This window comes from Oncorhynchus mykiss, chromosome 2 (assembly GCF_013265735.2).
Source record: "Oncorhynchus mykiss isolate Arlee chromosome 2, USDA_OmykA_1.1, whole genome shotgun sequence".
In the NCBI taxonomy this organism is placed as follows: Eukaryota; Metazoa; Chordata; class Actinopteri; order Salmoniformes; family Salmonidae; genus Oncorhynchus; species Oncorhynchus mykiss.
The window spans coordinates 48385040-48529218 of record NC_048566.1 but is presented as its reverse complement, the minus strand read 5'-3'; the positions used below and the strand labels follow the sequence as shown (position 1 = coordinate 48529218).

General features: G+C 42.8%; 3 protein-coding genes and 1 long non-coding RNA gene across 5 annotated transcripts; 1 reads left to right on the top strand and 3 right to left on the bottom strand.

The window, feature by feature from the left end:
- Nucleotides 1–27338: 27338 nt before the first annotated feature.
- prr5l (proline rich 5 like) lies at nt 27339–47691 on the bottom strand. Its single transcript, XM_021564236.2, has 9 exons — nt 47333–47691; nt 40982–41112; nt 37316–37396; nt 36973–37021; nt 33930–33987; nt 33438–33529; nt 32924–33058; nt 32478–32598; nt 27339–28122 (listed from the first exon to the last, which is right to left on the bottom strand). Exons 2-9 carry the CDS (start codon nt 41101–41103, stop codon nt 27746–27748), a joined length of 1035 nt encoding a protein of 344 aa, XP_021419911.1. The 5' UTR covers nt 41104–41112; nt 47333–47691; the 3' UTR covers nt 27339–27745.
- Nucleotides 47692–71960: 24269 nt separating this feature from the next.
- Nucleotides 71961–80076, top strand: commd9 (COMM domain containing 9). Of its 2 annotated transcripts, XM_021564226.2 has the most exons (6): nt 71961–72112; nt 78164–78289; nt 78638–78777; nt 78909–78943; nt 79052–79155; nt 79488–80071. In XM_021564226.2, exons 1-6 carry the CDS (start codon nt 72062–72064, stop codon nt 79623–79625), a joined length of 594 nt encoding a protein of 197 aa, XP_021419901.1. In that variant the 5' UTR covers nt 71961–72061; the 3' UTR covers nt 79626–80071. The 2 variants fall into 2 exon arrangements, with proteins under 2 accessions (XP_021419901.1, XP_021419897.1); XM_021564222.2 differs by lacking the exon at nt 71961–72112 and having other exon boundaries at nt 78119–78289; nt 79488–80076.
- Nucleotides 80077–81431: 1355 nt separating this feature from the next.
- Nucleotides 81432–134236, bottom strand: fcsk (fucose kinase). Its single transcript, XM_021564195.2, has 23 exons — nt 133792–134236; nt 122293–122447; nt 121956–122006; nt 121652–121777; nt 111646–111718; nt 111456–111553; nt 107488–107568; nt 107039–107158; nt 106625–106796; nt 106420–106526; nt 95392–95493; nt 95114–95287; nt 94907–94980; nt 94448–94803; nt 93909–94125; nt 93564–93730; nt 92455–92682; nt 90728–90871; nt 90198–90317; nt 86737–86924; nt 86052–86151; nt 82851–83074; nt 81432–82651 (listed from the first exon to the last, which is right to left on the bottom strand). The coding sequence occupies exons 1-23, from the start codon at nt 133940–133942 to the stop codon at nt 82580–82582; spliced, it is 3300 nt and encodes a 1099-aa protein (XP_021419870.2). The 5' UTR covers nt 133943–134236; the 3' UTR covers nt 81432–82579.
- LOC118940424 lies at nt 112161–116512 on the bottom strand. The gene is made up of 2 exons (XR_005036978.1): nt 114131–116512; nt 112161–113725 (listed from the first exon to the last, which is right to left on the bottom strand). It is a non-coding gene; the product is annotated as an uncharacterized LOC118940424 (long non-coding RNA).
- Nucleotides 134237–144179: the final 9943 nt, after the last annotated feature.

Here is a 144179-nt window from a genome sequence, read left to right as displayed (position 1 = left end):
TGTAGGCTGATTCATGTTTTCTTTTAAATATACAACTTGGATCCCTCCACAGTCTCATTGAGGATCTAGATTTTTAAAAAATTCTAACCTCTCTGGATTACAACCAAATTATGATAAGTATTATGATACTATATTACGTATTGGATCACTAAAAAAGACAACTTTTATATTACAGTGTAGTTTACCAATAAAATGGCCTGATGGTGATGTGGAAATACTCAGTATACATATCCCAAAATAAATGATCTCACTCCAATACATTTTAATAGAAAGTTAGCAAAAATAGATAAGATCTTGCTACCATGGGAATAAATACCTTTCTTTTTGTGGAAAAACAACCGTGATTAACTCTTTAGTGATATCCCAGTTTATCTATTTGCTCATGGTCTTGCTTACACCTAGGGAACAGTTTTTGAAATGATATGAGAAAAAAATATTCAATTTGATTTGGAACGGCAAGCCAGACAAATTTAACGGGCCTATTTATATAATGAATATGAATTCAGAGGGCAGAAATGAAATATTAAACCATTAGACCTCTCACTAAGGCGTCAGTCAAACAAAAGTTATACTTAAATCTGAACTGGTTCTCTAGCAAATTAGTAAGAATGTCTCACCCTATGTTCAAGAAAGGCATTTTTCCCTTTATTCAGATTACCTCTCACTTTCAGTTATTTGAAAATAAATCCTCTCACAATATTGCTATTTTTAAAACAAGCCATAAAAAGTTGGTTGCAATTTCAATTTAAACCACCTGAAAAGATCGAACAAATAATACAAAATATTGAGACTCAAATATACTAAATTATTTTTTTTTAAATGAAAGTGTAAAAAAATATACAATCTTGATATCATATCATAAATAGGACTGGTGGAGTTTTCACACACGCAGCTAACAAAACATACAGAAATGTCTGCTCTAAACCAAAATGACAACCACTTAATTGCAGCATTACTGCAAAAATTGAAGAGGCAAGTGGAAGGGGGAGAAAGTAAGGAACTTGTTTGTCGGCCCTGCATTAAAGACCAAAATTGGATAAAGAAAATTGTGATAAATAAAAAAGTATCAGTTTCATTTATGTACCAAAAAAATTGACAGCCGTGTCAGATTGCAAAACAGTTGGGAAGAGATTTGTGACATACCAATTCCATGGCACATGGTTTATGAACTGATACGCAAAACAATGCTGGATTCAAAATGTATAATTGTTTTATTTAAATTGTACAACATTCTTGCAACCAATAGAATGTTATTTATATGGGGGATCCAACCTTCCCAGGTGTAATGAGTGTGCTGAGAGTCGGGAAGAAAGTTCAGGCAGTGAGTGTTTTAATAAATAAAAGAACCAATGAACACGAAACACAACCAATGCACTGACATGAAAACAGAGTCAATAACACCTGAGGAAAGAACCAAGGGGAGTACAGATATAGGGAAGATAATAAAGAAGGTGGAGTCCAAGTGAGTGTCATGAGGCGCAGGTGTGCGAAATGATGGTGACAGGTGTGCGGGATAATCAGCAGCCTGATGACTTAGAGGCCGGAGAGGGAGTATATGTGACACCAGCTCTGCAGATTTGGCTGTGAAGAGGCAGAATCATTCAATCATTTGTGTTACTACTGTCCAGATGTAGCTTGTTTTTGGTCACAGGTCAAGGAATGGCTGAAGAATTGCAATTTTACTTGGAGCTAACCTTGCAGATAGCACTACAGGGTGATCTGAAAAGTCATAGTCAATCAATCAATAATAGAATAATACTTTTAGCAAAAATGTTTATTTTCAATTTACAATCTGTAGAAATAATGAAAATAGAAAGGTTCAGAACTTTTGTGAAACATAACAGCACAGGTGAAAAATATGGCAAATAGAAATCCAATATGGATGGTGTTAAGAGATTGATGGGAGGGGGTGAATGGAGCTGAATGGACTAATAAGAACAAGATAACAACAAGATAACTAATGTTAAACATACTGTGTCCGTAAAACGTATATAGGTTAAGAACTTTGGTGAAAGGGCACAGTTGGAAAGATATGGCAAATAGAAATCAAACTGGATGGACATCAGAAATAGACAAGAGAGGTTGAGGGTAGAGGAAGAACAGGACTAAAACCAAACAAAATAGAACTATTGTAAAATAGACTGTGTCCTTAAAATGTATATAGTATGTATAAGCTGGAAATACAGGCCTAAAGCTTTGTTGTTCACTGGTTTGCTAAAATTGGAAGACGGGTGGAGGGTAATAAAGGAAAATAGATATGTATACATGCGTATTTATATGTATGTATGTATGTATGTATGTATAATACAGGTAACGAGTGGAGAGACAGAGGAGCCTCTTAAAAAAGAAGTTACAGGTCTGTGAGAGACAGAAATCTTGCTTGTTTGTAGGTGACCAAATACTTATTTGCAAATAAATTCATTAAAAATCTTACAATGTGATTTTCTGGATTTGTTTCCCTCATTTTGTCTGTCATAGTTGAAGTGTACCTATGATGACAATTACAGGCCTCTCTCATATTTTTAAGTGGGAGAACTTGCACAATTGGTGGCTGACTAAATAGAGAGAGAGAGAGAGAGAGAGAGAGAGAGAGAGAGAGAGAGAGAGAGAGAGAGAGAGAGAGAGAGAGAGAGAGAGAGATGGATGGTACATGAATAGACAAAACATTAATTGTTTATGTCTGTAAAACAGTAAGCTCGGCTTGTACCCCCAATATGGATGTGAAGATTTCATCAGAGATGATTCATCAGAGATCCTTGTATTTTTGCAGTGGTGGAAAAAATATCCAGTTGTCATACTTGAGTAAAAGTAAAGATACCTTAATAGAAAATGACTAATGTTAAAGTGAAAGTGAACCAGTAAAATACTACTTGAGTAAAAGCCTAGAAGTATTTGGTTTTAAATATCAAAGTAAATGTAATTGCTAAAATATACTTAAGTATCAAAATAAAATAATAAATACTTTCAAATTCCTTATATTAAGCAAACCAGATGGCATCATTAAATGTTTTTATTAAGGAATAGCCAGGGGCACACTCCAACACTCAGACATCATTTTACAAATGAAGCATGTGTGTTTATTGAGTCCGCCAGATCAGAGGCAATAGGGATGACCGGGGATGTTCGCTTGATAAGTGCGTGAATTTTCCTGTCCCGCTAAGCATTCATAATGTAAGTAGTACTTTTGGGTGTAAGGGAAAATGTATGGAGTGAAAAGTACATTATTTTCCTAAGGAATGTAGAGAAGTAAAAGTAAAAGTTGTCAAAAATATAAACAAAGAAAGTAAAGTACAGATACCCCAAAAAACTACTTAAGTAGTACTTTAAAGTATTTTTACTGAAGTACTTAATGCCACTGTATTTTTGCGTAATTTGTATTTGACAATACAATACATTTTGCCTATCCCTGGTCCCCCTCAACACGCATTCTAATGTTATACCTCTCAACTGCCTTTTTCAATTCTTGATTCTCCGTTTTTGCAGGAATCTTCTAGCTTGGGTGGAAGGTTGGAGAAGGGAACAACGGGAAGGAGTACAGAACTTATTGTCACAACTTCCACCAAAGGTGCGGTCGTCGTCACCGGTCTACTAGCTGCCACCGATTCCTTTTCCCTTTTCTGTTGGTTTTGTCTGTACCTTGTTTGTGGTTAATTCGGGGCTATTTAAGTCTTCAAGGCCCGCCTGCTTTTGTGCAGGCTTATTTTCTTTTCTGTCAGTGGAGGTTTGTGTTTTGTTCCATTACGGAATGTTTGGTGTCCCGTTTTGTTGTCATTTGTGCCTGTTGTTTTTTGCCTGACCATTTTTGGAATAAATACGTCCTTTCTGGAACCTCTGCTCTCTGCGCCTGACTCCACACCCACCACTCCTAGCTAATGTGACAGAAGCCCGCACCTAAGCATGGAGTCAGCAGGAGCAGCTGCGACCCCCCCCCCCCCCCCCCCCCCCCCCCCCCCCCCCCTCCATCTATGGAAGAGCGTGTCCTCCATCACACGGCCATCCAACACCGAATAGGGACGGCAATGGACCAGATGATGGAGAGAATGGACTGATGGGAGAGGAGTGGCCTCCCTACCTTGTCTCCAGCTCCTCCTCCGCCTGCTCTACCTACTTTTACGGTGCCGTCCAGACCCAGTGCTCTTCGGCTCGCACCCCCGAGGGAGTACGATGGAATGGCTGCCGGGTGCAAGGGATTCTTGCTCCAGCTAGAGCTGTACCTGGCTAACGTTCGCCCGACTCCTTCTGGAGAGCGTCCTCGTCTCCTTTTAGACGGGCAGAGCCCTGGAGTGGGCCAATGCGGTCTGGGAGAGTCCTGACTCCGCAAGGGTCCACTACTCTGAGTTCACCCGCCGGTTCCGGGCCATTTTCGACCACCCACCAGAGGGCAGAGCGGCGGGTGAACGGCTGTTCCACCTTAAGCAGGAGACGAGGAGTTGGAGTTTCAGACCCTGGCCGCTGGAGCAGGGTGGAACGACAGGGCCCTGATGGACCACTACCGTTGTAGCCTCCCGGAGGACGTCTGCAGGGAGCTAGCTTGTCGGGACGCCACCCTCACCCTGGATGAGCTCATAGACATGTCGATCCGACTGGACAACCTGCTAGCTGCCCGCGGGCGTCCAGAGCGGGTCCTGTTTGTTCCACCCCCAAGGTTCTAGGGGAACCGGAGGAGGAGGCTCCTCCTGCACCAGTTGTGGTCGGAGAGGGCACACTGCCGATCAGTGCTGGAGGAGCTCGTCTGGGAGTCGAGAGGGCAGGCAGAGCACTTCTCGGACACCCCAGGTGAGTCAGCACCAGACTCACCCAGAGCTCCCTGTTGGTCACATGTTCATACTAATCTCTTTTCCTGAGTTTTCCCCCTCTTTCCAGCATAAGGCGCTAGTCGATTCAGGTGCAGCTGGGAACTTTATGGATCGCGGACTCGCTCTTAGTTTAGGGATTCCGCTGGTGCCGATAGGCCAACCCTTCCTCGTGCACTCCCTAGATAGCCGACCGTTAGGGTCAGAGCTGGTCAGGGAGGCCACGGTTCCACTGGACATGGTAACGCAGGGAGGTCATATGGTGCGGATTAGTCTCTTCCTTATTGATTCGCCTGCATTTCCACCACACTGGGGGGATACCCTGGTTGGGGATTCCCTGGTTGGCTAGTCACAATCCTAGGATTTCATGGAAACAGGGGGCTCTAAAGGGGTGGTCAGAGGAGTGTTCAGGTAGGTGTATAGGAGTTTCCATCGGTGCAACGACGGTGGAGAGTCCAGACCTGGTTTCCACTGTGCGCCTTCCCTCAGATTTGGCTATCGCCTTCTGTAAAAAGAGGGCGACCCAATTACCACCTCATCGACGAGGGGATTGCGCGATAAACCTTCAGGTAAATGCAGCACTGCCCAGGAATCACGTGTACCCACTGTCACAGGAGGAGACAATGGCTATGGAGACATATGTCACTGAATCTCTGGGACAGGGGTACATTTGGCCCTCCACTTCACCCGTCTCCTCGAGTTTCTTTTTTGTGAAGAAGGAGGGAGGTCTGCGTCTGTGCATTGATTTTGAAGAGGTCTAAATTCCATCCAAGTGGGGTTTAGTTACCCGCTACCTCTCATCGCTAAGGCGGTGGAGTCATTTCACGGAGCGCAGTTTTTCACAAAACTGGATCTCAGGAGCGTGTATAACTTGGTGCGTATCCGGGAGGGAGATGAGTGGAAGACCGCGTTTAGTACCACATCTGGCCATTATGAGTACCTCGTCATGCCGCATGGGTTGAAAATGGATGGATTCTCAGCAACCTGCAAGGTTGGTGGTGTATATCGATGATATACTGATCTATTCCGCCACACACGCCACACATGTGTCTCTGGTGCGCAAGGTGCTTGGGCAACTGCTGGAGCATGACCTGTACGTCAGGGCTGATAAATGTGTGTTCTCCAAACAAGCCATTTCCTTCCTGGGGTATCGCATTTCCACATCTGGCGTGGTGACCGCGTTTCAGCCATGCGTAATTGGCCGACTCCAACCACGGTAAAGGAGGTGCAGCGGTTTTTAGGGTTTGCCCATTACTACCGGAGGTTTATCCGGGGTTTTGGCCAGGTGGCTGCTCCCATTACCTCACTGCTGAAGGGGGGGGGGTGGTGGTCTGCGGCGGCGGACATAGCTTTTAGTCATCTGAAGGCGTTGTTTACCAATGCTCCCGTATTGGCTCATCCGGACCCCTCTTTGGCGTTCATAGTGGAGGTGGACGCGTCCAGGGCTTGGGTTGGAGCCGTGCTATCACAGCGCTTGGGCACGCCACCGAAGCTCCGCCCTCGTGCTTTTTTTCGAGGAAGCTCGCTCCGGAGCGAAACTATGACGTGGGGGACCGGAAGTTGTTGACTGTGGTAAAAGCTCTGAAGGTGTGGAGACATTGGCTTGAGGGGGCTAAACACCCATTCCTCATCTGAACTGACAACCGTAATCTGTAGTACATCCAGGCAGCGAGGAGACTGAATCCTCGTCAGGCAAGGTGGGCCTGATTTAGGTTCGCCATCTCCTATAGATCAGGTTTCCTTAACACTAAGGCCGACGTGCTGTCCCGTCTCTATGACACCGAGGAGCGGTCCATCGATCCTACTCCCATACTTCCAGCTTCATGTCTGGTGGCACCGGTGGTATGGGAGGTGGACACGGACATCGAGCGGGCATTACAGTTGGAACCCGCGCCCCCTTCAGTACTTGCCGCTTGGTGTTCGTGACAAATTGATTCGGTGGGCCCATACACTACCCTCTTCGGATCATCCGGGAATTGGGAGGACAGTGCGGGGTCTTAGGGGGAGGTACTGGTGGCCCACTTTAGCGAAGGACGTGAGGTTTTATGTCTCCTCCTGTGGCATTGCTTGATCGACCCTCGCAGCCGACCTTGGCCTAGTAACCTTAAAAAAGGGTCCCACTGGACTGAGGGGCAGCTCCGGACTGAGGGACATCTCGGGACTGAGGTAGCTCGGGACTGAGGGGTAGCTCAAGACTGAGGGGTAGCTCATGACTGAGGGGTAGCTCAAGACTGAGGGGTAGCTGAACACTGAGAGGTAGCTCAGGACTGATAGGTAGCTCAGGACTGAGAGGTAGCCCAAGACTAAGAGATAGCTCAGGCAGGTTGACGGCTCTGGCAGATCCTGGCTGAATGGTGTCTCTGGCGGATCCTGGCAGACTGGTGGCTCTGGCGGATCCTGGCTGACTGGCGGATCCTGGCTGACTGGCGGCTCTGGCGGATCCTGGCTGAATGGCGGCTCTGGCAGATCCTGGCTGACTGGTGGCTCTAGCAGATCCTGGCTGACTGGCGGCTCTGGCAGATCCTGGCTGACTGGCGGCTCTGGCAGATCCTGGCTGACTGGCGGCTCTGGAAGATCCTGGCTGACTGGCGGCTCTGGAAGATCCTGACTGACTGGCGGCTCTGGCGGCTCATGACAGACGGGAGACTCAGGACTGATAGGTAGCTCAGGACTGAGAGGTAGCCCAAGACTAAGAGATAGCTCAGGCAGGTTGACGGCTCTGGCAGATCCTGGCTGAATGGTGTCTCTGGCGGATCCTGGCAGACTGGCGGCTCTGGCGGATCCTGGCTGAATGGCGGCTCTGGCAGATCCTGGCTGACTGGCGGCTCTGGCAGATCCTGGCTGACTGGCGGCTCTGGCAGATCCTGGCTGACTGGCGGCTCTGGCAGATCCTGGCTGACTGGCGGCTCTGGAAGATCGTGGCTGACTGGCGGCTCTGGCGGCTCATGACAGACGGGAGACTCTGGCGGCTCATGACAGACGGGAGACTCTGGCGGCTCATGACAGACGGGAGACTCTGGCGGCTCATGACAGACGGGAGACTCTGGCGGCTCATGACAGACGGGAGACGCTGGCGGCTCATGACAGACGGGAGACTCTGGCGGCTCATGACAGACGGGAGACTCTGGCGGCTCATGACAGACGGGAGACTCTGGCAGCTCTGAACAGACGTGAGACTCTAGCAGGTAAGGACAGACGGGAGACTCTGTTAGCGCTGGAGAGGAGCAAGGCTCTGGCAGCGCTGGACAGGCGATGCGCACTGTAGGCCTGGTGCATGGTGCCAGCACTGGTGGTACTGGGCCTAGGACACGCACCTCAGGGCGAGTGCGGGGAGCTGCCACCGGAGGGCTGATGCGTGGAGGTGGTACTGGATAGACCGGACCGTGCAGGCGCACTGGAGCTCTTGAGCACCGAGCCTGCCCAACCGTACCTGGTTGAATGCTCCCGGTCGCCCTGCCAGTGTGGCAAGGTGGAATAGCCCGCACTGGGTGGTGCAGGCGAACCGGTGACACCATGCGTAAGGCTGGTGCCATGTACGCCGGCCCAAGGAGACGCACTGGAGACCAGATGCGTAGAGCCGGCTTCATGGCACCTGGCTCGATGCCCAATCTAGCCCGGCCGATACGAGGAGCTGGTATGTACCGCACCGGGCTATACACCCGCACTGGGGACACCGTGCGCTCCACAGCATAACACGGTGCCTGCCCGGTCTCTCTAGCCCCCCGGTAAGCACAGGAAGTTGGCGCAGGCCTCCTACCTGGCTTTGCCATACTCCCTGTGTGCCATACTCCCTGTGTGCCTCCCCCCCAATACATTTTTGGGGCTGACTCTCAGGCTTCCTTGCCAGCTGTGTTCCCTCATATCGCCCGCTCCTCACTCCGGCTGCCTCTGCTCTCCTAGCTGCCTCCACCTGTTCCCATGGGAGGCGATCCTTTCCCGCCAGGATCTCCTCCCATGTGTAGAAACCCTTGCAGTCCAACACATCATCCCATGTCCATTCCTCCTTGCGCTGCTCCTGCTACCGCTGCCTGTCACCACGCCGCTTGGTCCTGTTGTGGTGGGTGATTCTGTAACAGTTTTCTTCCTTAACTCCCACTGTTTATCGTAAGGAGCCAAGGAAGAAAACCGTTACAATAATATAGTACATAATATAGTGGTCAGAATTATGACCAGCTGGTCAGATAGAGGTCACAATTGCCCTCATTGATTTCATTGTTGTTTTCATTACTACATGATAATAACTCTGGACATGTGTGCGTTTCTATCAAAGTAAGTGCCTTACTAGGTTATCATAAAAGTTTCTGTGTGTCGTTTCCACTGTTGCTCACTGTATGTATGGAGCATAATATATTTGTCTGTATTCCTTATAACCGCGGACATAGCCCTTATGGTGTTATACTCAGTTGTGCTTCTGTAGCTAGCTACATTATTCTATTATTGTAGCTCTGTAAAACAATGCTAACGGTGTCAGAGAAGGATTAGCTTGTGTTGTCTTTTGAAGCTGCCCTGGTCTTATGACCATGGTCTGTGTGATTTAATTTGGCCTGTTTAGCATAGCGCTGCTTTGCCTCGCCCTGTCCCCTTGTAGAGCTTTAATTTTGTCAATGCAACATATTATTTTTAGAGCAGTGTTATGTTCTTTGCAATACTGTTTTATTGCTATATCCTGATATTTATTCTGTACTTCCAGAAACCACACACATAAACAGTATTTGCCAGTATCATAACTGGAACTGAACCTCTGGTGATAAACACGACGGGAGACAGAGAGCTGGTTTCAAGAGAAGGGTGCAGGGCGCAGCAGGTGTTTATTGCAAAGGACCACAGGAGGAGGCAGGTAGCTGGATCAAATCAAACCAAAGTGTATGTCACGACTCCTACCGAAGGTGAACACTTCCTGTTCGGGTGGCGCTCGGCGGTCGTCATCACCAGCCTACTAGTTGCCCCTGATCCCTTTTTCCCCTTTCTGGTTATTGGTTTCACCTGTTTGTGTTTTAGGCTGATTAGTCGGGCTTTATTTACCAGTAGGCCTGCTCTTTGTGCAGGATTGTTTTGTGTAACTTGTATGCACATCTGTGGGTTACCTGTTTCCCATTTCGTGGGATTTTCTGGACTGTTTTAGTCCCCGTGTTTGGGGCATTTGTTTTGTTGTGCGCCCTGTGTTTTCGTGGGGTTGGCGTATGTTCACCGTTTTGTGCATTAAATATAGCACTACCCTGAACTCTCTGTTTTCTGCGCCTGACTTCTCACCCACTACACCCAGTACATTACAGTGTATTTGTCACATGCGCCGAATACAACAGGTGTAGACCTTACAGTGAAATGCTTACTTACAGGCTCTAACCAATAGTGTGGGGGAAAAAATAAAAATAAAGTATGTGTGTGTGTGTAGGTAAGTAAATCAATAAAACAACAGTAAAAAGACATTTGAAAAAAGAGTAGCAAGGCTCTATACAGACACCTGTTAGTCAGGCTTATTGAGGTAGCATGTGCATGTAGGTATCGTTAAAGTGACTGTGCATATATGATGAACAGAGAGTGGCAGAAGCGTAAAAAGAGGGGTTGGCAGGTGGTGGGACACAATGCAGATAGCCCGGTTAGCCAATGTGCGGGAGCACTGGTTGGTCGGGCCAATTTAGGTAGTATGTACATGAATGTATAGTTAAAGTGACTATGCATATAAGATAAACAGAGAGTAGCAGCAGCGTAAAAGAGGGGTTGGGGGAGGCACACAATGCAAATAGCCTGGGTAACCATTTGGTTACCTGTTCAGGAGTCTTATGGCTTGGGGGTAAAAACTGTTGAGAAGCCTTTTTGTTCTAGACTTGGCACTCCGGTACCGCTTGCCATGCGGTAGTAGAGAGAACAGTATATGACTGGGGTGGCTGGGGTCTTTGACAATTTTTAGGGCCTTCCTCTGACACCGCCTGGTGTAGAGGTCCTGGATGGCAGGCAGCTTTGCCCCAGTGATGTACTGGGCCGTACGCACTACCCTTTGAAGTGCCTTGCGGTCGGAGGCCGAGCAATTGCCTTACCAGGCAATGATGCAACCGGTCAGGATGCTCTCGATGTTGCAGCTGTAGAACCTTTTGAGGATCTCAGGACCCATGCCAAATCTTTTTAGTTTTCTGAGGGGGAATAGGCTTTGTCGTTCCCTCTTCACGACTGTCTTGGTGTTTTTGGACCAATGGGGACATGCTCGGTGCTCCTTTTCCTGTAGTCCACAATCATCTCCTTAGTCTTGGTTACGTTGAGGGATAGGGTGTTATTCTGGCACCACCCGGCCAGGTCTCTGACCTCCTCCCTATAGGCTCTCATCGTTGTCGGTGATCAGGCCTCTGTTGTGTCGTCTGCAAACTTAATGATGGTGTGGAAGTCGTGCCTGGCCATGCAGTCGTGGGTGAACAGGGAGTACGGGAGGGGACTGAGCACGCACCCCTGGGGAGCTCCAGTGTACTGGTCTGTAGTCATTTAGGCAGGTTGCCTTTGTGTTCTTGAGCACAGGGACTATGGTGGTCTGCTTGAAGCATGTTGGTATTACAGACTCAATCAGGGACATGTTGAAAATGTCAGTGAAGACACCTGCCTGGAGCACACGTCCTGATAATCCATCTGGCCCAGCAGCCTTGTGTATGTTGACCTGTTTAAAGGTTGTGATCACACAGTCGTCCAGAACAGCTGATGCTCTCAAGTATGCCTCAGTGTTGCTTGCCTCGAAGCGAGCACTGAAGTGATTTAGCTCGTCTGGTAGGCTCGTGTCACTGGGCAGCTCACGGCTGTGCTTCCCTTTGTCGTCTGTAATAGTTTGCAAGCCCTGCCACATCCGACGAGCGTCGGAGCCAGTGTAGTATGATTCAATCTTAGCCCTGTATTGACGCTTTGCCTGTTTGATGGTTCGTCACAGGGCATAGCGAGATTTCTTGTAAGCTTCCGGGTTAGAGTCCCGCACCTTGAAATCGGCAGCTCTACCCTTTAGCTCAGTGCGAATGTTGCCTGCAATCCATGGCTTCTGGTTGGGGTATGTACGTACAGTCACTGTGGGGACGACGTCCTCAATGCACTTATTGATAAAGCCAGTGACTGATGTGGTGTATTCCTCAATGTCATCGGAAGAATCCCGGAACATGTTCCATTCTGTGATAGTAAAGCAGTCCTGTAGTTTAGCATCTGCTTCATCTGACCATTTTTTTATAGACCGAGTCACTGGTGCTTCCTGCTTTAATTTTTGCTTGTAAGCAGGAATCAGGAGGATAGAGTTGTGATCGGATTTATCAAATGGAGGGCGAGGGAGAGCTTTGTACGCATCTCTGTGTGTGGAGTACAGGTGATCTAGAATTTTTTTCCCTCTGGTTGCACATTTACAATGTTGATAGAGATTTGGTAGAACTGATTTAAGTTTCCCTGTATTAAAGTCTCCGGCCACTAGGAGCGCCGCCTCTGGATGAGTGGTTTCCTGTTTGCCTATTTCCTTATACAGCTGACTGAGTGCGGTCTTAGTGCCAGCTTCTGTCTGTGGTGGTAAATAAACAGCCACGAAAAGTATAGCTGAGAACTCTCTAGGCAAGTAGTGTGGCCTGCAGTTTATCACAATATATATATACTTCAGGAAATCAAAATCTAGAGACTTCCTTAGATTTCGTGCACCAGCTGTCGTCTTACCTGAGTGTGCTGTTCTATCCTGCCGGTGCAATGTGTATCCCGCTAGCTGAATATCCATGTCGTCATTCAGGATATTCGTGATCTTACCTCGTCTAGTTTATTGTCCAATAATTCCACGTTGGCGAGTAATATTGACGGTAACGGCAGCTTTCCTAGTTGTCTTCTGCGGGTCCGGACGAGGCATCCGGCTCTTCGTCCTCTGCGTCGCTTCCTTTTGTGAATAATTGGGATGTCTGCCCTATGGGGTGTTTGGAGAATATCGTTTTAGTCCTGCTTGTTGTTGTTGTTGTAAGAAATCTTCATGTAATCCGAGGTGCGTGATCGCTGTCCTGATGTCCAGAAGCTCTTTTCTTCCGTCAGAAACGGTTGCAGAAACATTATATACAAAATAATTTACAAATATCGCAAAAAAACCCACATAATAGCACAATTGGTTAGGAGACCGTAAAACGGCGTCCATCTCCTCCAGCGCCATTTTCAAAAACCAATCTGGAAACATCCAGGGGCAGGCAGAAGGTCACACACAGGGGGTCCAAAAGGGCAACAGTACAGGCAGGGAAAGGCTAGTAACATAGTCCGGGAGATCAGGCAATAGGTAGATAACAGGAAATCCAATATGCTGAAGTACAGGCAGGGAACAGGCAAAAAGCAAAGTTACTGAGGCAGGCAAAAAACTACCATACACGGGAGGAGTAAATCACAGGAAAACCAATGATTGCAAGACGTGTGTCTATTTTACTGAAATATTGGCGGTGGTTGAACAACAAAAACTTGCTTTACTCAAGGGAAAAAAACTGCAAGAAAATACTGACAACTTATGAATATGCATAATCCATATTTCAATATTCATGCAGTGATTGAACAACAACTAAAGGCATAACATCATGGCAGGTCACCTGTTAAGTCAGTCAGTCAGTCAGTAATTTCTGCAGATGTGCTCAATAGTGCTTGAGCGTTTGGTACTCCCTAAAGCATGGTGAAACACACAGGAGTGTGTCACAAGCTAAACACATATACTTTGTCAACCTCCTTTGCTTCCTTCTCCTGGTTCCAGACAGGCAGACTTTGCAGTGTCTCTGCGTGTGACTGCCTTGAGCAGAAGTTTGAGGGACTTCACAGGGAAAATGTCGTACAGTGAGGCATAGGGAATTGTCTGCAGCAGGACGACCCCCAGTGGATCCACACTGAGGGGTGTGGTGCTCCTCCAGCAGCTCTCTCATGAGGTTCTCTGTACTTTTGGTAGGTAATTACTTTACATATGAGGGAGTGGGGAGGATGAGGGAGAGGAGAGAATGATGAGGGAGTGGGTAGGTGGGTGAGATGTTGTCACTATAATTGATTAATGCAACTTTGTGATTTGTATGTGAACTGTATGTCCAAAAACATATTGTACAGTAATCATCTCACCAGCTATTTGGTGGTGAACTATGTGACCATTGAGGACAGTTTTCTGAACGCATTTCACATTTATCATGTCTGCGTTATCCACTGCCCCCATTTTGAGGTTATAGTCAAGCACACAGTCTGGTTTGATGTTTCTCTCTTCCGTCAGGTGGTCCTCCATCCCTGTGACCGACATGGTTGACGTATGGACACTGGAGAGGACATGGATGTCTCGTTTGTCGTGCCACTTTACTGCCAGCTGTTGACCATTCTCCTTGAACTCAACCTCCCCCTCTGCATCTTCCTGCTTCCGAATCCCGGCATCCCCTTCCTGTTCATCCTGACTGTGCCACAGGTCCCTGTGCTGTTGGAGAGCAGATGCTGGAAGACTTCTGTACCAATTGTCCACATACAAAGTGTCTCTTTCCTAGATGAGGAACCAGCATGGTCATCACCATATACTCAGATTTTCTGAGCAGCAAATGTGTAGGATAAAAAATGTTTACATTTTTTTTAATTTTATTTAACTAGGCAAGTCAGTTAAGAACAAATTCTTATTTACAATGACGGCCTAACACGGCCAAACCAAGACAACGCTGGGCCAACTGTGTGCCGCCCTATGGGACTCCCAATCACGGCCGGATGTGATACAGCCTGGATTTGAACAAGCGCACTAATCCAGACCAGTCTGAAAATGAGGTTGAATGTGTTTCTAGTTTAAAAAGTGTAAGGGAATAGGGTTCCAAAGAATAATAACCATAGGCAGAAATAATTTGTACAACAAAACTGGCATTGGGAACAAACAAAGTATATGATAGGCTACTCCCGAGGCTAATTCTACTTAGCTAATTGTAGCCGGCTATTGACTGACAACACTAGAGCAGCAACGTGGTTGATCCCCGCAATCAATGACATCCCCGCAGCAGCCTAACATTACAACATGAGCAGATTGAGTGACCTCGGGTGAGATTCAAACACAGATAGCGAGAATTTGCAAAGAAAATGTCATATCAGAAACAACAGCATAGGGAGTACCGCCAATTACAGCAAGAGCGTCAATGCAGCAAAAGAAGCAAATACATACTAGTGGAAGCAGAGAGCAACAGCAGAATGTGTGAGCAGAACCGGTCACCTTAAATCGACAGCCAAATAAGGTAGGTGCGATTGTTACGAGCACCTGATGCGTCAGCTGTGGCGGGCACTTGGGTTCCCTTTCTAAAGTGGCTTCGCTTTATATAGGGAGGATGAATTCAAATAGGAGCCGATGCAGATTTAGGAAATGTATGCCTTTTTTACACTTTTTGATTTAAACACTCATTATTTGGTGTTTACTTACCCTATAAACTTGTGTAACGAGGTTTGCATGTGGGGCTTCCTTGTGTGCACTGAATAAATCTAATTCAATCCCAGAAAACACTTCCCTGGCTACCCAAACTCCTTGCTCTGGCCAAATGCTATGCCACACCCACGTTTCTTCACCGAAATGAGTCTGGATCTGAATACCTCCCCAACAATTGCTAGAACGCAAACACATTCTAACGGTTCTGATTGGTCACAGAAACCGATAGGTTTGGCCAGAGCCAGAACACACATGAGTAAAGTGGCATTTAGTAAATTCGTCATTGGCTTTGATGGTTAGAAATGTTCCAATCGCTGATGACTTGGGAAGAGGGGAATGTTTTATACAACACCCCTCATTTTGATATCACCACAAACGACTTCAAGTATGCAGCAAACATACAGCAGCGGAATAATTCAGTTTGAGTCATCAGGCAAGGTAAACACCCACTGGGTGGCCTACCAATTTGATCAGGAAGTTTTTACTCAATTTGTTGATCTGTTAATTTATCTAAAGCGATCCCTTTAAATACTGTGTACTCTACCTATAATTTTAATTTGATCAGCACAACATTAGAATGTATCCTATGGAGAATGAGTTCAGAATGGAGATTTTACTTTATTTTATTTAACCTTTATTTAACTAGGCGAGTCAGTTAAGAACAAATTCTTATTTACAATGATGGGCTACCAAAAGGCAAAAGGCCTCCTGTGGGGATGGGGGCTGGGATTAGAAAATAAAAATAAATTAAACAGAAATATTGGACACAGTACACATCACGACAAGAGAGATAACACAACACTACATAAAGAGAGACCTAAGCCAACATGTCATGTGTTGCTGCCATGCTAACACAACATGAAAACAACATGATAGCGACACAACATGGCAGCAGTACAGGGTACAAACATTATTGGGCACAGACAAAAGCACAAAGGGCAAGAAGGTAGAGACAATAATACATCACAAAAAGCAGCCACAACTGTCAGTGAGAGTGTCCATGATTGAGTCTTTGAATGAAGAGATTGAGATAAAACTGTCCAGTTTGAGTGTTTCTTGAGGCTCGTTCCAGTCGCTAGCTGCAGCGAAATGAAAAGACTAGCGACACAGGGATGTGTGTGCTTTGAGGACCTTTAACAGAATGTGACTGGCAGAATGAGTGTTGTATGTGGAGGATGAGGGCTGCAGTAGATATCTCAGATAGGGGGGAGTGAGGCCTAAGAGGGAATGATAAATAAGCATCAACCAGTGGGTCTTGCGACAGGTATACAGAGATGACCAGCTTACAGAGGAGTATAGAGTGCAGTGACGTGTCCTATAAGGAGCATTGGTGGGAAATATGATGGCCGAATGGTAAAGAACATCTAGCTGCTCGAGAGCACCCTTACCTGCCATTCTATAAATTACATCTCCGTAATCTAGCATGGGTAGGATGGTCATCTGAATCAGGGTTATTTTGGCAGCTGGGGTGAAAGTGGAGCGATTATGATAGAGGAAACCATGTCTAGATTTAACTTTAGCCTGCAGCTTTGAAATGTGCTGAGAGAAAGAAAGTGTACTGTCTAGCCATACACCCAAAAACTGGTATGAGGTGACTACCTCAAGCTCTAAACCCTTAGAGGTAGTAATTACACCTGTGGGGAGAGGAGCATTCTTCTTACCAAACCACATGACCTTTGTTTTGAAGGTGTTCAGAAGAAGGTTAAGGGCAGAGAAAGCTTGTTAAACACTAAGATAGCTTTGTTGTAGAGCGTTTAACACAACACCCAGGGAGGGGCCCGCTGAGTATAAGGCTGTATTATCTGCATATAAATGGATGAGAGAGGTTCCTACTACCAGAGCTATGTTGTTGATGTAAATTGAGAAGAGCGTGGGGCCTAGGATCAAGCCTTGGGGTACACCCTTGGTGACAGGCAGTGGCTCAGACAGCAGATGTTCTGACTTTATACACTGCACTTGAGAGAGGTAGTTAGCAAACCAGGCCAAAACCCCTCAGAGACACCAATACTCCTTAGCCGGCCCACAAGAATGGAATGGTCTACCGTATCAAAAGCTTTGGCAAAGTATATAAACATAGCAGCACAACATTGCTTAGAATCAAGGGCAATGGTGACATCATTGAGGACCTTTAAGGTTGCAGTGACACATCCATAACCTGAGCAGAAACCAGATTCCATACCAGAGAGAATACAACAGACATTAAGAAAGCTAGTCAGTTGATTATTGACAAGTTTTTCCAACACTTTTGATAAACAGGACAACATACATGTAGAAATAGGCCTATAACAGTTAGTATCAGCTTGATCTCCCCTTTAAATAAAGGATGAACCGTGACTGCCTTCCAAGCAATGGGAACCTCCCCAGAGAGGAGAGACAGGTTAAAAAGTTCAGAGATAGGCTTGGCGATTATAGGGGCAGCAACCTTAAAGAAGAAAGGGTCTAAACCATCTGCCCTAGATGTTTTTTTGCGGTCAAGTTTAAGGAGCTCCATTAGCACCTCGGACTCAGTTACCGCCTGCAGGGAGAAACTTTGTAGCGGGGCAGGGGAAAAAGAGGGAGGAGCATGGGGGCTAGTCACATTAGAAGGGGTGTGAGATGAGGAAATGTTGGACGGGCGAGGAGGCATGGCTGAGTCAAATAGGAATCCTGACTTAATGAAGTGGTGATTAATGAGCTCAGCCATGTTCTTCTTGTCAGTAACAACCACATCATCAACTTTAAGGGACATGGGCAGCTGTGAGGAGGGTATATTCTCCAGGTCTTTAACTGTTTTCCAGACCTTCTTGGGCTTAGACCCACAGAGAGATAACTGCTCCTTAAAGTAACTAACTTTGAAAGATAGCCATAAAGAAAAAAGGCATATTTATCTCTGTTTCAGAACCCATGCTTAGATGTCAAAACACTGATATTTGACAATATGTACTGTATGTTTTAATGAACCCTGGCCTGTTGCCCGCACTGACCCTGGAACTGTGTGATAACACGGCAAACGCTTGATGCACTTCAAGTCCCGCCTCTCCCAACAACCGCCATATAAAGTCCAAAGAAGAAGAAACCTGAAGGAGAGATTATTAGAAACCAACTTGGTTTACCCTTTTATCTGTGGATTAATTGTCAGAGTAGAGGACCAAGCGCCACATCTGGAGGAAACCTGGCACCATCCCTATGGTGAAGCAAGATGGTGGCAGCATCATGTTGTGGTGATGTTTTTTAGCGGCAGGGACTGGGAGACTAGTCCGGATCAAGGGACAGATGAAGGGAGCAAAGTACAGTGAGATCCTTGATGAAAACATGCTCCAGAGTGCTCAGGACCTCAGACTGGGGCGAAGGTTCACCTTCCAACAGGACAACGACTCAAAGCACACAGCCAAGACAACACAGGAGTGTTCTGATTTGTGTTAATTATGCCCCAAAATATTAAAAAACTATTTTTGCTCTGTCATTATGGGGTATTGTTTGTAGATTGAGGAGGGGAAAAAACTATTTAATCAATTTTACAATAAGGCTGTAACTTAACAAAATGTGGAAAAAGTCAAAGGGTCTGAATACTTTCAAAATGCACTGTAAAATGCGTCTGATTTTTCTACACATCTCTTAACATTATCTTTATGAGTAACCTTGTACTATACTTTTCCAAAGGAACATTTACACCCACTGCTTGGGTTGGAAGCTTTTTCTAACCTTCAGCTATACAGGTCAAATACTCTCACCTTATTTTGAGAAGCTCAGGCTTACCAGTCTGCTCCTGAAAGCACATTACAACAAGACTGGCATTCCTTGCAGAGGTTTGGCTCAGGTTTTCCCAGTAGGGGATTAAGAAAGGCTGCCAAAGCTCCTTATTTACTTTATGAACCCTGAATAGATCAGAGGTTGGTCGCAGTCCAGGCACAATGTCTGTCATAAGCTTGCTTGCTCCTCTGTAGTGAAAATAAAGTAGACTTTTTATGACCATGGATGAGGTCAATTGAATGTGAACTTTTATCAACTCAGGGATGATGTACAGCAGGGTTCCCCAACTGGCAGTCCGAGGGCCAAATAGTTTTATTTGGCTCCCAAGTTTTGGCCAGCATCCTGGAGTCGTCTCTACTGTTGACGTTGAGACTGGTGTTTTGAGGGTACTATTTAATGATGCTGCCATTTGAATACTTGTTAGGTGTCTATTTCTCAAACTATACACTCTAATGTACTTGTCTTCTTGCTCAGTTGTGCACAGGGGCCTCCCACTCCTCTTTCTATTCTGGTTAGAGCCAGTTTGCACTGTTCTGTGAAGGGAGTACTACAAATCAAATCAAATGTATTTATATAGCCCTTCGTACATCAGCTGATATCTCAAAGTGCTATACAGAAACCCAGCCTAAAACCCCAAACAGCAAGCAATTAAGGTAAAGAAGCACAGTGGCTAGGAAAAACTCCCTAGAAAGGCCAAAACCTAGGAAGAAACCTAGAGAGGAACCAGGATATGAGGGGTGGCCAGTCCTCTTCTGGCTGTGCCGGGTGGAGATTATAACAGAACATGGCCAAGATGTTCAAATGTTCATAAATGACCAGCATGGTCAAATAATAATAATCACAGTAGTTGTCGAGGGTACAGCAAGTCAGCACCTCAGGAGTAAATGTCAGTTGGCTTTTCATAGCCGATCATTAAGAGTATCTCTACCACTCCTGCTGTCTCTAGAGAGTTGAAAATAGCATGTCTGGGACAGGTAGCACGTCCGGTGAACAAGTCAGAATTCCATAGCCACAGGCAAAACAGTTGAAACTGGAGCCGCAGCACGGCCAGTTGGACTGGGGACAGCAAGGAGTCCTCATGCCAGGTAGTCCTGAGGCATGGTCCTAGGGCTCAGGTCCTCCGAGAGAGAGAAAGAAAGAGAGAAAGAGAGAATTTGAGAGAGCATACTTAAATTCACACAGGACACCGGATAAGACAGGAGAAGTACTCCAGATATAACAAACTGACCCTAGCCCCTCGACACATAAACTACTGCAGCATAAATACTGGAGGCTGAGACAGGAGGGGTCAGGATACACTGTGGCCCCATCCGATGATACCCCCGGACAGGGCCAAACAGGAAGAATTTAACCCCACCCACTTTGCCAAAGCACAGCCCCCACACCACTAGAGGGATATCTTCAACCACCAACTTACCATCCTGAGACAAGGCCGAGTATAGCCAACAAAGATCTCCGCCACGGCACAACCCACGGGGGGGCGCCAACCCAGACAGGAAGATCGCATCAGTGATTCAACCCACTCAAGTGACGCACCCCTCCTAGGGACGGCATGAAAAGGCACCAGTAAGCCAGTGACTCAGCCCCTGTAATAGGGTTAGAGGCAGAGAATCCCAGTGGAAAGAGGGGAACTGGCCAGGCAGATACAGCAAGGGCGGTTCGTTGCTCCAGAGCCTTTAGGTTCACCTTCACACTCCTGGGCCAGACTACACACAATCATATGACCCACTGAAGAGATGAGTGTTCAGTAAAGAGTTGAGACCGAATCTGCGTCTCTCACATGGGTAGGCAGACCATTCCATAAAAATGGAGCTCTATAGGAGAAAGCCCTGCCTCTAGCTGTTTGCTTAGAAATTCTAGGGACAATTAGGAGGCCTGCGTCTTCTGACTGTAGCGTACGTGTAGGTATGTACGGCAGGACCAAATCAGAGAGATAGGTAGGTAAGCCCATGTAATGCTTTGTAGGTTAGCAGTAAAACCTTGAAATCAGACCTTGCCTTAACAGGAAGCCAGTGTAGGGAGGCTAGCATTAGAGTAATATGATCACATTTTTTGGTTCTAGTCAGGATTCTAGCAGCCGTATTTAGCACTAACTGAAGTTAATTTAGTGCTTTATACGGGTAGCTGGAAAGTAGAGCATTGCAGTAGTCTAACCTAGAAGTAACAAAATCATGGATGAATATTTCTGCATCATTTTTAGACAGAAAGTTTCTGATTTTTGCAATGTTACGTAGATGGAAAAAAGCTGTGCTTGAAACAGTCTTGATATGTTCGTCAAAACAGAAATCAGGGTCCAGAGTAATGCCGAGGTCCTTCACAGTTTTATTTGAGACGACAGTACAACCATTAAGATTAATTGTCAGATTCAACAGAAGATCTCTTTGTTTCTTGGGACCTAGAACAAGCATCTCTGTTTTGTCCAAGTTTAAAAGTAGAAAGTTTGCAGCCATCCACTTCCTTATGTCTGAAACACAGACTTCTAGCGAGGGCAATTTTGGGGCTTCACCATGTTTCATTGAAATGTACAGCTGTGTGTCATCCGCATAGCAGTGAAAGTTAAACATAATGTTTTGAATGACATCCCCAAGAGGTAAAATATATAGTGAAAACAATTAGTGGTCCTAAAACGGAACCTTGAGGAACACCGAAATTTACAGTTGATTTGTCAGAGGACAAACCATTCACAGAGACAAACTGATATCTTTCCGACAGATAAGATCTAAACCAGGCCAGAACTTGTCCGTGTAGACCAATTTGGGTTTCCAATCTCTCCAAAAGAATGTGGAGATCGATGGTATTGATCGATGGTAGTGAAAATAAAGTGGACTTTTTATGACCGTGGATGAGGTCAATTAAATGTGTAAACTTTTATCAACTCAGGGATGATGTATAGCAGGGTTCCCCAACTGGTACACAGCGTTGTATGAGATCTTCAGGAAATTTCTAAGTGACCCCAAACCTTTGAACGGTAGTGTACATAGGTATGACTTTTATTAGTAAAAATACATTTTTGATTAAACAAACAAATTGACACAAAATTGACTGAACAATGAGATGCCAGTTTTAAACCTGAATTATCAAACTTGGTACCATACAGAGCTGCTTCACTACAAGCGTATCGTAAGCATCCCACCATTGTAGGCTTTGGAGCTTCTGCACTGTCATCGTATCACATAGCCACTGTTTTATCAAATGTTTGATGGGCAGGAGATGTATGCCGGTGTGTATAAAATAGACTGGAAGCATAATTTCACTCATAACTTCATTCATACACTGCTCATGCATCCAGCATAGCAGGCTGGATTCACAGTATGAGCGTACCAGTTCCACCTGACGCCTGGCTAAAGTATGCACTGTTAGGCCTTGCCACAATAAAAATACCACTGTTACTTCGTATGTAAAGTGTAGCTTGCTGGTAAAAATAGTCAAATCACATTGTACATTGAACTTCGAATAGGCAGAAAGTAGTGTTGTGTTGGATACCACCTAAAGTGAGACCGATTCAAGACCAGAGCAAATTGAGTCCACGTCAAGACCAAGACCGTTAGGGGACAAGGGGTTCGAGACAGAGTTAAGTCCGAGACCAGAAAAAAGCAAGTCTAATTCAGGACAATGATTGTAATTTTGTCTAATCACCACCATAATATGAGTTCAAAATGTCCAGTATTTCTGTGTTCATATTTCAGACCAACATATGGATTATTTAGACATTCAGAAGCATTTCGCTACACATCAACATCTGCTAACCATGTGTATGTGACAAATAAAATGTGATTTGACTTGAATAGTGAATAAAGGCATGTTGAGGGACAATAGAGCCACTATACAAATTATTACTAACCCAAACAAAGTGGGGAACAATGGGCCTTCTACAGCCTTCAAAGAAGGGTTATGGATTTATAAAATAATAATTAGAATGTTTTCAGTGATGATTAAATCACTTCAGTTTTGTTTGTAAAGAAAAGGGTTGATACTGAAGAGAAAAAAATATCTAATCAGGATTTTCCTTTGGTGGTCTCAGGGGAGATAAATCTGGAGACCACATTCTCCAGACCACAGAGTGTCTCGGTCTTGTTTCGGATACATTTTTACTCAGCCTTAACTCAGTCTTGGACAATGAGGACTCACAATTTCTTCCTGAGACCAGCCAAGACCAGCTGAGTAAAAAAACAAAATTATCAGCTTCCATTGTCAGCACATGAAACCGCTTGGCCAGGCCAAATATATACACTCCTTTCTTGAAACATAAATATCTTATCGCCTATTGAAACCTAATCTAATCAAAATTGATTCGTCACGTGCGCCGAATACAACAGGTGTAGATCTTACAGTGAAATGCTTACTTACAGGCTCTAACCAATAGTGCAAAAAAGGTATTAGGTGCACAATAGGTAAGTAAAGAAATAAAACAATGTTAATGTTAAGGACAGTAATGTTACAAGTAAAGTAGGAAGCTCAGGTTTCAATAGGTGTTAAGATTTTAATGTTTCAATAAAGGAGTGTATATATTTGGCCTGGCGAAGCGGTTTCATGCGCTGACTGAATGGAAGCTGATCATTTTTTTACTCAGCTGGTCTCAGGAAGAAATTACGAGTCTCCACTGTCCCAGACGGAGTCAAGACCGAGTAAAAATGTATCCGAGACAAGACCGAGACACTCAATATGTGGTCTGGAGTATGTGCTCTCCAGACCGGTTTGGAGTACTACATCACTGGCAGAAAGGGCTTTGCGGCTTCAGTCCCTAATAGATCCCATGTTACCGAAAGGTTTGTGTCAAGACCGTTGAAAGAACTGGACCAAGGTGCAGCGTGGTGAGCGTACATATTCCTTTATTTAAAAAGATGCCAAACAAAACAATAAACACTACAAAACAAACCATGAAGCTAAAAGCTATGTGCCCTAAACAAAGTCAACTTCCCACAAAGACAGGTGGAAAGGGCTACCTAAGTATGGTTCTCAATCAGAGACAACGATAAACATCTGTCCCTGATTGAGAACCCTAACAAAATATAGAAATACAAATAATAGAACATAGAATACCCACCCCAAATCACACCCTGACCAAACCAAATAGAGACATAAAAAGGATCTCTAACAGGGTGTGACAGTTTGTCTTTTGTGTTAACTCAGCAGCACAGACATTCCTCGCAATGGTGACTCTTACACAGTGCAATGTTACTCGTTTCAGGAAACTAGGCGTCAAGTCACGCGTCACAACTTCACAGGAGAGGCGTTTGAACATATTTTTATTTTTTTATTATAAAAATGCAGTTTTGGGCAAAAATCCTTCTGGAACATGTGAACTTTCATGTGCCTTAACAATAAACTTGTATGGCATCTTTAAATACAAACAAAATTGTTATATTACGAGCATAGTTGTTAAAGCCATAGCAAAAGAGAGGAACCTTCCTGTTAGCCATGATTGGCTGAGATAATGGATGTGCTGGACATGCCGAGAGATATGTTCAGAATGGTCTGCCATGTAGTACGCTTATGTCTATATCATGAGCTGCGTAGTATGTGAAGGTAATCCTTTCTAAAGTGGCTTTTTTGAAAGGTGTCATGAAGAACTGCACAAATGTTGCTAAGGCTCTCCATGTTCTGGAGGATCGTGTTTTGAAATCAGTGGAATGACTGGTGGAAGCAGAGTATGATAGCTAAGGAGATTTAGGCATATGATTGTAAATGCGGAGGCGGTCGAAAAGAGAACACATAAGGCTGTTGTTTAAAGCACCTGTCTGGATTACATCTTCAAACTAAACAACTCCTTTGCTCGCTTTGAGGACAATACAGTGCCACTGATATGGCCCGCTACCAAAACCTGTGGACTCTCCTTCACTGCAGCCAACGTGAGTAAAACATTTAAACGTGTTAACCCTCGCAGGGCTGCAGGCCCATACGGAATCCCTAGCCGCGTCCTCAGAGCATGCGCAGACCAGCTGGCTGGTGTGTTTACGGACATATTCAATCAACCCTTATCCCAGTCTGCTGTCCCCACATGCTTCAAGAGGTCCAAGAGGGCCACCGTTCCCAAGAAAGCTAAGGTAACTGAGCTAAACGACTCACTTCCGTCATCATGAAGTGCTTTGAGAGACTAGTCAAGGACCATATCACCTCCACCCTACCTGACACCCTAGACCCACTCCAATTTGCGTACCGCCCCAACAGGTCCACAGATGACGCAATCGCAACCACACTGTACACTGCCCTAACCCATCTGGACAAGAGGAATACCTATGAATACCTATGAATACCTATACCTATGTGAGAATGCTGTTCATCGACTACAGCTCAGATTTAACACCATAGTACCCTCCAAACTCGTCATCAAGCTCGAGACCCTGGGTCTCAACCAACTGGGTACTGGACTTCCTGACGGGCCGCCCCCAGGTGGTGAGGGTAGGAAACAACATCTCCACCCCGCTGATCCTCAACACTGGGGCCCCACAAGGGTGCGTTCTGAGCCCTCTCCTGTACTGCCTGTTCACCCACGACTGCATGGCCATGCACACCTCCAACTCGATCATCTAGTTTGCAGGCAACACTACAGTGGTAGGCTTGATTACCAACAATAACGAGGCAGCCTACAGGGAGGAGGTGAGGGCCCTCGGATTGTGGTGTCAGGAAAATAACCTCACACTCAACGTCAACAAAACAAATTATTGTGGACTTCAGGAAACAGCAGAGGGAACACCCCCCTATCCACATCGACGGGACAGTAGTGGAGAGGGTAGTAAGTTTTAAGTTCCTCGGCGCAGCAGCGCCTCTTCAACCTCAGGAGGCTGAAGAAATTCGGCTCGTCACCAAAAGCACACAAACTTTTACAGATGCACAATCGAGAGCATCCTGTCAGGCTGTATCACCGCCTGGTACGGCAACTGCTCCGCCCACAAGGCTCTCCAGAGGGTAGTGAGGTAGTGACCCTACAGGACACCTACACCACCCGATGTCACAGGAAGGCCATAAAGATCGTCAAGGACATCAACCACCTGAGCCACTGCCTGTTCACCCTGCTATCATCCAGAAGGCGAGGTCAGTACAGGTGCATCAATGCAGGGACCGAGAGACTGAAAAACAGCTTCTATCTCAAGGCTATCAGACGGTTAAACAGCCACCACTAACATTGAGTGGCTGCTGCCAACATACTGACTCAACTCCAGCCACTTTAATAATGGAAAAATTGATGTAAAAAAATGTATCACTAGCCACTTTAAACAATGCCACTTAATATAATATTTACATACCCTACATTCCTCATCTCATATGTATATACTGTACTCGATACCATCTACTGCATCTTGCCTATGCCGTTCTGTACCATCACTAATTCATATCTTAATGTACATATTCTTCATCCCCTTACACTTGTGTGTGTATAAGGTAGCTGTTGTGAAATTGTTAGGTTAGATTACTCGTTGGTTATTACTGCATTGTCGGAACTAGAAGCACAAGCATTTCGTTACACTCAAATTAACATCTGCTAACCATGTGTGACAAATTTTAAAAAATGATTTGAAACTAAGGGCAAGCATGGCATCCGTGACAGAGATGGAGAAACGTTCATCCATGTAGCTTGCTACATTTTCAGATATATTTAGTCAGAAAGTCATTTTCATTGCAAATTAAAGCTTACTGTTAGCTAGCTACCATTAGCTGTCTGGCTGGCTCGCAAGATCATGTTACATGTATGATCTGTGTAGTAACGTTATGCATATCTCAGAGCCATTTGTATTGCTAGTTATAGCCTAATGTTAGCTAGCTAGCTAACATTGAACCCAGCTAGTTGGTTAGATTTATCTACCTGTAGATTCATGCAGGGTAGTAACGTTATGAGTTGGGATTATGGTTAATTGTTTAGCTAGCTAGCTACATGTCTAAACAAAAGACTTCACTATTCAAGTAACCATTTCACTGTACCGTTTACACCTAACAGGCTAGAAACTAACCAAAAACATTGTTTAGAAAGTTGCTTTCAATTTTTAAACGGATGGGTTTATTGGTGTTAATTACGCACGAGTTATGCTATTTTGGACCCCCAGGCTGCTGATGTCATTTTTTTGTTAATAATTTTTCAGAACAACGACAAGTTTGATGTCGGACGACAATAGAATGTTCATGATGTCACTGTGACAACTGTTGATGTAGTATAAACCAGCCTTTAGTCTTGAAATCTTTGGTTGTTCACTACCATACTCACTGTTTAGCACATTGCCTCACACGTGAAAGAGATGGGTGGGGCAAAGTCTTAAGAGGGTGTAAACGATGCTGAATGGGTGTAGAATAAGAAGAGCTCGTGTACCAAACATTCAAGGACCATTTTCTCAAAAGTGGGGTTACAAGTTTTTCAACTTTCAAAGCAGAATTACTTTCCCATTTGTTCCTCAACTGCAGTGTATGCTATACAGTTTTTCTAGCTGTGAGTCTAAGGAGTCAACTTTTATCTAATGTAAAAAAAATATTAAAACAATGTTACAAAAGACCAAATCGAGGCGGTCAGTCACAAATATACTTTCTTTACATGAGGCTCAGATCTCACTGTCCCCTGTGTCCTTATGAGAGGTTAAATAGGGTAAAAAAAACAAGCTGTTACGGTAGATGCCTGTCATCAATCAGTTCCAACCGAGGAATGCGTCCCAGGAATAAAATAATGTGAATAGATCTGACATGTTGGCAATTCGGGTAACAATCAACTGTTTCCACATTTTGGCCTCTGAGCACAGAGGAGGGAAAGCCCTTGGGTGACAGGGACTCCACCCAACCACCCTGCTCGCACTCAGAGATGTTTTTTATCCCCTCAGTTTCCCAGGAATCAATAACAATGGTCTCCAGCTGCTATCACTGGTTAGCTGGGGGGATGGCAGCTGATTTCAGTCGATCTCTGCTTTCTAAAGGGCCCCACCACTCCCAGTGGGGATTCCAGGATGTCTGGATGGCTGGAGAAAGGCCTGGGCAGCATGCCGTTGCCTGCCATCCCGTTCCCACCACCGCCACCACTGTCCTCCTCCATCCCAGGCTGCATCCTGCCAGAAGCTGAGAGCAGCCGTATGTCAGAGTGTGCATTGGCCACTGTGTGGCGTCGGACTCCTCCCACCTTCTCCAGGTAGGATTCCCCCTCCTGCTCCACTAGGGGAGCCAGAGAGGAGGAGTCTGAGGCATGATGATGAGTAACAGTGATCTCTGGTTGTGCCACTCTTAACCTGGAAAGTGGTGCACGGCATTCTAGGGATAGAAGAAGAGGAAAACACCTGTTTGAGTATTTCTCTGCTATTGTTTGAAAGTAATAAAGCCGACTCCTGATGAGTATGCATTGGATAAATGCAATGCAATGTAGTTCACCAGTCCTAATTCAAGAACAATTGTTAAAGGCCCAGTAGTCAAAATTATGTTTATTTCGAGTTTTGTTCTATCATATTGTACAACAGCTGATGAAACTAACAGTGCAAAATATTATTTTTTATAAGTGATATTTCCTGTGCCTTAAATAATTATTCCTGAATTCATCTCCCAGTGTATGGTGGAAAGCAGACTCAACCAGATTTTCCTCTAGGATTTTGCCTATGCTTAGCTCTATTCTATTTCTTTTTCATCTGGAAAAACATTTCAAGCACACCAATAACATGATTCAGCTACTGTACCACTATGCTTGAAAATATGTAGTGGTACTCAATAATGTGTTGTATTGGATTTGCCTCAAACATAACACTTTGTATTCAGGACAGAAAGTGCTTTATCAAATTTCTTTGCAGTATTACTTTAGTGCCTTGTATCAAACAGTATGCATGTTTTGTAATATTTTTTATCCTGTATAAGCTCCAATCTTTTCAATCTGTCAATTAGGTTAGTTTTGTGAAGTATGTACTGTTGTTGTTGATTCACTTAGTCTTGCCATAACAAAGGGGTTGAATACTTATTGACTCAAGACATTTCAGCTTTCATTTTTAATTAATTTGTAAAAATGTCAAAAAACATTATTCCACTTAGACATTATGGGGTATTGTGTGTAGGCCAGTGCCCCCCAAAAATCTAAATTTAAATGTAGGTTGTAACACAACAAAATGTGGAAAAAGTCAAGGGGTGTGAATACTGTAGTTGCTGGCACTGTAGTTGCTGATTGAAAATACAATTTACACAGGACCTTTTAATCAGCATGTTTGCATGGGCGGGATGCATTGGCATTCCATTGTGACATCACCATGCTGTAAATTGGTTAATAGACCAATAACAATAACAGCCAAATAATCAATGAACCTACCAGGTACAACCCCAAATCAGTAAACACGGGCACCCTCATAGATGTCATCCTAACTAATTCGCCCTCCAAATACACCTCTGCTGTTTTCAATCAATATCTCAGCGATCACTGCCTCATTGCCTGCATCCGTAATGGTTCTGCAACCAAACGACCACCCCTCATCACGGTCAAACACTCCCTGAAACACTTCTGCGAGCAGGCCTTTCTAATCGACCTGGCCGGGGTATCCTGGAATGACATTGACCTCATCCCGTCAGTAGATGATGCCTGGCTATTCTTTAAAAGTGCCTTCCTCACTATCTTAAATAAGCATGCCCCTCTCAAAAAATGTAGAACTAGGAATAGATATAGTCCTTGGTTCATGCCAGACCTGTCTGCCCTTGACCAGCACAAAAACATCCTGTGGCGTTCTGCATTAGCATCGAATATGCAACTCTTCAGGGAAGTTAGGAACAAATATACACAGGCAGTTAGAAAAGCTAAGGCAAGCTTTTTCAAACAGAAATTTGCATCCTGTAGTACAAACTCAAAACGTTCTGGGGCATTGTAAAGTCCATGGAGAATAAGAGCACCTCCTCCCAGCTGCCCACTGCTCTGAGGCTAGGAAACATTGTCACCACCGATAAATCCGCTATAATTGAGAATTTCAATAAGCATCTCTACGGCTGGCCATGCTTTCCACATCGCTACCCCTACCCCGGTCAACTGCCCGGCACCCTCCACAGCAACCCGCCAAAGCCCCCATCATTTCTCCTTTACCCAAATCCAGATAGCTGATGTTCTGAAAGAGCTGCAAAATCTGGACCCCTACAAATCAGCCGGGCTAGACAATCTGGACCCTCTCTTTCTAAAATTATCTGCCGAAATTGTTGCAACCCCTATTACTAGCCTGTTCAACCTCTCTTTCGTATTGTCTGAGATTCCCAAAGATTGGAAATCTGCCGTGGTCATCGTCCTCTTCAAAGGGGGTGACACTCTAGACCCAAACTGCTACAGACCTATATCTATCCTACCCTGTCTTTCTAAGGTCTTCGAAAGCCAAGTTAACAAACAGATTACTGACCATTTCGAATCCCACCATACCTTCTCCGCTATACAGTCTGGTTTCAGAGCTGGTCATGGGTGCACCTCAGCCACGCTCAAGGTTCTAAACGACATCATAACCGCCATCGATAAGAGACATTACTGTGCAGCCGTATTCATCAACTGGGCCAAGGCTTTCAACTCTGTCAATCACAACATTCTTATTGGCAGACTCGACAGCCTTGGTTTCTCAAATGATTGCCTCGCCTGGTTTACCCTGATAGAGTTCAGTGTGTCAAATCAGAGGGCCTGTTGTCTGGATCTCTGACAGTCTCTGGGTGTGCCACAGGGTTCAATTCTCGGGCCGACTCTTTTCTGTATACATCAATGATGTTGCTCTTGCTGCGGGTGATTCTCTGATCCACCTCTATGCAGACGACACCATTCTGTATACTTCTGGCCCCTCCTTGGACACTGTTAACTAACCTCCAGACGAGCTTCAATGCCGTACAACTCTCCTTCCGTGGCCTCCAACTGCTCTTAAACGCAAGTAAAACTAAATGCATGCTTTTCAATCGATCGCTGCCCGCACCTGCTCGCCCGTCCAGCATCACTACTCTGGACGGCTCTGACTTAGAATACGTGGACAACTACAAATACCAGGGTGTCTGGTTAGACTAAACTCTCCTTCCAGACTCACATTAAGCATCTCCAATCCAAAATTAAATCTAGAATCGGCTTCCTATATCGCAACAAAGCATCCTTCACTCATGCCGCCAAACATACCCTCGTAAAACTGACCATCCTACCGATCCTCGACTTCGGTGATGTCATCTATAAAATAGCCTCCAACACTCTACTCAACAAACTGGATGCAGTCTATCACAGTGCCATCCGTTTTGTCACCAAAGCCCCATACACTACCCACCATTGCGACCTGTACGCTCTAGTTGGTTGGCCCTCGCTTCATACTCATCGCCAAACCCACTGGCTACAGGTTATCTACAAGTCTCTGCTAGGTAAAGCCCCGCCTTATCTCAGCTCACTGGTCACCATAGCAGCACCCACACGTAGCACGCGCTACAGCAGGTATATCTCACTGGTCACCCCCAAAGCCAATTCCTCCTTTGGTCGTCTTTCCTTCCAGTTCTCTGCTGCCCATGACTGGAACGAATTGCAAAAATCTCTGAAGCTGGAGACTCACATCTCCCTCACTAGCTTTAAGCACCAGCTGTCAGAGCATTTTACAGATCACTGCACCTGTACTTAGCCTATCTGTAAACAGCCCATCTATCTACCTACCTCATCCCCATACTGGTATTTATTTATTTATTTTGCTCATTTGTACCCCAGTATCTCTACTTGCACATTCATCTGCTGCCGATCTACCATTCCAGTGTTTAATTGCTATATTGTAATTACTTCGCCACCATGGCCTATTTATTTCCTTAAATTACCTCATTTGCACTCACTGTATAAATACTTTGTTTTCTTTTGTTCTACTGTATTATTGACTGTATGTTTTGTTTATTCCATGTGTAACTCTGTGTTGTTGTATGTGTCGAAGTGCGAAGCTTTATCTTGGCCAGGTCGCAGTTGCAAATGAGAACTTGTTCTCAACTAGCCTACCTGGTTAAATAAATAAAGGTGAAAACAGCTGGTTTTCCCTTCCCCATTCAGACCACTCCCAAAAGCAATTTTTGCCCATTTTAATGGAAATCTATTACAGTAAGGTACTTAATTGTTACCCTGAAATTATTTGATATTGATATAAAAACTGCTGCATTGGGCCTTTATTTACTCTGGGATATCTGCATGCTCTAGTTTAGTGCATGATGTCACGACCATCCCAAGCCATTGAATTGATCAGGTTGACTGTAATGGCAATCGTAGAAACAACTACACTGGGGAAGGGGAGTAAAAGTGTAATAAAGAAAGTGTGTGTGCTAGCCAGTTCCAGGCCAGTGGGATAAGAAATGTGATAAAATGCAGATTTGCAGGCTCTGTTGATGTTTTTTATGTGATTTGTCATGCCATAGAAGCCTAGTTAGGGCTTTCAAGGCTTATTTCCCCTCATAGAGCCACGGTAAAGGGATCACACATTCTCCTTCTTATTAAAAAAACTGGTCAAATTGCTGTTAATGCTTCTTTTGAAAACAAGCACTATTTTACTCTTTTATTAACTGTTCATTATTGTTCAAAATACAATATGATTAGAAGAAGAAAAAATAACTTAATCTTACTACAAAAAGTGGGACCAAAGCTTATACTATGTTCTGTTGTGACCCAGGCCACTCACCTACGAAGCAGTTGGTGTTGCTAACGTGGAGGACGTTCCCCAGGTAAGGCGAGATGACTGTCTCGACCAATCCCTCTAGCTGATAGTACTCTTGACTGGGCCCGTTAGACTCATGGATGCCCTGTGGATAGATACAATGACAGAAACATGGACAGATACATCGTGAGTAAGCATGGGATGGTGCTCAACACAGACAGTTGACACAGAGGCCTCACTTTGAACCCTATTGCATTAACTTTATATTACGATGTGAGATAATGTTATGTTCATTCGCCACAGAGCCAGGCTCTGTTTTGCCATGTAGTACTGCCATGTAGTACAACTGACCCAAAGGGGTTTAGAAGCTACATGTACTAACTATTATTATTCTACTATATGTGGTGACAATTGTCAAATAAAGTGTCTACATGTCCAGATTACAATGACTGGTGTAGAAGTAAGCTTACCTGCAGAATCAGCAGCATTTGTGTGATGGCTGGGGGGACTGTGGCAATGGGCAGCAGGTCTTCTAGGGAGAGCTTCAACAGAACCAGGTCTCTGAAGCCCAGTAGAGCCATCTGTCTGACGGTAAGCTCTTGACCCTGCACTCACACAGGAAAAAACACACATAAACGAATGATGTTCATGAGGGATGAAATTAGATGGCAACATTGCAGTAAAGGGCTGGGAGGACTTCAAGATGCCAAATAAATGAAAGAGTATGGCAAAAAGCAGAGGCTGTAATTGAGAGAGGGAAGGAGAGAGAGATTTCTGACCCTACACTGACAGGGGCAGGAGAGGATTGTCCCTATCTGGCTGTGTGCAGTAGAATGAGCAGCCAGTTTCAGAATTAAGCCAGGAGGGCAGGATTAATAACACCCCTACTGTATAAACCAAGTGCCATGGGATTGTACTGATTACTGAGGGTCAGGCAGTCGGTTTAAAGTCTCAGCGAAAGGACGGGCTGTATGTTGGCAGTACCTGAACAGGATAGAATATAGCCTGGAGCGTGGGCAAGATCCCAGTGAAGAACCTGACCCACATCTCAGACAGGATAAGGAGTTGACTGTCACCTGAGGAGAAAGGGAGGGACAAATGAACCACCATTAGATGACACTGTGACAAATGGCACAGATCTAAGTTCTTTCACAGAGCCTTCGTTCCCTGAGTCTGAAAGCATTTATGCTCCACAAGACTGAATCGAGGTGGTCAATCACAAATAAACTCTCTTTACATGAGGCTCAGATCTCACTCTCATTTCTGTGTCCTTATGAGAGGTTTAATAGGGTAAAAACACAAGCGGTTACAGTAGATACCTGTCATCAATCAGATCCAACCGAGGAATGCGTCCCAAGAATAAGACCTTGGGGAAATACCCTGACCATCTCGCTGTGAACAAAGTAGCTTCCTTAAATGTAAATGCAAACTAGCCAAATTGTTTGCAATGTTTCATGGCGCAGATGGTACACTTACCCTCATAAAGTCTAATCTTCTCAAGAATATGTGACAGGCCTTTGGTCAAGAGTTGATTCTAGGACAAATTGTAAGAAAGAAAGAGTAAAATGTTAGAAACGTATGTTTTTAAATTCAAGGAAACAGTAACAGTTTCAAGTTCTCTTACATGGCTGTTACCAATGACTCTATTAACATCTACATGAGAGACATCTGGTGTGCAAATGAAATGCATCTCACATGCCAGTTGGTGTAAGGTTGCTGAAAGGAGGTGTTCATTTGTGTCCTATCCAAAACACGTAGAAAAGGGGATATTTATAACCAACGTTCAGAATGAACAGGTTTCAACCCCTTCAAAAAAATCAGTTCTCTGCTGACTGAATAATTGATCAACAAATGCACAGAAAGGCACTAAGCAAAAGAAAATCTGCTCATTGCATATAGAGGAGCTGGTGGGACAGCCAGTGGAAAATACATAGTGGTTGGTAATGTTCCCTAGTTGTGCCATGATTTGCTCAGTGTTCTGTTACTCATGGGGACACAACGTCACCGCAAAATTTATTGGGAGAGCTCGAAAATTCAAGCCCCTTTGGTGCTGCCATAGAGTTACATTAGAAGTGTCCATCCAAGAAGGCTCAAGGTCATTGGCCACAGAAAAAATAAATCAAATCATGTTATATCTCCCGTACCTTTGATTGGACTGATGTCAACATCATACTTTCAAAATCTTAGCTAGCAAGCTAGCAGTCATCATCATGAATGAAGTCGACAATCTACTGGCAAATCCTTTTCAATCCTTGCCATGTGAAGAGAAATTATGAAGATAATTTATAGATTAAACATATTTGTGCTCATCGGCCATTGGACATAAACATTACAGAACACATTGAAATTGCAAGTTCAACAATGAGTGGTTTGGAAGGAATCAGTGGCTAACTGCAAGCATTGCAAAGCAATCACTAGCATGCTATTCAGTGGACTGGGTGTGTGGTCCAAGTCTGGGTTTAAGGATCTCTTTTCCAAGCTTAAAAGGATAAACATTCAACATTTGCAATGCTGTCAATCCAGCATGGCTTCTGCAGCGTTCAAAACAATGGGAAATCTCAGACTTCAGTGAGTTCAAGACAACTGTGACCTCGGAAAAAAAAACTAGCTCTGACTGGGAAAATACGTTTTGAATGGTCTTCCAACTCGGAATTCAGAGTCGGGAACTCAAGCCTCTTTCTAGAGCTTTGAACTGAAGATCACTGACGTCATGATTCAACGTTTACAGAGTTCCCAGTTGTCTTGAAAGCACCATAAATCCAGAGAATGCCAGACTTTGATGACAAAGTTTGATGACAAAATTTGCCCACGAAGGTCCGCCACGCCACTTCCTGTTCAAGTGAGCACAGCACAACAAGTTGAGTCAAAAAATGTATTGTATGCTGCTTCAGAAATTATGTAATATGCCAAGGAGATATGTATACTGTAGCTAAGAAAATAATACTGAGTTGTTGTGTTGTAATTTGAAATACTTGCTACACCAGAAGTTAATGGTTATATGTAGGAGGAATGTTTATGGTGGGGTCAATTGAGGGCGGATAAGAGCCATGGGCCTGGGAAGTTACTAAGTAAGGGAAAAAGCAATCACATGGTTGTGGTCACTGATAACGGTGGAGAGCTGTGTTTTAGTGAGGAATGGGGGCCGAGGTCAGGTCAGGTCACATGAAGGGAGAAGGAACAGTTTACTACCCACATCACTTAACTTCCTGCCTAGCAACAAAGATGTAGGGTTTAGAAAAAAGGAGGAGACTCCGCCTAAAGGGAAGTTTAAATACTTGTGCTGTTGGAACCATGTCTTTGTCGCTGTTTGACTCGTTGGGTGAATAAACTTTGTTTGAGCTTTGACTAGTTGTCTGTTAGGTTCTGACAAACAGAGTGAAAAACTAACAAAGTTTGTTGTGTAGTAAGCCATTACTTGCCCATGTGCCTCACCCTAATAATTTGTTCCCTTTTCCCCCTCATAATATAGCCTACTGTTCTGACTTGGTGGTGCATGTAGCCTATAGCCTGTTTTAAAGAAATGTAATCATTGAATATTGTAAAAGCTTTCATTGTCTGCATATGCGCCCCCCTTATTTATCCTATGGTTCTGACTTGGTGTACAGTGAGAATACCGTAAGAATGGCCCATGTTCTGAATTCTATCGCTGTACATTTCAAAAGTGTTTAACAAATAGTTATATTGACTACGTCCGTCCTAGTTCGCTCGTTAATGTCTTAATCGAAATTAAGGATTGCCTCTCATCCACTCGTTGTCCCAGTATGCCATAATTTGTACATCTCAATTGTCAGTATAAACCACATATGTTTAAGCAAGTCAGCCATATCAGCTATGTTTTTTTAAAAGGCAGTAAATGAGGCTGAATGAACTGTTTCTCTGCCAGACAAAGCTCCATTGATAGCAGTGATAAGGTGTTGGGACTGCTGTTGGGACTCCGTTGTTGAGACAGCTTTAAGTAGACCCTAACAGTTTGTGGGCACCGTTTGTAACTGTTATAGTGCACTTCATGTATTGTTTAGTGTTGTGTTGTGTAGTGTAGTGGTTTTGCTGGCATGCATCTCCATTTTTGGGGGGAGTTTGCCCCACCTAGATTTACATGCTAAAATCGCCACTGGCTCAACTGCCATTTCAGGACAAATAATTAAGACAGCAATCTAAATTTAGTTTATTAAAACACCAAAACACCTTTCACTTCAATTGAAAAATAAATAAATATATGAATTACTTCATTATTATTACTACATTTGACACATGTATATGATTTTCCAGGTACCTTGACTCTTGTCAACTCACCCAGACTGTTTTTAAATTGTTCTTATTGAGGCATTTTCCTAAAACACCTTACAAACACATTTGACTGGAAAGTTTGTAAAAGGTCTTTTGGAATGAATGGGGCAAAAATCCTTACAAATCTGATATGGCTATTAAATACACTACATATGTGCATTATATTAATAAACTACTCCTTTGATAATTTTGGATGGTGAATCTACAGTACATGCAAGGGGAAAGGGCATACCTGGAAGTACTCTGTGATGAACGAGCCCAACTCGGTCTTGAGGAGCCATCTAAAAGGACACAGAACAATGGGACACTAGCTAATAACGTGAAAGAAAAACATATATTTAAAACACACTTTATAAAAATATTGACATACAGTGGTGCCCTAAATCAAAGGTGGTGTAAACATTTTGATGTCTCCTTTCCTTTATGTCGATTCCACTAAGGCCTTATCTGTCACAGCCTTACGGGTTACAAGAACAAAACAAGGAGAACCGTGTCCCCAAAGCTTCCTGCAGTGTGCGGTGAAGTCACAAAGCTCTTACAGAGTACGTCTATCTAGACTGTCAATTCAACCTTACCTGATGCTCTCATTGAGGGTGTAAAGCTCATTCGCTTGCAACCCTCCACCCTGGAACACTTTGATCACGGCTGTTTGGACGCTAAGGGAAAGAAACACAGGGTCAGGTCAGAGCTCATAGGTCAGAGGGCATAGGTGAGGGAGCCTCAACTGCCTGGCAAATGGGAAGCTCTGGCTGAGATCAACAGGACAGTATTTAAACTTTTCTGAAAGATGGCTGATTGTGATAGATAGTGATTAGGTTGCCTCATTTTGTCTAATAAGTCAATCATACAGTGAGTATACCAAACATTCGGGAACACCTTCCTAATATTGAGTTGCATCCCTATGCCCTTAGAAAAGTCTCAAGTCGTCGGAGCATGGACTCTACAAGGTGTCAAAAGTGTTCCACAGGGGTACTGGCCTATGTTGACTCCAATACTTCCCACAGTTGTGTCAAGTTGGCTGGATGTACTTTGGGTGGTGGACCATTCTTGATACACATGGGAAACCTTTGAGCGTGAAAAACCCAGCAGAGTTGCAGTTCTTGACACAAACTGGTGCGCATGGCACCTCCTACCATACCCTGTTCAAAGGCACTTAAATATTATGTCTTGCCTAGGGTTGCAAAGGGTCGGAAACTTTCTGGTATATTTCCAGAATTATTCCATGGGAAGTTAAGCCCGGGAATTTGGGGAATTTTGCTTAAATTCATTTTAAAAAATCATTAGCTTATTACAGTGAACCATTTTTGTGGGATACACAAGGCAATTCTAGGTCTTGTGGCATATTTTGGTTAAACTACCCCCAATTCAATGGAATTGCAAACCTCTGCATGCACAGTGCATTCTTCCATTATATGTGCAGTGCACTCTTCCATCTAATGTACAGCTGATTCTCAAGATCTTGCACACTAATGATGCTATTGACATGCTATTGACACTGCCTGAACCAAGGACTACACACTTTCTGGTAAGTTTTGATTACAATACTGGGTGGGGTGAATATATTTTATATGACATACATTATTTTTTGTTAACTTGTAAACAGTAGCCTACAGAAAAGTGTGTTTAAATCATTTATAACTTGTTTATAATTTATGCTAGTTAGTTTTTGCTACCATGTGGCTTTAGCTTGCTTGAGCCTGCTATCTGAGGAGTGTTAGTTCACCTGTTTCCATACATGTTTCATTTAAAAACATGTATCTTACAAAGGAGTTGTTTAATCTAACTGCTTAACAATTCATCTGTACATGGAATTGTATTAGTTTATTTTAACTCATTTTTTCAAATCTTTACAGGAATATTCCACAAGCACTATCTGATGTGTGGAGACATTTCACTGCAGCTAATGTGGAAGGAAAATGTCACGACTTCTACCGAAGGTAACTCCTCTCCCTGTTCGGGTGGCACTCGGCGTCGCCGGTTTACTAGCCGCCACCGATCCCTTTTTTCTTTTCTTTTCTGTTTGTTTTGTCTGTGATTCTTTTCACACCTGGTTTCATTTGCATTTATTTCTGTGTGTATATAGGGTACCTGTTGCCTGCCTTAGTTCGTGCGAGATTAGACTTGTTTGTATTGCGCTCGATTGTATTTTGATGTTTGTTGTTTTCACGGTTACACACGTGTATGTAAAGTGTCAGAACTGTGTTTGTTCCTCCTTGTTTGGGAACACACACCAAAGCACGCAACAGGCTAACCAATACAAGGGTTGAAAAATTGGGGGCCACCCGGGAAAATGTGAGGCTTTTTGAGCCGGACAACGAGCCATCCTCAACAAGGTTGAAAAGTGACAGTGAAGATGAGGCCTCAGAGTCAGATGTTCAAGGGGTGGACATTGAGGAGATCTAGGGAGAAGACATGGAAGACAAACAAAGCTTTAGTTTCTGGACTATCATTTTACAGATGTATGTTGAAAATGTTTTTGGGAGATGTGATGGATCATTGGGGATCATTCAATACTCCCTTTATTTTGTTGTTCAGTGAAATCATCCCATGTGAAGAGTCAACTCGTTTAATTAAAGTTAAATTTGTAACTAAATAGTTTTTAAAAATGTCTATTGGAGAAATTTTATGATTTGCAATTGTGTCTACTTATGATAAGGTAAAATGTTTATGTTTCTGTCTCCATATGATAAGGTAAATATATCCAATGCAAAAAACATCTACATTTAAATGGTAATAATAGTAATTTGCATTTATTTTTGTTAATTCCCATGGAAAGTTTCCACCTCTGAATATTACCTAAAATGTGCAACCCTAGTCTTGCCCATTCACCCTCTGAAGGGTACATATACACAATCCATGTCTCAAATGTCTCAAGGTTTAAAAATCCTTCTTTAACCTGTCTCCTCCCCTTCATCTACACCGATTGAAGTGGATTTAACAAGTGACATCAATAAGGGATCATATCTTTCCCCTGTATTCACCTGTTCTGTCTATGTCATGGAAAGAACAGGTGTCCTTAATGTTATGTATACTCAGTGTATGTCTTGAGCCATGTTAATTACAAAAACAATTTTTAAACTTGTTTTGATAACAACCCACCGTGGACAATTAGTGCCCTGCAACATTTTCTGAATATGAATTCTCCAATGTAGGAAAAGAGGTGTGAAGTATGATGCATTTTGCAACAGGGAGGCATGGACATACTGTAAACAGTGAAAACCAGAGATCCATTTAAAGCCCCTCTGCAGATATTGTCATAACATGACACAACATATTGTCATAACATGGCCTTGGGGGTTTTCATAAACCTTTTCATTGTGTAGCAAAGCTGTGTAAAGGTACTGTCCAGAATCAACCCCTAGCCCATACCCCCTGGGCACTTTTGTAGAGCTGAAGGAATTAGAAAGGAAAATAGGGCTTGTGAAAACTTGGCATTGGCCTTTTGTCCTAGTTTAGGGACGGTCCGCTATCAGATCAAAACAGTGCAGCGTACCATTGTGACTTCGGCCCTTTGCTGTGGAGGACTGTGCCGTTCAAGTGGTGGCGGCGGCCGGTGACCATGTGACCAAGGACACAAACTCCACACCTATGGAAAGACCCCCTGCTTTCGGTGGACAAAGAGCACGCCAAGCGCCTCAGTGGCACCTCTGGGGTTTAGTGGAAGGGACCTCTTAGCAGCCGAAGCACCCGCTGCCCCATCCGCTTCCCACAAAACATCCTGTCAAATGCTCTATTCACTTCCTGAGAGAAGGGGGAGAGCTGTCTGACACATTTCCATACAGAAATAAAGGGTTAGCTTCTGTTTCCGTAGTGAATATGTTCAAAACCGCCAGCTCAACAGTACTATCCACACTTTTTGCAGATAAAGAGTGATTGGGTGGTCAGAGAGGAAAGAGACCATCGCAGGTCTTCCTGCTCCAACCCGGACACTTACTAATATACAAAAACCCACATCCTCTAAAAACTTCCTGGTGGGATTACAACATTATTTATCCTGTAATTTCCTATCATGTTCTCTTTGGACATTTTAGGGAAATAAAGTGAGGCACAAAGAAATATGATATGTATCAAATCTAGTTGCTTCCCATTTGAAAGCAAACCAAAGTCAGTTCAGTATCTAATGACTGATATAGACCCTCTGTCAGAGATGAATGAAAAGAGAAACGTGTTTCACACACTCAAACACACACATTTAAAAGCAGTGTTGGATGTGGTTCACACAGATGAGGAGGCCCACCCACCTATTCCAGACGCTGGTGTTGGACAGCTGCTGGCCGACCGAGCTGGCGTGGAAGCAGGCGAGGTCCGTCAGCACGGGCGAGCTCATGAAGCGAGCGCGGGGCCGCCGAAAAGATCCCATCATGCACCAGGCCTGCAGAAAACAAAAGTCAGTGGTTAATAATGGCTATTCAATTGGGTGCAACTAAAAGTTCATGACATTGCCGATTAAAAAATAAATAAATGATCCTGCAGTATAGAAGTCTGTGTATGGGCTATTCAGTGCATTTCTGCCTCCAATGCTAAAGCCGTTCATTCTACTGAATAGACCGCATGGAAGAAAGGAAGACTTGGTGTGACATTGTGAAAGTTTCAGAATCAACAGCCACTGGCGTAGACGAAGACTGAAACCAAAATACTTTGGCTACAACACTCACACAAAATGTGTTTGTGTGTACAGTAAACCACTACAGTAAGCGAGTAAGTTCACTAAGCGAAACTGTGTCTGAGGGGGAAGACAGACACTCGCTCTCACAGCAGGTATGCATGCTTATGTTGTCTCAATACGAGAGAGCCTGTATCATTCCGAAAGCAGAGAGGTGGTGAACCCCCGCTGTGCAGTCATGTCAACTTCCTCTCGTCCATTAGCTTCCTGCCTTACTGCTCTAATCCAAACCTCAGTACTGTTTACAGCACAAACTGTGCCCTAATGAAAGGGCCAACCGCCAAAAGCCTGGGTTGGTTAGGTAAGAGAAGAGTGGCTAAGCTAGGCTACACTAGGATATAATAAGAGCCTGAGAACAGCATGGGATTTGGCGTCCCGCACAGATATATGGATAGCTTGTGAGCCAGGCCCCAAAAATAACACTGTGTCGAGAACTTGGTAAACTAAAATGAGATAAGGGACAAGGTGACAGGAGGTGGGCCATCGCACAGCTTTTAGTCTCAAGTCACCCACTGACAGAGAGAGCAGGAAGCCCACATGAAGGGGAAGGGAGGGTGGTGAATGCCACCAAATGTTATAAACAACGCACATGCGCTCTTTCCCACGCATTGAAAAGGCACTCATGCACAAGCTGGCCTGGTACATAAACAATCACACACAGACTTGCACAAACACAAGCTAGCAAACACCTACGGTACACACTTGAGACATGCACACACAAGCTGGTGAAGACACACACCGCCGCCCCGCCTGTACCCACCACGTCACCCCATCCCACACACATCTGGGTGTCAGAAAGTATCCCTACCTCCCCAATCTACTCTGTAGAATGAGAGCAGATGCAACAGCACCAACCACTCATTTAAAGAGGCGCAATGCCTAATATTCAAGATATGTGGGCCAACTCTTGCTTGCGAGAAAGAATTGGTTGAGATTTACAAATGTGTTATGACCAGCTCAGTTGGGCCTGTCTGTGTACAAATGAATGAATGAAAGAGAGAGAGAGAGTAGTGACTTATGTACATGTGTGCGTGTGCCCTCATCAAGTGCAGATCCTAAATTAGAAAGAACATCGAAAAGCTGTAAATGAAAGATTATTCTGCACCTCCTTTTTTTTCTCTCGCCTTCGTGCTCTGCTCTGCGTCCCCTCTAATGCTGTCCCTTTGTGCACTCCACTGAGGGTAGCCTGGCAACGCTAAATAAGTATTTAGCAATCACCTCTCTCTCTGTTCTCTGTTTGGCAGACCAGATGAAAATAAACAATAGCATGCTTGTGTGCACCCACCCCGGGTGCTTCCATTTGCCCTGATCCAAGAAGAAATCAGAGTGAGGGTTTGTGGGGCACTCTGCAACATGAGGGCTGGACTATTAGCCACCTGGGTCGCCCTAATTGAGACTAGGGTAGTGGGCACTATGAATGTATACTTTCAAAATGCATCCATAAATACAATGTTTATCACAGATCTGTAGATGACTGGACAGGGGATGGTAGTAGTAGGGCAATTCTATGGTAACAGAATGACACTGAAATACTTTTAAATTGAAAACAAATTATGGCAAACAAAAACCTTTGACTCCAAAGTCAAAGAAACCAGACAACTCTATGCACAAGGAATCGTGCTATACGGTACTGTACCAAACTCTACTCTACTGTATTGTACTGACCTATACTCCACATTTCTTTACCGTACTGTACCAAACTCTAATGCGAGTGTAGCAATTCAAGATGTAGCGTCATTGCTTGTAGACGCAGTTTTTTGTTAGGCTGGGTGAATGTTAGGGACTACTATTTGAGATCAACACATTAGAGATTTTCTATTTCTCCATCACTCATTCTCTTTGAATCAGCACCTGTGCTCTGTTTCCACAGGCTTGGTATCACCAACACTGGATGTTACCTTGCCTCTTTGACTAAGTACTTACAACCTTCAGTGACATTCTAAAGATCTAATGCCTTCCCTAATCAGCAGTAGGAGTTACTAGTAAGGTCATTATTTTCAGCGAGGAGTGTCACACACACAAGCAGGCCTTAGGCTGCAATGACTGTCAGCTTAGCGTCACCCATCTTTAATGTACTTTCCTATAGAGGTGCATCAAACTGATGCAACTTGGACTCATGGGTAGACGTAACATGGTAAACGGAAATATGTCTCCCTCCACTATGTTACATTTCATATGGTATGTATACATTTGTGGAGGTCCAAATTCCATCTCGTATAATATGTCTTGTAGGCAGAGTTGCAAAGAAAAAGCCATATTTCAGACTGGCCAATAAAAAGAAAAGACTAATATGGACAAAAGAACACAGACACTGGACAGAGGAACTCTGCCTAGTCGACCAGCATCCCTGAGTCACCTCTTCACTGTTGACGTTGAGACTGGTGTTTGCGGGTACTATTTAATGAAGCTGCAAGTTGAGGACTTCTGAGGCGTCTGTTTCTCAAACTAGACACTCTAATGTACTTGTCCTCTTGCTCAGTTGTGCACCAGGGCCCTCCACTCCTCTTTATATTCTGGTTAGAGACAGAAGTACACAGCATTGTAGCAGTAGTACACAGCATTGTACAAGATCTTGTACGAGATCTTCATTTCCTGGGCAATTTCTTGCATTGAATAGCCCTCATTTCTCAGAACAAGAACAGACTGACGAGTTTCAGAAGAAAGGTCTTTGTTTTCGGCAATTTTGAGCCTGTAATCGAACCCACAAATGCTGATGCTCCAGATACTCAACTAGACTAAAGGCCAGTTTTATTGCTTCTTTAATCAGCAGAACAGTTTTCAGCTGTGCTAACATAATTGCAAAAGGGTTTTCTAATGATCAATTAGCCTTTTAAAATAATACACTTGGATTAGCTAACACAACGTGCCATTGGAACACAGGAATGATGGTTGCTGATAATGGGCCTGTGTACGCATATGTAGATATTCCATAAAATCTGCCATTTCCAGCTACAATAGTCCTTTACAACATTAACGATGTCTACACTGTATTTCTGATCAATTTGATATTATTTTAATGGACAAAAAATATAATTTTCTTTCAAAAACAAGGACATTTCTAAGTGACCCCAAACTTTTGAAAGGTAGTGTATTTGTTAATAATTCCAATTTGTTGTGGCTAACATTAGTTAGGTTCCTAACATTAGTTAGGTGGCTAACGTTAAATACACTAGGGGTTACGGGTTACGGCTAGGAGTTAGGTTAAAGGGTAAAGGTTAGGGGAAGGGTTGGCTAACAGAGGTCGACCGATTAAATCGCCATGGCCGAATAATTAGGGCTGATTTTTCATAACAATCGGTAATCAGCATTTTTGGACGCCGATTATGGCCGATTACATTGCAATCCATGAGGAGACTGTATGGCAGGCTGACCACCTGTTGCACGAGTGCAGCATCAAAAGAACCTTGTGGCTACAAGGAGCCAAGGTAAGTTGCTAGCTAGCATTAAACTTATGTTGTAAAAAACAATCAATCTTAACATAATCACTAGTGAACTGCACATGGTTGATGATATTACTAGGTTAACTAGCTTGTCCTGCGTTGCATATAATCATTGCGGTGCCTGTTCATTTATCATTAAATCACAGCCTACTTCAACTGCGCCAAACGGATGATGATTTAACAAAAGAGCATTCATGAAAAAAGCACACTCGTTGAACAAATGTACCTTACCATAAGCATCAATGCCTTTCTTAAAATCAATACACAAGTATATATTTTTTAAACCTGCATATTTAGTTCAAAGAAATTCATGTTAGCTTGGCAATATTAACTAGGGAAATTGTGTCACTTCTCTGCGTTCAGTGCAAGCAGAGTCAGGGTATATGCAGCAGTTTGGGCCACCTGGCTCATTGCGAACTGTGTGAAGACAATTTCTTCCAAACAAAGACCGTAATTAATTTGCCCGAATTTTACATAATTATGACGTAACATTGAAGGTTGTGTAATGTAACAACAATATTCAGACTTAAGGTTGCCACCCGTTCGATAAAATACAGAGCGGTTCGGTATTTCACTGAAAGACTAAACGTTTTGTTTTCGAAATTATAGTTTCCTGATTTTACCATATTAATGACCTAAGGCTCGTATTTCTGTGTGTTATTATATTATAATTAAGTCTATGATTTGATAGAGCAGTCTGACTGAGCGGTGGTAGCCAGCAGCAGGCTCGTAAGCATTCATTCAAACAGCACTTTACTGCATTTGCCAGCAGCTCTTAGCAATGCTTGAAGCACAGCACTGTTTATGACTTCAAGCCTATCAACTCCCGAGATTAAGCTGGCAATACTATAGTCCCTATAAGATCATCCAATAGTCAAAGGTATATGAAATACAAATGGTATAGAGATAAATAGTCCTATAAAATCTACAACCTAAAACTTCTTATCTGGGAATATTGAAGACTCATGCTAAAAGGAACCACCAGCTTTCATATGTTCTCATGTTCTGAGCAAGGAACTTAAACGTTAGCTTTTTTACATGGCACATATTGCACTTTTACTTTCTTCTCCAACACTGTGTTTTTGCATTATCTAAACCAAATTGAACATGTTTTGACATTTATTTGAGACTAAATTGATTTTATTTATGTATTATATTAAGATAAAATAAGTGTTCATTGTTCATTCAGTATTGTTGTAATTGTCATATACATACACACACACACACACACATACATATATACATATATATATATATATATATAAATAAATTAAAAATCGGCCCATTAATCGGTATCGGCTTTTTTTCGTCCTCCAATAATCGGTATCGGTGGTGAAAAATCATAATCGGTCGACCTCTAGCTAACATACTAAGTACACTGAACAAAAATATAAATGCAACTTGCAACAATTTTCCTGAGTTACGGTTCATATAAGGAAATTTGTCAATTGAAATAAATTCATTAGGCCCAAATCTATGGATTTCACGACTGGGCAATTTGTGCACACAATTTGAGCCATGGGAGGGCATGGTTACACGTGGTCTGCGTTTGTGAGGCCGGTTGAACGTACTGCCAAATTCTCTAAAATTACGTTGGAGGTGGCTTATGGTGGAGAAATTAATATTAAATTAATTTCAGTCTTGCTGTCAGTATGCCATTTGCACACTCTTTCAAAAGGAGGAGACATCTGTGGCATTGTATTATGTGGCATAACTGCACATTTTAGAGTGGGCTTTTATTGTACCCAGCACAAGGAGAACCTGTGTAATGATCATGTTGTTTAATCAGCTTCTTGATATGCCACACCTGTCAGGTGGAAAGGAACATTTCTTACAAACAGGGATGTAATGATATTTGTGCACACAATTTGAGAGAAATACGTTTTTTATGCATATGGAAAATGTATGTGATCTTTTACTACAGTTCATGAAACATGGGACCAACATTTTACATTTATATTTTTCTTCAGTATAGTTGCAAAGTAGCTAAAAAGTAGTAAGTAGCTCCAAAGTTGTTAATAAGCTAAAATACTAAAGTTGTCCGTGATGAGATTCGAACACGCAACCTTTGGGTTGCTAAATATTAGCTATTTAAAAAAAAAAAAACAAACATAGCATATTTTAGTAATTTGGTTGTCCGGGATTTACATTTACTATGTCACTATTAGTCTATGAGAACAGGCTGAACCACCAAGGAGTAACGGGCAGCATGCTCAGTCCTGCAAAATTCAGTTTGGAGATGTTATTCAATGGTTTGAGTTCATTTTCTACATATGTATGCAGTTTTTTACTGCCGTCTAGACGTTCACTGACACTGACACACACTCATTTGGGAAGAAACTTCAAGATGGCAAATCAGAATCTCGAGAAGGTGAAAGGCAGAAAACATATTAGATGTGTGACTGTCAACGTGAATATTTATCTTTAGAAGTAGGCTGGGCTAATTTGAATACATTTTGTAAACAAACATATTTTAAAGCGTATCTTACCTTTTACAAGCTCACTTCAACTACTCTTCAATTGCCGTGTGTCTTGCGCACAGCGGCGTCCTTGTGGCGACAATTTCAAATTCGTGTATAAAGCATGTGTAGCCTATACCTCTTTGAACTAGCGAATTATGAAATTCAACCAATTGAAAGGTCCTTGGGTTTTAGTCTCGTCGTCTAATAATTCAGCCCATAAAGAGTTGCATTAGCTTGAAGGCTATTTGCTACATCTGCTACTTTCTACTGCGAAGTACCGGACGACGCTCGCGTTTACAAGTGTGACTTTCATCAATACACATCTATAGAGTTCGTTCATTCTCTGGTGGTGCCTGCCCCTCCTCCCCGACACCGATTGTTACGGAATACTTAACCGTTTCAATATTCATGAAGTGATCACCACTCTCTGTAGGCGGAAGCATTTTAACGGTTCATTATAGCCTATAATACAGTTATGTGAGTTGTCGCAGAATTGATAGGGAGTTTTTAGGAAATGTTCGTCTTTAATACAATATTGACTTTCACTAAATTCAACAATAAAAGCATAGGCCTAGATGCTTCACAATAGCTGTGTTGGAACTATTGCACACTGTATACTATTTTGTTCCTAACTACTAGCATTGTAATATGTATAATATATTATATCAAATTATACTATTCATTACACAAGCCAACTGCAGACTTCGTCTAGGATTAATGAAGTCAGGTACTGACTTGTCACACATTTAGTGTGAAGAAATTAAATTTTGCCTACCAATATAATTTCAATGTATAGTCCTACAAACCCACAGTTCTAAACCCTCTACTATCACCATACATGTTGATGCAACTAGGCCTGCACATATCGTATTTTTTCAATCCATTATTATTGTGCAATCCTAAAAGGTAAACATTTAAACTTCAAAGTGTTGTGATTTTGATAAGAGTAAAATGAAACCGGGTGATATAAAATCAATCCATTTTTCCACCCTGACCAAACAATAAATCCCTTGATTCTCTCAAAATAACCTTCTACCTGACAGCTACTTGACAGTTTAACATGTAAACGTGAAGTTCGAGACTCATGAACGTGCTCAAGAAAGTCAAAAACCCCACTGAGGGAATCATCATGTTGATTGTCAATCAAGAAAAAGGATCAGGCTAAAATGAATTGGACAGTGCTGATCCTTTATAATCACTTAAGCAAGAGCCTTATTTGGTCTACAGAGGGTCAAACCAGTGCCACATTTTAATAGTTAAGGTAGAGCACAAAAATGGTCAACACAACATCAAATCAAATTTTATACAGCGGACTGTACCGACCTCAGCATCCTCCAGGATGCTCTCAATGGTGCAGCTGTATAACCTTTTGAGGATCTGAGGTCGGTAGTCATTTTGGCAGGTTAGCTTAGTGTTCTTGGACCTTTTGCAGAATATCAGTCTGTCCCTAATGTTTTTCCTGGAGAGAAGTGGCTTCTTTGCTGCCCTTCTTGACACCAGGCCATCCTCCAAAAGTCTTTGCCTCACTGTGCGTGCAGATGCACTCACACCTGCCTGCTGCCATTCCTGAGCAAGCTCTGTACTGGTGGTGCCCCGATCCCGCAGCTGAATCAACTTTAGGAGACGGTCCTGGCGCTTGCTGGACTTTCTTGGGCGCCTGAAGCATTCTTCACAACAATTGAACCGCTCTCCTTGAAGTTCTTGATGATCCGATAAATGGTTGATTTAGGTGCAATCTTAATGGCAGCAATATCTTTGCCAATATCCATGCCTGTGAAGCCCTTTTTGTGCAAGCAATGATGACGGCACGTGTTTCCTTGCAGTTAACCATGATTGACAGAGGAAGAACAATGATTCCAAGAACCACCCTCCTTTTGAAGCTTCCAGTCTGTTATTCGAACTCAATCAGCATGACAGAGTGATCTCCAGTCTTGTCCTCATCAACACTCACATCTGTGTTAATGAGAGAATCACTGACAGGATGTCAGCTGGTCCTTTTGTGGCAGGGTTGAAATGCAGTGGAAATGTTTTTTGGGGATTCAGTTCATTTGCATGGCAAAGAGGGACTTTGGTGCTCCAGTACCACTTGCTGTGCGGTAACCGAGAGAACAGTCTATGACTAGGGTGGCTGGAGTCTTCGACAATTTTTAGGGCCTTCCTCTGACACCGCCTGGTATAGAGGTCCTGGATGGCAGGAAGTTTGGCCCCAGTGATGTACTGGGCCGTACGCACTACCCTCTGTAGTGCCTTGCAGTCGGTGGCCGAGCAGTTGCCATACCAGGCAGTGATGCAACCCTCCAGGATGCTCTCAATGGTGCAGCTGTATAACCTTTTGAGGATCTGAGGTCGGTAGTCATTTTGGCAGGTTAGCTTAGTGTTCTTGGACACAGGGACTATGGTGGTTTTCTTGAAACATGTTGTTATTACAGACTCAGACAGGGCGAGGTTGAAAATGCCAGTGAAGACACTTGCCAATTGGTCAGCGCATGCTCGGAGTACACACCCTGGTAATCTGTCTGGTCTTCTGAATATTGACCTGTTTAAAGGTCCTACTCACAATCGGCTGCAGAGACTGTGATCACACAGTCGTCCGGAACAGCTGATGCTCTCATGCATGTTTCAGTGTTACTTGCATTGAAGAGGGCATAGAAGTAATTTAGCTCGTCTGGTAGGCTCGTGTCACTGGGCAGTTCTAGGTTGTGCTTCCCTTTGTAGTCTGTAATAGTTTGCAAGCCCGGTCACATCCGACAATGTAGTGTAGCAGTGTAGTACGATTCAATCTTAGTCCTGTGTTGACGCTTTGCCTGTTTGATGGTTCATTGGAGGGCATAGCGGGATTTCTTATAAGCTTCTGGGTTAGAGTCCCGTTCCTTGAAAGCGGCAGCTCTACCCTTTAGATCTGTGCGGATATTGCCTGTAATCCATGGCTTCTGGTTGGGATATGTACATACAGTCACTGTGGGGACGACGTCATCGCTGCACTTATTGATGAAGCCAGTGACTGATGTGGTGTACTCCTCAATGCCATCGGAAGAATCCCTGAACATATTCCAGTCTGTGCTAACAAAACAGTCCCGTTGCTTAGCATCTGCTTCATCTGACCACTTTTTTATTGACCAAGTGACATAGGCCTAATGCCTGCACTCTGTTCACTAAAATGTTTTGACCTAAAAAATATTCCGACCTACCACCCTTCAAACACATATCCCAACCAACCAAAATGTTTTTAATTGCAAGATACTGTATCTGTCACGTGTGCTCCCTCTCTGGCCTCTAGGTCACCAGGCTGCTCGATAAGACGCACACCTGTCACCATCGTTACGCGCATTAGCGCATAATGACACTCACCAGGACTCCATCACTTCCTTGATTACCTGCCTAATATATGTCACTCCCCTTGGTTCCTTCCCCAGGCATCATTGTTTCTTTTCTTGTGTATCGGCGTGCTGCCATGTGCTAGTGTCGTGTTCTTGGTTTTGTTATTTTATTAAAACGTTTCACCTGCACCTGCTTCCGACTCACCGCCCAGTCATTGCAGTATCTAAGACTTTATACACTTTTCCCAAATGTATCATATCTGTAGTAATTTTCTAATTATTTATCTGTATAAGAAACAAAACATAATTTCAATAGATATCCTTACATGGTATGTTATATACATCCTCCTGTGTCTGATCGAAAATGGGCTAAATCCGACTCATGAAAGGTCCAGCTGCCAAATAATTTGACCTGTTCAGATGCCGAAAATCATTGTGCTTCTTCACATGAAGGTGACATATCTGAGCATACATTTGCACCATATTCAATAGTAGGCTATACAAGGCACGGAAAGGAAAACATTGTCTTATTTAATCCAAGTTGCTATTTCCAAAGCACATCTCTGCAATTTCTGTTTTAAAAATTCAGAATAGCAAATCCAGAGCTCCAATCACAATACGTTTTCTGTAAAGATGCTAACATAGGCCAATCCTGGTAAAAAAAAAAAGTATTTTATTTCATTAACAGAACATAAAAGTTGCACACCCTCAATATCCCTGCCTGTCCTGTTTGTTAGGCTGGATGGGTGTTGATTGGCTCTTTAGCGGCGGTCCCTCGCAGTCCAGACCCAACGTAGTCTGTGAGCCGCTCCAAACTGTCAATGCATGAATTAAGAATAAAAAAGTGTAGATATTGCAAGAAAATATTGTAATTTCACCTAACCAATACCACAAGGTACCCACTCTAACTGCTTCATTCATGATGAGGAAACTGAAACAAGCTAGCTAGCTAGCTAGATAGATAGCTAGCTAACTTGCAACTTGGCTATCTTATATCAAGGAGTAATTCAAAACACGCCTAAACTTTTTAAAACTATTTCATATTGAGCATGTGCTGAAAACATATCAAGATCTGGATTTGGACCTCAGCCAAGAGAAGCATTTCTGGAATCAATAGTGCTTATCTTGAATGTACTGAGAAAACACAGATATTGTCACATCCTGACCTTAGTTCCTTTTTCTCTATTTTAGGTTGGTCAGGGCGTGAGTTGGGGTGGGCATTCTATGTTTTGTTCTTGTGTTTATATTTCTATGTGTTTTGTCTGGTATGGTTCCCAATCAGAAGCAGCTGTCAATCGTTGTCTCTGATTGAGAACCATACTTAGGTAGCCTATTTTCCCACTTTTGAGTTGTGGGTGGTTATTTTCCGTTTCAGTGTTTTCACCATACAGGACTGTTTCGGTTTTCCTTTATTCTCTTGTTCTTTGTTTTCTGTGTTCAGTGTAATAAATATGACGAACACTTACCACGCTGCATATTGGTCCAATATTTCATACTCCTCCTCAGACGAAGAGGAGAATCGTTACATATATGCAATGAATACAGTCAGTATTTGTCAACGTGAAGAGAGAAAATAGGATGTCGCATATCTCAAGTCCATATCCAGCCATAGGAAATGTCTATGTGTGATATTCGGAATAATCCCAATTGAAATCAAATAATGGCAGGGGAAAAATGTCCACGTTAGCTACCCCCTGCGAAACTGTGATACAGCTGCCCAGTGGGAAGCACCCATAGAGAATGATAGAGGCCTCTAGTTGCCAAAAGTCAATTTTTGCATGGGCAGCTCTATTGACAGCTTCCACCACGCTTCCATGCTGTCACAGACGCTATAATGGCACAGACACCTACAGCACCCGATGTCACAGGAACACCAAAAAGAACAACAACCACCAGAGCCACTGCCTGTTTACCCCGCTATCATCCAGAAGGCGAGATCAGTACAGGTGCATCAAAGCTGGGACAGATACTGAAAAAATACATTATTTCTCAAGGCCATCAGACTGTTAAATAGACATCACTAGCACATTACAGGCTGCCCTATATACATAGACTTGAAATCACTGGCCACTTTAATAAATGGAACACTAGTCACTTTAATAACGTCCATATTTTCATTTATTCATTTCATTTGAATGATCGGCTATGAAAAGCCAACTGACATTTACTCCTGAGGTGCTGTGGCACCCTCGACATCCACTGTGATTAGTATTATTTGACCCTGTTGGTCACCTATGAACATTTGAACATCTTGGCCATGTTCTGTTATAATCTCCACCCGGCACAGCCAGAAGAGGACTTGCCACCCCTCAGAGCCTGGTTCCTCTCTAGGTTTCTTCCTAGGTTCTGGCCTTCCTAGCCATCGTGCTTCTACACCTGCATTGCTTGCTATTTGGTGTTTTAGGCTGGTTTTTGTACAGCACTTTGAGATATCAAATGTGTAAGGGCCGAGATGACCGAGACGATGATGGCTAAGCCGAGTTCGGGGTCAAGTTCATGCCCCCAGTCATGCGGTTATAGCATTTCTCACGGTTTACTCACGATTTATGTGTAGTTTATCTCGGATTGGAACAGAAGTTACCTAAGGCAACTTCCTTTTCTCGGATGCCGGTACCTCGGTTAGGACCGAGAGGCAGTAAGCGGAGAGAGACTTGGGGCTGTGGTCGGAACAGGTGAAACTAGCATCCCAACAGGGGGAGACTTCTGGTTACATATATGGCCCAAGTTCGGATGGCCCAAGTTCGGATGACGACTTGGGGTGCATTTCAAACTCAAAGTAGACAGCCTTTGGCCCTAAACCCTCAGCCCTTGAATGACGTTTCACATCGTCACATTCGATTGTACCTTAAATGTCCCTTGCCCAAGCGGGGGAGAGTGATGATCGGAGAGGAATCATCCTTAGTGGAAATCTTGAAGTTGAGCTTAAAAACAACCAACCTAAAGCTATTAATGTACCTAGGAAGCTAACGTATCTATGCAGCACTCCTCTCAGGTAGCTAGCTACAGTTACCCATAGCTGGCTAGCTAGTTTTATAATTTGGTCATTTATTCCAATAAACTTCAGAATACCCAAAAATATGTTTAGAATCTAGCTACGTTTTATAGGCTCCTCATTACAAGACTAAGCCAATTTGTCCATGCTTAAACCAATGTTTAAATCTTTTTTTAGCAACCTAGCTCCATACTTTTTCCTGACATGCTGAAAATGCAGCATTGTTGTTGATTAAATTTGACACTTCGCAGCCAGCAGAGTTTGACATATGACTGCAGTTTGTATTGAATTGTGGGTCATATCAACCCCGCAAGTCAAAGTTGTTCACTCGCTCCCTCAAGCTAATTCGAGGGGGTGTCACGATCGTTAGAATAACTGGACCAAAGCGCAGCGTGATCTGGGTTCCACATCTTTTATTTCTAAGTGAAACTCACAGCAAAACAAAAACATTGAATCTCAAAACGAAACGTGAAGCTAACAATGGCGCTAACAGGCAACTGGCTGCCTAAATATGATCCCCAATCAGAGACTACGACAAACTGATTGGGAACTATACCTGGCCAATATAGAAACATAATCCCCTAGATGACCCACCCTATTCACACCCCGACCTAACCAACACAGAGAATATAAAAACTCTCTATGGTCAGGGCGTGACAGTACCCCCACCCCCGCAAAACCTGAATCAATAGGGGAGGATCCGGGTAGGCATCTACTGTCGGGGGCGGCTCCGGTGCGGGGCGAACCTGATACGTTATCCTCAATGGCGGCTCTGGTGCGGAGATCGTCGCCGGATGCTCCGGACCGTGGATCGTCGCCGGAGGCACCACACCGTAGATCGTCGCCGGGGACTCCGAACCGTAGATCGCCGCCGGGGACTCCGAACCGTAGATCGCCGCCGGGGACTCCGAACCGTAGATCGCTGCCGGGGACTCCGGACCGTAGATCGTCGCCGGATGCTCCGGACTGGGAACCCTCACAGGAGGCTCTGGACTGCAGACCGTCGCTGGAGGCTCCGGACCGCAGACCGTCGCTGGAAGCTCCGGACCGCAGACCATCGCTGGAGGCTCCGGACCGCAGACCGTCGAGAGGAGGTTCCATACCGTGAAACGTCGCCGGAAGCTCTGGACTGGGAACTGTCGCCGGAAGCTCTGGACTGGGAACTGTCGCCGGAAGCTCTGGACTGAGAACTGTCGCCGGAAGCTTGGTGCGTGGGGCCGGCACTGGTGGTACCGGTCTGGTGACATGCACCTCAGGACGAGCTCGAGGAGCACATGACGTACTGGACTGTGGAGGCGCACTGGAGGGCTGATCGGTGGGACCGGTACAGGTGGCACCGGGCTGGTGACACGCACCTCAGGGCGACTGCGGGGAGGAGGCACAGGACGCACTGGGCTGTGAAGGCGCACTGGGGATACAGCGCGCTAAGCCGGCACAACCCGTCCTGGACAGATACCCACTTTAGCACTTTAGCATGACAAGTACGAGGAGCTGGCACAGAACGTGCACAGTGCGTATCACCGCAAAACATGGTGCCTGACCGGTCACACGCTCCCCGCGATGAGTGTGGGGAGTTTGCTCTGGTTCACTCCCCTCAACTTTCGCTGTCCACTCCTCGCTCAATCTGTCCCAATATTCTTCCTCGGTCTCTGACTCACCCCTCAGCGTCGCCGACCACTCCGTGTGCCCACTCTTTTTCGGGCTGTCTTTGGGGCTTGCGTCGTGGCCGCGAACCCCGGTGTCGTCGCTGTTGTTCCCTCGCTGCCTCTGCCTGCTTCCATGGCAGGCTTCTGTCTCCTGCCATAATCTCTTCCCACGTCCAGGATGTCCTCCTCTCCTGGCTTTCCTCATGGGCACGGTGCTTGGTCCGTTGTTGGTGGGATCTTCTGTCACGATCGTTAGAATAACTGGACCAAAACAATAAATCTCAAAACGAAATGTGAAGCTAACCATAGTGCTAAAAGGCAACTATCCATAGACAAGATCCCACAAAGCACAAAGGGGAAATGGCTGCCTAAATATGATCCCCAATCAGAGACAACGACAAACAGCCTGGTATGGTTCTCAATCAGAGGCAGCTGTCGATCGTTGTCTCTGATTGAGAATCATACTTATGTAGCCTGTTTTCTGTGTCCGAAAACACGGAACTGTTTTGTTTTAATTTTGTGTAGTGTTCAATTTTTATTAAAAATATGATGAACACTTACCACGCTGCGTATTGGTCCGATCCTTCTTACTCCTCCTCAGAAGAGGAGGACGAAAACCGTTACAGAATCACCCAACCCAACTCAATCCCTGACCAAACTAACACAAAGACATAATAACGGAACTAAGGTCAGAACGTGACAACTCTGTTACTGGTGATTTCTATCCTTTGTTTAGCAAGCCTATTTCTGAATTTAATTTAGTTAACACTATCTCAAATGGTGGCTCACAATGTTTAGAATTTTTGGTTTAGGTTGATGGAGTCTAGCTAACATCAGCAAATGTGCAAATCTCTCTTCACCCACCATCTTCACCAACAACCACTCCTTACCCTCCTCCATACCATTGCATGCCTGTTTTTATCAATGATGTATAGAAACCCTGGATTGCTGATACTATGTATTGGCTATTGGGAGGCTTTGAAGAACTCTGTAGTAGGAGCAGTTCTCCATAGGAATGAATGGAATTCAACAGTATTTCAATTAAATGTTAAGGACAAAATTACATGTATTTAATTGTGTTTTTTTGTGGGGACAGTAACATTATTAATCTCTAAATATTATACTTTTTTATTTGTATGTTGAGCTCACATAATCTAATTTAAAAAGTATGCATTAAGGTGTCTGTAATAGAACATGTGGCAAAAACAAATGCTTTTTAAAAGTGCAATATGTAACTTTTTGGGCGACCTGACCAAATTCACATAGAAATATGAGTTATAGATCTATCATTCTACTTAAAAGCATGTCTAATAAGCGGTAGATATGTTCTATCAACCAATCAAATGTATTTATAAAGCCCTTTTTACATCAGCAGATGTCACAAAGTGTTATACAGAAACCCAGCCTAAAACCCCAAACAACAAGCAAGGCAGATGTAGAAGCCCGGTGGTTAGGAAAAACTCCCTAGAAAGGCCAGAACCTAGGAAGAAACCTAGAGAGGAACCAGGTTCTGAGGGGTGGCCAGTCCTGTTCTGGCTGTGCCGGGTGGAGATTATAAGAGTACATGGCCATAAGGCCAGATTGTTCTTCAAGATGTTCAAACGTTAATAGATGACCAGCAGGGACAAATAATAATCACAGTGGTTGTAGAGGGTGCAACAGGTCAGTACCTCAGGAGTAAATGTCAGTTGGCTTTTCATAGCCGAGCAATCAGAGGTCGAGACTGCAGATGCAGTAGAGAGCGAGTCGAAAACCGCAGGTCCGGGACAAAGTAGCTTGTCAGGTGAACAGGTCAGGGTTCCATAGCCACAGGCAGAGCAGTTGAAACTAGAGCAGCAGCACAACCAGGTGGAAATGTGGGCAGCAATGAGTCATCAGGCCAGATAGTTCTAGGGCTCAGGTCCTCTGGGAGGGGAGGGAGGGAGGGAGAGAAGGAGAATTAGAGGGAGCATTCTTAAATTCACACAGGACACCAGATAAGACAGGAGAATTACACCAGATATAACAGACTGACCCTAGGCCCCCAGCGCATAGACTATTGCAGAATAGATACTGGAGGCTGAGTCAGGGGTGGTTCGGGGGACACTGTGTCCCCGTCCAACGATACCCCCGGATAGGGCCAACCAGGCAGGATATAACCCCACCCACTTAGCCAAAGCACAGCTCCCACACCCCTAGAGGGATATCAACACGCCACCAACTTACTACTGTAGTGACTCCCATTAATGTGATGACTGTTAATGAAGTATTTTTAATTGTTACTCAATTAAATGAATCATGTAACAACTAACTCATTAGGAATTTAGGGCACCACGGGAAAAGTTTTTTAACAAGTTTAACAGTCCCCCAAGTTTTCTGACCGTTTCCGCATGTAATGGCTGAGGGAAAGATTTTGTGTGTGTGTGTGTGTGTATATATCTCTGTGCTCCATTTAGTTAGTCTGCCTTTATAATTAGATATAAAACTGTATTTTTTTGTGAAGAATCAACAACAAGTGGAACACAATCATGAAGTGGAACGACATTTATTGGATATTTCAAACTTTTTTAACAAATCAAAAACTGAAAAATTGGGCGTGCAAAATTATGAAGTTCCACTTCATGATTGTGTCCCACTTGTTGTTGATTCTTCACAAAAAAATACAGTTTTATATCTTTATGTTTGAAGCCTGAAATGTGGCAAAAGGTTGCAAAGTTCAAGGGGGCCGAATACTTTCGCAAGGCACTGTATTTGGGAGCTACGCTCACAGCAATATTAATACTTAGCACCCTAACCACCGCTCATTCGGATTAGAAATGCAATATATATTTACGCATAGCTGCTCCTGATCGTCGTCTATCTGTTGAAACCAATCAATCCGTCTATGGGTAGTGCCTCAATGTAAGGCTCTGGTTGTCCACCAAAGGTCACAATTGTCCTTCTTCTTTGTTGAGCTTCTCTGGTAGTGGAGTGTTTGTTAGAACACATACTTCAGATGTGTCAATGGTTGTTTCTGGGGATTCTCCTTCCCACCTTGTGTCTTTAGTCGAAGTTCTAGGACCACTTTTCCATGCACAGCTGCAGACTGTGAATGTTTCTGGTCTCCTAGGTGATCTTCACTTGTGTTGAGGTTGAGAGCTTTAGAGTTTCTAACCATTTCAACGTGTACACCACCATCTCACGTATTTTGGTATCAATGGTTGATTATTCAGGGTTCAGCTCCCGACCACTTTACACGCCAGTAGTCACCCAGCAATGTACAGGTCTCAGCATTTTCCGTTGTGTAGCCACCGCTCCACGCTGTCTGGTCTTGCGCTGTACATTGGCTGGTCCATAGAGTTTAAATCATTTCGTAACGTTCAGCTCACGCTGTCCGTCAGGCTGGTCTGTAGAGTTTAAACCATTTCATAACGTTCAGCTCATGCTGTCGGTCAGGCTGGTCTGGATCTTAGTGAGTCCTTTTAAGCTCCGTCATGTTCCGTCATGCTGACACGAACTCTGAGCTCACTTGGGCGTGGCTACTGACTGCATAGTTTGTGAAAAACAATTCTCATTAGAAAACTAAAATCACATTTCTATCTTATCAAAAATACTCTGATACTTAATCATTTATTTTAAACAACATTTAGATGTAATCTTGACATATAGAATGTGCTTCCTTCCTAACTTACAGTTACTTTGTTATACCATCCTTAATGACATCAAAATAATAAACAATGTGACAGGATTATTCTTTAGATCCCCCCCCCGGACCATTCTTAACATTCCTATCTTATAAATATTGTTCCAAAGTTCATTCTCTTGGAGAAAAAAGATTTTGGCAGCAAAAGTCTCTGGAACAAAGAGGTTTCCGTCTTCTCATACTAGAGAGCCAGAGGGTGGTTTCTGCAAACTATTTATGACCGGCTGTTATGTCATAAAACCAGCCCAACTCGCTGCTCTCCTCTCCTGTCAGCCATTGCCAGTTGATCTGGCACCTTTGAGCCTCACCAAGGAGAGTCATGACACTACCCCGAGACTGAGTATAGCGAGACTGAGTATAGCCCATCAAGATCTCCTCCACCTCACGAGCCCTAAGGGAGCGTAAAACCGGACAGGAAGATCACGACTGTGACTCAACCCACTCAAGTGACGCATCCCTTCTAGGGACAGCATGGAATAGCACTAGTAAGCCAGTGACCCAGCCCCCGTAATACGGTCAGAGGCAGAGAATCCCAGTGGAGAGAGGGGAGCCGGCAAGCAGAGACAGCAAGGGCGGTTAGTTGCTCCAATGCCTTGCCGTTCACCTTCGCACCCCTGGGCCAGACTACACTCAATCATAGGACCTACTGAAGAGATGAGTCTTCAGTAAAGACTTAAAGGTTGAGAGCGTCTGCGTCTCTCACATGGATAAACAGACCATTCCATAAAAATGTAGCTCTATAGGAGAAAGCCCTGCCTCCAGCTTTTTGCTTAGATATTCTATGGACAATAAGGAGGCCTGAGTCTTGTGACAGTAGCATACTTGTAGGTGTGTACAGCAGGACTAAATTGGAGAGATAGGTAGGAGCTAGCCCATGTAATGCTTTGTAGGTCAGCAGTAAAACCTCGAAATCAGCCCTAGCCTTAACGGGAAGCCAGTGTAGAGAAGCAGCACTGGAGTAATATGATCAAATTTATAGGTTCTAGTCAAGATTCTAGCAGCCGTGTTTAGCCCTAACTGAAGTTTATTTAAAGCTTTATCTGGGTAGCTGGAGAGTAGAGCATTTCAGTAGTCTAATCTAGAAGTGACAAAAGCATGGATTAGCTATTCTGCATAATTTTGTGGATGAAAAGTTAGATTTTTGCAAGGTTACAAAGACGGAAAAAGTCTGTCCTTGAAATATTCTTGATATGTTCATCAAAAGAGAGATCAGGGTCCAGAGTAACGCTGAGGTCCTTCACAGTTTTATTTGAGAAGACTGTACAACCATCAAGATTAATTGTCAGATCCAACAGCAGATGTCTTTGTTTCTTGGAACCTAGAACTAGCATCTCTGTTTTGTCCGAATTTAGAAGTAAAACATTTGCCGCCATCCACCTCCTTATGTCTGAAACACAGGCTTCCAGGGTAGGCAATTTTGATTTGTTTGATCGAAATGTACAGCTGTGTGTCGTCCACATAGCAGTGAAGGTTGACATTGTGTTTTTCGAATGACATCACCAAGAGTTAGAATATATCATGAAAGCAATAGTGGTCCTAAAATGGAACCTTGAGGAACGCCAAACCTTACAATTGATGTGTCAGATGACAAACCATCAGAGACAAACTGATATATTTCTGACTGATAGGAACTAAACCAGACCAGAACTTCTCCGTGTAGACCAATTTGGGTATCTGGTATCGTGGTGCGCCATTTCCATGCGGCCCATTCTTAAGTTTAGTTTTTTACATCTTTTACTTTAGTTTCAAACAGCTGAAATAACAATATTTTTGGTTATGGAAAATATATTTCATAGCGGTTTAGATGGTATAGTGTAGAGAGTCATTGTACCATCTTATTTAATCACAAACTGAAATTAGACGAACTATTATAGTTTTAGCAACCAGGAAATGGCGGAGCGATTTCGTCATAGTGCAATTTTAATAAATACATTTCTATATTTTTTACAATGGTGGGGGAGTGCCAAAATGGATGCACGGCAGCTTCAACACAGCGCACCCAATTAGTAATCTAGTGGATGAAGCAAGGTTTTAACTGGATAACTTGTAACCACTGAGGTATAACAAGGAGATTTTGTCCAAGATGTCCAACCGGTGTACTCCGTCCTCAATACAGAATGGGCAGTGCCATAGCATTTTGATTGATGCGTATTATCAACAAATGGAAGAGGACAAAGATTTAGGCAGCTAACTAGGATGTTTGCTAGCTAGATAGGAACTTGGAGGGTGAAGGAAGCGAGACAGTGGATGGTGGACAGTGGACAGATTTGCACACTCTTGGCATTCTCACAACCAGCTTCACGAGGAATGCTTTTCCAACAGTCTTGAAGGAGTTCCCACATATGCTGAACACTTGTTGGCTGCTTTTCCCTTCACTTTGCAGTCCAACTCATCCAAATTCTACTGCAACCCTCATCCTCCACCCGTTCTGCCATGCACCTTCTGTTAAAGGGCCCCAAAGCACACACATCCCTGGGTCTCTCGTCTTTTCAGTTCGCTGCAGCTAGCGACTGGAACAAGCTGCAACAAACACTCAAACTGGACAGTTTTATCTCCATCTCTTCATTCAAAGACTCAATCATGGACACTCTTACTGACAGTTGTGGTTGCTTTGCATGATGCATTGTTGTCTCTGCCTTCTTGCCTTTTGTGCTGTTTGTGCCCAATAATGTTCATAGCATGTTGTGTTGCTACCATGTTGTTGTCTTAGGTCTCTCTTCATGTAGTGCTGTGTTGCCTCTTGTCATGATGTGTTTTGTCCTATATTTATATTTTATTTATTTTTAATCCCAGCCACTGTCCCCACATGAGGCCTTTTGGTAGGACATCATTGTAAATAAGAATTTGTTCTTAGCTGACTTGTTAAATAAAGGTTCAATAAAAATAACAAAATGGGTTGAGGTAGGGTGATTATGGAGGCCAGGTCACCTTACAAAGCCTGGAGGTGTGTTTTGGGTCATTGTTCTGTTGAAAAACTAACCAGATGGGATGGCGTATCACTGCAGAATGCTGTGGTAGCCATGCTGGTTAAGTGTGCCTTGAATTCGAAATAAATCACAGACAGTGTCACCAGCAAAGCACGGTGGAACTACACTTGCATAGATCATCCATTCACCCACACCGCATCTCACAAAGGCACGAGGGGTTGGATCCAAAAATCTCCAATTTGGACTCTAGACCAAAGGACAGATTTCCACCGATTTAATGTCCATTGCTCGTGCTTCTTGGCCCAAGCAAGTCTCTTCTTATTATTGGTGTCCTTTAGTAGTGTTGTTTTGCAGCAATTTGACCATGAAGGCCTGATTCACAGTCTCCTCTGAACAGTTGATGTAGAGATGTGTCTGTTTCTTGAACTCTGAAGCATTTATTTGGCCTGCAATATCTGAGGCTGGTAACTCTATTGAACTTGTTCTCTGCAGCAGAGGTAACTCTGGGTCTTCCTTTCCTGTGTGGGTCCTCAGGAGAGACAGTTTCATCATAGCACTTGATGGTTTTTACGACTGCAAATGTTCTTGAAATTTCCCGTATTGACTAAACTTAATGTCTTAAAGTAATGATGGACTGTAATTTCTCTTTGCTTATTTGAGCTGTTGCCATAATATAGACTTGGTATTTTACCAAATAGGGCTATCTTCTGTATACCCCCCTACCTTGTGACAACACAACTGATTGGCTCAAATGCATTAAGAAGGAAAGAAATTCCACAACATTTAACAAGGCACACCTGTTGATTGACATGCATTCCAGGTGACTACCTCATTAAGCTGGTTGAGAGAATGTCAAGCATGTAAAAAGCTGTCATCAAGGCAAAGGGTGGCTACTTTGAAGAATCGCAAATACAAAATAATTTTTATAATATAAAATACATTTTGATTTGTTTAACACTTTTTTGGTTGCTACATGATTCCATATGTGTTATTTCATAGTGTTGATGTCTTCACTATTATGCTACAATGTAGAAATAGTATAAATACAGAAAAACCCTTGAATGAGTAGGTGTTCTAATACTTTTGATGAAATGGACATCCATATTGAACGAATTGCAATTCATAACATATTGTGTAAACTGCCACTTGTGTCAAGAACAGAGATAATATATACTTTATTGTCCATTGGTTAGAATGGAAATTGTGTCTTCTGATTTTCCCAACACCCTGCAGTGGGCAATGGCAGGAGATGGTACATAGGAGCCTCCCAGCTACCAGTTTAGCTGCATAGGTTGATACGTTGATTATTTGAATCAGCTGTGTAGTGTTAGGAAAAAATAAGGCTTGATTGAGAAACAGGATTAGGAAACAGAGGTTGGAGAGGCAGACCAGCAGCTGGAGCAACATAAAAATGGGAACTGAACTTAACTGGCAGCTGGAACACTGCTGGTCATTGATCCCATGGACCATCTCCAGCCATTGAGCAAGGCACCAAACCCCCCACAATTGCTCTCAATCCAGGGGCTCTGCACTGCTGCTGATCCTGTGTCAACTTGTGTGTATTTGTTGGTGTTGGGAAAGGGAGAAGACACATTTTAAATTCTAACCAATTTATTATAATGTTGTATTAAATTCCTATTTGGAGTCACCCACGTCTTTATGTAGCCAGGTGGTAAAAGGGACGTTTCTTTTTTTGCTGAGTTTATATGGACGGGCAATGTCAGAGCGGCATAGACTGAGATACAGTATATAGTATAAAACACAGTAAACTCAGCAAAAAAAGAAACGTCCCTTTTTAGAACCCTGTCTTTCAAAGATAATTCGAAAAAATCCAAATAACTTCACAGATCTTCATTGTAAAGGATTTAAACACACGTTTCCCATGCTTGTTCAATGAACCATAAACAATTACTGAACATGCACCTGTGGAACGATCATTAAGACACTAACAGCTTCCAGACGGTAGGCAATTAAGGTCACAGTTATGAAAACTTAGGACACTAAAGAGGCCTTTCTACTGACTCTGAAAAACACCAAAAGAAAAATGCCCAGGGTCCCTGCTCATCTGCGTGAACGTGCCTTAGGCATGCTGCAAGGAGGCATGAGGACTACAGATGTGGCCAGGGCAATAAATTGCAATGTCCGTACTGTGAGAAGCCTAAGACAGCGCTACAGGGAGACAGGACGAACAGCTGATCGTCCTCGCAGTGGCAGACCACGTGTAATACCTGCACAGGATCGGTACATCCGGACATCACACCTCCGAGACAGGTACAGGATGACAACTGCCCGAGTTACACCAGGAACGCACAACCCCTCCATCAGTGCTCAGACTATCCGCAATAGGCTGAGAGAGGCTGGACTGAGTGCTTGTAGGCCTGTTGTAAGGCAGGTCCTCACCAGACATCACCGGCAACAACGTAGCCTATGGGCACAAACCCACCGTTGCTGGACCAGACAGGACTGGCAAAAAGTGCTCTTCACTGACGAGTCGCGGTTTTATTTTACCAGGGTTGATGGTCGGATTCACATTTATCATCGATGGAATGAGCGTTACACCGAGTTCTGAACTCTGGAGCGGGATCGATTTGGAGGTGGAGGGTCCGTCATGGTCTGGGGCGGTGTGTCACAGTATCATCGGACGGATCCTGTTGTCATTGCAGGCAATCTCAACACTGTGCGTTACATGAAGACATCTTCCTCCTCCCTCATGTGGTACCCTTCCTGCAGGCTCATCCTGACATGACCCTCCAGCATGACAATGCCACCAACCATTCTGCTCGTTCTGTGTGTGATTTCCTGCAAGACAGGAATGTCAGTGTTCTGCCATGGCTAGCAAAGAGCCCGGATCTCAATCCCTTTGAACACATCTGGGACCTGTTGGATCGGAGGGTGGGGGCTAGGGCCAATCCCCCCAGAAATGTCCAGAACTTGCAGGTGCCTTGGTGGAAGAGTGGGATAACATCTCACAGCAAGAACTGGCAAATCTGGTACAAACCATGAGGAGGAGATGCACTGCAGTACTTAATGCAGCTGGTGTCCACACCAGATACTGACTGTTACTTTTGATTTTTATCAACCCCTTTGTTCAGAGACACATTATTCCATTTCTGTTAGTCACATGTCTGTGGAACTTGTTCAGTTTATGTCTCAGTTGTTGAATATTTACACATGTTAAGTTTGCTGAAAATAACCGCAGTTGACAGTGAGAGGACATTTATGTTTTTGCTGAGTTTATATACATACAAGTGACATTATTTAAAGTGACTAGTGTTCCATTTATTAAAGTGGCCAATGATTTTAACTCTGTGTATGTAGGCTTCAGCCTTTCTGTGCTCGTGATGGCTATTTAACAGTCTGATGGCCTTGAGATAGAAGCTTTCCCACCTGGACAAAAGGAACACCTATGTGAGAATGCTATTCATTGACTACAGCTCAGCGTTCAATACCATAGTGCCCACAAAAATACCCCCTCTGCAACTGGATCCTGGACTTCCTGATGGGCCGCCCCCTGGTGGTAACGGTAGACAACAACACATCTGCCACGCTGATCCTCAACATGTGGGCCCCTCAAGGGTGCCTGCTTAGTCCCCTCAGATCCTCAAAAAGTAGGCTGTTCTATCTGCTACCGCACGGCAAGAGGTAGCAGAGCGCCAAGTCTAGGTCCAAAAGGCTCCTTAACAGCTTCTAGCCCCAAGCCATAAAACCGATGAACAATTAATCAAATGGCCACCTGGACTATGTGCATTGACCCCCACCCCTTGTTTTAACACTGCTGCTACTCACTGTTTATTATCTATGCATAGTCACTTTACCCCTATATGTACAAATTACATATACATAGCCTCATTATTTTTATTTTATTGTGTTACTTTTTATTTTATTATTTTTTTAATGTGTTACTTTATTATTCTCTTCTTTTGTTTATTTAGTAAATATTTTCTGAACTATATTCTTAACTGCATTTTTGGTTAAGGGCTTGTAAGTAAGCATTTCACGCTAAAGCTACACCTATTGTATTCGCCGCATGTGACAATTACAATTTGATTGGGAGAGAGCGAGATGAATAAACTTATTAGGCCTACCTGTAATGATTGATAGACTGGCAAATTGTTCTTCAGAGGATTGGTGGAATGACCCACTATTTTCTTACTGTATCCATAAACGGAAAAAACATGGGTCACGCAAAACATGACAAGCTTTCCGTTTTGGTCAACATGCAGTTTATGACCAATGTAATTTGTGTTGTATGGTACAGCATTAAGATTCCGTGCACCCTAATAAACCCCCCCCCCCCCCCCCCCAAAAAAAAAATCCTTTATCAAATATTCTGGAAACCTGCCATGTTTTGGCATAGCCTTGTATCTATAATCAGAGGGATTCTTCACTTTCAGCTAGATCATTAACGTGCAGTTAATTATAATTATAGAAATATTCCATAAGCTTTTCTGACTTTTTCCATCATAAAAACAAACTGGTTGGTAAAACGGCTCTGTTTCATTGTGCTACAGGTTTCTTGGAAAAGGAGTAGGGTAGAACCCTTAGAAGATAGAAGGATTCTATGTATAACCCTTCACAGAGGGTTCTAGGTATCAGACTGTTAAACAGCCATCACTAACATTGAGTGACTGCTGACTCAACTCTAGCCACTTTAATAATGGAAAAATGTATGCAATTAAATGTATCACTAGCCACTTTCAACAATGCCACTTTCTATAATGTTTACATAGCCTACTTTACTCATCTCATATGTATATACTGTACTCGATACCATCTACTGCATCTTGCCATCTTGATGTAATTAAATGTGTCATTAGCCACTTTAAACAATGCCGCTTTATATAATGTTTTCATACCCTACATTACTCATCTCATATGTATATACTGTACTCGATACCATCTACTGCATCTTGCCTATGCCGTTCTGTACCATCACTCATTCATATATTTTTATGTACATATTCGTATTCATTCCTTTACACTTGTGTGTATAAGGTAGTTGTGAAATTGTTAGGTTAGATTACTTGTTAGATATTACTGCATGGTCGGAACTAGAAGCACAAGCATTTCGCTACACTCGCATTAACATCTGATAACCATGCGTATGTGACAAATAAAATTTGATTTGGGTTCTAGGTAGAACCTTTAACAGAGGGTTCTACATAGAACTCTTCATGTACCTAGAACCATAAAGGGTTCTCTTACAGGGACAAGCCGAATAACCCTACAAGGTTTTAGTTGGAACCCTTTTCTTGTATGTGTATGTTTTGAGACTACATTGCTGGGTTTACCTGGCATCGTGCCTGATGATAGGGTTGAGGCATAGATCTCAGCAGCCTTCCCACTCGACCGGCCGATGCAGCGACCCTTTCGAAGACAGATAGCCAGTCATGAACTTCCGTCCATATGTCGGTCCCGTCTGTTGATGAAAGAGATTAGCAAAGACTTAAGTAGAAGACGAGTAACTAAACGTCTGGTGAAAGTCATTGATGTTGTCTGGCAGCCTGGGATTGGTGCCAACAACAAAGCAACTTCCCTTAATGTATCCTGGAGAGAAAGAGAGAAACCATGTGGCAGTGGAGGGATCATTCAAATGATGTGAAAGGGATGCAGTATTCTAACAATCAGGTAACAAGTAAAATGCCTGATGTGGACACCAATTCAGAAGCAAACTATGTAAGGAGTCATCAGTAGGTAATACCATACAACATGAAAGAGACACCTTGAAAGCATCATGCACAACAGGAAGTGTAAAGAAGGTACTTTCCTTAAAAGATTGAGAAGAGAGGAATGAGAAGAGAGTCTCAGCTGCAGTCCAAGCATTCTGATACAGTAGGTTCAGTTCAGTTGCCCCTTAAACAGGCCTGCAGATGCTTTCAACCACCCTAAATACAGTTGAAGTCGGAAGTTTACATACACCTTAGCCAAATACATTTAAACTCAGTTTTTCACAATTCCTGACATTTAATCCAAGTAAAAATTCCCTGTCTTTGGTCAGTTAGGATCACCACTTTATTTTAAGAATGTGAAATGTCAGAATAATAGTAGATCGAATGATTTATTTCAGCTTTTATTTCTTTCATCACATTCCCAGTGGGTCAGAAGTTTGCATACACTCAATTAGTATTTAGTAGTATTGCCTTTAAATTGTTTAAGTTGGGTCAAACGTTTCAGGTAGCCTTCCGCAAGCTTCCCACAATAAGTTGGGTGAATTTTGGCCTGTTCCTCCTGACAGAGCTGGTGTAACTGAGACAGGTTTGTAGGCCTCCTTGCACCCACAGGCTTTTTCAGTTCTGACCACAAATTTTCTTTAGGATTGATGTCAGGGCTTTGTGATTTTGTTGTCCTTAAGCCATTTTGCCACAACTTTGAAAGTATGCTTGGGGTCATTGTCCATTTGGAAGACCCATTTTCGAACAAGCTTTAACTTCCTGACTGATGTCTTGAGATGTTGCTTCAATAAATCCACATAATTTTCCTCCCTCATAATGCCATCTATTTTGTGAAGTGCACCAGTCCCTCCTGCAGCAAAGCACCACCACAACATGATGCTGCCACCCCCGTGCTTCACAGTTAGAATGGTGTTCTTCGGCTTGCAAGCCTCCGCCTTTTCCCTCCAAACATAACAATGTTCATTATGGCCAAACAGTTCTATTTTTGTTTCATCAGACCAGAGGACATTTCTCCAAAAAGTACGATCTTTGTCCCCATGTGCAGTTGCAAACCGTAGTCTGGCTTTTTTATGGCGGTTTTGGAGCAGTGGCTTCTTCCTTGCTGAGCAGCCTTTCAGGTTATGATGATATAGGACTCGATTTACTGTGGATATAGACACTTTTGTACTTTTTTCTTCCAGCATCTTCACAATCTTCACTTGCTGTTGTTCTGGGATTGATGTGCACTTTTCGCACTGAAGTACGTTCATCTCTAGGAGACAGAAGGCGTCTCCTTCCTGAGTGGTATGATGGCTGCGTGGTCCCATGGTGTTTATACTTGCGTACTATTGTTTGTACAGATGAACATTCAGGCGTTTGGAAATTGCTCCCAAGGATGAACCCGACTTGTGGAGGTCTACCATTTTTTTTCTGAGGTCTTGGCTGATTTCTTTTGATTTTTCCATGATGTCAAGCAAAGAGGCACTGCGTTTGAAGGTAGGCCTTGAAATATATCCACAGGTACACCTCCAGTTGACTCAAATGAGGTCAATTAGCCTATCAGAAGCTTATAACGCCATGACATCATTTTCTGGAATTTTCCAAGCTGTTTAAAGGCACAGTCAACTTAGTGTATGTAAAATTATGACCCACTGGAATTGTGATACAGTGAATTATAAGTGAAATAATCTGTCTATAAACAATTGTTGGAAAAATTACTTGTGTCATGCACAAAGTAGATGTCCTAACCAACTTGCCAAAACTATAGTTTGGTAACAAGAAAGGTGTGGAGTGGTTGAAAAACTAGTTTTAATGACTCCAACCTAAGTGTATGTGAACTTCCGACTTCAACTGTACATCTGAGTGAGTGAACTGTGAGGATGAGAGATCAATGTTGGCCATTCCATTTAAAAATAGTGTAATACTGTTCAAGAGTCAGATTGTCTCAGCACGGTAGTGTACAGCAGGGTTAGAGAGATATGCCAATTTACAGTCATGGGTAGAGGCGTTTTACTTCTCATCAAGGTGTTGTAGGGGGAAGTACTGTAGGATCTTGAGAGCTTCTGGACTGTGTGAATGGTACTTTGAATGAGAGAGTGTAGGGGGAATCAGTAGTCAAGTCATATCAGACTGCCTCTGTATCAATGATCATCAGCCCCCCTGAAAGGTGTTTGGTATAAATTCCGATAATTGTCATAGTATTTAATTTAGTATCCACACACATTTTTACATTTTGTCATTTAGCAGACGCTCTTATCCAGAACAACTTACACTAGTGAGTGCATACATATGTGCTGGGAATCGAACCTACACCTCTGGCTTTGCAAGCGCCATGCTCTACCAACTGAGCCACATAGAAAATGCATATGTGTGCGGCACAAACACACACACACACAAAATTGAATGTGTTAGAAATTGCTATGCAAAGGGACAGTTAGCTATTTTATTTTATTTAACTAGGCAAGACCGTTAAGAACAAATTCTTATTTACAATGATGGCCTACCCCAGACACTGGGCCAATTGTGCCCCGGCCTATGGGACTCCCAATCACGGCCGGTTGTGAAGCAGCTTGGATAGTTAACCAATTATAGAAACTGTAGTTCATTATTACTCAGTTAATAAGCATCAGCATCAGCCAGGCAGAAGATCTAGCTAAGCTAGCTACAGAAAGTAATGGAGAAATTAAAAAATGTATGCAGCAGGTACCTCTGGCCGGGCAGCTTCATCTTGTAGCAGGTTGAGGGACACACTTACTTCCCTAGCTACTACTAGCTAGCATGTGTATAGCCAGTAGCCAGTTATGTCTAGCTAGCCTGCCTGCTAGCTAGTCAGTTAGCCAGCAGTAATGTTAGACAGCTAACCAGGCAGTGCAAGGCAACTTTATTCAGTTGTTATTGAGTTTGTTCTATTGGTATGCTAACATAAGTTAAGCATCTTAGCTAACATTACTATTTTTATCTTCCTGTCACACAAATGTCTAATCCTTTCTCTGTGCTGCAGACACTGCAGCTCAACCCAGACTGGAAACAAACACCCTGCTATGCACAGTGAACATTATATTAGGGGGTGTGTGCTTCCAGGTATGAAGAAAAGGTAACTGGGATAGAAATGTTATCATTTATTTTCTATTACTCGATGCCATTAACGAGAAAAACTAGTTGACATCTGATTTTCGTTCATGAAATGATGAATCCAAACCCAATAAAATGAGTCATTTTCAGGTTTTCCCACAATTTGATTTGAATGAAAATCAAACTGCCAAAGCATACGATAACCTGTGAGTTATCCTGTTAGAGTTTTTGTGCTGAACCCACTGCTGTGTTTCTGGTGCCATGTGTATAGTCATGTAACAGGAGGGAGATTCCAATATGTGGGAAGTGGGACAGAGGGACAGAGGATTGTGTAGTTTTGGTGGAAAAACATAGGGATTCCCATGTTGCCTGGGTTCGGAAGTTTCCGGTGCGAGAGAGGCATGTTGAGGTGGCCAGAGTAATGCAGAAGATGTCATATGCTGAGGCAGTGAAGATAGTAGGAGGAGGATGGGTCAAGGGTGAGGGATCCTGAGAGGATCCCTGTCAGTAGTAGATCTGTGCCAGCACAGAGGGATAGGCCAATGAGTGATTATATGCTTCAGTAAGGTTGGCTTCTTAGCTATGGTTATGAACTGTACTGCAGAAATGGAACATAAATCACAGAAAATCGATATTGTTGTGTGCAGAGAAGTACTTGGGTGTACAAGATTTGACTTCAGAAGCGTTACATGATGTGTTGAGTGGTGATGTCCTGTGCTCCCAGGCCGTTGGCATGGTGTAGGAGCAGGTAGAATCAAAGAAGTGGAATGGGGTAGTGGGTTTTTAATGTAGGGTAAGTCAAAAGGGTGTTTTTTTTATGTACTTTCTAAAAATAAAAAGTGTAATGGTTTACACTCCAGTCCAGTTGGTGAGTGTAAAGCCCCTTGGGATTGCCAACTGCTATTTAAAAACCAAAGAAGAAAAATAAGAAACTGTGCCCCCTTGTCTTTGTTGAGCACATGACTCCATGTTTACAGATATTTCCACAAAGATTTTTATAACTAACCCAAGATAGACCAGAGCCTGTCGTTTCCAATGTTAGCACATGAATCATAATGAGCAGAACAAGCAAGGAGGTGGGCAGGGCCAATGACGAACTAGTGAGATCCTATTTACGCTTGTGGCATTTATTTGTATATTTCCGTAAGGGGATGCCTACTCAGTGAAATTCGCATTAACTTAAACGCAACAACAACAACAAAAAACTTCCGCAAAGGGTAAGTCTACAAAATGCAGTCCACTCTAACAGATTTTATTTTTGAAAACATAAAACTATACGAGATTAAACGTTTCATCGATGAGAACATTTGCAACATTTTGGCCAAAATCCATCTCGCTCCATCTTCTCCCACTGCTGGACACTTGGCTTCCTCTCCTCAACATATTTGGTAGTGAGTGGAATTGCCAACCGGATAGTTCACATTTATACATCCGGTGAAATATCTGGAACATCTTTCTTGCTGCGATTGCCATCTGTGTCACGTGGCAAGATGGCTGCCATTTCAGATGAATATTTTTCTTCCTTGCAAATTCTTTTAAAGGTAAGCTATCTACTGTTTGTCGGCATTGCTGTATTTATTAGTGTGATAATCTTTGTGTGTTATCGGTTTGTTATATCAGTCGCTTTTGTTCATTTCGTAACGTTAGCTAGTTGAGGTTAACTAGTTTGATTATTATGGCTGGCTTGCTGTATGGAATAGGCTCTGCTAAGTCTACAGTACTATAGCGGTGCGTAAAATCACTCGGGAAGAGTGGCGTGTATGCATGGGTGCCAAGGGAAGACAGTCTTTCCTCAAACTGGACCAAGAAAAAAACGTTTTTTTTTTCTTCTTGTCCTTCAATTCCCAAAAAGTTGAATGCATATCACCGGGAAAGCATCCGAGCGAGACGGTGCCCCTTTGAAATATTATTGGAATCTGTGTGGGTAGCTGGACAGGTAGGATGACTGACAGTGAGGGTGAACAGGAGGTCATGGGTCAGGTGACAGAGGAACGGATGAGGCTGAGGCAGGAATTCCTTTAACCACAAAGTGGTATATTTACTGGGCAGTTTGTGCTGCATAACAAAGGAAACAGAATAACATGTATCCAATCAAATTCATAATCACAAAGATCAAATCATTCTCATTAACATAATTAGGTAATTCAGGTCAATAGGAATCATTGAGTCATTTAGGCTCAGAAATATTCATAATCATGAGAAGAATAATACAATCAGTTATCGGTTATTCAGTCTAATCCCCATCAGTTTCATATCAGAATTAATCAGTTCAGCAAACAATGACATTTCATATTTCATCCTTTCAGGTTCGTCTTCATATGTACATGTAATGTCATTACATATTAACCATATCCATGGCATAATTGGCCTGTGACGATCTGTAGGGCCGTGATCATTGTCCATTTACATTACACAATAGGTTTGAAGCATGCACTCCAAGGTAATAACTATAAACAATAACTGATGCCCTGCTCTCCCGATCGCAACAGATTACCTTTCATCTGAACTGATTAGGTGGATTTACGTTGATTCATGGACGCACAAAACGTCTAGATTAGAAGGAGTTAAGGCTCGTATGAATGTCCTGCTTAATGTTTGTCATTATCGTAAATCAACTGCATTGTACTTACTGTAAGGGCTGTAACGTAACAAAATGTGGAAAAAGTCATCGAGTCTTTGTTTGCGTGTCCAAGTAGGAGAAAAAAGACCCACTCTACTTGTAGAGAAATGCCAAACCGCTCGTTCATCTATGACTCTGTCATACAGTAGGCTACATGATTTTATTTTTTTTGTCCTAACTAAAATGCTTGTTCACTAGCCTTACTGTCATTGGCAACGAGGAGCCAGCTAGTTAATATTAGCATATATCTAGCTACATATTGAACTTTCATCTTCTCAGGCATTATGTATGAATTTATGGTTGGATCAGAATTGCCATTATAATCATTGGCCAGTATGGAAAATTAAGTAAAACCACAAGTCAAATTCCCTATCTCCATCCATGGCCAATTTTAGTTACAGTGCATTCAGAAAGTATTGAGACCTAACTTTTTCCACATTGTTACATTACAGCCTCAGTCTGAAATTGATTCGTTTTCCCCCTCAATCTACACACAATACCAAAGAAAAAGCAGGCTTAGAAATGTTTGCAAATGTATAAACAAATAATTTACAGAAGTATTCCAAACTTTGTTGAAGCACCTTTGGCAGCAATTATAGCCAAGTCTTTCTGGGTATGATGCTACAAACTTGCCACACTTGTATTTGGGGAGTTTCTTCCATCCTTCTCTGCAGATCCTCTCAAGCTCTATCAGATTGGATGGGGAGCGTCGCTGCACAGCTATTTTCAGGTCTCTCCCGAGATGTTCGATCGGGTTCAAGTCCGGGCTCTTCCTGGGCCATTCAAGGACATTCATAGACTTGTCCCGAAGCCACTCCTGTGTTGTCTTGGCTGTGTACTTAGGGTCATTGTCCTGTTGGAAGGTAAACCTTCACCCCAGTTGGAGTTCCTGGGCGCTCTGGAGTAGGTTTTCGTCAAGGATCTCTCTGTACTTTGCTCCGTTCATCTTTCCCTCGATCCTGACTAGTCTCCCAGTCCCTGCGGCTGAAAAACATCCCCACAGCATGATGCTGCCACCACGCTTCACCATAGGGATGGTGCCAAGTTTCCTCCAGGCGTGACGCTTGGCATTCAGGCCAAAAATGGTTCAATCTTGGTTTCCTCAGACCAGAGAACCTTGTTTCTCATGGTCTGAGAGTCCTTTAGCTGCCTTTTGGCAAACTCCAAGCAGGCGGTCATGTGCCCTTTACTGAGAAGTGGTTTCAGTTAGAGGTCAACCGATTATGATTTTTCAACGCCGATACCGATTATTGGAGGACCAAAAATACTGATACCGATTAATCGGACGATTAAAAAAAAATATATATATATATATATATATATATATATATATATATTTTTTTTTATTTTTTATTTTATTTGTAATAATGACAATTACAACAATACTGAATGAACACTTATTTTAACTTAATATAATACATCAATAAAATAAATTTTGCCTCTAGTAAATAATGAAACATGCTCAATTTGGTTTAATTAATGCAAAAAAAAAAGTGTTGGAGAAGAAAGTAAAAGTGCAATATGTGCCATGTAAGAAAGCTAACGTTTCAGTTCCTTGCTCAGAACATATGAAAGCTGGTGGTACCTTTTAACATGAGTCTTCAATATTCCCAGGTAAGAAGTTTTAGGTTGTAGTTATTATAGGACTATTACCCTCTATACCATTTGTATTTCATTAACCTTTGACTATTGGATGTTCTTATAGGCACTTTACTATTGGAGGTGTAACAGTATAGCTTCCGTCCCGCTCCTCCCTGGGCTCGAACCAGCAACACAACGACAACAGCCACCTTTGAAGCAGTGTTACCCATGCAGAGCACGGGAAACAACCACCTCAAGGCTCAGAGCAAGTGACTTTTGAAATGCTATTAGCGCGTGCTAACTAGCTAGCCATTTCACTTCGGTTACACCAGCCTCATCTCGGGGCTTGAAGTCCTAAACAGCGCAATGCTTGACGCACAACGAAGAGCTGCTGGCAAAACGCACGAAAGTGCTGTTTGAATGAATGTTTATGCGCCTGCTTCTGCCTACCACCGCTCAGTCAGATACTTAGATACTTGTATGCTCAGTCAGATTATATGCAATGCAGGACACGCTCGATAATATCTAGTAATATCATCAACCATGTGTAGTTAACTAGTGATTGATTGTTTTTTATAAGATAAGTTTAATGCTAGCTAGCAACTTACCGTGGCTTACTGCATTCGCGTAACAGGCAGTCTCCTTGTGGAGTGCAACAAGAGAGAGGCAGGTCGTTATTGCGTTGGACTAGTTAACTGTAAGGTTGCAAGATTGGATCCCCCAAGCTGACAAGGTGAAACTCTGTCGTTCTGCCCACCGTTCCTAGGCCGTCATTGAAAATAAGAATGTACTCTTAACTGACTTGCCTAGTTAAATAAAAGGTATACATTTTTTTTTTTTAATCAGCGCCCAAAAATACCCATTTCCAATTGTTATGAAAACCTGAAATCGACCATTCCGATTAATCGGTCGACCTCTAGTTTCAGTCTGGCCACTCTACCATAAACGCCTGATTGTTGGAGTGCTGCAGAGATGGCTGTCCTTCTGGAAGGTTCTCCCAACTCCACAGAGGAACTCTGAAGCTATGTCAGAGTGACCACTGGGTTCTTGGTAACTTCACTGACCAAGGCCATTTTCGCCCCAATTGCTCAGTCTGGCTGGGCGGCCTGTTCTAGGAAGAGTCTTGGTGGTTCCAGACTTCTTCAATTTGAGAATGAGTGAGACCACTGTGGTCTTGGGGACCTTCCGTGCTGCATACCTTTTTTTGGTACCCTTCCCAGATCTGCGCCTCGACACAATCCTGTCTTGGAGCTCTATGGACAATTCCTTTGACCTCGTGGATTGATTTTTGCTCTGACATGCACTGTCAACTGTGGGACCTTATATAGACAGGTGTGTGCCCTTCCAAATCATGTTCAATTATTTGAATTTACCACAGGTGAACTCCAAGGATGATCAATGGAAACAGGATGCACCTGAACTCAATTTCAAGTCTCATAGTAAAGGATCTGAATACTTATGTAAATAAGGCCTTTATTTGTAATACATTTGCAAAAATGTCTAAAAACATGTTTTCGCTTTGTCATTATGGGGTAGTGTGTGTAGATTGAGGGAAACAATGTATTTAATACATTCTAGAATAAGGCTGTAACTAGTGATGTACTGATATGACATTTTTGGCCGATACCTAATATTTTCCTTGCCAAAAAAAGCAATACCGATATAAAAATAGTCTAACAACTTTATGGGCTTTCCTGACACCGCATATTATATAGGTCCTGGATTGCAGGAAGCTTGGCCCCAGTGATGTACTGGGCCATACGCACTACCCTCTGTAGTGCCTTATGGTCAGATTCCGAGCAGTTGCCAGACCAGGCGGTGATGCAAACGGTCAGGATGGTGCAGCTGTAGAACTTTGAGGATCTGGGGGACCCGTGGCAATTGTAACCTTCTGCATCACTTTGAGGTACTTTTATTCCGAAGGCAAACTGCAAATTCCACTATTGTCCCTAATCCTTATTGTGGCTAGCTTCTCAAAACACACAACCCGGTCCGGTTGAGCCTCACTTGCCAGTTGAAGCTCGCTGGCTGCTTATAACCTTAGCTTTGGGCAATAGGGTTAAGTAGCTAGCTAGCTATTTATTTTAATGAACATGAAGGTCAATTGCAATAGGTGAAAAAGTGGCTACCTAGCTAATAGTTACAAGGATTCCTAAATCTTTGCTAAGAATAATGGAAAGGACTGCAGTTTCTATTGGTCATTGTTTTCAGGCTGGTAGTATTGGTGCTAGCTAGGTACCACGCTAAAGCTAGGTTTTTATTACCAACGCGGTATTGTAAACACATCGTTTGTGGCCAGTGTTTGCTTGTTTGTAGACTTTTGTACAGCTTTGACAGTGCTACTTATAGTGGCGGCGCTTGGCTTGCACATGCAATTTCAGAACACACAACATTCTATAATATAACTGTTATTTGATGTAAAAATGAAAAGCTTATTTAACACTAACACGCAAAGACCCAAACAGCGTTCCGTTTGCTATTACTGTGTAACTCCTTTAGGGCAACATCTGAAAAATAGCACACTTGGTAGTGTACCGGTGCTCGACCAGTTGGCGAAAGCCAACATCACCCACAACAGAGAACAGTTGATTGTCAAGGGCAATGAATTCCATTATCTTGGCGTTTAATGGATTTCGCCTTTGAGTTGTCTCGCTGATATTGTCTTACTCTTTCAAATGAATGCTCGACTTGACTGCTCGATCAACACAGCAGACATTGTGGGCTAGGTTAGGAATGCTGTGTAGTGCAACATTTTACGTGGCGTCATTATCATGTACCTACGCACGTAGGCTTTGAAATCGGTGTTAAACTGGACAGACAGCGGGCCGATACCGATGTTGGCATTTTTATTTAATGTCGTCTGATTCCGATATATCATGCATCCCTAGCTGTAACATAACAAAATGTGGAAAAAGTCAGGGTTCTGAATGCACTGTAGCTAGCCACTGGAGAACAATTCTAATTCTGTCAACGACATCTGGCTTTTGTTGTGAAGCCAAATCCAAAATGGCTTCCCTTGACTTTTTTTGGGGGTTCGCCAGGACCATTTATAGTTGAGCTCGTTCAGTTAGCTCAACGCTGTTTGGATTATTTGATAAAAAAAAAGGGTGGCCAAATGCTCGCTGGCTTCCCTTGCATTCAATGATAGATGGGCTACACATACAGAGGGGCACTTATTCGCTTGCTTTCTCCGGTGAAATACATTCAGCCTCTTGTGAATTGAAGGAAAATGATGGCTTCCCTTGGCACCCATGAATACACGCCACTGTAAAGGCTAGTCTTACCTATCCCATAATGTGCCTCTAGTCTATAGATGTTCACTGTGAGATCATTCAGGGCTCGTCTGTCTCTAATCCCTTTCATGTCGACTCACTACCATGAATGGGAGAAGGCTCCATCGAAGGATGCGGTGCGGCAGCTATGTGCTGACAGTTTCCCTTCTGGAGCCCCTGAGTCATGGCGACTCGCGGAAAGTACAGCAGGGACCCTGTCTGTATCTGCCATCGAGGCAAAGGAGGTGAGTGTGAGAAAGTAAAGTAATTGCAATATCAGTCATCAACCAAGGAGAGAAACAGGTTGCACTGCACACAGATGGCAGCTTTCTAATTCTAACTGCCATTCACTAATTCTCATCAGATTCCAAGAAGCGTTTACATGTCAGGGACCTAGTAAAGCGTGGCGACCCGGGTTCAAAATCTGCGAAGGGCATTGTACTGTCGCTGTTTGCTACAATATTATTACAGAATGCAGGGCTAATGTATAGAACCACCAACATGACTCTTTACACATCTCTCAAACCACCAGTGTTTGTCAAACTGATCATCTGGGAGAGGACACCAATTGATCCTGTGCTCCTCTCTTTCAGCTTATTGCAGCCCTGCACACCCTTTCTCACCACATCCTGTTCCATAACCTGACAGCGCCCGAGCAGATCCTTGTACTATTCCCCAAGTCATTCCACCCCAGCCTCAAGATCCTCATTACCAAGATTATGCTTGAGCACAGGTCTGTAGCCATTCCTCCCACGCTCACCAAGGACCACTTTCTCATGGTTCTTCAACGTACATGTCTAATTTTGGGAACTGAAATGGTGTCAAATGTTTGAAATACAGTTGCTGTTTTTTTTTTTTTTGTAGCCCCACATGGAGAAATGAGGCTCTGTCTAATCAAAGTAAGCATGTTCTTTCATATTCCAGCTCTATTCTTTGAACTATCTGTTACTGAATGAGTGTGAACGTGTGGTACCAACCCTGACAACTGTTGGTTGAATGTTCTCCAGTTTCGCTGCCCCATCTAGTGGAGATGGACTGGAGAGTCGACATGAAGACTGCATCTGACTCGGTCAGTCGCATGGCTGTGCCCACCTGCCTGGTGCACATGAAGGTATGCCAATGTGCGCCATGCACTGGTCTCAACAAACATGTGTTCCTCACTTTAATATTACAATTTTCTGCATTTTGTCACATACATCCAGTGCTTAACATGTGCAGGGGCTCACTGGAGCCTCAAATGTTCTACTGCTTGAGCTCCTGCACCTCAGAATATTAGCTAAAAAGTATTGTACTGGTACCATTTCAGTCAGTCAAGCACTGCTTTACATCCATACATCACAAGCACTGCAATAACATTTATAAATGTGTAGATGCTACAACTAGGGCTTGTTGAAGTTGGTCTGGGTATAAGTGACTGTCACTAACAGTGTGTTGCCATTGCAGGTGGAGGACTCCAGCTGTCTAAGGGGCAGTGGCGCTCTCTCATCGGTCACGGTGGAGTTGAGCAAGGAAACTCTGGACACCATGCTGGACGGCCTGGGCCGGATCCGTGACCAATTGTCAGTGGTGGCCGGAAAATGAGACCCCTCACCAGAATGGCCACACCGGAGGCCTTGGGTACATCATTCTTGATACTCTAAAGTGACTTTTACTCATCTCATTTATCTGCACAAATCTGAAAACAGAGAAATCAATTATGGGTGCCCATTTTCTACTAATAAACATAAAAGTCTCAAATGTAAACACTTGATAAAGTGGCTCACACGACGTCAGTGACACTGCCAGGGTGTCAGTGCCGTTTTAAGGAAGGTGGGAAATAAGAGGTAGCAATTTTAGACATGGGCTAAAAGATGGAAAAGAAGAAGAGACTCGTTCCTCTAGTCCCGGGGGGAAGAAACAAACAAGTACACACAATCCCATCATTAGCACTGATCTGGTAGTGCCACTACATTCCTCCTTGTTCTGTCAGTAGAGTCAAGAGGGTCTTTTGAATTCAATGTTTATGTCAATAAATGAAGAGATTAATGCTGAAGTTTGTCTTTTTACTGCTCTTGTACTAGGACCATCAAATCAGTCAATACACAGGACCAAGATATTGCAGAGCTGGATTACATGTATTTTAGTCTCAGACCGTAAACAGTTAGTTACGAAACAAGTTATGGTTCATCTTCATTCAAGTATGTTATTAATGGCTCATTTCCCTTACAATTATATTGTACACTGCAAATACATTAAGGCTACAATCTCTTATCACAGCATTTTTGTTAACAGGAGGCCCTGTTTAACAAGCCAAATCTTTGGTGTTAGGATAATTTTCAAACATTTCTATAGACAAATATTCCCATATCAAAACACAGTAAGAACCTCACATCAATACCATATTAAACATTTTGATCAAGTGTGTTGATCTTGTTGCATGGGAAAGTAGCAGTTAGTAGTGTGACGAAACCCATAACTAGCCTACAGATATTGTTGCACACGCTTTGTCTAGGGGTCCTGTAACATGAATGTGTGCATTTGTGAGAAATTAACGTATGTGCCAAAGGGAGACCGCAAACTTGCCTTGGTCCAGGGCCGGCTCTGTCTCTTGACCTCTTGGTTGGCCATCCAAGCGGATTCTTATTTGTTCAGATGGTGACGAAACACATGTACAAAAAGGAAACCACCAGCAGGCATGTCCAAACGAACCAGCAGCCTCACAGCTTACAAGCTGAGACGCTGACTGACGATCACCCTAATTGGCAGCAGCAATGTGTGCCGATCAACCAAGCTCAGCACCTGGACCCGGTCGCTGCCACCTGAGGGATTGAGTGTGAAAGGGTATCCTTGACAATGTCCATTAGTAGTAGAATTTGAACCCTTTTTTACAGATAGTGTTGGAGTGTGCCCGTGGCTAACACTGTTTAGTGAGTCCGCCAGATCAAAAGAAGTAGGGTTGACCAGGGATGTTTGCTTGATAAGTGTGTGAATCTTCCTGTCCTGCTAAGCATTCAAAATGTAACGAGTACTTTTGTGTGTCAGGGAAAATATAAGGAGTAAAAAGTACATACTTTTCTTTAGAAATGTGGTGTAGTAAAAGTTGTCAAAAATGTAAATAGGAAAGTACAGATACCCCCAAAACTACTTAATACTTTACACCACTGTTACAGTATTTTGCCTGGTAAATTGTTTTCTCCCAATGTTTATATGACCCCCAAACAGGCCCATTGTTGCCTGCATACGCCTTTTATACCTCCCGTGCGCGACTGGTTGTCGTGGTGTGCAGATGTGGGTGGTTGTCTATTTTCATAATTCCATTGAATATACACCATAACAAAAATCCATTATTCATTTGTTTAGGCAGATCCTAAGAAACATAAGACTAATAAAAAAGGATATAATTTCATATTTTGAGTTGAATTATGTTACTGGTCTGTGCAGCCTCTATGGTTGTAGCATGCACATGAATATTTGTTTATTAAACAGAAAATACACAGTCACACATTTGATAGTAGGCTAAGAATGAAATAATAGAATAAAATACAAAGAATATCCCAACTTGCATCATGACAACATAAAAAGATTTATCAGAGCCCAAATTAAACCTGATTATTATTATTTTTAAATCTACGTGTCACCTCTTTCCAACCCTCACTCTGCTTTGTTAGGGAGCAGGTGTAGGATATTACATTGATAGTATCTTCATCACGACACCGATAGAAAATAATAGCAATCTATATTTTCAAAAGCATTGGAGTCTCATGTTCCTACTGCGTGTGATCAGTGCTAATAAATGAGCCAATTTGACAAGACGATCATAAGCAGCACTCAAATCAAATGTAGGCCTATTATAACAATTGGATGACTTTGCGAGTTTAAGTAAACAATAATTTGATGCCTTCAATTGCATTAGCCTACTTTATTCCAATATTTTCATCATTCAGTGATATGTTTCCACAGTTGTGGTTAAGGAAATTGCATGTGGTGGGCTATGCGAAGAGATGGGTGAAGTGACATGCCTCGCAAAGTTTCTAACTGCCAGGATGATAGTAGTAACGGCCGCTGTCTAGCAACCATCAAGAGCTTAAGAGCGGAGTGCGTGCCAATGCCGCCTCAGGTTTTTATGGCTACATTTCATTCTAAGCCGTAGGCAGAACTTTACCATAATCATGACTAGGTCGGTTGGCGGAAATAAACATATGGGCTTTGTCTCGCGGGCTTTCTTATATAGAGAGAAGTCGGCATGAAGTTGGCAGAATAATGTCTCAGTTTGAAAGGTGTACATGTCCCAGTGGAGGCTGCTGAGGGGAGCGGCTTATAATAATGGCTGGAAGGGAGCAAATGGAATGGCATCAAGCACCTGGAAACCATGTGTCTGATGTATTTAATATCATTCCATTCATTCTGCTCCAGCCATTAGCACGAGCCCGTCCTCCACAATTATGGTGCCACCAACCTCTTGTGATATGTCCTAACACTAACCGTCCCCCAATAGATCATACAAGTTAGAAATGTGTATAAAAATGGCTTAGGGTCCAGACGTCCATCTGTCTGTCTCAAGAAGACTTCAGCAGTGAGATGCCTTCCATGTCCAGCTCAACTGGATGGACACTGAAGTCTCGGAGGCCCTGGGACACAAACAGTCAATGTCAGCTGAAACGCTGAGCATACCTCACCTCTGCTTTTAAATGAGTTATTTTGGTTTCTTTTTAAACTCAAGTTTTAAACACATAGGACTGATATAACTGCCCTGTTCGTTCCCTGCCATCTTCATTTGAACTATACCTGATCCTTTCAGTATATCGCCATCTGTCTATATATACTCACTTGTGTGTTGTTGAGGACCTGACGCACTGCCTCCCCCTGCTGTGGCTGGCGGGTCAGCAGGTAGAGGAAGCCCCCTCCGCCCGCCCCAGCCAGAGTCTGGCCCAGGGCCAGCGGGCGCAGGGCATCCATCATGGTCCGCACAGCTGCCGGCTCACACCCCGGAGCCATCACTTTCTTCTGGCCCCAGTAACGCTCCAGACAAGCCCCCAGCCTGGGGAGAGAGCCTAGAGGGAGATGGAGGGGAGAGGATTAACAAACACATTTAGCATCTCCCGGCTTCCACGCATAGCCTACAAGCCACTGATGCAGACCTTTGGAACGTCTAACAAATCCATGTAATACACGATCACAATAAATCCATTATGTATTTTAGACAGGACTAAAGAAACATGATATGAAGAAAATTTATATTTCAGAAGAACAGAATACTATACTCTGAGTTGTCCTTATGTTAGGTCCTGATCTGGCTATGCCAAATGGCTGTGGGCTACACTACTTCATTTAGCAGACAGGATTTCCTTAGAATTCCGTGGCATTATTTTATAGTATGAAGAATACAATTGAACAAAGCTGAATAAAATAGAAAGTATATTTTCTCAAAATAATTTGAGTGTGCGCGCACATGAAGCCATTCTGTGCACGTTTTTAACCAATTCCGAGGTGCGTATTGAAGATATTGGAAGAACTGTCCACATTTACTTTTCGTCAGTTAACAATATGAGTAGGCCTAACGAACAGCAAAAGCACTAGACTATGTCAATCTACTATCCCCCATAGTACAAAGGTCGACCTACTCTATTCTGTGCAAGAAATAAATATTCCAAACATAGTCTGGGACAGTTGTGTGATGCGACAGATCCCAAATTAATACAACCACTAGCATAAAAAAATGTTTTAAACAATGAGCCTGACACAGCAGATGAGAACATTTAGCTGAAAATGTTGATAAACTATGCTATTTCTTCACATTATAAGCACAGCAATGTGCACACGGCAGTAGGCTACAAGCACAAATGTTCCATTAGCAGAAAAACACCATTCACAAAAAAGTGACCACAAATGTGATTTTGCATTAAATGCTTTTATTATCAAGGTGCATTTTTATGGTGAAAATTATCTTCCCCAAACTTGAAACTCACACACTGCGTATGTATGCAATTCAGACTCTACACCTGTTGTAAAGCGGATGAATGTGCTTTATTTGGCCACTTTAGTTGTAATATAAACCTTATCAAAACATATAGGCCTATGGGCTAGGCTACATGAGGTGTGCGACTGAGTTAAAAAAAGTCACCCAAAAAATAATGCACTGTTTACCTTAAGCAGGGCATCATTCACGAGTGATAATTTATCATTCACAAGTGATAGGCTAATATTGTCACATATCACACTATTCAATATATATATATATATATACAGTGCCTTGCGAAAGTATTCGGCCCCCTTGAACTTTGCGACCTTTTGCCACATTTCAGGCTTCAAACATAAAGATATAAAACTGTATTTTTTTGTGAAGAATCAACAACAAGTGGGACACAATCATGAAGTGGAACGACATTTATTGGATATTTCGAACTTTTTTAACAAATCAAAAACTGAAAAATTGGGCGTGCAAAATTATTCAGCCCCCTTAAGTTAATACTTTGTAGCGCCACCTTTTGCTGCGATTACAGCTGTAAGTCGCTTGGGGTGTCTATCAGTTTTGCACATCGAGAGACTGACATTTTTTCCCATTCCTCCTTGCAAAACAGCTCGAGCTCAGTGAGGTTGGATGGAGAGCATTTGTGAACAGCAGTTTTCAGTTCTTTCCACAGATTCTCGATTGGATTCAGGTCTGGACTTTGACTTGGCCATTCTAACACCTGGATATGTTTATTTTTGAACCATTCCATTGTAGATTTTGCTTTATGTTTTGGATCATTGTCTTGTTGGAAGACAAATCTCCGTCCCAGTCTCAGGTCTTTTGCAGACTCCAGGTTTTCTTCCAGAATGGTCCTGTATTTGGCTCCATCCATCTTCCCATCAATTTTAACCATCTTCCCTGTCCCTGCTGAAGAAATGCAGGCCCAAACCATGATGCTACCACCACCATGTTTGACAGTGGGGATGGTGTGTTCAGCTGTGTTGCTTTTACGCCAAACATAACGTTTTGCATTGTTGCCAAAAAGTTCAATTTTGGTTTCATCTGACCAGAGCACCTTCTTCCACATGTTTGGTGTGTCTCCCAGGTGGCTTGTGGCAAACTTTAAACAACACTTTTTATGGATATCTTTAAGAAAAGGGTTTCTTCTTGCCACTCTTCCATAAAGGCCAGATTTGTGCAATATACGACTGATTGTTGTCCTATGGACAGAGTCTCCCACCTCAGCTGTAGATCTCTGCAGTTCATCCAGAGTGATCATGGGCCTCTTGGCTGCATCTCTGATCAGTCTTCTCCTTGTATGAGCTGAAAGTTTAGAGGGACGGCCAGGTCTTGGTAGATTTGCAGTGGTCTGATACTCCTTCCATTTCAATATTATCGCTTGCACAGTGCTCCTTGGGATGTTTAAAGCTTGGGAAATCTTTTTGTATCCAAATCCGGCTTTAAACTTCTTCACGACAGTATCTCGGACCTGCCTGGTGTGTTCCTTGTTCTTCATGATGCTCTCTGCGCTTTTAACGGACCTCTGAGACTATCACAGTGCAGGTGCATTTATACGGAGACTTGATTACACACAGGTGGATTGTATTTATCATCATTAGTCATTTAGGTCAACATTGGATCATTCAGAGATCCTCACTGAATTCTGGAGAGAGTTTGCTGCACTGAAAGTAAAGGGGCTGAATAATTTTGCACGCCCAATTTTTCAGTTTTTGATTTGTTAAAAAAGTTTGAACTATCCAATAAATGTTGTTCCACTTCATGATTGTGTCCCACTTGTTGTTGATTCTTCACAAAACAATACAGTTTTATATCTTTATGTTTGAAGCCTGAAATGTGGCAAAAGGTCGCAAAGTTCAAGGGGGCCGAATACTTTCGCAAGGCACTGTATATATGTATATGTGTGTGTGTGTGTGTGTGTGTATAATTTGTTTTCATTTAGAAGGGACCATTATCATGCGCCCATCTCAAAACAGGTGCAGCTAGAAAACAAATCTGCCAATTAAAATATGCAGCCCCACTTAGGTACGAGTTTAAAAGACCATTCCTCTCCCTCTCACCTTCTGTACAGGCGCGGGCACATTCTTCTGCGTTGTCCACTAGCTGCCCGGCGTTCTCCACGATGGAGGGCACACGGCTGTACCAGCGCCGCACCGTGTCCTGCACAACAACATGGCAGCCATTTTAGAGACGAGACACCCAACATCCTTCAAACTGCACCAGGGGTACAGCTCAGTAGTCTGAAGTTTATTCCTCTCCTTGGCTATTCCTCTAAGTAGCTGTAGAAGTTGACATACTGTTTTGATCATGTAGTTTTGAAAGATTTCAGCTAGTAAATACATGGTACATGTGAAATGACAAAATGCCTGCAGCACTGAGAGGAAGTGTTCTTCCACAACTGTATACTGTAAACAGGAAGTGATCAGAAATATTATTGTGGAAACAGGAAGTGTGGATGCTTGGTGAAAATATATTAAAAGGAACTTTACAGAACCTCATTAAATCCCAAAGCGATATTTTGAACCCTAAACTTGACTAAAAGCACGAAACAAGGTGTTCTAGCACACAGTCAGAAAGCGTTGGATTTATTACAGTGGAGATTTAAACTCAATACAGACTAAAAGGCCTGATTTATAAGTTACAATTATTTTTTGAAAGTACAAAAAGTCAGTCTTTTTAATGAATGGTATAAAGTTAAGGGGTTAACATTGTGACTTTGAATAAGTGGTAGGCTGGATGGTTAACCTGCAGCAAGTTTCGTGCAAGCCGAGTCTTGCCGGTGTAGACCAGCAGGAGGTGCTGTTGCAGTGAGAGCAGAAAGTCGTCGGAGAGAGGGAGACGTTCCACTTCCACCCGGAGGGGGAGACAGGCTTTGGAGCGCGCCACCTTTACTCCCCCCACCAAGCCTCCGACCTGGTCCTGCCAACCACCACCTCAGGAGGGAGATCGGGAGAGAGAAGGAAACAGAATGAGTGCATCATAACAAATAACATATCATAATATTCTATTAATATAATATGCCATTTAGCAGACGCTTTTATCCAAAGCGACTTAAAACCCTTTGACACGTGTGGTCCCTGCTGTGTACACTCAAACCGGTGTGATTAGAATGTCTAGTTACAATTGACATGTTTGAGCTGGCCACACTGTTTTATCACAAAACAATGTTGCAATTATCATTGTGTTTTATAGGCTACATTGGTCCTAGCGCTAACTGAGAAACGAAACACAAGCTGTCATATTTAGACAACTCTTGGCTGATAGAAACCATAATATGAATTAACAATGACTATTTACACTTCATCACATCATGGGTGAGCTCACCAGTGATCAAAATAATTGAGTAAAGTCCTTTCTAAAAGTCTAAAGTAGTCCAATGGTGTGTAGTTGTGCGCGCCGCCATGGGTGTTTTTCTCCATCAACCAAAGATAAGAGGTAACAAGATGAGTTGGGTCTGTTTGCAGTATGCATGTTAAAGACGAAGGGGATGTGTCGTCTCCCATCATTCACTTCCAGAAGTTCTCGAGTGAACCATCCCTTCACCTTGCTATACCATCGTTTGTCTGACAGACGTTTTCGTGACTCAGCAATTTTTTTTTTACTTTGGAAAAGTGTCATATCTATAAAACGTAGTGCACTGTGTTTGTAGCGGATTCTAGTTTTGGGAACAGAAAAATGTATTGAGATCCAGATGCTTCATAGATGAGAAAATGACCAGAATCTCGGCCCAGTTTCACTACTAACGACTGGACTTCCTCTCACTTCTATATTTGGTGGTGAGAAAACGTTCTAAACTGATGCTTCAGCTTCATAACCCCTGTGACGTGCCTGTGGCTTAGCATTAGCTCATCATAATCAGAACAACCTTCAAAAAAGTATTTTACACACGTGTCCATTACAATCTATGCAAGAATCCAAAGTTATTATAAGTAAGGAAAAGAACAATGAAGGCAACATGGGCGCCAGGGTTACGGCTAGAAGGGATCCCAGCTTTTGTCAGATTTGACTTTTCGTAGCAGGTTAGGAAAATTAACGTAGCAGGTTAAGATAATTAGGTTAAGGTTAGGAAAAGGGTTAGGATTAGCTAAAATGGATCCCTTCTAGCCATGTCCGGACGCCAGTCGGAAAATGCGCCAGGGGGAAAAAAGTTAGTACAGGTTCTGTTCTCACTGGAGATGCAAATGTCTGCATTCTTGATCCTAAGAAACACTGGGGAAGTGCTTGGGCTCTCATCTAAGAGAGAAGTTTGAGGCATTACAATGAGCCGGACAAATGTAAATTGTCCGCCACAGTGAAATGGGCTGCTTCTATGTGAATTATTGAGGAGGGCGAAACACACCTCAATTCAAATTGTTAAATAAACCTTGTTTGAAAATAGTTTGAGATTGACAAGTTGAAACATAGCCTATAGATAATTAGCACGCAGCACGCCATGGTTTTAGGGCAGAGCGGGTTAACTGTCCTGATGCGTAACAATCACATTTTGCAACAGTGAAGGCATTCTTCACAAGCATAAAAACATCTCATGCTTTGGGGACAGTTACAGATATTTGGAAGTCACATGTGGGTGAATAGATTTTCGTATCAGTGGCCCCAGCGGTAATTGATCCCTCTATCCTAACGTTGCAAGCACAATGCCTTAACTGAGCCGCACAGCATAGGATGTGAATGGTATCCTGTGTACAGTGCATTCGGAAGGTATTCAGACCCCTTGTCTTTTTCCACATTTTGTTACGCTACAGCCCCATTACAAAATGTATTAAATTGTTTTTTTTGGTCATCAATCTACACACAACACCCCACAATGACAAAGCAAAAACGGTTTATTTTTAAATGTTTGCAAATTTATTAAAAACAAAAAACTGAAATATTACATTTACACAAGTATTCAGCCCCTTTACTCAGTACTTTGATGAAGCACCTTTGGCAGCAATTACAGCCTCGATTCTTCTCGGGTATGACGCTACAAGCTTGGCACACCTGTATTATATTCTCACGCTCTGTCAGGTTGGATGGGGAGCGTCGCTGATCGGCTTCAAGTCCGGGCTCTGGCTGGGCCACTCAAGGACAGTCATAGACTTGTCACGAAGCCACTCCTGCGTTGTCTTGGCTGTGTGCTTAGGGCTGTTGCCCTGTTGGAAGGTTAACTTTAGCCCCAGTCTGAGGTCCTGAGCCCTCTGGAGCATCTTTCCCTCAATCCTGACTAGTCTCCCAGTCCCTCCTGCTGAAAAACATCCCCACATCATGATGCTGCCACCACCATGCTTCACCGTAGGGATGGTGGCAGGTTTCATCCAGACGTGAAGCTTTTGCATTCAAGCCAAAGAGTTCAATCTTGGTTTCATCAGTCCAGAGAATCTTGTTTTTCATGGTCTGAGAGTCTTTAGGTGCCTTTTGGCAAACTCCCAACGGGCTGCAATGTGCCTTTTACTGAGGAGTGGCTTCCGTCTGGCCACACTACCGTAAAGGCCTGATTGGTGGAGTGCTGCAGTGATGGTTGTCCTTTTGGAAGGTTCTCCCATCAACACAGAGGAACTCTAGAGCCCTGTCAAGAGTGACCATGGGGTTCTTGGTCACCTGCCTGACCAAGGCCTTTCTCCCCCGATTGCTCAGTTTGGCTGGGCGGCCAGCTCTAGAAAGTGTTGGTGGTTCTAAACTTCTTCCATTTAAGAATGATGGAGGCCACTGTTTTCTTGGGGACCTTCAATACTGCATAAATATTTTGGTACCCTTCCCCAGATCTGTGCCTAGACACAATCCTGTCTCAGAGCTCTACGGACAATTTGTTTAACCTCATGGCTTGGTTTTTGCTCTGACATGCACTGTTAACTGTGGGACCTTTTATAGACAGGTGTGTGCCTTTCCAAATCATGCCCAATCAATTGAATTTACCACAGGTGGACTCTAATCAAGTTGTAGAAACATCTCAAGTATGATCATTGGAAACAGGATCCACCTGAGCTTCAAAAGTTCTGAATACTTAAAGAAGGTATTCGTTTTTTTTTTTTTTAATACATTTGCAAAAAATTCTAAAAACCTATTTCCACTTTGTCATTATGGAGTATTGTGTGTAGATTGACGAGGATATGTATTTATTTCATCCCTTTTAGAATAAGGCTGTAACAAACTAAATGTGGAAGAAGTCAAGGGGTCTGAATACTTTCTGAATGCACTGTGTGTGTTTTTGTGAGTGCGTGTTGTCTCACCAGTGGTCAGCATCTGCTCCAGGTGGAGAACAGCGTGAATGAGAGAGTCTGTGTCGTAGGTTCGCCCCGTGCATCTATAGACAGCTGCCAGCACCGCTCCCGCCAAGATACTACTGGTACCTGCAGGTGCAACAACAAGCAGTGCGAGAGAAAACGGGGAGAAAGATGGAGAAAGAGTGAGAGAGGGGATGTGAGGGGAAGGGGAGAGAAGGGTGAAGGAGTGAGTGGGCAATGTGTGCCACTTGTCATTGATGACCAAGTAGTGTTTTTTGCTTTTTCTGCAGCACCACAACAACAAGAGACAATGTGGTGGTTTATGTGTTATGAGACGCTGACACTGGCCCATGGTCATGTGCATTAGGCACCAAATGGAAGAAAACAGACTGAAACAGGCAGGGACTACTTAGACTCTCTAATAAAAATGACAATACATTTTCCATTGCAAAACATTCTCCGTTTTGCAAGACCAATGTCTTGCAAAATGTTTTCTGTTACATGCCCTATTGAGCACAACCCATTGCACTTCTTACCCAGTCCTGAACCGTGCGGCAGGAGGGACCAGGTGTGGATCTCCACCCCTCCGCCCCAGCGCTGCAGGAGCTGCTCATCCAGGGACTGCCGAGAGGGATAGGTAACCAGGCCGCTGCATACACACACTGCCTTCAACAGGGCAGCTGGGACACACACACACACGGGAGCAGATGACCAGATATGACCAACAGGGATGTAGTGTAGCGTAAAGACACATTGATTCTGTTCACGCACCCTTTTAATTGGTGAGCATTTAGTGTTCACAGTGACAGCTGCCAGTTTTACCACAACATGATTGATGATTGAACATGATTGATCACAAAGCATGACCTGGACTCAAACATGACAACTAGAAATGTGCCTTTATGAAAAACTGGATCACGCAATAGCAGTCAGACAGCACAAGGATATAGAATTATTATTAAGATCGTTTTTTTTTAAAACATGGAAAAATGCCACACAAGACTCCACACACATACTGATCAGCACGGCCCACATACACTACCGTTCAAAACATACATGAAATGAGTTGCAAAATGAATAGGAAATATAGTAAAGATGTTGACGAGGTTATAAATAATGATTTTGAATTGAAATAGTAAATTGTGTCCTTCAAACTTTGCTTTCGTCAAAGAATCCTCAATTTGCAGCAATTACAGCCTTGCAGACCTTTGGCATTCTGGTTATCAATTTGTTGAGGTAATCTGAAGAGATTTCAACCCATGCTTCCTGAAGAACCTCCCACAAGTTGGATTGGCTTGATGGGCACTTCTTACGTACAATACGGTCAAGCTGCTCCCACAACAGCTCAATAGGTTTGTGATCCGGTGACTGGCCTGGCCACTCCATTATAGACAGAAGACCATGACTGCTTCTTCCCTAAATAGTTCGGAGCTGTGCTTTGGGTCATTGTCCTGTTGTAGAAGGAAATTGGCTTCAACAAAAATTAAGTGCCGTCCACAGGGTATGGCATGGCGTTGCAAAACAGAGTGATAGCCTTCCTTCTTCAAGATCCCTTTTACCCTGAACAAATCTCCCACTTTACCATCACCAAAGCACCCCCAGACCATCACATTGCCTCCACCATGCTTGACAGATGGCGCCAAGCACTCCTCAAGCATCTTTTCTGCGTCTCACGAATGTTCTTCTTTGTTATCTGAACACCTCAAACTTAGATTCGTCGGTCCATAACACTTTTTTTACAATCTTCCTCTGTACAGTGTGTGTTCTTCTGCCCATCTTAATCTTTTATTTTTATTGTCTAAGATATGGCTTTTTCTTTGCAACTCTGCCTAGAAGTCCAGCATCCCGGTGTCGCCTCTTCACTGTTGAAGTTGAGACTGGTGTTTTGCAGGTACTATTTAATGAAGCTGCCAGTTGAGGACTTCTGATGGGTCTGTTTCTCAAACTAGACACTAATGTACTTGTCTTCTTGCTCAGTTGTGCACCGGGGCCTCCCACTCCTCTTTCTATTCTGGTTAGAGCCAGTTCTGTTCTGTGAAGGGAGATTAGCTAACAACGTGACATTGGAACACAGGAGTGATGGTTGCTGATAATGGGCCTCTGTACGCATATGTAGATATTCCATAGAATAAAAAAAATCTGCCGTTTCCAGCTACAATAGTAATTTACAACATTAACGATGTCTACTGTATTTCTGATCAATTTGATGTTTTTTTTTAAATGGACAAAAAAATATACATAAAAATGCCCATTTAAGTCTTACCAGGTGCATATGGCACACAGTGGTCTTTCAGATCCTCCAGCCTCTCGCAAACTGTCTCCATGGCGATAGCATCATCCTGCACTCCGCTGGAACTGACCAATAGCAGACGGGGCTCTTTGATGCGACGAGCTCGGGCACCAATGGGCCGTCTCCCGTCGACCTTCACTGCCACGTTGACCACTGTGCCGCCATGTTCAAAGGCAATGGGCGGAGTGTCGCTCCAGCCACCTGTGGGATAGAGCCTATTGTGAGAAGTACTCTGACGGGCTTTGTGGCAAGAAAACACAAACTGATATAGGACCAGGCTAATGACTTTCCATTCCATTTTTTGTTAAACTAAGCATCCCATAGCATTGTTGGGTTCCAGTATGAAATACTTGCTATACACAGCGTTAATGGGCACATGTATGAGGAATGTATATGGTGGGGTCAATGGAGGTTGGATAAGAGCCAGGGGTTTGGCATATTACTAAGTAAGGGAAAGGCAATCACATGGTTGCGGTCACTAATAAGGGTGGATAGCTGTGGATTAGTGAGGAATGGGGGCTGAGGTCAGGTCACATGAAGGTAGAAGGGACAGTTTATTGCCCACATCACTTAACTTCCTGCCTAACAACAAAGATGTAGTGTTTATAGAAAAGGAGGAGACTCCACCTAAAAGGGGGTTTAAACACTTGTGCTGGTGGAAACACGTCTTAGCAGCTGTTTGACACAGTGGGTGAATAAACTTGGTTTGAGCTTTGACTAGATGTCCGTTAGTTTCTACTCTGTTTATTTAGAACCTAACGGCATGTTTTTAGGGGTATTGTCCCGGTTTAAAAGAGTAGGGATAACTCCTCAAAAGAGCTTTGCCATTAGAGTTTGGCTAAGGGAAAGGTCTAGGGCAGAGTTCCCAAACTCGGTCCTCGGCACCCCAAGGGCTACACATTTGGGTTTTTGCACTAGCGCTACACAGCTTCTTTAAATAATCAACTAATCATCAAGCTTTGATCATTTGAATCAGCTGTGTAACATTAGGGGAAAAAACAAAAAGCGTACCCCTTCAGGTCACGAAGACAGAGTTTTAGAAACGCTGTTCTAGGGGTGAAAGAACAGGGCTATTGACTCACCTGAGAGGTCCAGTCTGGCAGGACACTCCACATTTTGCCATTCCCCAAGGGGCGGGACCTCACCTTGACCAATGTAGATAAATCTCTGTGATAACATCACAGCCTGTCGTAACAGCACCTGCCCGGCCGCCTCATAGTGCCGTGCAGCACGCACCAGCAGGTCTGGCCTGCAGGGGGCAGTCATATACTGTCACTTCTGACTTAATTTAAATGTATTATAATAATTAATGGTTTCCTTTCCTTCTTGACCACAGTCTTAAGGAATTGATATTGCAGAGAGTAAACATTATGGTGCATATACAGATGTCAGCAGTTAATAGTTAATAGTATCAGTATGGGTCTGACCTGCTGAGCCACTTGGCTCTCTCGGTGGCCAGGGCCTGGACGCCACCCAGCAGGTCTCCCTGCTCCAGGATGGAGAAAGCATGGCTCCAGGCGGGGTTAGCAGCCGGCCCGCTCCTCAGCCCCCCTCGGCCCTCCCCGGCCAGGCAGGCCAACACGTCAGCTATACAGGCCAGGCAGCGGGCCGCCACTCCCAGGTTCTCCCCGCTGCCCGCTGCAACTGGAGCACACAAGGTTACTATTGTCATTGAGAGCATGTCTGCACGTAGATAACAGTATGTCTACTTGGTCTCCACCAGCCTTTTTTCCATTCTTATGGCCGTCTGACAGCAGGAGTGCAAAATGAGCCTGTATAATGCATTCAGGCATCTGCACCCCCAGGAATTCACACAAACACACATTTAGAGAACATAAACTTCAAGTGTTGAAAAGGTGAAAGAAATAAGATGGTGCCTGAGACACTAACTTCTCCACACTGCAACTCCTTGCAGTGTAAATGCCCATGTGTTCTCACGGTCAAATAAAGGAACATCAATACTCACTGGAGTCTAGTGTGCAGAGGAGCTCCTCATGCTGGCCTCCAAGCACGGCAGCCCTGAAGCTGGGTAACAACCCACGATCGCTCTGGCTCTTCAAGTTGTCCATCACTCTCCTCCTCCCCACCTGGAAGAATAGCGCCTCCCTCCAGCGCAGCTCCCCCTCCTGGTCAGTAAGGGAAAGGACCTCTCGGAGAGAGAGCCTCCACACGGCCCTCCACTGCTCCAGTGCCCCCGGCCCACCCAACAGCCAGCACACCCCCACCTCCAGCCCCACCGCACCACCCCGCGGCTGGAAGACTGGGAACAGGCGGGCCTCCATGAGTGACTGGGACCTCCCGGACCCCCACAGATCCTCAGGCCTAGGGAGAGAAAGAGCAGAGGGACCCAGCAAATATAACATTCATCATTCCAAGGGTCCAAATCATGAGCAGAGTAGGTTAGCAATCAAGCTAACATGCTTACTGTATTCCAGTGCGGCTGTAGAGGTCACTCCATCTGTGATTCAGAAAGGTGGCACCATCGTCATTGCATGAAACCTATGGGAAGGCAAAGTCTGTAAGAGACAAACAGACATTCTAAACAGCCTCTGTCCACAGTCCTACCATTCAGATGGTGAAATATCTAAAGAAGGTGGAAGGGAGGAGGAGAGAGAAGACAGCGCCCTGCTACCTTAAGATCATCGTAAGCCCCCAGCACTGTATAAACAGTAATCTTCATCTCTCCCAGTTGTATGTGGTGCCCTTGGATGATGTGGTCATTGGTTAAGGCCAGCTGCTGGATGTGCGAAGATGAGGTCACTTCCAGGCCTGAGAGTAAACAACCTGAATGCACATCCATTGGTCCCTGGGAAAAGAGGTCAAAGGTCATACAACATCCAAGCATACGGGGACACAGTGAAATAAATGTTTTAAATACACATTTTATTCTATGTTTGAGTTCCTCCAGACCTGAAGGTGGCAGTGCTGGATAACTGCTCCTGACGCAACAATGACGTCCCCCTCCAGAACACTGTTGATCACCCTGCCTCCATCACTCACACACTGAGTATTCTGAGGACAACACAGACAGAAATACATGGACAGATATTAAACACACACAATACTTGGTCCAGGGTTGGGTCCAGGGTTGTGACCAAGGTTGGGATCAATTCAATTTATTGTTCCTGACACGTTTATGGCAGCTTTATGTAGACCTTACGAGTGAAGGGTTACCTAGTACGTAGTGGAAGATCCTAAGAGGAGGAAGAGGAAGACCATGCTCCTCAGAAAATGTCATAAAAATAAAATAGTGAAACAATAAAACAGTGATCCTTTTTAGTTAAAACTATTCTAAATATATTCACAAGTCACCAAATAATTGATTTAAAAAAACACTATTCTGCCATGAAGGTCTACAGTAGCTTTAGCAGCACTTGGTGGAGCCGGAGGAAAGCTAGCTTCTGTCCTCTGGGTACATTGACTTCAATAAAAAACCTAGGAGGCTCTTGGTTTTCACCCCCTTCAATAGACTTACAACCTATCAGAGCTCCTGCAGCATGAACTGACATGTTGTCCACCCAATCAAAGGATTGCAGAATGAATCTAGTACTGAAAGCATAATCAAATTATCATAATCACATTTATTTATATAGCCCTTCGTACATCAGCTGATATCTCAAAGTGCTGTACAGAAACCCAGCCTAAAACCCCAAACAGCAAGCAATGCAGGTGTAGAAGCACGGTGGCTAGGAAAAACTCCCTAGAAAGGCCAAAACCTAGGAAGAAACCTAGAGAGGAACCAGGCTATGTGGGGTGGCCAGTCCTCTTCTGGCTGTGCCGGGTGGAGATTATAACAGAACATGGCCAAGATGTTCAAATGTTCATAAATGACCAGCATGGTCGAATAATAATAAGGCAGAACAGTTTAAACTGGAGCAGCAGCACAGTCAGGTGGACTGGGGACAGCAAGGAGTCATCGTGTCAGGTATTCCTGGGGCATGCTCCTAGGGCTCAGGTCCTCCGAGAGAGAGAAAGAAAGAGAGAATTAGAGAGAGCATATGTGGGATGGCCAGTCCTCTTCTGGCTGTGCTGGGTGGAGATTATAACAGAACATGGCCAAGATGTTCAAATGTTCATAAATGACCAGCATGGTCGAATAATAATAAGGCAGAACAGTTGAAACTGGACCAGCAGCACGGCCAGGTGGACTGGGGACAACAAGGAGTCATCATGTCAGGTAGTCCTGGGGCATGGTCCTAGGGCTCAGGTCCTCCGAGAGAGAGAAAGAAAGAGAGAAGGAGAGAATTAGAGAACGCACACTTAGATTCACACAGGACACCGAATAGGACAGGAGAAGTACTCCATATATAACAAACTGACCCTAGCCCCCCGACACATAAACTACTGCAGCATAAATACTGGAGGCTGAGACAGGAAGGGTCAGGAGACACTGTGGCCCCATCCGAGGACACCCCCGGACAGGGCCAAACAGGAAGGATATAACCCCACCCACTTTGCCAAAGCACAGCCCCCACACCACTAGAAGGATATCTTCAACCACCAACTTACCATCCTGAGACAAGGCTGAGTATAGCCCACAAAGACCTCCGCCACGGCACAACCCAAGGGGGGGGGGGGGGGCAACCCAGACAGGATGACCACATCAGTGAATCAACCCACTCAGGTGACGCACCCCCTCCAGGGACGGCATGAGAGAGCCCCAGTAAGCCAGTGACTCAGCCCCTGTAATAGGGTTAGAGGCAGAGAATCCCAGTGGAAAGAGGGGAACCGGCCAGGCAGAGACAGCAAGGGCGGTTCGTTGCTCCAGAGCCTTTCCGTTCACCCTCCCACTCCTGGGCCAGACTACACTCAATCATATGACCCACTGAAGAGATGAGTCTTCAGTAGAGACTTAAAGGTTGAGACCGAGTTTGCGTCTCTGACATGGGTAGGCAGACCGTTCCATAAAAATGGAGCTCTATAGGAGAAAGCCCTGCCTCCAGCTGTTTGCTTAGAAATTCTAGGGACAATTAGGAGGCCTGCGTCTTGTGACCGTAGCGTACGTGTAGGTATGTACGGCAGGACCAAATCAGAGAGATAGGTAGGAGCAAGCCCATGTAATGCTTTGTAGGCTAGCAGTAAAACCTTGAAATCAGCCCTTGCCTTGACAGGAAGCCAGTGTAGAGAGGCTAGCACTGGAGTAATATGATCAATTTTTTTGGTTCTAGTCAGGATTCTAGCAGCCGTATTTAGCACTAACTGAAGTTTATTTAGTGCTTTATCCGGGTAGCCGGAAAGTAGAGCATTGCAGTTGTCTAACCTAGAAGTGACAAAAGCATGGATTCATTTTTCTGCATCATTTTTGGACAGAAAGTTTCTGATTTTTGCAATGTTACGTAGATGGAAAAAAGCTGTCCTTGAAATGGTCTTGATATGTTCTTCAAAAGAGAGATCAGGGTCCAGAGTAACACGAGGTCCTTCACAGTTTTATTTGAGACGACTGTACAACCACTAAGATTAATTGTCAGATTCAACAGAAGATCTCTTTGTTTCTTGGGACCTAGAACAAGCATCTCTGTTTTGTCCGAGTTTAAAAGTAGAAAGTTTGCAGCCATCCACTTCCTTATGTCTGAAACACATTCTTCTAGCAAGGGCAATTTTGGGGCTTCACCATGTTTCATTGAAATGTACAGCTGTGTGTCATCCGCATAGCAGTGAAAGTTAACATTATGTTTTCGAATAACATCCCCAAGAGGTAAAATATATAGTGAAAACAATAGTGGTCCTAAAACGGAACCTTGAGGAACAACTAAATTTACAGTTGATTTGTCAGAGGACAAACCATTCACAGAGAAGAACTGATATCTTTCCGAAGGATAAGATCTAAACCATGCCAGAACTTGTCCGTGTAGATCAATTTGGGTTTCCAATCTCTCCAAAAGAATGTTGTGATTGATGGTATCAAAAGCAGCACTAAGGTCTAGGAGCACGAGAACAGATGCAGAGCCTCGGTCTGATGCCATTTTAAAGGTAATTTACCACCTTCACAAGTGCAGTCTCAGTGCTATGATGGGGTCTAAAGCCAGACTGAAGCATTTCGAATACATTGTTTTTCTTCAGGAAGGCAGTGAGTTGCTGCGCAACAACCTTTTCTACAATTTTTGAGAGGAATGGAAGATTCAATATAGGCCGATAGTTTTTCACTTTTAGTGAGTTTGGTAACACAATAGAAGCCATATAATGACTACCAACCACTTCACACAGCCTGCATCATAGTCAACATACACTATATATACAAAAGTATGTGGACACCCCTTCAAATTAACGGAATCTTGAGAAACACCGAAATGTACAGTTGATTTGTCAGAGGACAAACCATTCAGAGACAAACTGATATCTTTCCGACAGATAAGATCTAAACCAGGCCAGAACTTGTCCGTGTAGACCAATTTGGGTTTCCAATCTCTCCAAAAGAATGTGATGATCGATGGTATCAAAAGCAGTACTAAGGTCTAGGAGCACGAGGACAGATGCAGAGCCTCGGTCCGATGCCATTAAAATGTCATTTACCACCTTCACAAGTGCCGTCTCAGTGCTATGATGGGGTCTAAAACCAGACTGAAGCATTTCGTATACATTGTTTGTCTTCAGGAAGGCAGTGAGTTGTTGCGCAACAGCCTTTTCTAACATTTTTGAGAGGAATGGAAGATTCGATATAGGCCGATAGTTTTTTATATTTTCTGGGTCAAGGTTTGGCTTTTTCAAGAGAGGCTTTATTACTGCCACTTTTAGTGAGTTTGGTACACATCCGGTGGATAGAGAGCCGTTTATTATGTTCAACATAGTAGGGCCAAGCACAGGAAGAAGCTCTTTCAGTAGTTTAGTTGGAATAGGGTCCAGTATGCAGCTTGAAGGTTTAGAGGCCATGATTATTTTCATCATTGTGTCAAGAGATATAGTACTAAAACACTTGAGCGTCTCTCTTGATCCTAGGTCCTGGCAGAGTTGTGCAGACTCAGGACAACTGAGCTTTGAAGGAATACGCAGATTTAAGGAGGAGTCTGTAATTTGCTTTCTAATAATCATAATATTTTCCTCAAAGAAGTTCATGAATTTATCACTGCTAAAGTGAAAGTCATCCTCTCTTGGGGAATGCTGCTTTTTAGTTAGCTTTGCGACAGTATCAAAAAGGAATTTCGGATTGTTCTTATTTTCCTCAATTAAGTTAGAAAAATAGGATGATCGAGCAGCAGTAAGGGCTCTTCGGTACTGCACAGTACTGTCTTTCCAAGCTAGTCGGAAGACTTCCAGTTTGGTGTGGCACCATTTCCGTTCCAATTTTCTGGAAGCTCGCTTCAGAGCTCGGGTATTTTCTGTGTACCAGGGAGCTAGTTTCTTATGAGAAATGTTTTTAGTTTTTAGGGGTGCAACTGCATCTAGGGTATTGCGCAAGGTTAAATTGAGTTCCTCAGTTAGGTGGTTAACTGATTTTTGTCCTCTGGCGTCCTTGGGTAGACAGAGGGAATCTGGAAGGACATCAAGGAATCTTTGTGTTGTCTGTGAATTTATAGCACGACTTTTGATGATCCTTGGTTGGGGTCTGAGCAGATTATTTGTTGCAATTGCAAACGTAATAAAATGGTGGTCCGATAGTCCAGGATTATGAGGAAAAACATTAAGATCCACAACATTTATTCCATGGGACAAAACTAGGTCCAGCGTATGACTGTGACAGTGAGTGGGTCCAGAGACATGTTGGACAAAACCCACTGAGTCGATGATGGCTCCGAAAGCCTTTTGGAGTGGGTCTGTGGACTTTTCCATGTGAATATTAAAGTCACCAAAGATTAGAATATTATCTGCTATGACTACAAGGTCCGATAGGAATTCAGGGAACTCAGTGAGGAACGCTGTATATGGCCCAGGAGGCCTGTAAACAGTAGCTATAAAAAGTGATTGAGTAGGCTGCATAGATTTCATGACTAGAAGCTCAAAAGACGAAAACGTCATTTTTTTTTTTTTTGTAAATTGAAATTTGCTATCGTAAATGTTAGCAACACCTCCGCCTTTGCGGGATGCACGGGGGATATGGTCACTAGTGTAGCCAGGAGGTGAGGCCTCATTTAACACAGTAAATTCATCAGGCTTAAGCCATGTTTCAGTCAGGCCAATCACATCAAGATTATGATCAGTGATTAGTTCATTGACTATAATTGCCTTTGAAGTAAGGGATCTAGCATTAAGTAGCCCTATTTTGAGATGTGAGGTATCATGATCTCTTTCAATAATGACAGGAATGGAGGTGGTCTTTATCCTAGTGAGATTGCTAAGGCGAACACCGCCATGTTTAGTTTTGCCCAACCTAGGTCGAGGCACAGACACGGTCTCAATGGTGATAGCTGAGCTGACTACACTGACTGTGCTAGTGGCAGACTCCACTATGCTGGCAGGCTGGCTAACAGCCTGCTGCCTGGCCTGCACCCTATTTCATTGTGGAGCTAGGAGTTAGAGCCCTGTCTATGTTGGTAGATAAAATGAGAGCACCCCTCCAGCTAGGATGGAGTCCATCACTCCTCAGCAGGTCAGGCTTGTGGGTGAGTCCCAGAAAGAGGGCCAATTATCTACAAATTCTATCTTTTGGGAGGGGCAGAAAACAGTTTTCAACCAGCGATTGAGTTGTGAGACTCTGCTGTAGAGCTCATCACTCCCCCTAACTGGGAGGGGGCCAGAGACAATTACTCGATGCCGACACATCTTTCTAGCTGATTTACACGCAGAAGCTATGTTGCGCTTGGTGATCTCTGACTGTTTCATCCTAACATCGTTGGTGCCGACGTGGATAACAATGTCTCTATACTCTCTACACTCGCCAGTTTTAGCTTTAGCCAGCACCATCTTCAGATTAGCCTCAACGTCGGTAGCCCTGCCCCCCGGTAAACAGTGTATGATCGCTAGATGATTCGTTTTAAGTCTAATACTGCGGGTAATGGAGTCGCCAATGACTAGAGTTCAATTTGTCAGAGCTAATGGTGGGAAGCTTCGGCGTCTCAGACCCCGTAACGGGAGGAGTAGAGACCAGAGAAGACTCGGCCTCTGACTCCGACCCGCTGCTTAATGGGGAAAACCGGTTGAAAGTTTCTGTCGGCTGAATGAGCGACACCGGTTGAGCGTTCCTACAGCATTTCCTTCCAGAAACCGTGAGAAAGTTGTCCGATCTGCGGGGACTGTGCCAGGGGATTTATACTACTATCTGTACTTACTGGTGGCACAGACGCTGTTTCATCCTTTCCTACACTGAAATTACCCTTGCCTAGCGATTGCGTCTGAAGCTGGGCTTGTAGCACAGCTATCCTCGCCGTAAGGCGAGTACAGCGACTGCAATTAGAAGGCATCAGGTTAATGTTACTACTTAGCTTCGGCTGTTGGAGGTCCTGACGAATCGTGTACAGATAAAGCGTCCGGAGTGAAAAAGTTGAGGTAAAAAAAAAAAAAAAAAATAAATAAATAAAAAATAAAAAAATTATATATATATATATTATATATAATATATATATATATATATATATATATATATATATATATATATATATATATATATATATATATATATATATATATATATATAATATATATATATATAATATATATATATATAATATATATATAATATATATAATATATAATATATATATATATATATATATATAAACGGTAATTAAAAAGTAAAAACCGTAAATTTGTCAGGTAGCAAAATAGGTTGGCAACAAAACGCACAGCAACTCGAAAACAAGTCTGCAAGTTAACATTCAGGAAAGTGGACTGTTCCTTATATGCTTCCATCAATCAACTAAATATGGTTTAAAAATACAGTTAAGACCATATCTTTATGATCAGTTTATTAAGACGTTTTACTAGCATACTAGTACTGAAAGCATAAGCTTCAGATATCTAGCACTGCAGCGCATAAAATGTGGTGAGTAGTTGACTCAGAGAAAGACAATAGTTGAACAGATGAACAAATTAATTTCTTCCAGAATAAAGGAGAAGCAAGAGAGAAAGAGCTAGCTGAATGCAACTAGCTAGTTTAGCCTACTAAAACAGAAAAGGATGTTAGCTAGCAGGCTATGGCTATCCAACACTGGAACTCTTCCAAGTCAAGGTAAGCTTTAGGTTTTATTAATTTATTGCCAAAGGGGCCCGCCGATGTAACTGCTAAGCTGATTTGACTGTACTGCATGATTGTAGTGGGTTTACAAATGCATTAGCATAGTAGCTACATTATATGACCAAAAGTATGTGGACATCTGCTCGACATCTGCTCTCATTCCAAAATCATGAACATTAACATGGAGTTGGTCCCCCCTTTGCTGCTATAACAGTCTCCACTCTTCTGGGAAGGCTTTTCACTAGACGTTGGAACATTTGTGTGGGGACTTGCTTCCATTCAGCCACAAGCGCAATCGTGAGGTCGGGCACTGATGTCAGGTGATTAGGCCTGGCTTGCAGTCGGCATTCCAATTTCTCCCCAAGGTGTTCGATGGGGTTGAGGCCAGGGCTTTGTGCAGGCCAGTCAGGTTCTTCCACATCGATCTTAGGCTTGTGTACAGTGGCCCGGCCACGGAAGCCCATTTCATGAAGCTTCCGACAAATAGTTATTGTGCTGACATTGCTTCCAGAGGCAGTTTGGAACTCGGTAGTGAGTGTTGCAACCGAGGACAGACGATTTTTGCACGCTTTACACGTCCAGTCCTGTGAGCTTGTTACCTACCACTTTGCGGTTGAGCTGTTGTTGCTCCTAGACGTTTCCACTTCACAATAACAGCACTTACAGTTGTCCGGGGAAGCTGTAGCAGGGCAGAAATCTGATGAACTGACTTGTTGAAAAGGTGGCATATTATGACAGTGCCACATTGAAAGTTACTGAGCTCTTTAGTAAATTAATTCTAATGTCAATGTTTGTCTATGGAGATTGTATGGCTGTGTGCTCGATTTTATACACCCGTCAGCAACGGTGTGGCTGAAATAGTCGGATCCACTAATTTGAAGGGGTGTCCACATACTTTTGTATATATAGTGTATGTTGACTATGATGCAGGCTGTGTGAAGTGGTTGGTAGTCATTATATGGCTTCTATTGTGTTACCAAACTCACTAAAAGTGAAAAACTATCGGCCTATATTGAATCTTCCATTCCTCTCAAAAATTGTAGAAAAGGTTGTTGCGCAGCAACTCACTGCCTTCCTGAAGAAAAACAATGTATACGAAATGCTTCAGTCTGGCTTTAGACCCCATCATAGCACTGAGACTGCACTTGTGAAGGTGGTAAATTACCTTTAAAATGGCATCAGACCGAGGCTCTGCATCTGTTCTCGTGCTCCTAGACCTTAGTGCTGCTTTTGATACCGTCAATCACAACATTCTTTTGGAGAGATTGGAAACCCAAATTGATCTACACGGACAAGTTCTGGCATGGTTTAGATCTTATCCTTCGGAAAGATATCAGTTCTTCTCTGTGAATGGTTTGTCCTCTGACAAATCAACTGTAAATTTCGTTGTTCCTCAAGGTTCCGTTTTAGGACCACTATTGTTTTCACTATATATTTTACCTCTTGGGGATGTCATTCGAAAACATAATGTTAACTTTCAGTGCTATGCGGATGACACACAGCTGTACATTTCAATGAAACATGGCGAAGCCCCAAAATTGCCCTCGCTAGAAGCCTGTTTCTCAGACATAAGGAAGTGGATGGCTGCAAACTTTCTACTTTTAAACTCGGACAAAACAGAGATGCTTGTCCTAGGTCCCAAGAAACAAATATATTCTGTTGAATCTGACAATAAATCTTAGTGGTTGTACAGTCACCTCAAATAAAACTGTGAAGGACCTCGGTGTTACTCTGGACCCTGATCTCTCTTTTGACAAACATATCAAGACTGTTTCAAGCATAGCTTTTTTCCATCTACGTAACATTGCAAAAATCAGAAACTTTCTGTTCAACAATGATGCAGAAAAATGAATCCATGCTTTTGTTACTTCTAGGTTAGACTACTGCAATGCTCTACTTTCCGGCTACCCGGATAAAGCACTAAATAAACTTCAGTTAGTGCTAAATACGGCTGCTAGAATCCTGACTAGAACCCAAAAAATTTATCATATTCCTCCAGTGCTAGCCTCTCTACACTGGCTTCCTGTCAAGGCAAGGGCTGATTTCAAGGTTTTACTGCTAGCCTACAAAGCATTACATGGGCTTGCTCCTACCTATCTCTCTGATTTGGTCCTGCCGTACATACCTACACGTACGCTACGGTCACAAGACGCAGGCCTCCTAATTGTCCCTAGAATTTCTAAGCAAACAGCTGGAGGCAGGGCTTTCTCCTATAGAGCTCCATTTTTATGGAATGGTCTGCCTACCCATGTGAGAGAAGCAAACTCGGTCTCAACCTTTAAGTCTTTACTGAAGACTCATCTCTTCAGTGGGTCATATGATTGAGTGTAGTCTGGCCCAGGAGTGTGAAGGTGAACGGAAAGGCTCTGGAGCAACGAGCCGCCCTTGCTGTCTCTGCCTGGCCGGTTCCACTGGGATTCTCTGCCTCTAACCCTGTTACAGGGGCAGGGTCACTGGCTTTCTGGTGCTCTTTCATGCCGTCCCTAGGAGGGGTGCGTCACTTGAGTGGGTTGAGTCACTTATGTGATCCTTGGGTTGTACCGTGGCGGAGATCTTTGTGGGCTATACTCGGCCTTGTCTCAGGATGGTAAGTTGGTTGTTGAAGATATCCCTCTAGTGGTGTGGCGGCTGTGCTTTGGCAAAGTGGGTGGGGTTATATCCTTCCTGTTTGGCCCTGTCCCGGGGTATCATCGGATGGGGCCACAGTGTCTCCTGACCCTTCCTGTCTCAGCCTCCAGTATTTATGCTGCAGTAGTTTATGTGTCGGGGGCTAGGGTCAGTTTGTTATATATGGAGTACTTCTCCTGTCTTATCACGTGTCCTGTGTGAATTTAAGTATGCTCTCTCTAATTCTCTCTGAGGAGGACCTGAGCCCTAGGACCATGCCTCAGGACTACCTGGCCTGATGACTCCTTGCTGTCCCCGGTCCACCTGGCCGTGCTGCTGCTCCAGTTTCAACTGTTCTGCCTGCGGCTATGGAATCCTGACCTGTTCACCGGACATGCTACCTGTCCCAGAGCTATTATTTGACCATGCTGTTCATTTATGAACATTTGAACATCTTTGCCATGTTCTGTTATAATCTCCACCCGGCACAGCCAGAAGAGGACTGGCCACCCCTCATAGCCTGGTTCCTCTCTAGGTTTCTTCCTAGGTTCTGGCCTTTCTAGGGAGTTTTTCCCAGCCACCGTGCGTCTACACCAGCATTGCTTGCTGTCTGGGGTTTTAGGCTGGGTTTCTGTACAGCACTTTTGAGATATCAGCTGATGTACGAAGAGCTATATAAATACATTTGATTTGATTTATTGGCTTGGAAAGCTTTTTTCGCCTGGTCACAGAAAGCCGAAAGCTGAAGCCCACAAGCGAACGGAAAAGGTGCGAGAAGGAATTATATATATACACACAAGGAGGAAAGTGATCTATGTTTGTGTGTGATCAGGGGCGTCTTCGTTCCGCCGATTCTGTTGAAAAACTTTTCTTAAAATGTCAGCAAACGGAACATACCTGAATTTGTCCAATAGAAACGGATGGACTAACGATTACATCCTAGATCAGTGTCACTGTCTGTCACCTTGATAACTTAAAATTGTCTCGACCTGTGCACCTACGTTGTAAACTTTCATTCATAGGCTAGGTTGTAGCAACCTCATGATGGGCACAGGGAAAATGAGTATCATGTAGTAGCCTAAACCTATCGATGTTACATTGAGCTGGGTGAATGGAATATGAATGACAGTCATCCAATATGCTGTAATAGACATAAGGCCATGCTCATTAACAAGGAAAATACTCCATCTTAAAAACGGCACCGACCACCACTGCCAGTACGGTACCTGTATGTGTGACAAAGTGTCTCTCTCTGTCCCCTTCTTTGTCAGGCGGCCAATGTGCTCTCTACCGGACAGAGTCAGGTAGTCGTAGCAACCGCCAGGAACGTAAACTGCAAGGAGAAAACCAAACACACTTATGAACCACTTGTAATAGGATGGCACATTTGGCATGTACAGAGAATGATGTACCACATAGAAAGAGACATACCCATATGGAGAGTAGTGCCTCTCAGTATCCTCCATAGCAAGGCCCGTGCGCTCCTCACTACTGCTCCCTGTTGACTGATGGGGGAACTGCAGCCCGTCCTCTCACCATTCACAAACTCTGACTCACTCAGGTCTGAGCAAAGACACATCAACAAATCCAGGAAGAGGGAGATCTGCAGATAATAAATAACCATGGAAAGAAAGACAATGAAGGGATGTAACAGCTGTAAGGCTGTATCAGAATAAAACCAGCTTTGTGTAAACCTAGAAAAAAACAGAACCGTGTTTGAGGGGGGAGGGTGCAAAGATATGGAAGAGTGAAATTGAACCAGAAGATGACATGGAGCGTGACAGGCACAAGAGAGGTAAAGAAAATGAGAATTAGAAATGAGAGGTAAAGATGAAGACTGCATACCTGAATGGGTGGTGCCCCAGAGTCCATGCCCATGTACGTGCAGCCGTCAAGGGGAGGGGTAACATGGGCCTTCAGCAATCGCTCGACTACCCTCCTGCAGAAGAACACAGGCCCTGACACCTGAATGGAGTTACATCATTACATGTGTTGCAGGCTCATAAAATAAAACAAGGTTATTTTATCACATACAGTGCACGCAAGAGGTACAGTGAAATGGGTTGTTTCACAGGGTCAGCCAGCGCCCCTGGAGCAAATTAGGGTTAATTGCCTTGCTCAAGGGCACATAATTTTCACCTTACCATCTCGGGTATTCGAACCAGTAACCTTCGAGTTACTGGCCCAACGCTCTAACCGCTAGCCTACCTGCCGTCTAGGTATTCCCATGACTTTTTATTGAAGGGAAAAATACGTTTTTGGATATTTTCCTATATTCACTATCTTTGACTTACCAGTGGCACCATCCCATCAGGCTGTGCGGCTCGGCGAATCCGCTCCTCTGACCCCTTGTAGATGATGTCACGTACTCTACCCTATGAGCAGAGAGAAACCACCATTTGGCACTACTTATGAATGATCATCTTCATGCAGACAATGTGTACAGTGCCTTCAGAAAGTATTCATTGGCTTATTCCACTTTGTTGTGTTACAGCCTGAATTCAAAATACAAAAACATTCTCACCCATCTACACACAAGAACCAATAACGACAAAGTAAAAACGTGTTTTTAGTTTCCAAATGTATTGAAAAATTAAATACAGAAATCAAATTCACATAAGTATTCACTCCTGAGTCAATACTCTTGTAGAAGCACCTTCGGCGGTGATTACAGCTAAGAGTCTTTTTGGGTAAGTCTCTAAGAGCTTTCTACACCTGGACTGTGCAACATTTGCCCATAATTCTTTTCAAAATTCTTCAAGCTCTGTCAAATTGGTTGTTGATCATTGCTAGACAACCATTTTAAGGTCTTGCCGTAGATTTTCAAGTAGATTAATTCAAAACTGTATTGTCAGCTACTCAAGAACTTTCACTGTCTTGGTATTGGTAAGCAACTCCAGTGTAGATTTGGCCTTGTGTTTAAGGTTATTGTCCTACTGAAAGGTGTGCAGTGCCTTCAGAAACTATTCATTGGCTTATTCCACTTTGTTGTGTTACAGCCTTAAAAACCTCCGTCCTCAATGATTACAAGCATACCCATAACATGATGCAGCAACCACTATGCTTGAAAATATGGAGTGGTACTCAGTAATGTGTGTATTGGATTTGCCACAAACATAACACTTCGTATTCAGTACAAAAAGCGAATTCTCTTCGCCACATTTGTTTGCAGTATTGCTGTAGTGCCTTGTTGTACAGGCTTACTTATTTTCACTGCCAGTTAGGTTAGTATTGTGGAGTAACTACAATGTTGTTGATCCATCCTCAGTTTTCTCCTATCACAGCCATGAAACTGTTTTAGTCAACACTGGGCCTCATACTAATCTACCAATAGGTGCCCTTCTTTGCAAGGCACTGGCACTGGAAATCCTCCCTGGTCTTTGTGGTTGAATGTGTGTATGAAATTCACTGCTCGACTGAAGGACCTTACTAGGGATTAACACAGGTAACCGGGATCCCTCTTCACATTTCCAAAAAAAATAAAAACTACAAAACAGGAAAATTACAAAAATATTCCCTCAATGTCGCAATAATGCAATACCACAAAATACACAACATGTACAGCAGCAGATAGGATAATATGCCACTACATTTTTTTGCCAAACAGGTTGTTGGATAGAAGCCTTTAGCCTAGCGTATTTACTTCACACAAAGTCGCCATTAATTCAAAGCACACGCATAATTGACACTGCACACGAGACCAGAATGTAGTTTAGAGTGTTAAGTTCTAATTCTCAGAGTAAAACACTTAACCAAGTTTATTCTTCCCAATATAGCTGCATTCAGACAAAAACATTTTTCACACAAGCACTGATATTTAACTGTTCCTCATAGGCTGAGTCACCTCCTACTCATCCACCTCCTACCTCCTCCTCATAGGCTGAGTCCCCTCCTACTCATCTGTACAAACGTCATTGTTTACTGCTAGGCAGGACACTGGTGATACAGGCAAAAAACGTCTATTTCTCCCTTAAGGTGACCTGACCTCAACCGCCCTCCATCACCAATCCATGGCTCTCTCCCTTTATCAATGCCTGCCACATGTGATCGTTTCCCTGCACTCAGCACATTCCAAGCTTAAATTGCACACACTATATACCTTCCTCCTATAACCATTAACTTTTGGTCTAGACCATCCACTATATACCTTCCTCCTATAACCATTAACTTCTGGTATAGACACTACACTATATACCTTCCTCCTATAACCATTATTTTCTGGTATAGACCCTACACTATATACCTTCCTCCTATAACCATTAACTTCTGGTGTAGACCCTCTAAACCTCAGCACTGCCTCAGTGACATAAGTATATTTCATATTCTTAGAACCCAACGAGAGTTTATCAGAGTGGAAAATTCAATCCAGGTCCGATCCAAGCCCGGTGAGTTGAAGCCCGAGCCCACGCCCGGGCCGACATCACAGAAATTAAATGAGCTCGATTTCTAGAAAATAGTTAGCTATATTGACTTAAACTGGTGTTGAGAACAATGTGGTATAGGCGGGCGGCAGCACAGTTTGGAGATGAGAAAACAGCCATTGGGCCTTGAAAAAGCACAGAGAGAGGAAAACTCCCCTTAGTTATGATCAACTGAATGATGAAGATATTGGAATGATGTAGGCTAATCTAATTAAAATAATGTATTAAATTATATCTTAAACTGAAACTCCCAAAGTCATATACAAACTGTTGTACTAATTTAAAGCAATTGTTGTCACCTAGATTGTCACCACCTTGTGTGATGTCACCTAGATGATAATTTCAGCACCTCTTTGATTGGGACAGCACCATTGGGCTGAATTGAGACAAGTTTGGGGTGCCCGTGTAGATAAATCAATCAATGTCAGATCTTTGTCTTCACTGAATCTCAGTTTGGATATTTGGTAACAATTAGGCTGGGAAAATGTTAGCTAAGTTGAGGTGAGTGCTAATTATCACCTTTATTCTAGTTTGGTCATGCATTATATTACCTGTTCAGGACATTTTGCTAGCATATAATACAAGTGGATTTTGCGCTTCACTCGTGTAGTAGCCAGTCCTACTCCCGACCAAAAGCCTGTCTGATAATCAAACAAAAAAAATCCTTACATTATCCTGTAATCCATAGACTGCATTATCAAAGCATGTTTCGCCTACGCATGTCAAAATACCACTAGAACATTTCCCCTGCTTCTCTGTGCTGTCTCATTTGCTGCCCATATGAGAGCGTCGTTTGAGAATGTGTGATCAACAAACGGTATGAGAGTAGATATGGATATTTTTAACAGAACTGGTCCCCGTATAAGAGACCTTAATATTTAAAACAACTTCCTCTCTTTATCTCCCATGTTATTCATGAGCTGATCTGCTATCTGTATAATCGTCAACTCGATTTTAACAAATAGGAGATATTCTGTCATTCATGGGAGGTTATCTAGCAAACTTATCAACTTTGGTGATTTGACTTTTATTTAACTGCCATTGCAAAGTTTGTATGATTCGACAACGCTATGGCCTACTCGGGGTGCGCTCTGTGCGTCCTGAGCAAGCTCTGTGTCGAGATAGCCTAGGCCTACTGCTGAAATAATTAAGGAACATGATAATGCTCTGAATTTATAAAAGGCCTGTTCACAATTAATGTCAGTGACGATCAAAGCTACTCTATCATTACGAAATATCAGTTTCACTTGCTGTGAAATCTTTACATAGGAGGTGCAGCTAAGAAGGCAAAGTGGCGCAGCAGCAATCTTATTTTGGGAGAACCCTGACCATATCTTGGTTTCAAACACTTTAAATAGGCACTTACAGTTTCTGTGGTATTTCCCGGGACTCTCGGGATGAATTATTCCCGGTATTGAAACTTGGTAGATTTCCGGAAAAATATTCATCCCTTACAGATAAATTGTACGTGTGGAGTAAAGAAATGAAGTAGTCATTCAAAAATCATGTATATTATTGCACTTATGCAACGTATTATGTGACTTGTTAAGCAAATGTTTACTCCTGAACTTATTTAGGCTTGCCACAACAAAAGGGGTTGAATACTTGACTCAAAACATTTGTAAATTTTTTTTTTTTTTTACAAATGCCAACCCCCTTTGGCTTTATGGGGTATTGTATGTAGGCCAGTGACAAAATAAATCTTAATTTTATCCATTTTAAATTCAGGCTGTAACAACAATATGTAGAAAAGGTCGATGGGTGTGAATAGTTTCTGAAGGCACTGTATCTAGAGTTTGTCATTCCATTCAGTAAGAGTCATATCCTTAAACGTTATGTACCTGCTCATCAGCAAAGTAGACTCCATGATTGGCGGCGTAAGAGACATCACCAGGTAGTGCCAACACACGGACCCCAGAAAAACCCTCCCATGACATTTCTGAAAGACAGAAGAGAAATAATATTAAGGGACAGTGGGGGAGACCGGTTTTTAAAAATATGATCTGAATGGAATTGTAGAGAAGATCTAACTGAAGGTAGTCGGCATGGTCAGGATCATGTCAGTGCTGCACACCCAAACACCCGGTGGAGAACCAGGGCACACCTACAGATGGATCAAACAAGGCAGAGACAAAAAACTGTGTGAGGCAGACAACACAACAAGTGAGTTCGGCCATTGACCCAAAAAAATGGAGGTAGGTAATTTGTTCTTGACCTGGGCCCAGATTCACAAAACACTTCTTATGCAAAAACTTCAGAAGCTTATTAAGAAAGAAAACAAGTTCGTAAGTGCAATTCCTCAACAATATCTTAAGATTAAACCATTTTCTCAAATATCTTCTTGTTGCTAGGCAACCGTTTTAGCTAGCTATCTAGCTAGCAAATGGCAATCATGTTAGCATATTTCTTATTGAGATTACTGTTCTTAAACATGTTGTTGGGTTTAAAATAATCAATACTGAAACTTTCAGGTGAAGTTTGTCAGTGAATTAAACATGTTCAATAGCATGAGTTTCCAATAACTTTATTTTCAATCATTTTCTTCCTTTTTGCTTAATAAGAGAAACATAAGAAATAGCACAATGTAACACTCATCTAATGAAGGAGTGGACCAAAGCGCAGTGTGGTACATGTTCATGATATTTATTTAAATCTGAACACTAGAACAAAAATAACAAAGCGAGAAACGACCAGTTCTGTAAGGTAACTAAAATAATTACCCACAAACCCAGGTGGGAAAAAAGGCTACCTAAGTATGATTCTCAAATCAGAAACAACGATAGACAGCTGCCTCTGATTGAGAACCACACCCGGCCAAACACAAAGAAATAGAAAACATAGAAATAAAGAAACTAGAATGCCCACCCTAGTCACACCCTGGCCTAACCAAAATAGAGAATAAAAACCTCTCTATGGCCAGGGCCTGACACACGAGAACATTTCCAACAACCTTTTTAGGAATAGCAACTTTGCTTAACGTTCTTCTTAAGTCTATAGTTAAGGAAAAAATGTCAGTTAAAAATAAATTTCTTAAGGTTTTGTGAATCTGGGCCCTGGTTACGTTAAATGTATTCAAAAAGCACTGACCCCAAACATAGAGCCTTGTGGCGCACCATATTCAAAGCAATTGATTAATCAGTTTATTATCTATATTATTTTAAAATCAGAAGTACTAACCAAATTTGGGCTAAGAGAGAATGGTATAGTCAATGTTGTAACCAGTTTATCATGCCCAAAATCACAGCTAATACAAACAAAGTCCATGGACATGACACACAAAACAAACATCAACAAATTAACTATTTATCAATAAAAAAAGACTATAGTCCTACTAAAAACACAAACAATTCACTATGGGCTAATGAATTGTTTTAAGAAAAAACAGAAAGCATTTGGTTTCAGAATTCAGATCAACCTGCTATTACTGTAATTACATTTGTAGCAATTATTTATTTCAGGAAGCACCGCCCCAACGCATTATATTTCACAGCGAAGGTTGCAGCAGAAGTTAACTCCTTTGTCGGCGACTCTTTCATCCGCGTGTGCATGATTGGCTGGGGAACGATAGGGTAATCTCGTTTAACCCGGTCTGAAGGCTCTCATATTGGGTCCCTAATGCCCTAAAACACATGGTTCATATGGGAAGAATATTGTATTTACACACTTGTTGATATGGGCTGACTATTGTATAAAATAAATATGTGCTGCATTCACGGTCTTCCTTTTCAGACGGAATAAATACAACAGGGTTGGGCAAATAACTTAAAATGTCATCCATAAGCCTACTAATTAATTAAAAACATGCACATAAAGAAAAGCAATTTCAGGCCTCCCGATTGGCGCAACGGTCTAAGGAGTCACTACGGACCCGGGTTCGATCCCGGGCTGTGTCACAGCCGGTTGCGACTGGGAGAACCATGAGGCGTCTCACAATTGACCTAGCGTCATCCAGGTTAGGGGAGGGTTTGGCCGGCATGTCCTTGTCCCATCGCGCTCTAGCAACTGTGTGGTGGGCCGGCTGTGAGCAGTCGTGTTTCGGAAGACTCATGGCTCTCGACCTTCGCCTCTCCCAAGTCCGTCCGGGAGTTGCAGTGAAGGGACAAGCCTATAACTACCAATTGGGAAGTAAAATGGGGTAAAAAGTAAGGTTTTTTTAAGTAAAAAAAAAAATCATAAAATACATTTCAACCTTGTAATAATGAATTTTCTTTCAATTTGATAAATAGAAGATAATTATCAATATAACAAAACTAGGCCTATGATATTTCCTTCCGACCCCGTATGGGTCATCATCGGGACAAAAGTCTTGCTGCGTCTATGAGATAGTGCCCTATTAATGGCAGCACCGCTTTATCAAATGTTCATATTGATATTTTAGGCTATGCCGTGAAACCAGTTTTCATGGGCACACAAATCCAAAATGACGCATGCAACTGCTAAATCAAATGCTTCTAGACCGAAAGTCACCTAACTTACGTGGTTCTTCTATAGGCTATGCGTAGGCTAATAAACCTACTTGTTGAATGCGCATTTGGTATCCAGCTGATAGTTAGGCCTATGGATATTGTCGATTTTTTTGTCGATTGTCGATCCAGGAAATATTTTTCTGAACAACAGTTAAGTGACAATCAGCTGTTGTGATATAGCATGCAATGCAAAAACAGCCGGTGCGGAAAACGTCAGAAGTCAGTCCAGAATATTTTGATGTCTCGATCGTTGCGTCAGTCACTGGCACAACGAACGAGACATCAACATTTTGAATCCAATGCCCCTACATTTATGTGGATTATCTGCTTGATTTACAGCACAGTCTAGAAGATTCAACAGAGAAAGTACGAAAGTAATGGGTTTGTGTTTAATGTGGATGCTACCATGATTACGGATAGTTCTGAATTAATCGTGAATAGTGATGAGTGAGAAAGTTACACGCACAAATATCATACCCTAAAATGGTGTAACAGTGCGAGGTTAGCATGTCTTGGGGGTATTATATTTGTGTGTCTAAATCTCTCACTCACAATTCATTCAGGACTATCTGTAATCATGGTAGCATCCACATTAATGTAGAAGTGTTTAGAAACATACTCTATTCTTGTTTACAATAAAAGTGACTCCAAAATGACAATACATTACCCGCCATTCATTTAAATTGGGCACAAAACAATCTGAAACAACCAAAATGAACAGCAAATGCATTCAACAAGTTTATAGTCACAAGCCTGACGTTAAATTTGCCTGCTAGGAATAGAAGACAAAATATGAAACTTTTGACTACTTCAATACACAAATGAATGTGTAAAATGGGGGGACTATGTACAAAAAGTGCTGTCATTTCTAAACGGTTCAACCGATATGGATGAAAATACCCTCAAATTAAAGCTGACAGTCCTCACTTTAACCTCAGTCATTGTAACATTTCAAATCCAAAATGATAAGAGACAAACAAAAAATGTGTCACTGTATAATAATTTTAGAGCTCACAGTATTGTTCTGCATTTCTGCAAAGCTTAAGCCTCCACTAGGTTTCACACCATTTAAAAAAAAGAGATTCTCAGGTACTTTTGTATACTTTTTAGCCAGTAGTTGTGAAAGTAGCTCTCACAAGCAGATATGTGCACCACGTCATTGCTCTCTCTTTTGCTCTGCTGGGTGTACATCTTGGTAGCTGTCACTCAAATGGCGAGGGGCTAAAGCTCATTGGCTGGAACTCGAATTGCTAGGGGGCTGACCCACGTCGGCAAAAGTAGCGCTGCACAGCTTCCAGCAAACAGTCACTTTCAAACTTGCGATTTCGTGGCTAATTGAGATAAAACTGTCATTCTCCCCATAGACTATGCACTGGCCAGATACCTCACAGAGCTCGATTGGTTGCAAAAGATAGGTTGGCATGGAAACCTACATTCACTGTGATTTTACCACAGTCCTTATAGTGTCCTAGGCTTGAAATTAAGTGTATTGCTGTATAAAATCAGTGGCGATGCCTCATTCAGCCCCAACTGTTTTGAGCCACCTGTTTAGCTAATGCGTGAAGAAGATTACAGGCTACAAAGGCATTATGTCGACCAACCAAATTTTAAAGGGAACATCAAGCACGATGCAAAACAACATTTTGGAATGTATGTATGAAGTGTACAGAGAAGCTATAGCTAAGGTGGTATCTGAGACTCCTTTTGCGTCTAGGCAGACGAGACTACTGACGTCTCCTGTAAATCACAGATGGTAATAGTGCTGCGCTACATATTAGCAGACAACAGTGTGTGAGAGGTTTTTGTAGAGGTGAATGACAAAACTGGTGTTGGCCTCTCCAACACCATGAAACAAGTCCTAGCGCCACTGAATGTCAATGAGAAGCTGGTTGCACAAACCTATTACAGGGCAGAGGTGATGAGTGGTAACGTACAATGCATCTTAACACTACTAAAGGATTCTGTGCTAAAAAGCTATGGCCTATGGGAAACAAGGAAAAGTTGAAAAGGGAGCTGTTCACTGTCTAGGCATCCTGAGCTGCACACCGAAAAGACAGCCCTTTCTTTATTGAAATCACTCTACGAAAACAACGTGCAGGAGGCCTTGTCTGAGACGGTCTTCTCAAATTCATCATCCCCACTCCGATGATAACCGTCCGAGAGAAACTTTTACACCCTTAAAAGGATAAAAACCTTACGCAACTCCATGGTCCAGGAAAGGTTAAATGCATTGGCCATGCTGTCAAACTAGCATGACTTCATCCAGAGAATGCCAGATTTTGATGAAAGTAATTGAGAAGTTTGCCCACAAGAAGTACAGCCGTGCCAACTTCCTGTTTAAGTGAGCACAACAATGTTGAGACCATAAATAAACTCAGCAAAAAAAAGAAAAGCCCCCTTTTTAGGACCCTGTCTTTCAAAGATATTTGGATTTTTCGAATTAACTTCACATATCTTCATTGCAAAGGGGTTAAACACTGTTTCCCATGCTTGTTCAAGGAACCATAAACAATTAAAAGAACATGCACCTGTGGAACAGTCATTAAAACACTAATAGCTTACAGATGGTAGGCAATTAGGGTCACAGTTATGAAAACTTAGGACACTAAAAGAGGCCTTTCTACTGACTCTGAAAAACACCAAAAGAAAGATGCCCAGGGTCCCTGCTCATCTGCGTGAACATACCTTAGGCATGCTGCAAGGAAGCATTAGGACTGCAGATGTCCGTACTGTGAGACACCTAAGACAGCGCTACAGGGAGACAGGACGGACAGCTGATCATCCTCGCAGTGGTAGATCACGTGTAACAACACCTGCACAGGATCAGTACATCCGAACATCACACCTCCGGGACAGGTACAGGATGGCAACAACAACTGCCCGAGTTACATCAGGAACGCACAATCCCTCCATCAGTGCAATAGGCTGAGAGAGGCTGGACTGCGGGCTTATAGGCCTGTTGTCTGGTGAGGACCTGCCTTACATCACCGGCAACAACGTCTCCTATGGGCACAAACCCACCATCGCTGGACCAGACAGGACTGGCAAAAAGTGCTCTTCACTGACAAGTCGCGGTTTTGTCTCACCCGACAGGTCGGATTTGCGTTTATCGTTGGTGTAACGCTCATTTCTTCGAGGCCTGTACTCTGGAGCGGGATCGATTTGGAGGTGGAGGGTCCGTCATGGTCTGGGGCGGTGTGTCACAGCATCCTCGGACTTAGCTTGTCATCATTGCAGGCAATCTCAACGCTGTGTGCATTACAGGGAAGACATCCTCCCCCCTCATGTGGTACCCTTCCTGTAGGCTCATCCTGACATGACCCTCCAGCATGACAATGCCACCAGTCATACTGCTCATTCTGTGCGTGATTTCCTGCAAGACAGGAATGTCAGTGTTCTGCCATGGCCAGCAAAGAGCCCCCCATCCCATCGAGCACGTCTGGGAACTGTTGGATCGGAGGGTGAGGGCTAGGGCCATTCCCCCCAGAAATTTCCAGGAACATGCAGGTTCCTTGGTGGAAGAGTGGGGTAACATCTCACAGCAAGAACGGGCAAATCTGGTGCAGTCCATGAGGAGGAGATGCACTGCAGTACTTAATGCAGCTGGTGGCCACACCAGATACTGACTGTTACTTTTGACCACCCCTTTGTTCAGGGACACATTATTCCATTTCTGTTAGTCACATGTCTGTGGAACCTGTTCAGTTTATGTCTCGGTTGTGAATCTTGTTATGTTCATACAAATATTTACATGTTAAGTTTGCTGAAAATAAATGCAGTTGACAGTGAGAGGACATGTCTTTTTTTGCTGAGTTTATGTCTAGTATGCTGCTGCATAAGTGATGTAATGTGTCAGGGAAATGTGTACACTGTAGCTAAGAAAGTAATACTAAGTGTATGTTGTGTAGTAAGCAGTTAGTAGCCCATGTGCCTCATGCTAAGAATGTGGTCCCTTTCCCCCTCTTAGAACTTAGCTTACTGTTCTGACTTGCTGGTGCACATGTAGCTTATAGCCAGTTTTAGAGCAATGTAATAATCAAATATTTTAACAGCTTTCATTGCCCACTTACCTGTTCACATTGTAAGATCTTTCATAGTTTATTTTATTAAACTAGACAAGTCAGTTATGTGCAAATTCTTATTTACAATGATGGCCTACCAAAAGGCCTCCTGCGGGGATGGGGGCTGGGATTAAAAATAAATACAGGACCAAAAACACACATCACGACAGGACACTCCTGGACACCTACATTGCTCTAAAACTGGCTATAAGCTACATGTGCACCACCAAGTCAGAACAGTAAGCTAAGTTCTACATACAGAGAGACATAAGACAACATAGCATGGTAGCAACAACATGGCAGCAGCACAAAACATGGTACAAACATTATTGAGCAAAGACAGCAGCACAAACGGCAAGGTAGAGACAACAATACATCACGCAAAGCAGCCACAACTGTCAGTAAGTGTCCATGATTGAGTCTTTGAATGAAGAGATGGAGATAAAACGGTCCAGTTTGAGTGTTTGTTGCAGCTCGTTCCAGCCGCTAGCTGCAGCGAACTGAAAAGAGGAGCGACCCAGGGATGTGTGTGCTTTGGGGACCTTTAACAGAATGCGACTGGCAGAACAATTGTCTGCTTATGTGCCCCTGTTAATTTAGCCTACAGACAGTTTTAGAGAAAAGTAATCATTGAATATTGTAACAGCTTTCATTGCCTGCTTATGTGCCCGTTAACAATTTAGCATACTGTTCGGACTGGGTGTACAGGGAGAATACTGTAAGAATGGCACATGTTCTGAATTATTGCATTTAATCTTTTCTTACTTTTTGTGTTATAATTATCTCTGGTGCTTTTCTCCACAAGGAGGGTGGTAAGTTACAGACCCAACAACATTATATTATAGTATCCCCTCCTCGTAACCATGGTGACAGGGACAGCCTCTTCCCATTCAAATACTTTTTTTTCAACAAAAAGTTCAGTACTAGACCCATGTAATTTCAGTTGAGATATTGCAAGGGTTGTTTTGTTTGCTCAATGAGCTGTCAGTATGTATATTGTCTATAAAAGTGGATCCTTGTGATTGTATTTTCCTTCCATTTTACTTACTTACTTTATTGTCCCCATGGGGACATTTTGTTGCAGTGTCATGTACACGTTTAAAGTGGCGTTTAAATACCAAACAAAATTGACAATACAACTTTCATAACAGTGACATACCAATAAAAAATTTAAAAAAATGTTTTAAGACTTACTGAGTCGAAAGGAACATTAGCCCGAGCTACAGTGCCTTGCAAAAGTATTCGGCCCCCTTGAACTTTGCGACCTTTTGCCACATTTCAGGCTTCAAACATAAAGATATAAAACTGTATTTTTTGTGAAGAATCAACAACAAGTGGGACACAATCATGAAGTGGAACGACATTTATTGGATATTTCAAACTTTTTTAACAAATCAAAAACTGAAAAATTGGGCATGCAAAATTATTCAGCCCCTTTACTTTCAGTGCAGCAAACTCTCTCCAGAAGTTCAGTGAGGATCGCTGAATGATCCAATGTTGACCTAAATGACTAATGATGATAAATACAATCCACCTGTGTGTAATCAAGTCTCCGTATAAATGCACCTGCACTGTGATAGTCTCAGAGGTCCGTTAAAAGCGCAGAGAGCATCATGAAGAACAAGGAACACATCAGGCAGGTCCGAGATACTGTTGTGAAGAAGTTTAAAGCTGGATTTGGATACAAAAAGATTTCCCAAGCTTTAAACATCCCAAGGAGCACTGTGCAAGCGATAATATTGAAATGGAAGGAGTATCAGACCACTGCAAATCTACCAAGACCTGGCCGTCCCTCTAAACTTTCAGCTCATACAAGGAGAAGACTGATCAGAGATGCAGCCAAGAGGCCCATGATCACTCTGGATGAACTGCAGATATCTACAGCTGAGGTGGGAGACTCTGTCCATAGGACAACAATCAGTCGTATATTACACAAATCTGGCCTTTATGGAAGAGTGGCAAGAAGAAAGCCATTTCTTAAAGATATCCATAAAAAGTGTTGTTTAAAGTTTGCCACAAGCCACCTGGGAGACACACCAAACATGTGGAAGAAGGTGCTCTGGTCAGATGAAACCAAAATTTAACTTTTTGGCAACAATGCAAAACGTTATGTTTGGCGTAAAAGCAACACAGCTCATCACCCTGAACACACCATCCCCACTGTCAAACATGGTGGTGGCAGCATCATGGTTTGGGCCTGTTTTTCTTCAGCAGGGACAGGGAAGATGGTTAAAATTGATGGGAAGATGGATGGAGCCAAATACAGGACCATTCTGGAAGAAAACCTGATGGAGTCTGCAAAAAACCTGAGACTGGGACGGAGATTTGTCTTCCAACAAGACAATGATCCAAAACATAAAGCAAAATCTACAATGGAATGGATCAAAAATGAACATATCCAGGTGTTAGAATGGCCAAGTCAAAGTCCAGACCTGAATCCAATCGAGAATCTGTGGAAAGAACTGAAAACTGCTGTTCACAAATGCTCTCCATCCAACCTCACTGAGCTCGAGCTGTTTTGCAAGGAGGAATGGGAAAAAATTTCAGTCTCTCGATGTGCAAAACTGATAGAGACATACCCCAAGCGACTTACAGCTGTAATCGCAGCAAAAGGTGGCGCTACAAAGTATTAACTTAAGGGGGCTGAATAATTTTGCACGCCCAATTTTTCAGTTTTTGATTTGAGTTTGAAATATCCAATAAAAAGTCGTTCCACTTCATGATTGTGTCCCACTTGTTGTTGATTCTTCACAAAAAAATACAGTTTTATATCTTTATGTTTGAAGCCTGAAATGTGGCAAAAGGTCGCAAAGTTCAAGGGGGCCGAATACTTTCGCAAGGCACTGTATTTAGGAGGGATATCACACCTGGCACAAATGATTGTCTAGCTCTGTTTTTCCTGGTGAGGGGTGCCCTATATCTGCGCCCAGTTGGGAGTAGTTCAAAGTCCGGGTACAGACCGCACAGACCAAATAAAATACTTCAAAATGGAAGGCTAACCGCTGAGTGACTTAAAGAAGAGTCAAGTTAAGGCCTCAACATTTTGCTGAATTTATCTGAACTCCTCTCATTGTCCATTTCAAAATTGCTGCAAGAATAGGCCTGCCTCATCCCAGCTCGTTTGCTTGCACTTGCTTATACTTCAGAGCTAAGTGTTAATTATAAGAACAAACATTGTGAATTTATTGAACATAAATGTATTAATGTCTTGTGCATGGTTCAAAAGTCAAAACTCATTCCGATATTCATTGTTATTGAAGGAGAACGCAGTTCTTATCCAGTTACACAAATGGATTTACACATGCTAAAATCGCCACTGTTATCGTCACACTCAATGACGGAAGGTAGCTTGAAAACCTGAAAAAATATTACAGAGCAGCCTGTATTAATGGATGACACCAAGCCACTTGTACCAACTGCCCCATTAACGGAGAAGTAATCCCACTCCAGGACCAGAGTAGGAGACCCTTAGTCTAGATGGTGTCTCCGACAAACAGGATTATGGCTAACCTGATTGGAAAGGCAGTCAAGCAGCATATCCAGGCAGCAGACAGGTCCCTGCACAGTCTGAGCTGGCTTTTCCACAGGTAGCCAGCAGAAGGCCCTGCCACAGCTATCCCAGGGAAAGTCACGTCCCTGCAGAAAGACAGGAGAGTTGGGGAGAGAAAAAAATACAGAAGAGAGAGATTACTCCCATGTCCGTGTGAATAATAATAAATGAAATCTCACAATTGAAAGCTCGAATCCTGATCCATTCAGTCTCTCTGCCCCACTCTCTCCTTCTCCCCGTCCTCTGCTACCCCTCCAGTCTTACCGTGTGCAAGATCAGGATATGGGCATCGTCAAGGACATCCGCGGTAACAACCTGAAAACAACATTGGATAAGTGCATTGTTCACCTCCACAATTAATATACCCCAACAAGAGGTTTACACCATAATACAGTAACAGTCAAGACAATAATATTGTATATTTCAGTTACAAGAATACATTCCACCTGTAAAGTATACAAAAATGTAATCAATCTACAAATACTATGGTCTGAAACTAAAATGCACAAACTGACTCACAATACTTGCAGTGGAATTTGTCCTTTGTCTTTAACTTCTATCTTTATGATATTTTATGGACATATTGTGTGGAGTCACTTACAGTGTATCCAGCTCTAGCACTCAGGTGCTCGGCTGCCACCAGCAGTGCATTGAGAGTGGCTCCCCCACTGCCCAGTCCAGGCTCCTGGGGGTCTGACACAGTGAGCAGTAACGTCCCCTGTAAGAGACCTCCACGCTGCTGCCGGACCTCCAGCTCTGAGACACAAACACACAAAAACACCCTTTCTTTAGACAGTGAAGCTAAAACTTTTAATTTGGCTCTATAGTTCAGCATTTTGGATTTGAGATCAAATGAGGAGACCGTACTGAATGTAACCTTTTATTTGAGGATCTTTTCATATAAACAGTGCCTTCGGAAAGTATTCAGACCCCTTTACTTTTTCCACAGTTACATTTCAGGTGCATCTTGTTTCCATTGATCATTTTTTAGATATTTCTAAAAACTAAAATTGATTGGACATGATTTGGAAAGGCACACACACCTGTCTACATAAGGTACCACAGTTGACAGTGCATGTCAGAGCAAAAACCAAGCCATGAGGTCGAAGGAATTGTCCATAGAGCTCCCCAAGAACACAGAGGCCTCCATCATTCTTAAAAGGAAGACGTTTTGAACCACCAATCAGGACTTTATGGTAGAGTGGCCAGACAGAAGCCACTCTTCGGTAAAAAGGCATATGACAGCCCGCTTGGAGTTTGCCAAAAGGCACCTAAAGGACTCTCAGACCATGAGAAACAAGGTTCTTTGGTCTGAGGAAACCAAGATTGAACTCTTTGGCCGGAATGCCAAGCGTCACGTCTGGACGAAACCTGGCACCATCCCTACGGTGAAGCATGGTGATGGCAGCATCATGCTGTGGGATGTTTTTCAGCGGCAGGGACAGGGAGACTAGTCAGGATAGAGGGAAAGATGAACGGAGCAAAGTAGAGAGAGATCCTTGATGAAAACCAGCTCCATAGCACTCAGGACCTCAGACTGGGGCAAAGGTTCACCTTCCAACAGGACAACGACACTAAGACAATGCAAGAGTGGCTTCAGGACTAGCCTCAATGTCCTTGAGTGGCCCAGCCAGAGCCCAGACTTGAACCTGATCGAACACCTCTGGAGAGACCTGCAAATAGATGTGCAGGGACGCTCCCCATCCAACCTGACAGAGCTTGAGATGATCTGCAGCGAAGAATGGTAGAAACTCCAAATACAGGTGTGCCAACAAATACAGGTGTGCCAAGCTTGTAGCATCATACCCAAGAAGACTCGAGGCTGTAATCGCTGCCAAAGGCGCTTCAACAAAGTACTGAGTAAAGGGTCTGAATACTTATGTAAATGTAAGAACATGTCATTGTATGCTGTAGAGATAAGATTTCCCTTCACTGAACTAAGGGGTCGGAACCATTAAAAACAGCCCCAGAGCAATATTCCTACTGCACCAAACTGTACAGTTTCCACTATGCATTGGGGCAGGTAGCGTTCTCCTTGCATACACCAAACCCAGTTTTGTCCGTCGGACTGTCAGATGGTGAAGTGTGATTCATCTAGGGTTGCAAAAGGGTCGGAAATTTTCCATGAGAAGTTAAGGCCGGGAATTTAGGTAATTATGTTTAAATTCATTTTTTTTAAAAATTTTATTAGCTTATAACAGTGAACCATTTTTGTGGGATACAAGGTAATTCTAGGTCTTGTGGCATATTTTGGTTAAACTACCCCCAATTCAATGGAATTGCAAGCCTCTGCATGCACAGTGCATTCTTCCATCACATGTACAGCTGATTCTCAAGATCTTGCACACTAATGAGATGCTATTGACTACTACACTGCCTGAACCAAGGACTACACGCTTTCTGGTAAGTTTTGATTACAATACTGGGTGAGGTGAATATATTTTATATGACATACATTATTTTTTGTTAACTTGTAAACAGTAGCCTACAGAAAAGTGTGTTTAAATCATTTCTAACATGTACCTTACAAAGGAGGTGTTTAATCTAACTGCTTAATTATTTATCTGTACATGGAATTACAATTACATTTTCACAAAAGAAAAATTATAATCTTTACAGGAAAATGCCACAGGCACTATCTGATGTGTGGAGACATTTCACTGCAGCTAATGTAGAAGGAAAAGCTGTGTACATTTGCAAATACTGTGCCAAATCATATGTGAAGATTGCAATAATGATGCAGAATCATCTGACCAAGTGCATAAATGGTTATGGGTCATCAAGTTATAGCAGCAATCTACCTCACCAAGCAAAGTGAGAAGAACAAGACCACGACATTGAAGCTGCCCAGCAACACCCGTTGGAGTAGTGTTATCATCATGTTTTTATTTATTTTTATTTTACCTTTATTTAACTAGGCAAGTCAGTTAAGAACCTTCCGGTTACTAGTCCAACACTCTAACCAATAGGCTACCCTGCCGCCCCATGTTTGACAGTCTCCTGGAGGGGAAGGAGTCTCTCCAAGAAATGGCCATATCCTGTCTGCCGATATGGACAGCCCCATCAAGAGGATCCTCCTGGATGATGTATTTGGGAGAGTGGTAAGCAGCCTGAAACTCCTGAAACCTATTGCAGTAGCCATTGCACGGATTGAGGGGGACAATGCCATCCTGTCTGATGTTCAGACTTTGCTTGCAGATGTAAGAAAATAAATCCGTACTGCCCTGCCCACTTTTGCTCCAAGCAGAGGAAACTGCAGTTCTGAAATACATCAAAAAGCATGAAGACTTCTGCCTGAAGCCCATACACGCTGCAGCGTACATGTTGGACTCCAAGTATGCTGGCGGGTGCAGAGATCAATAAGGCCTATGGTGTCATCACTACTGTGTCTCACCACCTTGGCCTGGATGAGGGCAAGGTTCTTGGCAGTCTGGTAAAGTACACTTCCAAGCAAGGGCTTTGGGATGGAGATGCAATATGGCAGTCATGCCAACATATCTCAATAGCCACCTGGTGGAAGGGAATTTGTGGATCTTTCTCCTGTTGCCTCCATCATCCTCTAAATCCCACCAACATCAGCCGCCTCAGAGCGCAACTGGTCCTTGTTTATGAACACACACACACACACCAAATAACACAATAGGCTGACCAATTCAAGGGTTGAAAAATTGGTGGCCATCCGGGCTAATTTGAGGCTTTTTGAGCCTGACAATGAGCCATCCTCAACAAGGTTGGAAAGTGACAGTGAAGATGAGGCCCCAGAGTGATGTTCAAGGGGTGGACATTGAGGAGGTCCAGGGAGAAGACATGGAAGCCTGAGAGGAAGACAACCAAAGCTTTCGTTTCTAGACTATCATTTTACAGATGCGATGGATCATTGGGGATCATTTAATATTCCCATTTTTTGTTGTTCAGTGAAATCATGTGAAGTGAACTCATTTAAAAAGTTCAACTCGTAACTAAATTGTTTTTATTTCTATTTGAAGGATTTAAATAATTTGCAATGTCTACTTATGATAAGGTAAAATGTTATGTTTGTCTCCATAAGATATGGTAAATATATCCAATGCAAAAACCATCACATTTAAAATGGTATTCATATTCATTTGCATATTTCCATTAATTCGCATATATTCCCACATTAAGTTTCCACCTCTGAATATTCCCCAAAATGTGCAACCTTAGATTCATCACTCCAGAGAAGGTGTTTCCACTGCTCCAGAGTCCAATATTGACAAGCTTTACACCACTCCAGCCGACGCTTGGCATTGCGCATTGTGATTTTAGGCGTGTGTGCAGCTGTTTGTCCATGGACAACCATTTCATGAAGCTCCCGACGAACAGTTATTGTGCCGACGTTACTTCCAGAGGCAGTTTGGAACTCGGTAGTGAGTGTTGAAACTGAGAAAATACATTTTTTACAAGCAACGCTCTACAGCAGTCTGCGGCCCCATTCTGTGAGCTTATGTGGCCTACCACTTTGCGGCTGAGCCATTGTTGCTCCTAGACGCTTCCACTTCACAATAACAGCACTTACAGTTGACTGGGACAGCTCTAGCAGGGCAGAAATTTGACTAACTTGACTTGTTGGAAAGGTAGCATCCTATGACGGTGCCACGTTGAAAGTCACTGCGCTCTTCAGTAAGGCCATTATAGACAAACATTGGAAGTATAGAGATTGCATGGCTGTGTGCTCAATTTTATACACCGGTCAGCAACGGGTGTGGCTGAAATAGCCAAATCCACTAATTTCAAGTGTTGTCCACATACACAAAGTATATGTTTTACCATTTAGAAATGAAATTACTTCATGCATTTAGTCCCCCCCCCCCACTACACAAAACCAGGGAACTCATCAAGAGGGTCCTACCAGAAGAGTTCCTGCAGGTGTTGCTTTGCCTGCAATCCAGCTCTTCTGCCATAGGGTAGCAGGGCTTTAGGTCAACAACATGCACCTTCCTGACATCTTCCCCCTTTTCCTCCAAAGAGACCAAGTAGTTCACCGGGTCCAACTTCTGCACCACAAAAAAAGGACCTTTCCATCTCATAGCTTGTTTTGCAGTAAACTGCTTGGACGCCTTTGACAGATAAGAACGGATCAGACATGAGACTCGGGTGGGAAACACACGTCTCGCCTGTTTGTCATAGTTTATGAGCTGTCGTTGTTTGGCTAGCAAGGTATGGTGGTGGTGGACTGCATCAAATGCTGGGAAGTCAGATGAAACGGGGGAACTTTGCAAGACTCTGTCCATCGGATCTTCTAGTGGTCTTCCCGGGTGGAGTATGGCGGGAGTGACCCCAAAATGCTGCGGTCCAGGAGACTTCAATGCAAAGTGAAACTGCGGAAGATGCTGATCCCACCTTGTATGCTGGTCCCCCAAGAATGACGCAATCATCCCCTTCGGGGTGCGGCTTACCCTCTCGTCAGGTTGGTCTGAGGATGATAGGCAGTGGTCAGCTTGGCAACTACACCCCAGTAGGTGCAGGGTTCTTTGTAGATTCCTGACATGAACTTGGGACCTCGGGTCAGAGAGAATGTGGTCTGGAATCACAAATCTGGTAAAGACCTCCATTCGCAGAATTAGAGCAATGGCGGATGCAGTGGCTTTGCGGAGTGGAAACAACGTAGTAGTCCACTACCACCAATAAGAATTAATTTCTGGTACCCCGCCTGGGAGGAAAATTCCCAGCATTTCATTGGGATGGTTCACAACGGTCTGCTGCAGTTTCCCGGCAGGTCTGCCAACGTCTGGTTTGTATTTCTAGCAGACACGGCTGCACAAACATCTTGGTATCGACCCACATGCCTGGCCAGTACACCACCTCCTGTAATCTTCGGTAGGTTTTGAAGACTCCAAGATGGCCACTCATGGGGTTGACATGATTAGCTTGGATCATTTGGTCAGTCAACGTAGAGGGGACTAAGACACGGTAAGGGGTGCAGTGTGTTCCATCTCCTCTTGGAGTTTGATACATATTATCCTGAACTTCTCACTGATGTGGCTGTGCTCTCCACACACATAATCCAGAGGAAAATAATAATGCATACACTTAGCGGTAGTGATAGTGCTGCACAATGGATGACAGACGTTGGCAGTCTCTGTAATCTGAGAGGGCATCTGGTACAACATTCAGTTTTCCTTTGCGATACTCTACGATGAAGTCCTAGTATGATAGACCAGCGAATGAGACAGCTGTTGGTCTTGCCTGATGTCAGAACCCACCGCAGCGGTCTGTGACAACGTTGAAGGCCTTCGCCTCCAAATAGTAGCTCCATTTCTCCAGAGCCCAGACCACAGCGAGGCACTCCCGTTCATTTGTTGACAAATTCCTCTTGGAGCAATTCAGGGTTAGACTTGCATAGGCAAGAACTTCTTCTGTTCCAGGTCCTGTTGGTTGAGCAAAGACTGCTCCGAGTCCTGTTTGACTTGCATCTGTGTACACTGGGAAATGAGCATTCAGCTTAGGATGTCCAAGCACTGGAAAACAATGACTGTTTTTGAGTGCTTCAAATGCAGGAGTCCATTGAAACTTCACCCCCTTCTTCTTAAGGTGGTTGAGTGGTTCAGCTAACTTTGAAAAGTCAAGCACAAACCTGTGGTACCATCAAGCCATACCCAGGAAGCTCTGCACAGCCTTCAGGGATGTGGGAATTGGGAGCCCCTGCACTGCTGCAACTTTGGCTGGATCTGCATGGATACCTTCTGCAATAAATACATGACAAAGGAACTTGAGTTCAGATAAGCAGAAATGACACTTCAAGTTCAGGGTCAAAGCTGCAGCCTGTCTGTCAAAGATGGAATGTATGTCTTGCAGATGATCAGTGACAGAGGAATAGATTATGTCATCCAGATACACAATTTTCCCCCCTCAGATCTCTCAGGGCAGTCTCCATCAGCCTTTGGAAGGTTGCTGGAGTGTTCTCCAAACCAAAAGGCATGAATTTGAATGAGTACAAACCAGCTGGGGAGATGAACACAATCTTGTTCTGAACGGCGGGATTCATTGCCACCTGCCAATATCCGATGTTAAGATCCAGATTACTGAAGAAGGAATAAGGACAACTGGAGAAGCCCATCTGGAAAAGGAAGGTTCCACAACTCCAGTCGCCAACATACTCTCAAGCTGTTCATTGAGAAATCAGCAGTTTGGCGGGGGACAGCCTGTAGGGACGCTGCTTAATGTGGCCTTCATGCCGGGTATAGATTTTGTGTTGGAAGACTGCTGCATGGCTGGGTGTAAGAGCACAGATCTCACTGTTCATTTCCAACATCTGGGAGAGCTGCCACCTCCCATCTGACAGACATGACTGTTCCATTGCTTGTTTGATGTAGAAATCAGCATCAGTTTTGCTTTTGCCCTGGAATATAAGGGGGGGGGGGGGGGGGTGGTATGACTGTAATCAGTGTGATAGTTGGGTTTCTGGCTTCCCTGGTGGAACACTGAAATCAGTGTATTTCCAGGTTGAAATGGATGAGGCCGGAATGGTCAGAGCGCAGCTGACATGATGGTTCGGACATTGAGATGGTTAGTCCGCTGAAGAACATGCAGTCCAGGCCAAGGTCTACAGCAAATGCAAGGCTCGGATTGGCAATAATAGCCACAGGAAAATGAATAATGTCATCATACAGCTTAATTTTCATCAGTCCAGCCCAAGGGATTGATCGGTTCACCATTGGCCAAGTTCAATGGTCCTTCCTCCCAGGTTCGAAGCACATCATGCAGTAATTCCATCTTTTGTCACAGGGGCTCCTGCATCATGGTATAAGTTGCTCCTTTGTCCATTATGACCTCCCCTCTCCTGTTCCTACCAGTCAGAGGAACCAACATTTGTTGCAGAATAGGAATAAGACAGCTAGGTGAGCTGTCTGAAGTCTTCATGGTGGGCATTGAGGCCGTTCTAATTGTACCCAAGCCACCACGCCTGTTGGTCTTCTGTTCTTTCTAACCTTTTTCTGAATCGTGATGCTGGCCATAGACAGGGCAAGAACCTGAAGGATGTTGGATCTTACACCTCCAGCACGTCACTGGACTTTTGTCTTGGTTCTTGGGCACAAACGGCTAAGCCAGTTTAGCCCCAGGAGAGTTGTTGGGATACCAGAATGAGGGAACAGGGTTAAGTTTGGAGGTGGTTCCAGTCCTTCTCAAACAAAGTCCCAAGACACACCAGATCATCCACATTCTGCACACGTTCACAAAGTTGACTGGCATGGTAGCATCCACATTAGTGTGGATGTGTTCCGAAGAAACATTCTATTCTTATTTACAATAAAAGTTAGACAATTCATTATTTACCATTCATTTCTATGTGGAACAACAATCTGAAACACAACCAAAACAAACTAGAAATACGTCAAACAAGTTTGTCGAGTCACAAGCTTGATGTAGTCATTGCGTTCTAAGAATATTGGACCAAAAACAAAATTTTTGACTGCTTTAAATACACACACGTGAATTTGTCCAAATACTTATGACACCTTCAAATGGGGGGACCATTTACATAAAGTGCTTTCATTTCTAAACAGTAAAACAGATATGTATGTAAGAAAATACAAAGACAAATACACAATGCAGAGAACTAAAGATCAATGGAACAAGTCGTTCTTCTGTAATGGGGAACTGAAGAATAATTGGTCAATGGAACGGGTTGTTTTTCAGTTCAACATCTGTGTAGGGGTTCCAGTCCGGGACTCATAGCTACATGTGGCAAGTTCTCATTGGTTCAAATTGTCTATACATTAAGCCTGAAACGGGATACTTGGTAGCTGGCTATCGGCCAAATTCTATTGCAAGGAATTCTAATTGGTCAAACACAGACGATGTTTTGGTATAAACCACATCCGGTCTCTTTCTTCAGTGGAGAAAACAACAAGAACAAGGAAGAATGAACATCTACCATACACTTTACAGCATAACTATGATCTGTTCTCTTGGAAAAAATGTATTTTCTCTCCCTGATTTGCATTGGGGTCTGCGTAATTGAAGAATAACATCAAATAAAAAGGTGACATTCTGTACTGTCACCTCATGAGACAAATTAAAACTTTTAGCTTTATTGTCCAAGTAAATAGGTAGTGAAGTGTATATGTTTTCTAATGAAAAATAACTAAATGTAAAGTCATTTGACAAAGTCACGAGTACAGGGTTAACATAAAAAATAAAAATAAATTCTGACAGCTCATTCAATGTGTCCATAGTAGACTGTGTAAACCTGTGTGAAGTTAGCCACAATACTGAAATTTGCGGTTCAAAATCGAAATGTATTAGTCGAGTACACATATTTTGCATTTGCTATTGCAGGTGTAGCAAAATGCTATGTTCCTAGCTCCAACTGTGCAGTAATATCTAACAGCAACAAAATACCATTAAATCCCCCCCCCCCCCCCCCCCCCCAAAAAAAAAGTACTTAACAAAAGTAGAAATATTAGAACGAGCAATGTCAGAGTCTGGAATATAAATATATGATTGTCCATAATGTCAGTACAAACAGTATATGAATAGAAAAGGTGTACATAGGATGAGCCTTGACCAGAATACAGTATCAGTCAAAAGTTTGGACACACCTTCACATTCAATGGTTTTTCTTTATTTTTTACTATTTTCTACATTGTAGAACAATAATTAAGACATCAAAACTACAAAAAAGCATATGGAATCATGTAGTAACCAGCAAAAAAAAAGTGTTAGACAAATCCAAATATATTTGTATGAGATTCTTCAAAGTAACCACCCTTTGGCTTAATGACAGCTTTGCACAATCTTGGCTTCTCTCAACCAGCTTAATGTGGTAGTCACCTGGAATGCATTTCAATTAACAGGTGTGCCTTGTTAAAAGTGATATTGCTGAATTTATTTCCTTCTTAATGCGTTTGAGCCAATCAGTTGTGTTGTGACAAGGTAGGAGTGGTATACAGAAGATTTGGTATTTGGTAAAAGACCAAGTCCATATTATGGCAAGAACATCTCAAATAAGCAAAGAGAAAATGACAGTCCATCATTACTTTAAGACATGAAGGTCAGTCAATACGGAACATTTCAAGAACTTTGAAAGTTTCTTCAAGTGTAGTCACAAAAACCATCAAGCGCTATGATGAAACTGGCTCTCATGAGGACTGCCACAGGAAAGGAAGACCCAGTGTTACCTCTGCTGCAGAGGATAAGTTCATTAGAGTTAGCAGCCTCAGAAATTGCAGCCCAAATAAATGCTTCAGAGTTCAAGTAACAGACATCTCAACATCAACTGTTCAGAGGAAACTGCTCTGAATCAAGCCTTCACGATCAAATTGCTGCAAAGAAACCACTACTAAAAGGACGCCAATAAGAAGAAGTAACTTGCTTGGGCCAAGAAACACGAGCAATGAACATTAGACTGGTGGAAATCTGTCCTTTGGTCAGATGAGTCCAAATTTGAGATTTTTGGTTCCAACTGTTAAGTCTTTGTGAGATGCAGGGTAGGTGAACGGATGATCTCTCAATGTGTGGTTCCCACCGTGAAGCATGGAGGAGGTCTGATGGTGCTTTGCTGGTGACACTGTGATTTATTTAGAATTCAAGGCACACTTAACCAGCAGGGCTACCACAGCATTCTGCAGCGATACGCCATCCCATCTGGTTTGTGCTTAGTGGGACTATCATTTGTTTTTCAACAGGACAATGACCCAACACACCTCCAGGCTGTGTAAGGGTTATTTGACCAAGAAGGAGAGTGATGGAGTGCTGCATCAGATGACCTGGCCTCCACAATCACCAGACCTCAACCAAATTGAGATGGTTTGGGATGAGTTGGACCGCAGCGTGAAGGAAAAGTAGCCAACAAGTGCTCAGCATATGTGGGAACTCCTTCAAGACTGTTGGAAAAGCATTCCAGATGAAGCTGGTTGAGAGAATGCCAAGAGTGTGCAAAGCTGTCAAGGCAAAAGGTGGCTACTTTGAAGAATATAAAATATTTACATTTGTTTAACACTTTTTTGGTTATTACATGATTCCATGTGTGTTATTTTGTAGTTTTGAGGCAGTCAGTCACATTTGGGGATGTTTTTTTCTCCCCACTTCAGAGAAATTAGTAATTGAGTTTGTTAGCTTCATGTCCCATCCTACATCCTGATATCACCAAGTTCTGACCACTAGGTGGTGTTGTTGCTACTATGATGTGATTATTTGTTTTTAAAGAATCACCCCATATTAAAGGGATAGTTCACCCAAATGACATATTGTTTTCCTTACTATGTAAGCAGTATATGGAGAAGGTATGACAACAACCCATTTAGTTTACCTGGAAACTGTTTAAAAATGATAACTTTTCAAGACAATGGTACCTATATTAGTGTGTCTGGGCTTCATACCCAAATCTATAACTAACATCATTGAGTTACACAATCAATTGTAAGATACTTCCGGATGATTTGGACATGAAAATGCTAATTAACTGTAGGTACCATTGATTTGAGCCACAAATACTAAATAGTTAGAATTTGAAACAGTGGACAACCAAACAAAATGGTTAACATGTCATTTGGGTGAATTATCCCTTTAACATGGGGGAGGGGTTTATCAGCTTCTTTTCAGAAATAATAAGGAATAACTCATCTGAAACTGGATCAGTCAAATGACTTGCACACAGGAGCAAGCACCAACAACCTTCACTTGTGCATTTAGTGTGGGAAATGCGCTTTACAAATTAATTATTATACCAATGTAATTATGCAGACTAATAGATCCACAGTGGGATTTTAAATGTTTCTTAACTGTTCTGTTTTATCAAATTAATAAAGAATGTATTTTTAAGTTATATAACATGGCAAAATTGTTTAGCATCATCTTGTCGAAATATGGTATTATTCCACTATTTGTATTTGTTTGGATCTGTTTCAAATAGGGGACTTTTATTTTGACAGCTCATTCACAATCCTGCTTCAATAGTTTCAGATTGGTAAACACGAGAGTAAAATGAAGTTTAGTAACTTATTATTCAGTACATTTAGTAGATTTAGGCCTACAGAAGGCTACGCATGCATCTGGTCTATTCCTCATATTTTGCATTATTAGACTACAGTGGGCAACTGTGCATTACTGTAAACAAGAAGAGGAATAAGAGACTCACCTCTTTGAAAGGCGTAAACGCTATCTTTATGTTGACAGGTCAGGACTACTACAGTCCAGCTGAACACCTGCTCGCTTGACATGTTGACGTATTTATGAAAACAATATATCTTCCAATTGAGCCACGAAAGTAGTCTGCTGTCTTCATACATGGAACATTTAGCCTAATTTACCAATCTAAACTAAAACGCCATTGGCGGAAAGTAACAGGAAGCAAACATTACGTCCATGCAAACAATGCTAAAACCGTTCAACCAAGGCAATAGCTAAAGAGACTACACTGTGCTATTCTTGCAACAATGTAGCTCCCGAATGAGTGGAGACCGCAAAATCAATCGTTTGCGCGACCAGTTATTCTTCTTTGATGAGGATTAACGGCGGTTGGCATCCAATTAAATGCTGATTATCGCCACCTACTAGACTGGAGTATAACTCCCTTATTCTTTGCATATTCCCCCTCCCCCCCAATAATAAAAATAAATAATAATAAAACAAATACCCTACCATCTAACACTACACTCACAATTAATAATAATAAATACCATACTCCACTATTTAAATCTATTTAGTCCAAATTAAGGCCAACAGCCTGAGAGGATGGGACACCACCACTCAACACACACTAACTCTTCTGATGTCAAGTCTCGCACACCCAAACACCTCTCTGCAGTTGCCACCACAACCTCTATTTTCTGGAACTTACATTCCATCCCTGCAGTACAGTTGATGAACATTACCATAAATGCCCTAAATCAAATCTTACTGAAACATACACCACCAGTCAAAAGTTTGGACACACCTACTCATTCAAGGGTGTTTCTGTATTTTTACTATTTAATACATTGTAGAATAATAGTGAAGACATTTCAAAACTATGAAATTGCACATATGGAATCATGTATTATCCAAAAAAGTTTTGTTTTAAAGTGTTAAACAAATAATAACATATTCCAGCTTCACCTGGAATGGATTTCTCACATGATGAGCAATTGGCTGCTTTTCCTTCACTCTGTGGTCCAACTCATCCCAAATCACCTCAATTGGGTTGAGGTCGGGTGATTGTGGAGGCCAGGTCATCTGATGCAGCACTCCATCACTCTCATTCTAGGTCAAATAGCCCTTACACAGCCCGTGTGTGTTGAGTCATTGTCCTGTTCAAAAACAAATGATAATCCCACTAAGTGCAAACCAGATGGGATGGCGTATCACTGCAGAATTCTGTGGTAGCCATGCTGGTTAAGTAAGCCTTGAATTCTAAATAAATCACAGAGAGTGTCACCAGCAGAGCACCCCCATCCCATCACACATCCTTCTCCATGTTTCACGGTGGGAACCACACTTGTGGAGATCATCCGTTCACCTACTCTGCGTCTCACAAAGACATGGCAGTTGGAACCAAAAATCTCAAATTTGGACTCATCATTGCTCATTGCTCGTGTTTTCATAAATTCTTAGAGTGTTTGGGAATGACATATACTATATAGCATTTGTGAAATTTCTAGAGCAATATAGAGTGGGAACGCGGCCGTGAGCTTTGACAATTAATAGGCACTGAATTAAATAAAACCTAATAAAAACAAAATACACTTGAATGGATTTCTGCAAATATGCAGCTAAATACCACGGGAGCCCTTTTACATTTGGGAACTTTACAGTCCTATTGATCAAACAACAATAACTAGGTGTGCTATCTTTCCCTATATGCACATCAACAACAAGGTCAACACAGTCAGATGAGTGCTCTGAAATCGGAGTATATAAATCAAATCAAATCAAATTTGTTTTGTCACATACACATGGTTAGCAGATGTTAATGCGAGTGTAGCGAGCGAAATGCTTGTGCTTCTAGTTCCGACAATGCAGTAATAACCAACGAGTAATCTAACAATTTCACAACAACTACCTTAGACACAAGTGGGATGAAGAATATGTACATAAAAATATATGAATGAGTGATGGTACAGAACAGCATAGGCAAGATGCAGTGGATGGTATAGTATATACATAGGAGATGAGTAATGTAGGGTATGTAAACATATAAAGTGGCTAGTGATACTTGTATTACATAAAGATTGCAAGATGCAGTAGATGGCATAGAGTACAGTATATACATATGAGATGAGTAATGTAGGGTATGTAAACATATAAAAGTGGCATTGTTTAAAGTGGCTAGTGATACATGTATTACATAAAGATGGCAAGATGCAGTAGATGGTATAGAGTACAGTATATACATATAAGATGAGTAATGTAGGATATGTAAACATTATATTAAGTGGCATTGTTTAAAGTGGCTAGTGATACATTTTTATAGCTAGCCAGAGTGAATTTGTGAACGCAAGAGATATGCTAACTGGATAACAGTCGTTCAGCATAGCTAGCTAGCTAGCAAAGCGATTTACATTTCTTGCTAGCTTACCAAATTGCTACATGCTTGCTACATAAATAGATAGGCTAGCCTATTACCCACGTTATGACTGACTTGTAATCATTGCCCTTGCTTGTTTGATTGACATTGTATTGTATTGACATTCCCAGCCTTAGTGACATTCATCCGTTTTTGTCCAAAATATTGAGTCATTGAAACTAAAACAGTGCATCCCGGATGGAGGCAGCAAACAAGGTGCCAGGCCAGCTGTGATTTACAACCTGATGTTTTGGTGAATTATATTAATCATGCATTGAACTGCATCCATCCATTTTGCCAACAATGCCTTACTGTACATCATGGAATGTTGAGTCAAATATAACCTATTTTTAAAACCTCTTATAAAGTTGGTTTTGTAGCATAAACTGAGAATTTGATATTTTTTTACGGATATTGTGTTTGTCTGTTTGTTTCATATCTGCAAAGTAGTTCAAACGCGGTTAGTTCCACTTTAAACAAGGGCTGTGTTTTGTGTAGGCTTACCATGTAGTGAGGTTTTGATAATCGTGTAAATTTCTCTAGGACAAGGTGACTTTTATCACTACATTCACCTGTATTTACCCCCAAAAATGTTTGCTATCATATAAAACAACAAATGATCTGGACGAGACTGCCGAATCGAGGCAAAGTTAAGACTGGATCTATCGCTAAAAGTCACCTTGTCCAAGAGAGATATACATGGTTATCGAAACATCACATCAGGGTAAGCTTACACAAAACATAGCCCTTTTTTTTTTTTAAACCCCTATGGGAAAAATGAAAGGGGGAAAAAATGATTGTAACCATTTCCCTGTTTGACAGCTAGGTTTTATGGGTATTATGACACCTCCACTGTGGGGCTCGGTTAGGCTCTTAGAATTAAGAGTGGGAAAGTGATCTTGTCAGGTGAAAATTACATCAAACGTTTTACCATTGCAACATTTGATGCAGTACATAATTGGCGATCACTATTGCTTATTCCCATCATTTGGTATTTCCTTTGTGGTACCTCAAACTTTCAATATTACCAGCTGAGATTAACTTTTATGAGTTGATTTTACTCCTAAAGGTACTCCTTTAGGAGTTGATTTTACACCCAGAGTTGATTTTACTCCTAAAAGTACTGCTTTATGGGTTGGTTTTACACCCAGGGCCCGTATCCCCAAATCGTCTCAGAAAAGATCCTAAACATTTTTTAAGACTAAAAACTCCCAGCTCAGAGTAGGTTTTGGGGTGATGTTAAGACACTGCTCAGACAAACTCTGAGCCAGGAGTAAAATCAACTCATAAAAATGTATCTCAGCTGGTAATGACGACAGTTTGAGGTACCGCAAGGGAAAAATAGTAATGACGACCATTGACATTGTTGCAAATGATGGGGAATAATCAATCGAGATGAGGCATCGCCGGCTGTGCACGCTTCAGTCAACCAAGGTGAATGTGACTGTCAAATGTTGCAATGGTAAAACGTTTAATAGAATTTTCACCTGCCACAATCAATTTGCCAACTTTAACCAATTCTGATGGATGTAAAAAATAAATAAAAAATACAAGTATTATAGTACCATTATATAAACATACTCGTCTATGGAAGCTTTTAGCTGCCGAAACTCGAAACGCAAATGGAAAAATTATAAATCAATTTCATTTTTGCAATTTCTTTTCCTAAATGGGTATGCACATTTTGTGACAAAATTCTAATTGAAATGCAAAAAAATATATTACATTATAATTTTCATGATTGAGTGTGCATAATGAAGGCCAATTGGAAAAAGAAATAGCAAAAAGTGTGTTTAATATTTCATTTACATAGTACTAACCAGTACAACACTGACACATTTAAAAACTACATTTAAATGCTTAAATGACAAATAATTTCTCACGTTTGCCATGTTATTTCCTAGTGACAGCATGAATTGTGACAAAAATAATTGCAACTGATAATTATTTTCCATACTGAGTGGTTTAATGGTTATGGGCTTAAAAAAAGAACACCTATACCAAAGATTTTTCATAACTAACCCAAGACAGACCACTGGGAGCAAATTCATCATAGTGGGCAGAACAAGCAAGGAGGTGGGCAGAGCAAAGCATGGGAGTCTATTGGTGCGTTCTAGGATGTATTTGCATATTTCCTTTAGGGAACACCTACTTTGTGAAGTGCGTGTTTGCAATAACTCAGTTCGTCCTTGTACTCATTCTAAACAACGCATTTTTTTCTACTTAGGCAAAAAGTAAAGTCTACAAAACTAAGATTTGAAAACAGAAAACTGTATTCAATTTGCAGAACGTCCATCTCGCTCCATCTTCTCCCACTGCCGGCCAATGGGCTACCTCTCACCATCATATTTGAATGTGAGTGGTAACGCCAACTGGATGCTTTACATTTATACATCAGGGGAAAGATCTTTCTTATTGTTCTATCTGTGCCGGTACCATGTCAGATATAGAGTGGAAATGTATTCAATTTAGAGTTTGCCTCTCAATATTACACTTTATACAGTGCATTCGGCAAGTATTCAGACCCCTTAACTTTGTCCACATTTTGTTTTGTTACAGCCTTATTCTAAAATTGATTAAATAAAACAATTCCCTCATCAATTTACACACAATACTCCATAATGACAAATGTATTAAAAATAAAAAACAGAAATACCTTATTTACATAACTATTCAGACCCTTTGCTATGAGACTCGAAATTGAGCTCAGGTGCATCCTGTTTCCATCATCCTGGAGATGTTTCTGCAACTTGATTGGAGTCCAACTGTGGTAAATTCCATTGATTGGACATGATTTGGAAAGACTCTTCCTAGAGCTGGCCTCCTGGCCAAACTGAGCAATCGGGGGGATAAGGGTCAGTGAGGTGACCAAGAACCCGATGGTCACTCTGACAGAGCTCTAGAGTTCTTCTGTGGAGATGGGAGAACCTTCCATAAGGACAACCATCTCTGCAGCACTCCAACAATCAGGCCTTTATGGTAGAGTGGCCAGACAGAAACCACTCCTCAGTAAAAGGCACATGACAGCTCAATTTGAGTTTGCCAAAAGGCACCTAAAAGACTCTCACACCATGAGAAACAAGATTCTCTGGTCTGATGAAACCAAGATTGAACTCTTCGGCCTGAATTGCAAGCGTCACGTCTGGAAGAAACCTGGCCCATCCCTACGGGGAAGCAAGGTGGTGGCAGCATCATACTGTGGGGATGTTTTTTAGCAGGAGGGACTGGGAGACTAGTCAGGATCAAGGCAAAGATGAACTGTGCAAAGTACAGAGATATCCTTGAAGAAAAACCTGCTCCAGAGCACTCAGGACCTTCTAATAGGACAAAGACCATAAACACAAAAGCCAAGACAATGAAGGAGTGGCTTCGGGACAAGTCTCTGAATGTCCTTGAGCCCGGACTTGAACCCGATCTAACACCTCTGGAGAGACATGAAAATGGCTGTGCAGCGACGCTCTCCATCTATCCTGGCAGACTTTGAGAGGATTTGCAGAGAAGAATGGGAGAAACTCCCCAAATACAGGTGTTCCAAGCTTGTAGCGTCATACCCAAGAAAACTCAAGGCTGTAATCTCTGCCAAAGGTGCTTCAAGAAAGTACAGAGTAAAGGGTCTGAATACTTAATGTATGTAACTGTTTTATTTTTTTACATTTGCAAAAAAAATCAAATAAATGTTTTTGCTTTGTCGTCATGGGCTATTGTGTTTAGAGTGATGAAGGGAGAAAAAAAAACAATTTAATCAATTTTAGAAAAAGGCTGTAACGTAACAAATGTGGAAAAGGCAAGGGGTCTGAATACTTTATTAATGTACTGTATGTGAACATGCTTGTTAACAACTTTGCAGTAGATTTTTCAGTAGATACGGGTGCTGAAGTCACTGCATTGCCCACTTCTTATGCAAAACATATATTTACTGAGTACACTGGCAAGAAGATGAGAGCAACAAGGGGTGGGGGGCTGGGGGAGACAGATATGAAACAGACCAAACCATTATCAGTTTCTATTGATCCAATTAAGATTGATGCAGGGGTGTGAATAGGCTCCTTTGAACAACCTATTTTAGGCCTTGATGTTATTATGCAACTTTACTCCAGGGCGCTTGACAGGTGTTGCCCCACCGTGCACAAAACAATATCCCATCATCAGGGAAGCTATGGCCGCTACTAAAGAAGTGATTAGAGATCTATGTGACATGGGTATTGTTGAAAAGACACACTGCCTCTAACTAATTGTCCGGTATGGCCAGTGAGGAAATCAAATGGTGACTGGCGGGTGACGGTGGACTACAGGAATGCAAATTAATCTCCAAGTTCACTGCAATGGTGGCTAACCCCTGAACCATTTTTTCCTCTTTGTCACCTGGTCACTCTGTGTTCTAGGTCATTGATATGGCTTTCTTTTTCTGTGGATAGTCAACAGTATCAATGTACTATGACTCCTATGGGCCTTCATAATTGTTCTTCAAATTTACCATCAAGCATTGCAACGACATCTCCAAGATCTCCCTCCGATGTCATCTGTTTTCATAAGATAGGTTGATGATATATTGTCGACTGCACAAGATGAGGCAACACATGCCAAGGACCTAAAATCACTGTTTGACCACATGCATGCCAAAGGCCTAAAGCTAGCCCTGATAAAGCCCAACTCATGCAATCACAGGTTATCTACCTCGGTCAACTGGTCTCGCAGGGAAAAAGATAGCTGACACAAAGTCGTACTGCCGCCATACAAGCCGCCAAGGAACCCACTACTATTAAAGAACTCAGCTCCTTCATGGGCTTGTGCAACTACAACAAATGCTGCATGGACTCCTTTTCCGAAATTGCACAATCCCTTAACGACCTCCTCAAGGGAGACCCCGATTCAAAAGACTTTGTAGTCTTCACGGAAGAACAGAAAGAGGTTTTTGGCAAGCTTAAACTAGCTCTGTCATCAGTTCCGGCTTTAGCCATTCCGGACTCAGGCCAACCGTTCACCCTCTTTGTGGCTGAAAAATATGGCACATGACCTCTGTGCTGACACAACACCATGGTGATTGTCAGAAACCTGTAGGCTACTATTAGAAGAAACTAGATGATGAGGCATTGGGGTTGGCCCTAAGGCACTACATTTCAGTGCAAGAGGCGTCATTACAGTCCCTGGTTAGAATCCAGGCTGTATCACATCTGGCCGTGATTGGGTGTCCCATAGGGCGGCGCACAATTGGCACAGCATCATCCGGGTTTGGCCGGGGAAGGCTGTCATTGTAAATTAGAATTTGTTCTTAACTGACTTGTCTAGTTAAATAAAGGTTACACAGGTCCAAAATGGGAAGGTCCTTATCAAATTTTGCTCATACTGTAACGAGGTCAGCAGTGAAAGTCCAGGGCAAATCACGATGGATACATGTCATTCATTGCAAGGTTGTCCATTTTGACGACAAAGCGGAGCCTGGAGAATAAAGACCTGATTGATTAGCAATCGGGGGGCGATCTCGAATGAAAAAGCACAGTAAGTCGATCAGAACCTGATAAGCTTCTATGTTGTACACCGCAGTTATCATATTAGGGATATCTAGGTAAAATGTCCACTTTTTCCTGAAAATCGGGAGAATTAGGGAGGTGTAAGTGAAATAACAATTTCTCCTGAAACCAGTACATGTTTACTTATCAATTAGCTAGTCTAATATCAGAATTGGGCTGCCTGTGTTAACGCAGCCAGTGTGGCTCAGCATAAGCCCATGTAAAAGACACAGGAGGCTGCTGAGAGGAGGGCGGCACATAATAATGGCCGGAACGGAGCGAATGGAATGGCATCAAACACATGGAAACCATGTGTTTGATGTATTTAATACCGTTAGACTAATTTCGCTCCAGTCGTTACCACGAGCCCGTCCTCCCCAATTAGCTGCCACCAACTTTCTGTGGTAGAACAGGGGTCTCCAAACCTGTTCCTGGATATTTTCCCTCTTGGGTTTTGTTCCAACTCCAATTGTAACTAACCTGGTTCAGCTTATCAACCAGATAATTAAAATCACGTGTGCTAGATTAGGGTTTGAGTGAAAACCTACAGGACTGTTGCTCTCCAGGATCAGGGTTGGAGAGCCATGACATAGAACCACCATAAAATACATATGCAACTTTTCTATCAATCTTTGAAATGTGTATTCCCTATTTATTTAAGCTGTACGGGGCTCTGTAGCATCAAAGAGATGCTAGACATTCAGATATCCAAGGTTGGTTGAAAATTCACAGTTCTACACCAAACAGTACCTATCCTATAACTCCCAGTAATGGATACCAGAAATCTTTGGCTAAATCACATTATCTGGTGTAACAATCTGTAGCTAAGAGAACTGGTGATCACAGCAGATGATGGGAGAGGTGGTCATGCTGAAATTACCATCCCAAAGAAACATACAGTAAGTTCAGGGAATACTTGTAAAGGTGTGGGAGGCGTGTTGTCATGATCAGACTGCCATTCAGCTCCTCATGAGAAATGTTTCCACAATTTTTTTGGGGGCACTGAACAAATTTCAGGCCTGTGTGCAAACTTCCAGGTTGTAAAAATTCTGTGCAACTTCCAACATCTGTTTACTATGAACACTGAGGTTTACCCACTTTATGTTACAGTTTCAGACCATGGTTAAGTAGGCTACTTGATCATAATTTAGTCCTACCAGAGCGGCCTACCATCACAAACAATGGAGAAAATACATCCCATAACATTTTTACATGGAAATAGCTGTTCTGTCATTCAGCCTACAGTAGCAGCCAAAGTATGATGTTCAATTTAGGCCTACATTCCATGAGCCCTTTGAAGAAAAACATGCAGGGCTTCACATGAACCTGTTTATCCACTTGTCCTTCAGACAAGGATGTGACTGAAAATGTTGTTGTGTTTGATGCAAGAAACCACTTTACAAAATAAAAGGCATTATTATTCCCATACCATTAGTACAGAGAATCAGACAAAATATGCTACCCTCTGCCTATTGGCTATTTAGCATATTCAATCCTTTCTCAAAATACAAATCCAATCTAATCTAATTTTATTTGTCACATACACATGGTTAGCAGATGTTAATGCGAGTGTAGCGAAATGCTTGTGCTTCTAGTTCCGACAATGCAGTAATAACCAACAAGTAATCTAGCTAACAATTCCAAAACTACTACCTTATAGACACAAGTGTAAGGGGATAAAGAATATGTACATAAAGATATATGAATGAGTGATGGTAAAGAGCGGCATAGGCAAAATACAGTAGATGGTATTGAGTACAGTATATACATATGAGATGAGTATGTAAACAAAGTGGCATAGTTAAAGTGGCTAGTGATACATGTATTACATAAAGATGCAGTAGATGATATAGAGTACAGTATATACGTATACATATGAGATGAATAATGTAGTGTATGTAAACATTATATTAGGTAGCATTGTTTAAAGTGTACAACACTGCCCCTTTAAAACAAAAACAGTAGTTTACCTGACTGATATTAAAAAAATGTCTAGCAATGCTAACGTTTTGTGCTGTTGTAGGAAGCAATCACTCCCCCATTGCTGACTATAAATTATTATTTTTAGATGGGCTAATAACTCATTAACTAGCAAATATGAACAAATGTGCACATGTGGCTATACCCAGCTTGTTTACTCGCGACCACTCATGAAGGAAACAGTCCAGTTCAAAGTGAATGGCACAGATCCATATATGGCAATTGTCTATTTGCTTATAGGCCTACCGAAGCTCTGATTGGATACGCCACATTGGCTGAATGGTGCTTGTCAATGCATTAGAATCATCCTCCAATGCGTTATGCCTACTACAAAATATCTTGCATAGTTAGTTTTGCATACTAAGTCTTGGATAGTTTGTTTAGGTATGTTACATTGAAAGTTGCTAATATTGTGTTGATTCATCACAATTCTCACAGGAAAGGGAAAGGTTTTTAACACATTTTAGTGTTAAGAGGGAAAACTCTAGAAACTCT

Coding starts and splice junctions, on each gene's coding strand:
- prr5l (XM_021564236.2), bottom strand. CDS start 41,103: ATGATGGGATCTTTTCGGCGGCCCCGCGCTCGCTTCATGAGCTCGCCC. Junction 37,397..40,981: donor AACACCAGCGTCTGGAATAG/GTGGGTGGGCCT, acceptor TCTTTCCCTTAG/CGTCCAAACAGCCGTGATCA. Junction 32,599..32,923: donor AAATGCTGCTGATTCTGCAG/GTAAGCTTACTT, acceptor ATCTATCCACAG/GGCATCCATGAGTCTAACGG.
- commd9 (XM_021564226.2), top strand. CDS start 72,062: ATGGCTGCCATTTCAGATGAATATTTTTCTTCCTTGCAAATTCTTTTA. Junction 78,290..78,637: donor CTGCCATCGAGGCAAAGGAG/GTGAGTGTGAGA, acceptor CCTCTCTTTCAG/CTTATTGCAGCCCTGCACAC. Junction 78,778..78,908: donor AAGATTATGCTTGAGCACAG/GTCTGTAGCCAT, acceptor TTTTTTTTGTAG/CCCCACATGGAGAAATGAGG.
- fcsk (XM_021564195.2), bottom strand. CDS start 133,942: ATGTATGAAGACAGCAGACTACTTTCGTGGCTCAATTGGAAGATATAT. Junction 107,159..107,487: donor CTGATGGGATGGTGCCACTG/GTAAGTCAAAGA, acceptor AACTCCATTCAG/GTGTCAGGGCCTGTGTTCTT. Junction 94,126..94,447: donor CCTCTGCACACTAGACTCCA/GTGAGTATTGAT, acceptor TGTGTGCTCCAG/TTGCAGCGGGCAGCGGGGAG.